The sequence below is a fragment of the Hypanus sabinus genome, chromosome 3, assembly GCF_030144855.1.
Source record: "Hypanus sabinus isolate sHypSab1 chromosome 3, sHypSab1.hap1, whole genome shotgun sequence".
In the NCBI taxonomy this organism is placed as follows: Eukaryota; Metazoa; Chordata; class Chondrichthyes; order Myliobatiformes; family Dasyatidae; genus Hypanus; species Hypanus sabinus.
In genome coordinates, this window is record NC_082708.1 from 189,341,246 (window position 1) to 189,485,424 (window position 144,179).

A 144,179-nucleotide genomic window follows, 5' to 3' on the forward strand; every position below is an offset into this window, starting at 1 on the left:
CAAACAAAGAACAACAAACTGTACAAATACAAAAAGAGAAAATAAATAATAATAAATAAATAAGCAATAAATGTCAAGAACATGAGAGAAGAAGAGTCGTTGAAAGTGAGTCCATAGGTTGTGGGAACAGTTCAAGAGTCGGATGACTGAGGGGTAATAACTGTTCCCAAAACTGGTGGTGTAGGTCATGAGGCCCCTGTGCAATCTTCCTGATGGTTGAGGGGTAATAACTGTTCTTGATTCTGGCTGTGTGGGTCCTGAGGCTCCCAACAATCTTCCTGATGGTTGAGCAGTGATAACTGTTCCTGAACCTGCTGGCGAGTTCTTAAGGCTACTGTACCTTCTTCCAGATGGTTGTGAAAGGAAGAGGGTTGGGCTTGGGGTGAGCAATCCCATCCCGTAAAAACCCAGAGCGACAGAAATGCCAACAGAAGCTCCTGGGAGAGGAAGGGTCTTCGCCTCAAAGACATGTGAAATCGTGTGGTGAAAGCCACAGGGCCAATTATCCTTCTGTCATCCAGAACAGTGAAACATGGACCAACATCAGCAGTTAAGGGCTAACATGGAATATCAAAAGAAAGTGAAGAGAGGCTGTCAAAAGCAGGGGTGCCACAATAGCATAGCAGTTAGCGCGACGCTGTTACAGCTTGGGACGTTACGGAGTTTGGAGTTCCGTTCTGGCGCCAACCCGTGAGGAGTCTGCACGTCCTCCCAGTGGAATGCGTGTGTTTTCCCCGTCTGTTCTAGCGTCCTTCTACGGACGTAGGATGCATGGGGTAGGTTAGCTGGTCATTGTAAATGGTTAGGTTAGGGTTAATCAGAGTTGTGGGGTTGCTGGGGCAATGAGGCTTGAAGGGCCTGAAGAGCCTACTCTGCACTGTATCACTAAATAAATTAATTAATCAATTGGCAACACGCCGTTGAGGCTGACACCAAGATGATGAGCTCCACCTGGGGACAGCTTGAAAGACTGGCCCAGGACAGAGGCCCCTGCTGAGATGCTGTCAGTGGCCTATGCCCTAGTATGGGTGATGACCTTAACTAACCAACCAATCTGGCACATCTTTGCAGTGTTGGTTGTTGGTGGAAGTGATGTGCAGGTGTATCTCACTGTTATTATTACATATCTGTGAAATCTTTAGAACTTGACTCACTGAGCTCCTCCTGCAGATTGTGTGTTGCTCCTCATTGCAGTATCTGCAATCTCCCGTGTCTTCTTGACCTTTAGGCCCACCCATCCTGGACATTCTCTCTTCCCGTCGCCCCATTGGACAGAAGACACAAAAGCCTGAAAGAACGTCCCACCAGGCTCAAGGACAGCTTCTATCCTGCTGCTAAAAGACTATTGAATGGTCCCCTACTATAAAACCCAGTAAGGGTAATGGCCTTAACTAACTAAACTAATGTTTTAGCAACAGTCTGATCACTCTTTTATGTTCTAGTTGTACTTTTGTGTCTAATTTGTTTTTATGTTTCCTTGTGAATACTGTTTACCTGATGCTCTGTGCCTGTGAATGTTGTTTACCTGACGCTCTGTGCCTGTGATGTTGTTTACCTGATGCTCTGTGCCTGTGATGTTGTTTACCTGATGCTCTGTGCCTGTGATGCTGTTTACCTGACGCTCTGTGCCTGTGAATGTTGTTTACCTGACACCCTGTGCCTGTGAATGTTGTTTACCTGACGCTCTGTGCCTGTGAATGTTGTTTACCTGACACCCTGTGCCTGTGATGCTGTTTACCTGACGCTCTGTGCCTGTGAATGTTGTTTACCTGACGCTCTGTGCCTGTGAATGTTGTTTACCTGACGCTCTGTGCCTGTGAATGTTGTTTACCTGACGCTCTGTGCCTCTGAATGTTGTTTACCTGATGCTCTGTGCCTGTGATGCTGCTGCAGGTTAAGTTTCTCATTGCACCTGTGCAGGTGACAATAAACCCAAATTCGACTTTGGATTCAAGAACAAAATTCAAGATTGTTTAATGTCATTTCCAGTACACAAATGTAAAGGAGAATGAAATAATTGTTACTCTGGATATGATCCAGCACAAAAAACACAATAAAATAAAGAACACAATAAAAAAAATAAACACATAAGATAACTTATGTATTGATCGCATCTCCATAAAGTGACTCTAGGCACAAGAGTGGCTATACATAAGGTGACTGACATGAAATGATAAAGTAGTGGTGGTTGGTGGTGTGGAGGCGTGGGTTAGTGAGTGGAGGTGTTGATCAGCCTCACTGCTTGGGGAAAGTAACTGTTTTTTAGTCCCTTACCCCCTCTGATCCCAGCTCTCATTCCTGCCATGTCTTCGCAATTCCCTCTGACCTTCTCCTCTCTGAGCAAGAATGTTCTGACCTCTGTAGGGGCCTCACCTTTGTCCCCTTCGCCTGAGTTCCCCACCCACCACGACGTCAAGCTCTTCCTCCATCACCTCTTTGGTAAGGATTCCACACCCAGCTCTGATGACCCCCTTCTCCCCTTTTCAACCCTTGTGCTCTTCTCGGACACCCCACGTTGATCCTCTGCCTGCTCTGGATGTTTTTATCTCAAATTGTTGATGAGACATCAATCCTCTTGACTTCAGCACTCCTCTCTCCTTCTCAAGCCCTACCCCCCAGAACACACTGCCCTCCACTCTCTCTGCAACAATCACAACCGTACTATCAAACCTGCAAAGGGGGTGTTGTTGTACTGAGGTGCACTGACCTCCTCATACCTACTCCTTGAGGCGGACCCCACCCCACACCATCGGAAAACTGTCTCCAACACCATCACTGACCTCATCCACTCTGGAGAACTTCCAACCACTGCCACCAAACCTACGGTTCCCTTACCCCACACTGCTCGTTTTTATCTCCTATCCAAGATCCACAAACCAGTCTGTCCACATTGGCCTATTGTCTCTGCCTGCTCCTTGCTCTACTGAACTCACGCCCTCAAATCTCGATTCCATTCTATCCCCCTTGGTTCAGTCCCTTCCCCCCCCCCCACCCTACATTCCTGACACTTCTTATGCCCTCGACATCCTCAGTAACTTTCAATTCCCTGGCCCTGACCACCTCTTCGTCACCATGGATGTCAGTCCCTATACTCCTCTATCCCCCATCAAGAAGGCCTCAAAGCTCTCCTCTTCTTTCTTGACAACCAATCCCACTCCACCACCACTGTCCCCCATCTGGCAGAACTGGTTCTCACCCTGAACAATTTTTCTTCCCAGTTTATCTAAATTTGAGGGTAGCCATGGTCACGCACATGGACCCCAGCTATGCCTGCCTCTTTACTAGCTATGCAGAACAGTCTATGTTCCAAGCCTTCCATGGTTAGACCCTCCAACTCTTCCTGCGCTACATTGGCAACTGTATTGTCACTGCTTCATACACCATTCCTGAGCTCGCCAATTTTATCAACTTTGCCCCTAACTTCTACCCTGCCCACGTTCACTTGGACCATCTCTGACACCTCCCTCTCCTTTCTCAATCTCTCTGTTTGTGTCTGGAGACAAACTGTTAACCAACATCTTTTATAAACCTATTGATTCCCATGATAATCTCGACTATATCTCTCCCCTCCTTATCTCCAGTAAAAGTCCTATTCCTTCTCTCAGTCTTTTCAACTCTGTTACATCTGTTCCTAGGACATGGTTTTCCATTCCAAGACATCAGAGATGTCCTCCTTCTTTAAAGCACAGGCTTTCCCTCCCTCCACTATTGATACAGCCCTCACCCACATCTCCTCCATTTCCTGAATATTCGTGCTTACATCATTTTCCTCCCACCTTAATAGTGATGGAGACCCTCTTGTCCCTACCAACCAGCCCATCAACCTCCACATCCCAGACATCATCCTCTGCAACCTCCACCATCTCCAAAGGGATCCCACCACTAAACATATCTTTACCTCCCCACCCCTCTCTGCTTTCCATGGAGATCACTCCCACTGCAATTCCCTTGCCCATTCATCCCTCCCCACTAATCCCCCTCCCAGCACCTATCCTTGTTAGTAACCTTAATTGCTACACCTGCTCACACACTTCCTCCCTCACCTCCATTGAGGACCCCAAACAGTCCTTCCAGGTGAGGCAATCTATCTGCTGGTTCTTCTATTGTGTCTGGTGCTCCTGATGCGGCCTCCTCTACGTTGGTGAGACCTGACGTGTATTGGGGGACCACTTTGTCAATAACTTCTGCTTCATCCGCCACAAACAGGATTTCCCAGTGGCCAAACATTTTAATTCCTACTCCCATTCCCGTTCCGATGTTTCAGAACATGGCCTTCTCTAGTGCCAAGATGAGACCGCCCTCAGGGTGAAGGAGCAACACCTTGTATTCCATCTGGGTAGCCTCTAACCTGCTGGCATGAATATCGATTTCTCCTTCCAGTAAACAAATTCACAACTTCATTCTCCATTCTAATCTCTCCTTATCTGTCCACCGCCTCCCCCTTATACCCCTCCTCTTTCCCTTTCTCCAACGGTCTCCTTTCCTCTCCTATCAGATTCCTTCCTCTCCAGCCTTTGACCTTTCCCACCCACCTCACACCCTCCAGCTAGCCTCTTTCTCCTTCCCCCACCTTTTTATTCTAGCATCTTCCCCCCGTCCTTCTCAGTCCAGAAGAAGGGTCTTAGCCCGAAACGTCAACTGTTTATTCATTTCCATAGATGCTGCTTGACCTGCTGAGTTCTTCCAGCATTTTCTGTGTACTGCTATGTTGCTGAGTCTGATGGTCTTGGTGCGGATGCTACGAAGTCTCCTCCCTGATGGAAGTGGGGCAAATAGTCCATGAGCAGGGTATGTGGGATCCTTCATGATGTTACTGCCTCTTTTTCAGCATCTTCTGCATATATGTCCTTGAGACAGATAGATATTTTATTGATCCCAAAGGAAATTACAGTGTCACAGTAGCACTACAAGAGCACAGATATACAAATATTAGAAGTGTTATGAATGTACCACAGCTCTGAGGGGCCGAAGGGTGCGGGGTAGCCCCCTCCTTTGTGAGAATCGCAGGATCGCTATTGATTTGGGTCAGGAGACCCAGGAAATGAGAGAGAGACGTGCGGAATATCTTGACCCCCCCCCCGCCCCCCAGCGATATAAAGCTACGGGAGGAGGCCACGTGCGTTTGGTTCCATTTGCCCCAGAACTGGTGGCTTTTACCACGGGAGAATGGCTTTTAGCTAACAACAGGGAAACCAACTCCCAGCAACTCTCAAAGGATTGACATCATAAAAGGACTGGGCGAGTTTGACCCATCTTTCTCTCAAAACAAAACGCTGCAGCTTGAACGAACTAACAGTGACTGTTATATTTCCATCGGACAATACATTATCCCCTAGACAATGATAGAGCTATTTCTTATTGATTATTATTATACCCACGCTTTTAGATTTAGTATTGATGACTTATATTATCTGTATGGTTGCATTGATATTATTTTGTGTATTTTTATCAATAAATACTGTTAAAAATAGTACCATCAGACTTCAACGGACCTCTCTATCTTTGCTGATAAGTGACCCAGGGGTTCGTAACAGAAGTAAGAAAGAATAAAAATAATACCTCAAACAGTCTAATGGGGGGGAGGGGGTCATCACTTCCCTGGCTATAAGTTGACTCATTATAGAGCCTAACGGCCGAGGATAAGAGTGACTTCATGTAGCACTCTTTGGAGCAGCGCAGTTGTCTAAGTCTATGACTAAAAATGCTCCTCTGTTCAGACAAGGTGGCATGCAGGCCGTGAGAAACATTGTCCAGAATGGCCAGGATTTCTCATAGGGTCCTTTGTTCTACCACAGCCTCCAGTGTGTCCAGTTTGACTCCTATAACAGAGCCAGACTTTCTAATCAGTTTATTGAGCCTGTTGGCATCACTCATGTTGATGCCATTGCCCCAGCACACCACCACATAGAAGATTGTACTGATGACAACAGTCTAGTAGAACATGTGAAGGAGAGGCCTGCTTACTCCAAAGACCTGTCTCCTCAGGAAGTAGAGGCGACTCTGGCCCTTCTTGTACACAGCCTCCGTGTTGGTGCTCCACTCGTCTGTTATCCAAGTGCACCCTCACGGACTTGTAGGTCCTCACCATCAATAGTAACGGGGAGCAGTACAGGCTTAGTCTTACTAAAGTCCATCACCATCTCCTTTGTCTTACTGATGTTGAGCTGTGGACGATTCACCTTTCACCTTTTGACAAAGTCCTCCACCAGGGCCCTGTATTCATCCTCCCATCCTCCCTTTATACACCCAACTGTTGCTGAGTCATCAGGGAATTTTTGCAGATGACAGGACTTAGTGTTGTATCTAAAGTCTGAGGTATACAGGGTAAACAAGAAGGAGGCCAATACAGTCCCCTGTGGGCCCCCAGGCTGCTTGTAGCCATCTCTGACACACAGCTCTGAAGCCGCACAAACTGTGGTCTGCCAGTCAGGTAGTTCATCATCCAGGATACAAAGGAAGTGCCAACGTGTATTGAATGGAGCTTCTCCCCCAGCAATGAGGGTTGTGTGGTATTGAAGACACTTGAGAAATCAAAGAACATGATCGTCACGGTGCTGCCCTGCTTATCCATACAAGAGTGGGTTCTTTTCAGAAGGCAGATGACAGCGTCGTCAACTGCAATGTACTCCTGATGGGCAAGCTGAAGGGGATCGAGGGCTGATCTGACCAGGATCAGAGGTAAGCCAGGACCAGCTTCTCTACATGTGTGAAGTCAGGGCCACTGGAGGGTAGTCATTCAATACTTTTTTTGGGCCCTTCTTGGTTACTGAGACCACACATGATGTTTTCCACACAGTCAGAACCTTTTCCAGGCTGAGACTCAGATTGGAAGTGCGCTGGAGAACTCCACACAGCTGCTCAGCACACTCCTTCAGGACCCTGGGGTTTACACCATCCGGTCCCGATGCTTTGCCGTGTCTGAGTTTCCCCAGAGCCCTTCTCACCTGCTCAGTGGTGAAGGTGAGTCCGTGATGACTGGGGACTTGGTGGAAGGTGGGGCTGGGGGCAGTGAAGATCTGAACGATAGCAGTTGGTATGTGGAGGTGTGGGTGGTAGGTGCAGGGCAACGAAGGGATATAGACAGTAGTAGCCTGTGTTGTCCCTCCATGTGTTGAACTGGAGGGGGAGGGGTAGAGGGAGGGGCCATTGGGTGCCTGGGCACCTGGATTGGTGTGCTGAGGGGGTATGAAAAGGAGGGCAATTGTCAAACCTATTAAAGAATTGGTTTAACTCATTAGCCCATTCAGGGCAGCATTTCCAGGCTCTGCAGCAAGGCCGACTGAAGCCAGTGATGTTCTTCACGCCTCTCCACGCCTCCCTTGTGCTACTCTGCCCGATCGTACACTAGCAGCAAACACTCCACCTCAAAATAAACCACCACCAAAAACAATCTATGCAGAATCCGAAGTAATAATTATGACAGCACCTAAACAGTGCAGGAGGCTGCCAGATCGAGCAGGTGACACTGTGGCGCTGAGTCCTTGTCACGTGGCTGCGCGCTGATTGGCCACGACGGGCAGGGGTCAGGGGTCGGAGTGGAGAGGAGAGAAAGATGGCGGCTCCCATGAGCGAGGTGTTCTCGTTGTGCACCGATCCCAAAGCGGCGGAGTCCCGGCTGGAGGTTCGGGAGGTGGGGGCGAAGGTGAGGAGTCGGGGGAGGGAGGGTAGGCGAGGGGTCTTGGAGACGGAAGAGAGGGACGGTGAGGAGTCGGGGGAGGGAGGGTAGGCGAGGGGTCTTGGAGACGGAAGAGAGGGACGGTGAGGAGTCGGGGGAGGGAGGAAGGGAAGGTAGGCGAGGGGTCATGGAGACGAAGAGAGGGACGGTGAGGAGTCGGGGGAGGGAGGAAGGGAAGGTAGGCGAGGGGTCATGGAGACGAAGAGAGGGACGGTGAGGAGTCGGGGGAGGGAGGAAGGGAAGGTAGGCGAGGGGTCATGGAGACGAAGAGAGGGACGGTGAGGAGTCGGGGGCTGGGTAAAGTTGTTGGGGTGAAGGAGGAGGGGAGGGGGTGAGGTAAAGTGATTGGGAGGAGGGATCCAGAGAGATGGGAAAGGGTGGGAGAATTTTAGTGGGGAAGAGGAGAGGGGAGAAAAACGTTTTAGTCGAGGTCAATGGGCGGAGACAGGAAAAAGTGAGGCGAGATTGGGAGAGAGGAAAGAGTTAGGTGACGGGGTGGTTAAGTGGAAATGAAGGTGAATGTAGAGATGGGGGAGAGAGGGTGGGGGATGAGAGTAGGGGGTCTTGGGGAGACTGGGCGTTTGTGGAACCAGGAGGGAAGTTGTGGTTTCGGGGAAGTGGTGGAGGAGGTAGGAGAAAGGGGCTGAAAGAGGAGGAGGAATGCGGGGGAAGTCAGTGGTTTCTGGGGAAGAAGGGCAGTGAGGTTAAAAAGACAAGTAGTGATTCAAGGAGAAGAGTGGGCATTCAGAGATATTACAGAGTGAAAGGGTGAGTAGTCAAAGGGAGAGAGAGAGGTGTGGAAGGACTGGTTAAAGGAGGAGAGGGAGAAGGAAGAAAGTCAGATGGGAGAGGGAAGGGGTCAGGAGGAGGAAGATAGGGTCAGGGGTGAGTGTTAGCATGTATTTGGGTGGGTCAAAGGTGAGAAAGAGAATGGGGTGTCAGGAAAGGTGGGGGTGCTGTAGATGAGAAGAGACAGCTGGTGGTTACAGATAAAGTCAGGGAAACACGGGAATGTATGTGGAGAATGAAAACTGAGGAGTGTATGTGGCTGGGAAAGTAAATGGAGAAAGTTGTGAATGGGGGGCATCTTTGACAAATTACTCAAAGAAAAAATATGCTGAATTTAATGTAATTGAGGTGCATGATGTAAAGCATCCTAGCAGTGTTCATTGTGTTACTGACTGTACTAGTTCCACACATTTAACCTGCATTGTTGTGCATCAGGGGTCTACTGGGCATGTTGATCAGGCTTTTACAGGTGCTCAGTTTATGTTTTTGATAAGACTGATCCATTTTTGCACTCTCTTGTGTCTAAGGGAAAGGGACTCTTTGCCACTAAGGTTATCAGGAAAGGGGAGACAATCTTTGTGGAGCAGCCCTTGGTTTCCGCCCAGTTTCTCTGGAATGCCTTGTACAAATACAAAGGTAAGGAAACAAGTCTGGACTGGTTGATACCTTGGTTGTCTCTTGAGCTGACAATCTTGGGCATTATAGTCGCGTAGAAATGACGAGGGTTCAATTCCCACCACTGTCAGTAAGGGCTTTTCCCCATAAACGTGTGAATTTCCTCCTACGTTCCTAAGACGAATGGGTTAGGGTTAGTAAATTTTGCAAATGCAATGTTATTGCCAAAAGCATGGCAACTACTTACAGGCTGCCCGAGTATAATCCTTGATTTGTGGAGAGAGCTTCACTCTGTGTCTGACCCTGGGAGTGTGTGATGGGACAGTGTAGAGGGAGCTTCACTCTGTTTCTGACCCTGGGAGTGTGTGATGGGACAGTGTGGAGAGAGCTTCACTCTGTGTCTGACCCCGGGAGTGTGTGATGGGACAGTGTGGAGGGAGCTTCACTCTGTGTCTGACCCCGGGAGTGTGTGATGGGACAGTGTGGAGGGAGCTTCACTCTGTGTCTGACCCTGGGAGTGTGTGATGGGACAGTGTGGAGAGAGCTTCACTCTGTCTGACCCTGGGTGTGTGTGATGGGATAGTGTAGAGTGAGCTTCACTCTGTATCTGATCCTGGGAGTGTGTGATGGGACAGTGTAGAGGGAGCTTCACTCTGTGTCTGACCCTGGGAATGTGTGATGGGACAGTGTAGAGGGAGCTTCACTCTGTGTCTGACCCCGGGAGTGTGTGATGGGACAGTGTGAAGGGAGCTTCACTACATCTTCATCTGTTTGAATTTCTCTGCAGCCTGTGATCACTGTATGAGGTCTCTGGAGACGGCCGAGGAGAACAGTCGAAGACTGTCAGGAAATCCCAGCCTGATTCTTCCCCACCCAGAGCAGTGCACCGTCCAGAAGGAGCTCTTTGACACTTGTCCCATGTGCCTGGTAAGGCTCAGAAGCAGAACCATAAGATATAGGAGCAGAAGTAGGCCATCTAACCCATCAAGTCTGCTCTGCCAATCAATCATGGGCTGATCCAATTCTTCCAGTCATCCCCACTCCCCTGCTTTCACCCCATACCCTTTGATGCCCTGGCTAATCAAGAACCTATCAATCTCTGCCTTAAATGCGCCCAATGACTTGGCCTCCACAGCCACTCATGGCAACAAATTTTACAGATTTACCACCCTCTGACTAAAGTAATTTCTCTGCATCTCAGTTCTGAAAGGACGTCCTTTGATCCTGAAGTCGTGCCCTCTTGTCCTAGAATCCCCTACCATGGGAAATAACTTTGCCATATCTAATCTGTTCAGGCCTTTTAACATTCGGAATGTTTCTATGAGATCCCCCCTCATTCTCCTTAACTCCAGGGAGTACAGCCCAAGAGCTGCCAGATGTTCCTCGTACGGTAACCCATTCATTCCTGGAATCATTCTTGTGCATCTTCTCTGAACCCTCTCCAACGTCAGTATATCCTTTATAAAATAAGCAGCCCAAAACTGCACACAGTAGTCCAAGTATGGTCTCATGAGTGCCTTATAGAGCCTCAACATCACATCCCTGCACTTATATTCTGTACCTCTAGGAATGAATGCCAACATTGCATTCACCTTCTTCACAACCGACTCAACCTGGAGGTTAACCTTTAGGACATCCTGCACAAGGACTCTCAAGTCCCTTTGCATCTCTGCATTTTGAATTCTCTCCCCATCCAAATAATAGTCTACCCGTTTATTTCTTCCACCAAAGTGCATGACCATACACTTTCCAACATTGTATTTCATTTGCCATTTCTTTGCTCATTTGCTTAAACTATCAAAGTCTCTCTGTTTCTTCAACATCACCCGCTCCTTCACCTATCTTTGTATCATCGGCAAATTTAGCCACAAATCCATTAATCCCGTAGTCAAATCATTGACATACACCATAAAAAGCAGAGGTCCCAACACCGACCTCTGTGGAACTCCACTGGTAACTGTCAGCCAGCCAGAATAGGATCCCTTTATTCCCACTCTCTGTTTTCTGCCGACCAGCCAATGTTCCACCCATGCCAGTAACTTCCCTGTAATTCCATGGGCTCTTATCTTGCTCAGCAGCCTTATGTGCGGCATCTTGTCGAAGGCCTTCTTGGCCTTCTCCCCGTAACCTTCGATGCCATGTCTAATCAAGAACCTATCAATCTCTCCCTTAAACACACCCAATGACTTGGCCTCCACAGCTGCATGTGGCAACAAATTCACCACTCTGGCTAAAGAAATTGATCCGAATCTCTGTTTTGAAAGAGCGCCACTCTATCCTGAGGTTGTGCCATATTGTCTAGACTCCCCCACCATGGGAAGCATCCTTTCCACATCTACTGTGTCTGGGCCTTTCAACATTCAAAAGGTTTTGATAAGACCCCCCCCCCCACCCCCACCCATCCTTCTGAATTCTAGCGAGTACAGACCCAGAGTTATGAAATGTTCCTCATATGATAACCCTTTCATTCCTGGAATCATCCTTGTGAACCTCCTCTGGACCCTCTCCATTGCCAGTACATCTTTTCTAGGATGAGGAACCCAAAACTGTTCACATACTGAAGGTGAGGCCTTACCAGTGCCTTATAAAGCCTCAGCATCACATCCCTGCTCTTGTATTCTAGACCTCTTGAAATGAATGCTAACATGACACTTGCCTTCCTCACCACCGACTCAACCTGCAAGTTAAGCTTTAGGGTGTTCTGCACGAGGACCCACAAGTCCCTTTGTATCGCAGATTTTTGGATTTTCTCCCCGTTTAGAAAATAGTATGCACATTTATTTCTACTACCAAAGTGCATGGCCATTCATTTTCCATTGTATTTCATTTGCCACTCTCTTGCCCCTTCTCCTAATCTGTCTGTCCTTCTGCATCCTACCTGTTTCCTCAACACTACCTGCCCCTCCACCACTCTTCGTATCATCTGCAAACTTGAATTGGGGTTTGTTATTGTGGACTTGTACTCAGTGGCCACTGAACATAATGAGGTAGCTACTGAGTGTATGTTTGTGGTCTTTTGTTGTACACCGCCCAGTTCAAGGTTCGACATGCGTGTTCAGAAATGCTCTTCAGCACACCATTGTCATAAAACATGGTTATTTAAGTTACTGTCACCTTCCTGTCGGCTTGAACCAGTCTGGCCATTCTCCTCTGACCTCTCTCATTAACAAGGTGTTTTCACCCACAGGGCTAATGCTCGCTAAATAGTTTTTGATTAGTGCACCATTTTCTGTAAACTCCAGAGACGATTGTGTGTGAAAATCCCAGGAGATTAACAGTTTCTGTGACACTCAAACCACCCCATCAGGCACCAATAATTATTCCACGGTCAAAGTCACTTGGATCACATTTCTTCCCCATTCTGATGTTTGGTCTGAACAACTGATCCTCTTGACCACGTCTGCATGCTTTAATGCATTGAGTTGCTGCCTGAATTAGCTGATGAGTTGTTTACATTCATAAGCATGTGTACGGGTGTGTCTAATAAAGTGGCCACTGAGTGTATGTGATAGGAAATGTATTGTTTAGCATCAGCAGTGCATAAGCGTACAATTACCAAACTAAAGAGTGCAAAAGGAGTAACGTGGTAGTGTTCCTGAATGATTGAGTGTGGGTCTTTAGGCTCCTGTGCCTCCTCACTGATGGTAGTGATCAGAAGAGGATGGTGACGGTACTCGGTGATGCATGCCACTTTGCTGAAGCACTGCTTCTTGGAAATTTGAAAGTGTCCTCGATGGTGGGGAGGGTATGCTGGTTGTCCATAGCCCTTTAAAGCTTTTTCTGATCCCGAGTCTTGGAGCCACCAGTCAGAATATTTTCAGAATACATCTGTAGAAATTTCCTAGAGTCTTTGGTGACATACCAAATCTCCTCAAATTCCTAATGAATCTGTTGGTGCCGAAGGGCTGGGTTGATTTTCATGCACAATAGTCTAGAGACATTACAGAGAATGGTGCGAAAAACAAAAAAAACCCAAAACGCCTCAAGAGTATAGCTGCTGTTGTGCCGTTTTTGTGATTGGATTAATATGCTGAGCCAAGGGTAGATCCTCTGACATCCAGGATTTTGAAACTGCTCACCCTTTCCACTGTTGATCCCTCGCTGAGGACTGGTGTGTGTTCCCTCACTTCCCCTTCCTGAAGTCCACAATCAATTCCTTGGTTACTGATGTTGACTGTGAGGTGGTTGTTATGTAAAATACTCATTGTGTCATATAATTGGTCTAGTACGTTACACTAGTTACGACCTGAAGGAAACAGATTTGTCGAACAACATTTCGTGTTTATGTTGACTCTGCCCAACACCGTAAGATGAAGGAACAGGATTGGGCCATTTGGCTCCTTCTGTTTGCCTCACCGTTCAATTATGACTGACTTTTTGTCAACCCCATTCTCCCAACTTCCCATGACTATTAATCCCCTTACCAATTAAGAGCATATTAAGCACTGTCTTAAATGAACCCAAAAACTTCACCTCCACAGCCATGTGTGGCAATTCACCACCCCCTGCCTAAAGGAATTCTTCCTCCTCTCTGTTCTAAAGGCATGTCCTTCTAGTCTGAGGCTGTGGCCTCTGGTCCTTCACTCATCCACTATAGGAAACATCCTCTCCACGTTCACTCGTTCTAGGTCTTTCACCCCCCCTCATCCTTCTGAACCCTAGCAAGTACAGGCACGGAGCCATCAAACACTGCTCATATGTTAACCCTTTCATTCCTGTAATCATTCTCATGAAGCTTCTCTGGATTCTGTCCAGTGCCAGCATATCCGTTCTTATACACAGACCCAAAATTGCTCACAGTGTTCCACATGCAGTCTGACCATCATCTTATAAGACTCAGCAGTGTATCCTACTTCCAAGTACTTTTTTTTTAACCATTTAGTATGTATTAATAGATTGTTGTATTTGTATATTTTTGATGTCCAGCCAGCTGGTTTATTTTATCCTGTGTCCTATCTCTCCAAAGTAGCAGAGATGTGTATGCTGCCCTCTGATCTGTAAGAACTGTTGTGGAGAATTCAGAGGAGGTTCACAGCAATGAAAGAGAATGAAGGGGAGCGTTTAATGGGCCTGTACTTGCTAGAGGTAGAAGAATGAGGGGGAATTTCACTGAAACCTATTGAATATTGAAAGGCCTGGATAGAGTGGATGTGGAGAGGATCTTTCCCATAGAACAGAAATGAGAAGGACTTTCTTCAGCCAGAGGTGGTTAAATCTGGAATTCATTGCCGCAGACGGCTGTATTGACCAAATCATTGGATATATTTCAAGGGGAAGTTGATAAGTTAAGACCATAAAACATAATAGCAGAATTAAGCCATTCAGCCCATCGAGTCTGCTCCATCATTCCATCATGGCTGATCCTGAATCCCACTCAACCCCAAACACCTGGCTTCTTGCCATATCATTTAATGCCCTGACCGATCAGGAAATGATCCACCTTAAATATACCCATGAATGTGGCATCCACCACAGTCCATAGAGTCACTACTCACTGGTTAAGAAAATTCCTCCTTACCTCTGTTCTAAAAGGTCGCCCCTTAATTTTGGGGCTGTGCCTGCTCATTCTGGATCCTCTCCACATCCACCCTATCTAGTCCTTTCAACTTTCAGTAGATTTCAATGAGATCCCATAACATTCTTCTAAATTCCAGTGAGTACAGGCCCAAAGCTGCCAAATGCTCCTCATATGTCAACCCCTTCAGCCCATTCCACGCACTCACCACTCTCTGAGTAATAAACTTACCCCTGACATCTCCTCTGTACCTACTCCCCAGCACCTTAAACCTGTGTCCTCTTGTGGCAACCATTTCAGCCCTGGGAAAAAGCCTCTGATTATCCACACGATCAATGCCTCTCATCATCTTATACATCTCTATCAGGTCACCTCTCATCCTCCGTTGCTCCAAGGAGAAAAGGCTGAGTTCACTCAACCTATTAGGCATGCTCCCCAATTCAGACAACATCCTTGTAAATCTCCTCTGCACCCTTTCTATGGTTTCCACATCCTTCCTGCAGTGAGGCGACCAGAACTGAGCACAGTACTCCAAGTGGGGTCTGACCAGGGTCCTATATAGCTGCAACATTATCTCTCGGCTCCTAAATTCAATTCTACGATTGACGAAGGCCAATACACCATACGCCTTCTTAACCACTAAGTCAACCTGCACAGCTGCTTTGAGCGTCCTATGGACTCGGACCCCAAGATCCCTCTGATCCTCCACACTGCCTGGAGTTTTACCATTAATACTATATTCTGCCATCATATTTGACCAACCAAAATGAACCACCTCACATTTATCTGGGTTGAACTCCATCTGCCACTTCTCAGCCCAGTTTTGCATCCAATCAATGTCCCACTGTAACCTCTGACAGCCCTCCACACTACCCAGAACACCTCCATTCTATTTTCTATTCTCTTTTTGAAATAAATGCCAACATTGCATTTGCATCCTTTACCACAGATTCAACCTGTAAATAAACCTTCTGGGAGTCTTGTACAAGGACACCTAACTCCCTCTGCACCTCTGATATTTGAACTTCTTCCCATTTAGATAATGGTCCACACAATTCTTCCTTTTACCAAAATGTATTACTGTACATTATCATACTGGTTCATTTTAGTTAGGGTGTCAAAGGTTATGGGGAGAAGTCAGGAGAATGGGGTGGAGAGGGATAATAAATCAGTGGTGATGGAATAGCTGAGCAGAGTTGATGGACCAAACAACTTACTTCTACGCTAGTGTCCTATATGATCTAATGGAGCAGACTTGATGAGCCAAATAGCATGATTCTGATCCCTATCTTATGGTCTTGCAGAACTTGTTGAGGTTTGGAAGATGTCAGTCAATGCATCAGCTGTCTCTGTAGTCACCTCCTGCAGAGGGGCTTAGCATCTGTGGAGAGGAATAAACAGTTGACGTTTCAGACTGTCTCAGCCCGAAAAGTTGACTGTTTACTCCCCTCCATAGACGCTGCCTGACCTGCTGAGATCCCCCAGCATTTTGTGTGTGTTGCTCTGAATGTCCAGCATCTGCAGAGTCTCTTGTGTTATGATTTTCTATTAAATCTTTCTCTCTCCTGAAACCTTATGCTATCTGATTCTTCATTCCCGAATTCTAGGTAAAGACTGAGTGGATTCCCCCTAGTTCTGCTCCTTGTGATTGTATCCTTCAATATGATTGTCCCTCAGTCAGCTACACTCTAAGAAACAGAGTCCTATTCTGTTAAATCACAAACACCAGAGATTCTGCAGCAACTACATAAAATGCTGGAGAAACCCAGCTGCTCAGGCAGTATCTCTGACCAACTACCTCCCCCGAGCGTTGTGTGTGTATGTGTGTTGCTCTCTTGGTGGGGTGCTGTCTGGAGGAATGCAGGCTGCCTCACTGAGCGGGATGTCCTGTTTCATTGCTGACTCGCTGTTGATCTTGCTCCCCAGGTACTTTACTGTAGTGCCGACTGTAAGCAGGCTGCACTGCGGCAGTATCATCAGCTTCTGTGCCTTGGTCCCTCGAAGGATGACCCGCAGCACCCTCTGAACAAGCTAGAGGAAGGATGGAGGTTAGTGACAGTGTTCACAAGTTAAACCTAATTTACGTCTGATCCTGATTCAATTTGCCGGCTTGTACTCCTCCTCTCCTTCCTCCACCACCCAGCTTCTAATTCTGGCTTCTTCCCCCTTCCTTTCCAATCCTGATACAGGGTCTTGGCCCAAAACGTCAACTGTTTATTCCCACCAATAGATGCTGCCTGACCTGCTGAATTCCTCCGGCATTTTGTGTGTGTTGCTTTGGATTTCCAGCATCTGCAGAAACTCTTGTGTTAATGATGCTACCCGATGATGGGGAGGGATGTGACCATGGTGGATGCACTACTCTCTGAAACTTATTGCGTTCCTGTTTATTCAGACTGCCGGTCCAGATCATGATACAATCAGTCAGGATAACACCATAAGACAAGGGAGCAGAATTAAGCCATTCAACCCATCATGTCTGTGCTGCCATTTGATCATGACTGATTTATTCTCCCTTTCAATCCCATTCTCCTCCCTTCTCCCTGTAACCCTTACAGCTTTACCTATTACAAACCTATCAACCTCTGTTTTAGACATGGTCCAATGACTTGGCCGCTACAGCCATCTATAGCAATAAATTCCACATATTCACTACCTGCTGGCTGAAGAAATTCCTCCTCATCTCTGTTCTAAATGGACATCCCTGTATTATGAGGCCACACTTTGTGGTCCTAAACTCACCCGCTATAGAAAACATCATCTCTTCATCTCCACGTCTACTCCTTCTAGGCCTTTCAATTTTCAATATGTTTCCATGAGATTCCACCCCCCCACCCCCCCCCAACCCCATTCTTCTAAACTCCAGCAAGTTCAGGCCCAGCGCCATCAAATGCTTCTCATATGTCAACCCTTTCATTCCCAGGATCATTCTCATGAACCTCCTCTGGACCCTCTCCAGTGTCAACACATCTTAGATGAGGGACCCAAAACTGCTCACAATGTTCCAACTGCAGTCTGACCAATGCTTTATAAAGCTTCAGCATTACATCCTTCGTTTTAGCAGTACATCTGCAGAAGTTTGTTAGAGTGATCAGCGACAAGACAAACCTAATGCACAGGATGGCTCAGAAACAAACGGGGTGTCCAGAAACATCTAACGACCACTCCATGGGCCTTCTGAAGCTGGAGGTGTCATCTACAGTGCTCCAAGTGGCTCTTACTCAGTGTTCTGAGTGGGTTCCGTTGCTCTTGTTTCCTGATCCCACTTCTCAGGAGATTGTGTGTGTGTGTGTGTGTACGTTCAGTGGCCACTTTATTTAGTACACCTCATTAATGCAAGTATCTAATCAGCCAATCATGTGGCAGCAATTCAACGCATGAAAACATGCAGGCATGGTCAAGAGGTTTAGTTGTTCAGACTAAACATCAGACTGAGGAAGAAATGTGATGTAAGTGACTTCGACCGTAGAACGATTGTTGGTGCCAGACGGGGTGGTTTGAGTATCTCAGAAACTGCTGATCTCCTGGGATTTTCAGTCTCTTCAGACTCCTAGTGAAGCTGTTGGTGCCAATGGGCTGGGTTGATTTTCATGCACAACAATCTCGAGAGTTTACAGAAAATGGTGCAGTAAAACAAAAACAAATCCAATCAGCGGTAGTGCTGTGGGTGAAAACGCCTTTTTAATGAGGGAGGTCAGAGGGGACTGGCCAGACTCTTTTGAGCCAATAGAAAGGTGACAGTAGCCACACGTTACGACACTGATATGCAGAAGGGATTCTCTGAACACACAACGTTTCAAACCATAAAGTGGACGGGCAACAGCAACAGAAGACCACACTGGGTTCAAATCCTGTACCTAATAAAGTGGCCACTGAGTCGACATCTGCATGTCAGTGAGTGAGGTTTAATGGTGAATATTCTCCCTCTGTTTCAGGAGCATGCATTACCCTCCAGAGACGGCTAGTATTATGCTACTGGCCAGAATGGTGGCCATAGTGAAACAGGTAAATAGAGACTCCTGGACTTTGGACCAGAGATGGTGATTCGGGCACAGGCTGTATTTGGTGGGTTCCAGTCCGGTGCAATATGCGGTGTGAATTATTTCCACCAAAGTTATTCAAACATGGGGAAAATCACCAAGTGGTAGGTGACTGGTAGCTCATCTGACTTTACTCATTTAACTTTTTATGTATAGATGCAACACTAAAGTGTGTGTGGCCTCCGTCGGTCGTGGTCGACCATGGGTACTGTGCCTCTGGTAGTCACCAGAAGTGGCTTCTCCAGATTAGAGTTGATATGGAGATCTGTCTATGGCCCGTGCAGTGGGACCCCCCCCCCCCCCCCCCCCATGCTGACGACAGGTCCAAAGGAACGACGGAGGTCGGTACAGTTTGGTGCCTGCAGCATCGCAGGAGTTGCCGTGCCGGTGCTGGGTACGGCAGTCAGCCGCCTTCAGGACTCCGACTCCGGATTTTTCCTCAGGATTTACTCCCAAAGCCTTTCCCGTGAGCGGGTATAGCCGCAAGGCAGCGGAGGTTTGAAATCGGAGTTTTCCCTCTCCTAGATCCGTAGTTAACAAGCCCCATCTGCCCAGAGCAACTGGTTATAAGGTGCCAGTGGTCTGCCTTTGCCCCTTCTGTCAGTGAGAACAGCTCTGCCGGGCATAAGAACTGTGCCACACGTGAAGGCCAGGAGTTGGACTGGGTTGTCAGAGACTGTTTGAGATGCACGCCATGAGAGAATTTGTTTAGCAGTGGGAGCTCGTCCCCACCTTCCCCCCCGACCAGGGTCACGTGAAGCCATGGGGCCAGGTGGTGAATGGTATGAGCAACTGGTGCAGATCACAAGCCCTGGTTATGCCACCACTGACATCAGGCAGACAATTTCTGCAGAGTATTGATAATGGCTGAGGTCACCCATCTTGTAAAGTCACTGCCCAGAAGAGGGCAATGGTAAACCACTTCTGCAGAAAAATTTGCCAAGAATAATCATGGTCATGGTAAGACCAGGATCACCCACGTCATACGACATGGCACATAACAAACGAACAAATTAGCCTTCTAACCTTTGGGATGTGGGAGGAAACCCAAGTGGTCATGGGGAGAACGTACAAATTCCTTACAGACAGTGACAGGAATTGAACTGGCGCTGTACAGCGTTATGCTAACTACTGCACTACCGTAAAGAAAACAGAATTCAAAATGTAGTGTTACAGCTACGGGGATATTATGGTGCAAATAGATTTTAGAGAACTTTCTGACCATTCTAGAATGGAGATTTAAAAGAGAAGCTCACCGTTCTAGAAAGAGGTTTAAAAGATTGTAAGAGCAACACACAGAAACTGCAGGAGCAACTCAGCAGGTCAGGCAGCATCTGTGGAGAGGAATAAACAGTCAATGTTTTGGATCGAGACCCTTCGACAGGACTCAGCCCTGTAGCGATTGACTGATTATTCTTCTCCATAGATGCTGCCTGACCTGTTGAGTTCTTGCAGCATTTTGTGTGTGTAGCTCTGGATTTCCAGTATCTGCAGATTCTCTTGTTTTTATGATGTAAAAGATTAAAGATTAGCTTCATTAGTGCTAATCCTACTTTATCACGCCGTGGCTGAAGCTGCACCCAGTGGCCAAAGGCCCATTTCCTGTTCCTCTTCTATGACTCTGACTATGGATGGGGACATGGGGTGGGGTTGGTGGTTGAGCGATAGCAGGGCAGGTGTAACTCAACATATACCTATGTCACTTTCTCCCTAAAGGCAAAGGACAAAAGTCGCTGGATAAGGCTCTTCTCTCAGTTCTGCAGTCGAACAGCCAATGAGGAGGAGGAGATAGTTCATAAACTGATTGGAGACAAGTTCAAGGTGTGTGCTTCACCTTTGTTGCCACATTCACTACATTAACACCACTCTTTGTATTTGCTGTGGAGGTGGACATGGAAGCCAGTGAATTCGGGGGAGGGATTGCTGATATCCTGGGCCATATCAACGAGTGTTTCTTAAATGTCCCTGATGTATCTGCCTCTATCACCACCATGGCAGTGTGTTCCACACACTCACCACTCTCTGTGTTTTAAAAAAAACACTTGCCTCTGACACTCCACCCCCACCCCCCAAAATGTTTTTCTCCAATCACCTTAAAATTTTGCCCCCTCGTTAGCCATTTCTACCCTAGGGAAAAAGTCTCTGGCTGCCCACTCAATCTATTCCTCTTATCATTGTGTACATCTCTATCAAGACACCTCTCATCCTCCCAAGACAAAAGCCCTAGCTCAGTAATCCTGTCCTCATAAGACATGCTCTCTAATCCAGGCAACATCCTGGTGAATCTCCTCTCTACCATCTCTTAAGCTTCCACTCCCTTCCTATAATGAGGGACCAGAAATGAACACAGTACAGTATTCCAAGAGTGGTCTAACCAGGGTTTATAGAATTGCAACATTACCTTTTGAACTCAATCCCACCCCGACCCCCAACTCATGAAGGCAACACTCCATAAGCCTTCTTAACCACCCTAACAACTTGTGTGGCAACTTTGAGAGAAATCTGGATGAAGAGGTTTATATATTTGAAGGTGTGAGCCTGACTAGACATGTCCTAGGATCTTGGAAGAAAGACAAGAGATAGTTGGAGTTGTGGCAGAGTCTTGTACCTTTGTTATTCATAGGTGAGTTATCGGAAGGCGGAGGATGGCTGCTGTTGTGCCTTTATTTAAGATGGGCTGCATGGACAAGCCAGGGAGCTACAGTGGTGGGAAAGTTACTGGAAATGATTCTAATGAACAGGATTTAGAGTCATACAGCGCAGATACAGGCCCCTCAGCCAAGCTGCTGCATGCTGACCAGGATTTGCATCTAAGACAGTCGTATTTGCTTCTGTTTGGCCCAAATACCTCTAAACCTTTCCTGTCCAGCTACCTGCCCACGTGTCTTGTAAATGTTGTTAATGTTCCTGCCTAACCACTTCCCCAGGCATATATCACTCCCTTCCATATATCAATCATCCTCAGGATGAAAACATAACCCCTCAGGTTCCTAATAAATCTCTCCCCTCTCACCATAATCCTAGTTCTTAATTCCCTAGCCCTGGGGAACAAGACTGCACACTCACCATATCAGTGTGCCTCCCTCTGTAAGGTCCCACCCCAACCTGTTCTGCTGAACTGTAGCTCAGACACTCTCCATAACTCACTCCTTCAACTCCTCTGGCCACATTCTCATAAACCTCTGTGCTCTTTCCAGCTGAATGCCAGTTTTCCTGTAGCAGGACAACTGTAGTTGAGAATTGTTTTTCAGATCAGAGTCCTGTGACCAGAGGTGGGTCCTAGGGGTCAATTCTGGGTCCACTGTTTCTCATCTATTTTAATGCTTTGGGCAAGGTGTGGGTGACATGGTTAGTGAATGTGCAGATGACAAGATTACACACACGAAATGCTGCAGGAACTCATCAGAGTCCATGAAAATGAAGGGGCAGTCACCACTTCAGGCTAAGATCCTCCTCCAGGACTAGGAAGGAAGGGGGAAGACACCAGATTAAAAAAGTGGGGGGAGAGAAAGGAGGATTTGCAGGAAGGTGATAGGTGGAACCAGGTGGGTGGGAAAGGTAAAGATGACAACAGGGTTCTTGTGAGGTGGGTGGTGACGAGTTTTGTCTAGAATCTAGATGAACTAGGAAAGTGAGCAAAAAGGTGGCAGATGAAATTTAACTCAGTCAAGTCTAAATGAGCAGTGGCCCAGTAACGTAGTGGTTATCGCAACACTTTATAGTGACAGAAATTGGTGATCAGGGTTCAGTTCCCATCACCGTCTGTAAGGAGCTGATCTGTTTTCCCCATTTCCTCCGGATGCTCCAGTTTCCTCCCACATTCCATTCCAAAAATGTACGGGTTAATTGGTCATGTGGGTGTAATTGTGTGGTGCAGTCTCTTTGGGCCGGGAGGGTCTGATACCGTGATATATCTCTGATAAAAATAAATTCTCCCTCATGTGTTCTAATATCTTGCTGCTTTCGACCAGGGTCAGTTGGAAACGCTACGGCAGCTCTTCACCGATGCGCTATACGAGGACAGCATCAGCCAGGTAAACTCTCTGACCGAGGGCTAAACTGAAGACTGAACTGGGTTAGTGAGGATCCAGATAGAAACGACGCTCTCCAGCTATGTTCTTCATCGTGATTTCATGCTTTACCACCCCATCCCTTCTCCTGTCCTCCCCTCACCTCGTTCAAACCCTCCCTTAGTCCCACTCCCCGCTTTTCTTCCCTTTCCTCCTCATTCCTTACCTCCCCCTTTCGCGAAGCTCTCTCTGCCCACACCGCTCCTCCTCCTCCTCCCCATAACCTCCAAAAACAAATCCAAAATATTTCCAGCCCCACACATTTCAAATATGAGTACTCAACGTATATGCACTTTGATAATAAATTAACTTTGAACTTTTGTATGTCTTTCTCCCTCCCTCTGCGAGCCTCACTCTCACAAGCTCTCTCGCTCTCCTGCAGTGGTTTTCCCCGGATGGTTTCCGCTCATTGTTTGCTTTGGTTGGAACTAATGGACAAGGGATTGGCACCAGGTGAGCTGTGACCCAGTAACCACTGGTGTTGGGGAGAGCCCAGAAGCTCCTCATCCTTCCTCTTGTTGGAGAATTGGGAACTAGGGGTCAGCTGTTAACACAGACCATAGACCAGGATAACACATCAGGTTTGATTCCAACATTTAAGAGAAGGAGTATGGAGGGCTTTGCTATAAGTGGATGGGACTAGGCAGAGTAATAGTTCAGCATGGTCTAGATGGGCCGAAGGGCCTGTTTATGTGCTGTGGTGCTCTACAACTACTTGTGACAGCAATAAACCAACCAATTGATCCAGGTAGCTCTTCTGCACTCTCTCCACATGCTTCCTTCTCCCAGTGATACTCCCTTCCATCCTCCCAGTACTTAAAGCTTCATTGGAATGGTGGTCTTGACCCAAAACGTCGGCTGTTTACTTAATTCCATTGATGCTGCTTGACCTGCCGCGTTTCTCCAGCATTTTGTGTGTGTTCTATTTCAAGCTACTGGCTTCTCTCAGACAAGGTGGTATCTTGCTGATTCAGTAACTCTGATCTCATACTTATTCCCCTCACCTTCCCCTGTTGCCCTTCCTTCCGTTTCTCCTATGGTCCACTCAACTCTGCTATCAGATTCCTTCTTCTCCAGCCCTTTACCTTTCCCATCAACATGGCTTCACCCATCACCTTTTAGTTATCCTCATTCCCCTCCCCCCCCACCTTTTTATTCTGGCATCTTCCCCCTTCCTTTCTAGTCCTGAAGAAGGGTCTAGGCCCAAAATGTTGACTGTTTATTCATTTCCGTAAATACTGTCTGACATAGACTCAGAAAAATACAGCACAGAAAAAGGTCCTTCAGCCCATCTACTCCATGGCGAACCATTTAAACTGCCTACTCCCATCGACCTGCACCGAGTCCATAGCCCTCCATACCCCTACCACCCGTGTACCTAGGCAAACTTCTCCTAAACTTTGAAATCGAGCTCACGTGCACCACTTGTGCTGAAAGCTCATTCCACACTCTCATGACTCCCTGAGTGAAGAAGTTTCCCCTCGTATTCCCCTTAAACTTATCACCTTTCACCCCTAACCCATGACCTCTAGTTGGAGTTCCACCCAATCTCAGTGGAAAAGGCTTACTTGCATTTATGCAATCTATATCCCTCATAATTTTGTACACCTCTATCAAATCTCAACACAATTTTCTATGTTCCGAGAAATGAAGCCCTAACCTATTTAATCTTTCCTTGTAACTCAGGTCCTCCAGACCCGGCAACATCCTTGTAAATTTTCTCTGTATTCTGTCAACCTTGTTTACGTTTTTCCTGTAGGTAGGTGACCAAAACTGCACACAGTACTCCAAATGAGAACTCTCCAATGTCTTGTACAACTTAACCATAACATCGCATCCCCTGTACTCAATAATTCGAATTATGATATAGCCAATGTGCCAAAAAGCTTTGCGACCCTATCTACCTGTGCTGCCACATTTAATGAACTATGGACCTAATAAGTGCTTTATGTCAGAGCTGCACTCTCACAAAAATCAAATTTAATGATTAAAATCCTAGAAAAGAGGGATTTCTGGAATTTAGATACTAGCGGGCTTTCTCAGAAAGGAATGTTTCTCCGTTGTATGAACAATGAGTATTGCAAGTTGTAAGTTGTTTTTAGTTGTGTTCCTGGTACAGCTCCAGGCCAGGCTGACTGACTCCTGCCAATATCAACAGTTTCTCTCACCCCTCTTCCCACCCTCACAGACCTTCTTACCTTCTTGTCTCCTGCACAGAACACACCCCCTGTCCATGATTCCCCATACTGATGCTGAGCACCCAAATAAAATACGCCATCAGTCGTCAGTGTGGATGAATTCCAGCCGGACGACAGAGATAGCCATCTCTCAAACTCACCAGAACCGCAAGGGCAAGGGTCTCCAGTCCATAAGACATAGGAGCAGAATTAGGATCATTGTTGCATCAAGTCTGCTCCACCATTTTAAATTGATTTATTTTTTGTCTCAACCCCATTCTCCCCGTATTCATTTCCTTAAGTGCCACCTAACCTGCTGAGTTCCTCCAGCATTTTGTGTGTGTTGCTCTGGATTTCCAGCATCTGCAGAATCTCTTACTACCTCCGGTGCTGTGGTCTCCTCCCACAGTCTAAAAACATACTGGTCGGTAGGTTAATTGTAAATTGTCCTGTGACGAGGCTGAGGTTAAATTCGGTGTTGCTGGCCATGCAGCTCAAAGGGTCTGTTCTGCACTATATTTGAAATAAATAAACAAATGACAGGTGTGGACAGCCGTTTGTTGCTGCCAACAAGCTCCTGTTACTGTCTCAAAGGGCTGAATGGTGAACTTGTTTGCTGAGTGGGTTGTTCCTGCTCTTGTTCCGACAGTTCACTGAGTCAGTGGGTCCACGGTTGTGACGCCCTCGAGCTTCCTGCGCTGCTTCGGGAAGAGCTGGATGGCTTCATCGACCAGCTGTACAAAGATATCGAGAGAGGTAGGAGCCTGCTTCTGTATAACCTCCAGCTTTGTTAAGCCATAAGACATAGGACCAGAATTAGGCCATTCAGCCCATTTGAGTCTTGTCTGCCATTCCGTCACGTCTGATTTATTTTCTCTCTCATCTCCATTCTCCTGCCTTCTCCATATGACCCTTGATGCCCTGACTAGTAAGAGGAGTCTAATTAAGAGGAATAGGTAGAGTGGACAGCCAGCGGCTCTTTCCCAGGACACCACTGCTCAGTACAAGAGGACATGGCTTTAAGGTAAGGGGTGGGCAGTTCAGGGGTGAAATTAGAGGAAGGTTTTTCACTCAGAGAGTGGCTGGTGTGTGGAATGCACTGCCTGAGTCAGTGGTGGAGGCAGATACACTAGTAAAATTTAAGAGACTACTAGACAGGTATATAGAGGAATTTAAGGTGAGGGGTTATATGGGAGGCAGGGTTTAAGGGTCAGCATAACTTTGTGGGCCGAAGGGCCTGTACTGTGCTGTACTATTCTATGTTCTAGTAAAGAACCTATCAACCTCTGCTTTAAAGAAAACCAAAGACTTGGTCTCCACAGCTGTCTGTGACAATGAATTCCACAGATTCACCATCCACTGGCTAAAGAAATTCCTCCTCATCTGCCTTCTGAAGGGGTGCTGTTCTATTCCAGGGGTTCCCAACTTGTCTAAGGACCACTCAGTTGATGGTAGGGGTCCATGGCATTACAAAAGTTGGGAACCCTGTTATACTTCGAGGCTGTGGAATTTAGTTCCTGGTCTTAGACTTCCCCAATATTGGAAACATGCACTGCACGTCTCTCTAGGTCTTTCAATGTTTGATGGGTTTCAATGAGGTCTCCCCCCAATTCTTCTAAACTTCAGCAAGTACAGGCCCAGAGCCATTGAACGCTCCTTGTGTTAAGCCTATCGTTACCAAGATTATTCTTATGAACCTCCTCTGGACCCTCTCCAATGCCGGCACATACTTTCTTGCCACAGAGGGGTGATGGGCTTAGGTAGCTAAGGTACCTAGGCATAGAAGTATATAGGTACTCACCAGGTAGAGAGGGTGGAGAAGAATGTGTTTAGTACGTTGGTTTTCATCAATCAGGGAACTGAGTACAGGAACTTGGACATTACATTGCAGTTGTTTACTCATATAGCCTCACGCTGCATGTGAAGCAACTTTTACTTAAGGTTTATTAATTTAATTCATCTTAAATTAAAGCCGTGGTTCAACTGGAAAGACTGCAGAAAATATTTACAAGGACGTTGCCAGCCTGAGTTATAGGGAGAGGTTGGCCAGGTTAGGTCCTTATTCCTTGGAATCTGAGATTGAGGACTGACATTATAGAAGTATTTAAAATTATGAGAAATATTACGGCTATTATTGCAATTACAAAGGAAAACGTGCTCGGCAAACTCAGCGGTCTTAAGGTGGATAAGTCAGCTGGACGACATCCCAGAGTCCTGAGAGAGGTCGCTGAGGAGATAACGGATGCATTAGTGAGGAGATAACAGATGCATTAGTAATGAGCTTTCAAGAATCTCTTGATTCTGGCATGGTCCCGGAGGACTGGAGGATTAGAAAAGTCACTCCACTCTTGAAGAAGGGAGGGAGGGAAAAGAAAGGAAATTATAGGTCAGTTAGCCGAACCTCAGTGCCTGGAAAAGTGTTGGATTCTTATAAGGATGAGGTTTTGGGGTACTTGGAGACTTATGATAAAATAAGTCAAAGTCAGCATGATTTCTGTAAAGGGAAATCTTGCCTGACAAATCTGTTAGAGTCCTTCGAGGAAGTAACAAACAGGATGGACAAAGGAGAGGCAGTGGGTGTCATTCACTTGGATTTTCATAAGGCGTTTGATGAGGTGCCACACATGAGGCTGCTTAACAAAATAAAATCCTTTGGCATTAAAGGAAAGATACTGGCGTGGATGTCGGAATGGCTGACAGGCAGGAGGCAGCGAGTATTATCTAATTGGAGAGAAGACACACTTCTAGTGTCTTCCATGGTGAAAACTGATGCAAAGTACCCATCAAGTTCATCTGCCATTTCTTTATCTCCCATTACTTCCTCACTAGCATCATTTTCCAGTGGTTCAATATCAACTCTCACCTCCGTTTTACTCTTTATATATCTGAAAATACCTTTGGTATCCTGCTTTATATTATTGTCTAGTCTGCCTTCATATTTCATCTTTTCTCTTTTTATAGCTTTTTTAGTTGCCTTTTGTTGGATTTTAAAAGCTTCCCAATCGTCCGACTTCCCACTCACTTTTGTTACCTTATATGCCCTTTCCTTGGCTTTTATGCAGTCCCAAAATTCGCTTGTCAACCATGGTTGCCTACCCCTGCCATTTGACAACTTCCTCTGTGGGACATATCTATCCTGCGCCTTGTGAACTACTCCCAGAAACTTCAGCCATCTCTGCTCTGCCGTCATCCCCACCAGTATCCTCCTCCAATCCACCTGGGCAAGCTCCTCTCTCATGCCTCTGTAATTCCCTTTATTCCATTGTGATACTGATAAGTGTGAGCTATACTTCTCTCTCTCAAATTACAATATTAATACAATAAACTGCCTAATAAAATCTGGGTTATTACAGAACAGCCAATCTAAGACGGCCTTTCCCCGAGCAGGCTCAAGCACAAGCTGCTCTAAAAAGCCATCTCGTAAGCATTTAGGGATAAAATTGGTCCCTTAGAGAATCAGAGTGGTCAGCTATGTGTGGAGCCGAGGGAGATGGGATAGATTTTGAACGATTTCTTCTCTTCAGTATTCACTAAAGAGAAGGATATTGAATTGTGTAAAGTGTGGGAAACAAGTAAGGAAGTTATGGAACCTATGACAATTAAAGAGGTGGAAGTACTGGCGCTTTTAAGAAATTTAAAAGTGGATAAATCTCCGGGTCCTGACAGGATATTCCCCAGGACCTTGAGGGAAGTTTGTGTAGAGATAGCAGGAGCTCTGACGGAGATCTTTCAGATGTCATTAGAAACGGGGATTGTGCCAGAGGATTGGCGTATTGCTCATGTGGTTCCATTGTTTAAAAAGGGTTCTAGAAGTAAGCCTAGCAATTATAGACCTGTCAGTTTGACATCAGTGGTGGGTAAATTAATGGAAAGTATTCTTAGAGATAGTATTTATAATTATCTGGATAGACGGAATCTGATTAGGAGTAGCCAGCATGGATTTGTGCGTGGAAGGTCATGTTTGACAAACCTTTTTGAATTTTTTGAAGAAATTACGAGGAATGTTGACGAGGGTAAGGCAGTGGATGTAGTCTATATGGACTTCAGCAAGGCCTTTGACAAAGTTCCACATGGAAGGTTCAGTCGTTAGGTATTAATGCTGGAGTAATAAAATGGATTCAACAGTGGCTAGATGGGAGATGCCAGAGAGTAGTGGTGGATAATTGTTTATCAGGATGGAGGCCGGTGACTAGCTGGGTGCCTCAGGGATCTGTTTTGGGCCCACTGTTGTTTGTAATATACATAAATGTTCTGGATGATGGGGTGGTAAATTGGATTAGTAAGAATGCCAATGATACTAAGGTAGGAGGTGTTGTGGATAATGAGGTGGGTTTTCAAAGCTTGCAGGGAAATTTATGCCGGTTAGAAGAATGGGCTGAACGTTGGCAGATGGAGTTTAATGCTGAGAAGTGTGAGGTTCTACATTTTGGCAGGAATAATCCAAATAGAACATACAGGATAAATGGTAGGGCATTGAGGAATGCAGTGGAACAGAGAGATCTAGGAATAACAGTGCATAGTTCCCTGAAGGTGGAGTCTCATGTAGATAGGGTGGTGAAGAAGGCTTTTGGAACGCTGGCCTTTATAAATCAGAGCATTGAGTACAGAAGTTGGGATGTAATGTTAAAATTGTACAAGGCATTGGTAAGGCCAAATTTGGAATATTGTGTACAGTTCTGGTCACCGAATTATAGGAAAGATATCAATAAATTAGAGAGAGTGCAGAGACGATTTACTAGGATGTTACCTGGGTTTCAGCACTTAAGTTACAGAGAAAGGTTGAACAAGTTAGGTCTCTATTCATTGGAGGGTAGAAGGTTGAGGGGGGATTTGTTCGAGGTATTTAAAATTTTGAGAGGGATAGATAGAGTTGACGTGAATAGGCTGTTTCCATTGAGAGTAGGGGAGATTCAAACGAGAGGACATGATTTGAGAGTTAGGGGGCAAAAGTTTAAGGGAAACATGAGGGGGTATTTCTTTACTCAGAGAGTGATAGCTGTGTGGAATGAGCTTCCTGTAGAAGTAGTAGAGGCCAGTTCAGTTGTGTCATTTAAGGTAAAATTGGATAGGTATATGGACAGGAAAGGAGTGGAGGGTTATGGGCTGAGTGCGGGTAGGTGGGACTAAGTGAGATTAAGAGTTTGGCACGGACTAGGAGGGCTGAGATGGCCTTTTTCCGTGCTGTGATTGTTATATGGTTATTGAACAAGTTCCCTTTCTGTGATCCAACACCAACCTGATTTTCTCAATCGCCTTGCATATTGAAGTCCCCCATTACAATTGTGTCATTACCCTTATTTCATGCCTTTTCCAGCTCTGTTTGCAATTTTAACCCCACATCTTGGCTACTATTTGGCAGCCTATATATGATTCCTTTGCAATTTCTTAGCTCCACCTACAAAGATTCAACATTGTCAGACCCTCTCTTTCTAAAGATGTAATTCCATCTCTTACCAACAGAGCCACACCACCGCCTGTGCCTTCCTGCCTGTTCTTTCGATACAAAGTATATCATTTGATGTTAAGCTCCCAACTTTGGCCTTCGTTCATCCACGACCAAGTGATACCCACGATGTCATACCAACCAATCTCTAATTGTGCTACGAGTACATCCACCTTATTCCAAATTCTATGCACATTGAAATACAGCACCTTAAGTCCTGCATTCTTCACCCTTTTGAATTTTGCCCCTGTGGTACAAATTAACCCTTTGCTCTGTCTGTATTTGTACTCTGTCTGCTTGTCCTTCCTTACATTCATGTTACACCCATCATCTACTTGTAAACCCACTGGCTCATCCTCAGCTCTATTGTACTGGTTCCCATCCCCCTGCCATATTAGTTTAAACCACTCCCAACAGCTCTAATAAATCTGCCCGCAAGAGCATTGGTCCCCCTCAGATCCAGGTTTGATTAGGAAGCTTAAGATAAAGGAACCCTTAGGAGGCAGAAATCATAATATGATAGAATTCACCCTGCAGTTTGATAGGGGAGAAAATAAAAACAACTATCAGTATTACAGTGGAGTAATGGGAATTGACAGAGCCATGACAAGGAGCTGGCTAAAGTTAATTGGAAGGGGACACTATCAGGGATGATGGCAGAGCAGCAATGCCAGGTGTTGCTGGGGGGAAATTTGGAAGGCACTGGATAAATGCATCCCAAAGAAGAAGTAGTATTCTAAAGGGAGGGTGAGGCAACCATGATTGACAAGGGAAATCAATGACAACTTAAAAGCAAAAGAGAGGGCATATAATAGACAAAAATGAATGGGAAGTTAGAGGATTCAGAAGCTTTAAAAAAAAATTAACAGAAGCCAACTAAAAGAGCCATAAGAGAGAAAAGCTGAAATATGGAGGTGAGTTAGCCAATAATATAAAAGAAGGTGCCAAATATTTTTCAGATATAGAAAGAGTAAAAGAGTGGTGAGAGTGGATAGCAGACCACTGGAGAGGTAGTAATGGGGGAGAAAGAAATGGCAGATGAACTTATGTATTTTGTATCCATCTTCATTGTGGAAGACACCAACACTATGCCTGAAATTTGAGTGTGTCAGGGCAGAAGTGAGTGTAGTTGTTCTTGCTAAGGAGAAGGTGCTTGGGAAGCTGAAAAGCCTGAAGGTAGATAAGCTATCTGGACCAAATAGCATACACCCCAGGGTTCTGAAAGACCTAGCCATAAAAATTGTGCGGCATTAGAAATGAGCTTTCAAGAAACAGTAGATTCTGCAATGGTTTCAGAAGACCAGAAAATTGCAGATGTCACTTCACTCTTCATGAAGGGAGAAGAACAGAAATTATTGGCCAGTTGGTTTGACCTTAGTGGTTGAGAAGATGTTGGAGTCGATTATTAAGAATGAGATTTTAGGGTACTTGGAGGCACATGATAAAATAGGCCAAAGTCAGCATGGTTTTCCAAAGAGGAAATGTTGCCTGACAAATCCGTTAGAACTCTTTGAAGAAATAGCAGGCAGAATAGACAAAGGAGAGTCAGTTAATGTTGTTTACTTGGATTTTCAGAAGGTCCTTGACAAATTGCCACACATGATGCTGCTTAACACGATAAGAACCCATGGTATTACAGGAAAGATACGAGCATTGATAGTCTTGACGAAGGGTCTCGGCCCGAAACGTCGACTGTACTTCTTCCTATAGATGCTGCCTGGCCTGTTGCATTCCACCAGCTTTTTGTGTGTGGAGCATTGATAGTAGATTAGTTGGCTGGTAGGAGGCAAAGACTGGAAAGAAAGGGGCCCTTTTCTGGTTGGCTGCCAGTGGCTAGTGGTGTTCCACAAGGGTCTGTGTTGGCACTGATTCTTTTTACGTTATATGTCAATTATTTAGATGAGGGTTTGTTGCAAAGTTTGTGGACGATACAAAGATAGGTCGGGTAGTGTTGACAAAGCAGGGCGTCTGCAGAAAGACTTTGACAGATTAGGAGAATGGGCAAAGAAGTGGGAGATGGAATATAATGTAGGGAAGTGCATAGTCATACGCTTAGGTCGAAGAAATAAGGCTATTTTCTAAATCAGGGCTGCAAAGGGGCTTGGGAGCCCTTGTGAAGGATTCCCTAAAGATTAACTTGCAGTTTGAGTCAGTGGTAAGGAAGGGAAATGCAATGTTAGCATTCATTTCGAGAGGACTAGAAAATAAAAAGCAATTATGTAATACTGAGACTTTGTGACGTGTTGGCCAGATTGCGCTTGGAATATTGTAAACGGTTTTGGACCCCTTATCTAAGAATGATGAGCAATGAAGAAGATGGCGCCTGTGAACAACACAACCAAAGGTGACGTCCTTCAAACAGTTCACTAAACGACTTTTACTTCTTCATGCAAATATGATCCTGCTCTATTGGAACCTGGGGTTTATATTCTGATAGTGTGTTTTTGGGCCGATTGAGTGACCTGGCACTTTGCTCTCTCTGAGGGAGTTTCGTGAGGTTTTGAGCAGAGTGTGTGGCCTTGTGGACTGGAGGCCAAGAACCTGGAGATGCGGCTTGAGCCCACGAGGAGCACTTGATGGCTGTGGGCCTGATGGCTGCTCAGAAGAATGAGGGAAGGTCTCATTGCAACCTATCGAACACTGAAAGGTCTGGATAAACTGGATGTGGAGTGTAAGACCAGAGGGCACAGTCTCAGAATTAAAGGATGTCCATTTAGAACAGAGATGAGAATGTTTTTTCAACCAGAGACTAGTGAATCTGTGGAATTCATTGCCACAGATACTATGGAGGCCAATTCATTGAGTTTACTTAAGGCAGAGGTTGGTAGATTCCTGATTAATCAGGGTGTCAAAAGGTTACAGGGAGAAGGCAGGACATTGGGGTTGAGAGGGTTAATAAATGATTGCATGGTAGATCAGACTAGATGGGCTCAATGGCATAATTCTGCTCCTATGGTTTTATGGCCAAGGGTCCTGTTTCTGTGTTGTGATTGCTCCATGACTGAATCTCTGGGAAGTTTAAAGGTAACCATGCGGTTCTTGTGTTCTCTGGTGGAAGAAGGTGAGTGATATACTGGAGCAGTGTGTAAACTGATGCACTGATGGTTTGGTGTTCCCACAGAGAGTGGAGAGTTTCTGAACTGCGAGGGATCTGGACTGTACCTTCTGCAAAGCTGCTGTAAGTAACTAAGGTGATGTGTAGATTCTACCACAGATAATATCACCCTCGCTGTCAAAGCAAGCTTACCACTCTCCCCATAGAGCAATGAATTTGTCCCATATGACTGAAGAACTGTGTGAGGGAGCTGGATTAATATCAGTGGGGATACCATCAGTGATGCAGGGTGCTGGGAGAGAGGGGCACTGAGGTTTGGTGTGAGGGAGCTGAATTAATATCAGTAGGGATACCGTCAGTGATACAGGGTGCTGGGAGAGAGGGGTCACTGAGGTTTGGTGTGAGGGAGCTGAATTAATATCAGTAGGGATACCGTCAGTGATACAGGGTGCTGGGAGAGAGGGGTCACTGAGGGACAGTGTGGGGGAGCTGGATTAACGTTAGTGGGGATACCGTCAGTGATACAGGGTGCTGGGAGAGAGGGGACACTGAGGAACAGTGTGAGGGGAGCTGAATTGACATCAGTGGGGATACCATCAGTGATGGTGCTGGGGGATTGGGGTCACAGGGACAGTGTGAGGGAGCTGAATTAATGTCAGTGGGGATACCGTCAGTGATTCAGGGTGCTGGGAGAGAGAGGTCACTGTGGGACAGTGTGAGGGAGCTGGATTAATGTCAGTGATTCAGGGTGCTGGGAGAGAGGGGTCACTGTGGGACAGTGTGAGGGAGCTGGATTAATGTCAGTGATTCAGGGTGCTGGGAGAGAGGGGTCACTGAGGGACAGTGTGAGGGAGCTGGATTAATATTAGTGGGGATGCTGTCAGTTATCTCACTACGTGACATTGAGGCACAATGCTTGTCGCCAAGTGTTTGTTACTCTAATGTGGTATTGTTCTGAAGTCACTGGACAGTGCCACTGGAATCACATCCGGTCAGCTGAGGGGTGGGGTGAGGTGAGGTGGTGTGAACATGTGTGTAACCTTTGACCTCTGCTACAGGTAACCACAGCTGTATCCCCAATGCTGAAACGTCTTTCCCAGAAAACAATTCCCTCCTTCACCTGACGGCACTGCAGGATATTCCGGCTGGGGAGGTGAGGTCCTGTCACCGTGTCCGTTCATCTCAACACCTGAGTAGAACACCAGCAGGCAGACACCTCGCCCTCCAAATCAACTCACCCTTCCACAAGTATTAATAAGCAGATGCTGGAAATGCAGAGCAACACACACAAAATGCTGGAGGAACTCAGTACATTTGAACCCAAAACATTGATTGTTTACTCCCCTCCATAGATCTGCCTGACCTGCTGAGTTCCTCCAGCATTTTGTGTGTGTCGCTCTTCAACAAGATCAGTGGTTTAATTTAGAGATTATTTTTATTTGTCACATATATATTGAAATATTCAGTGAAATGCAACATTTGAATCAATGACCAACACAGTCCTAGGATTGAACTGAATCGACTTTATTTCTTAAATCCTTCACATATATAAGTAAAAATCTTTACATTATGTCTCTATCTAAATGTGCAATCATAGTAATTGATAATAAGTTATAATAAATAGAACAGTCAATGCGACATAGAAATACACTCAGATCAGTGTGAGTTAATCAGTCTGATGGTCTGGTGGATGAACCTGTTGGTCCAGGCTTTTATGCTGCGGTACCATTTCTCGGATGGTAGCATCTGGAATAGGTTGTGGTTGGGGTGACTCAGGTCCCCAATGATCCTTCGGGGCCCTTTTTTTAAACACACTGGTGTGTACAGACCATGTGAGGTCCTTGGTGATGTGGATGCTGAGGAACTTAAAGCTGTTCACTCTCTCAACCCCAGATCCATTGATGTCAATAGAGGTTAGCCCGTCCCCATTCCTCCTGTCATCCACAACCAGCTCCTTTGTTTTTGCGACGTTGAGGGAGGTTTTCTTGACACCATTGTCAGAGAGATGACTTCTTCCCTGTATGCCACCTTACTATTGTAGCATGCCAACAGTTCATTGCAAGTAATTGTACATCTTTGAAATATGGAGGGAAACCAGAGCACCTAGAGGAATCTTTCAGGGGCAGAATGTATAAACTCTTTACAGATAGAGGCAGGTATTGAACCTTGATTGCTGGCACAGTGACGCATTATGCAAGCCACTATGTTACCATACTATCCTGTTCTGCAGATTTCTGGTATCTGCAGAATCTCTTCTGACCATGCAGATCCACCTGAATTTTGATAACTTTCATGTTTCTACAGGAGATCTGTATCACGTACCTGGACTGCTGCCAGCGCGAGCGAAGTAGACACTCACGGAACAAAATCCTCAGGTAGAGTTACCCTCACCTCCCCCTCGGCCCCGGCACAGGGAGCCACACTTCCTGTCTTGGGTTGGAGGTCACCTCATATTCTGGGTCGCCTCCAACCTGACAGCATGAACATCAATTTCTCTAACCTCTAATAATTTTACCCCCCCCCCCCCCTTTTTCCTCTGGTTCCTCTCTCACCTGCCCATCACCTCCCGCTAGTTCCCCTCCTTTCTCCCACAGTCCCTCCTATCAGATTCCTCCTTCAGCCCTTCACCTCTTCCACCAATCACCTCCCAGCTTTTCATTTCACCACCCCCACCCATCTTCCCCCCCACCAGATCTCAGCGATCACCTGTCAGCTTGTATTTCTTATCCTGGCTTCTGCCCCCTTCTATCCAGTCCTCACGAAGCATCTTGGCCCAAAATGTTGACACTTTTCCTGCTGAGTTCCTGCAGCATTTTGAGCGTTGCTGAATATTTCCCACATCCATCATCAATACAGGAGATGGGATGTTATGTTGAAAGTGTGTAAGTGCTGGTGAGGACTAATTTGGAGTATTGTGTGCAGTTCTAGAAACCGACCTATAGGACAGATATCAGTAAGATTGAAAAAGTAGAGAGGAAATTTACAAGTATGTTGTCGGGACTTGAGAACCAGAACTTAATGGAAAGGTTAAATAGGTTCAGACTTTATTTTCTAAAGCATTGAAAAATGATTGGAGATTTGATAATATACAAAATAATGAGGGTATAAATAGACCATAATCGCCCACAGCACCTGATGACGAAGGTAATAGGCTGAATGTAAGCAGGCTATTTCCACTGAGATTGGGTGAGACTAGAACCAGAGGTCATAGGTTAAAGGTGAAAAGTGAAATACTTAAGGAAACTTTGTCACTTGGAGGGTGGTGAGAATGTGGAACAAAGTGCCAGAGGAATGGTGGATGGGGGTTCCATTTCAGCATTTAAGAGAATGTATATGGATGGGAGGGGTATGGAGGGCTGTGGTCTGGGTGCAGGTCAGTGGGAGTGGACAGAATGGACTAGATGGGCTGAAGGGCCTGTTTCTGTGCTGTAGTGTTCTGTGATTATCTGTAGAATCTCTTTTGTTTATATCTTCACACTAATTCAGTTTTTCCCTTATCTTGACCCTTTGTCATGTCAGTCACAAACCTGGCCAATATAGCTAGTGTACCTGCCTCCACCACTTCCTCTGTCAGCGGGCTCCATACAGCTACCACCCTCTGTATATATAAAGTAAAAGTTGCTGCTCAAGTTCTTATTAAACGAGAGGACATGATTTGAGAGTTAGGGGGCAGAAGTTTAAGGGAAACACGAGGGGGTATTTCTTTACTCAGAGAGTGATAGCTGTGTGGAATGAGCTTCCTGTAGAAGTAGTAGAGGCCAGTTCAGTTGTGTCATTTAAGGTAAAATTGGTTAGGTATATGGACAGGAAAGGAGTGGAGGGTTATGGGCTGAGTGCGGGTAGGTGGGACTAGGTGAGATTAAGAGTTCGGCACGGACTAGGAGGGCCGAGATGGCCTGTTTCCATGCTGTGATTGTTATATGGTTATATAAATCCTGGGTGTGTGTGATGGGACAGTGTGGAGGGAGCTTCACTCTGTGTCTGACCCCGGGAGTGTGTGATGGGACAGTGTGGAGGGAGCTTCACTCTGTGTCTGACCCTGGGAGTGTGTGATGGGATGGTGTAGAGGGATCTTCACTCTGTGTCTAAAATCCATGTTATCTCTCAAAGGGAGAACTATCTGTTCGTCTGCTCCTGTCCGAAGTGCGTGGCTCAGGCAGGTGACCTGGACTTGACATCAGAAGAGGAGGAGGAAGAGGTGGAGGGTGAGGCGGAGGGCGCTGAGCTGGAGGACGAGATGACAGACGTTTAAACATGCACCAGCAGCAGGAGTCCAGCAAAGAGAGTGGATGAGCAATCTTTGTATCAGTAATGCAATAACCACACCCAACTATTCATCACACATCAACCAGTCTCTGTACAATGTACTTGCTCCGCCTCACACCGGTCAACTTACCGGTCTGCTCTCTGGTCTCTGGACTTTGCTGGTTTGAGTGGGCCAGGTTGAGGAGGGAGCTGTGCCCACCCTGGGTATCTGCTCCTGGCAATGGATGAAGCAGGCAGGTCTTGCTGCAGTCTGTGCCAATGGGCTGCACCCAGTGTTGGGAGGACCCACTGGGAAGGGATGGCCTGGGGTTACTGTGAGGTCTGTCTCCTTCAGCCGTGGAGGATCAGACTGGGTCTACTGTGGGAAAGGTACTGGCTTTTGGCAGAACTTTCATTCATTATCAAACTGCTCAAAAATAATGTTTAAAATCGTTTCAACCCACAATGTGCATGTGTTTGTTGAAGAGAGGAATGTGTGATCGTGTGTGCGCGTGCACATGCAAGAGGTCGGTATGTGATTTATTTATTTGGAGATTGAGCGTGGAACAAGCCCTTCTAGCACAACACATCACATCCTCCAACAACCCATCACAGGACAAATTTACAATGACCAATTAACCTAGCAACCGGTATGTCTTTTGGACTGTGGGGGGAAACCGGTGCACCCAGAGGAAACTCATACCGTTACAGGGAGAACATACAAACTCCTTACTGTCGGGGTTTGACTCTAAACTCCAGTGTCCTGGGCTGTAATAGTGTTGCACTACCCACTATTGCTGTGGTGGTGCCCCAGGTGGATTGTGAGTGTGTCTGTATGAACAAAAGAGTGCACAATATCATGGCATCTGTGTTGTGCAGAAGGTACTTCAATGTTTCAGGGGAGCCCGTAGCTGTCTGAAGGGTTGCCTCCCACCAGGAGTCCCAGAGGCGCTGGACCCTGTGGCCAGCTGGGCCCTCCTTCCACTGAGCGATGATCATCACCAAATATGGAGCCAGCCCGTGCGCTGGTTTACACACAGGATGTTACTGCCCAGCAGCAAGTTCACTACTGACTCAGGTTTCTGTTCCCACACGACTCCCTCCCCGTAAAAAGGGTGCTTGTCAGGGAGAAGTCATAGAGTGAGATGGAAACGGTTTGGGGCAGCAGACCGGGCTGTAGGAAAAGGTGCAGGGTGGGGACTCTAGAGCAAGGTTGTTTTGTGTGACTTTACCCTTTTGGTGTGATCACTCGGGTCAAGTATGATGTCCGAAGGGGTTGTCTGTGGTGTGTCCTCAGGTAGCTGTCGAGGCTGATCGGGATGCTAGGGTGGATTCTCTTCATGAAGAATGCCTGTGTGACATTGCCTAACGGGGAGAGGCTGATGCCCAGTCCTTGACGGGTCAGGGTCAGGGTCAGGGACCGGTGGCACAGAATGCAAGTGACTCTTCACGCCATTCTGCCGTGTCATCATCTGCCAGCACCACTGCTGAGGTCCTGGTTGGATCGCTCTTTGTCTGGCACTCTCTACCTGACCTCGCTGCCATGGGTGACTCTACCAGATGGCATTGCTGTCAGAACCTGATGAACTCACAAGCCTCTCCACCACCACGATCCTTGGAGAAGATTGTCTTTGGAGCTGCTAAGGTTCTAAAAGTCCCACACCCACAGGAGACAATGAGGCTCGAGAGGACACCAAGGGAAAATTGAATATTTTTATGTTACATAAAGTGGAGAGAAAGAGACTCTATATAAACACATTGATTACGACAGACATAGCGTTGATTAGTTGGACCATCACTAGGTTAGTGATAAAGCAGCAGACGATATCAATCATTGTCCCAAACTAGTGATGTGCACCTAGTTCACTCGATAAAGGGTTCTCTCCCTCCCACCCTCCTCCCCCCCTGCACATGCACTCTCTCTCTCACCCCCAAAACTCTTCCTATCACTGAAGTTTACAAGAATGGGGGTAGGGGGAGATCTAAGATTTGCATATTAAAAGGCCTAGATAGATTGAGTGTGGAGAGGATATTTCCTTTCGGGGGGAGTCTAGGACCAGAGGGGAGGGGTGCCTGTTTAGCATTGAGATGAGGAATTTCTGTAGCTAGAGGGTGGTGAATCTGAAACTCAATGCCACAGGCGACAGTGAAGGCCAAGTCACTGAGTATATTTAAAGCAGAGATTGATGTTCTTGATTACTGGGAGAAGGCAGGAGGATGAGGTTGAGAGGGAAAATAAATCAGCCATGATGGAATGGGAGAGCAGACTTGGTGGGCTGAATGGCCTAGTTCTACATCTAACCCAGACTGGGTTGGAAGGTTTCTCCTGAAGCCACCAGTAGACCAGAGGAGAGTCTAAAGCAGGTGACGATCGATGATATGGAACACAACAGTACAGACCACGTTGTGCCTGAACCATCTCAGAACAATGCTGTATGTGGCCAATTGATCACACAGTTAATCAACTGGGCCTCCTATGCACAAAAGGCCCCTCTCTTGCGTGGAATTTCAAGCGTGCATGATTTTCATCTCAGTGGGGCCAGTTCATCACTCCTTCACAAAGTTCTTCAGTGTGTACCATGGCCAACATGGCTCAATAAAAATGTTTAATCATACAACTCTCGTCATTCTGCTCCACGCATATGTAACAGTACCGACCTTTTAACCTACTCTGAGATCAAACTAACCTTTCCCTCTCATTTACCCATCTACTTTTTCTATCATGCATTTGCATTTCTAAGAATTTCTTCAATGTCCATAATGTATCTGTCACTACCAGCAGTCCCGGAAGTGTCCGGTGTCAGCCCCAGGGTGCTCAAAGCCTGAGCCCCCCAGCTGTGTGGAGTACTTCATCACGTCTTCAGCCTGAGCCTGAGTCTCCAGAGGGTTCCCGTGCTGTGGAAGACGTCCTGCCTCGTCCCTGTACCAAAGACACCGCGCCCCAGTGGCATTGACCTCCCACATCATGAAGACCCTGGAGAGATTTGTTCTAGAGCAGCTCCGGCCTATGGTTAGGCTACACTTAGACCCCTTCCAGTTCGCCTATCAGCCCCAACTAGGAGTTGAGGATGCCATCATTTACCTGGACAAGGCGGTGAGCACTGTGAGGGTCATGTTTTTTGACTTCTCCAGTGCGTTCAACACCATCCACCCCGCTCTGCTAGGTGAGAAGCTGACAGTGATACAGGTGGATGCTTCCCTGGTGTTATGGATTATTGATTACCTGACTGGCAGACCACGCTTGCAACACTGTGTGTCAGACAGAGTGGTCAGCAGCATTGGGGCTCCACAGGGGACTGTCCTGTCTCCCTTTCTCTTCACCATCTACACCTTGGACCTCAACTACAACACAGAGTCTTGCCATCTTCAGAAGTTTTCTGATGACTCTGCCATAGTCAGATGCATCAGCAAGGGAGATGAGGCTGAGTACAGGGCTACGGTGGGAAACTTTGTCACATGGTGCGAGCAGAATCATCTGCAGCTTAATGTGAAAAAGACTAAGGAGCTGGTGGTGGACCTGAGGAGGGCTAAGGCACCGGTGACCCCTGTTTCCATCCAAGGGGTCAGTGTGGACATGGTGGAGGATTACAAATACCTGGGGATATGAATTGACAATAAACTGGACTGGTCAAAGAACACTGAGGCTGTCTACAAGAAGGGTCAGAGCCGTCTCTGTTTCCTGAGGAGACTGAGGTCCTTTAACATCTGCCGGACGATGCTGAGGATGTTCTACAAGTCTGTGGTGGCCAGTGCTATCATGTGTGCTGGGGCAGCAGGCTGAGGGTAGCAGACATCAATAGAATCAACAAACTCATTCGTAAGGCCAGTAATGTTGTAGGGTGATACTGGAATCTCTAATGGTGGTGCCTGAAAAGAGGATGCTGTCCAAGTTGCATGCCATCTTGGACAATGACTCCCATCCACTCCATAATGTACTGGTTAGGCACAGGAGTACATTCAGTCAGAGACTCATTCCACTGAGATGTAACACTGAGCGCCATAGGAAGTCATTCCTGCCTGTGGCCATCAAACTTTACAACTCCTCCCTCGGAGTGTCAGACACCCTGAGCCAATAGGCTGGTCCTGGACTTATTTCCATCAGGCATGATTAACTTAATATTATTTAATTATTTATGGTTTTATATTGCTATATTTCTAAACTATTCTTGGTTGGCGCGGCTGTAACGAAACCCAATTTCCCTCGGGATCAATAAAGTCTGTCTGTCTGTCTGTCACACACCCACCACCCTACAAAGAAACATTTGCTCTCACATCAGCCCACAAGGTTGTCCAGTCCAAGCTCAGTCTAACCCCTCCCATATAACCCATTGTTTTTCTACCATCTATTGGTCAAGATTGGCTTTCATTTTAACGCAAAGATGTATTTATTTGTTTGATTTATTGTCAGATGCAGCCAGGTGCAATGAAATTCCTTGTTCATGTGAAGTTGAACTTCCTCAGCTGTCGTGCTGGATTTGAACGTTAGACCCTTTCAGCCCATTGAGCCCACACTGAGCTTCAACCAGATTCCCCCTTCATTCTCCCCATCTCATCCACGCAGCAGCCAATTAACCTACACACCCACATATCGTGGGCTGTGGGAAGGAACCAGGGGAAGTCCACGCTGTTTCAAGGACAGCATTGTTGGTGGAGATTGAACGGGAGTTACTGGGCAGGTAAGGAAGTGCTCCTATCAGGGGTGGTACTGCCCCTCACCCTGCCTGCCTCTCCATAGCTCCCCATGGCTATTTGCGGAGCCAGCTCTGCAGGGATGAGCAGTCCTACTTCCCCTAGGTCACAAGAGCTTCCATTGTCGGCTCAACCCATGGGTCAGAGGTGCTACCTTAACAGGATAGAGTCCTCACTGTCCCTAACCTACCACCCCATGACCCTCCACATCCAGCACATCATTCTCCATAACGTCCGCCCTCTCCAATGGGATCCTACCATAAAACGCTTCTTTACCTCATATTCCCCTCGATCCACGTCTCCCTTGTCCACTCATTGCTCCTGTCACTTTCCCCGGCAAATGGGATAAGGACTACCCCTGTCCCTCCATCACCACCACAGAATCCTTAACTTCCAGTAATTTCTTCCCACCCCCCCAGCTTCTCTCTTTTCAATTCCCCATTCTGATTCCCATCTCACCCCCCCCCCCCCAAACTACCCATCACCTTCCTCTGGTTCGCAATTTCCCTTTCTTTCATGGACTCCTCCTCTAACACCTATGAGTCTGTCAGGGGTCACCCACTGTATCTGCACTCCCAGTTCAGCCTGCTCTAGACCGGAGAGACCTGACGCAGCTTGGTGTTAATCGCTTTCACTCCGTCAGTGTCAGGGAGGATTTCCCTGTGGTCAACCATTTTAATTCCAATCCTAATTCCCAGTCTGACATGTCAGTCCACGGCCTGCTCTACTGTCACAATGAGCTCACTCTCGGGCTGGGGGAACAATTCCTTCTGGCTGGCCTTCAACCTGACGGCAAGAACATCGATGACTCGAACTTCTGGTAATTTCTCCCAACTCTCCCTTCTCTCTTTTTCCATTTCCCATTCTGGTTCCCTTTCTCCCATGGTCCACTCTCCTCTCCTATCAGATTCCTCCTTCTCCAGCCCTTTACCTTTCTCACCATAACCTTCCCCCACCTTCTCACTTCATCCCACCCAGTCAGTCACCTGGTCTCACCAATCACCTGCCAGCTTGTACCCCTCCCACCTTCTCACTTCATCCCACCCCACCCACCCAGTCTCACATATTACCTGCCAGTTGGTACACCCACCTCCTTATTCTAGTTCCTTTCCAGTCCCGATAAAGGGTCTTGGCCCAAAATGTAAATTGTTTATCTCCCTCCACAGATGCTGCCTGACCTACTGAGTTCCTCCACTGACTGGGCAGCAGCATCACTCTGGAACCTGCGGGAAGAGGCTGAGGGGGTCAGGGTGTGGAATCCAGTGAGGAGATGATTTAGTACAACACCAAACCACGAGCATCACAAAGTGTTCATTTGATCCGGCCAGAAGTCCTTCAGGCGCCGTCTCCTCACCACAGAGTCCAAGGTGGCTGCTTCAGGTGGAAGGTCGGGACGCCACTCACGTTGACGGGGATAGAGATGACAGCCCAAGGCAGCCCGTGGACCTCCAGCGATCGGCGGATCATATACCTGTCCGACGCAGGAAAAGGAAGCTGTCACGTGTTGAGATTATAAAGCAGAGGAGCAGAATTTGACCCATCGATTGCTCTGCCATTCCATCATGGCTGATTTATTATTCCTCTCAATCCCATTCTCCTGCTTTCTCCCCGTAACCTTTGGTGCCCTGACTAATTCTGTAAATTTCTGCATTCACAATACCCAATGACTTGCCACCACAGCTGTCTGTGGCATTGAATTCCACAGATTCACCACCCTCTGACTAAAGAAATTTCTGCTCATCTCCCTTTGAAATGTATGTACCTATATTCTGAGTCTGTCCGTTCTGATCCTAGACTCCCCCACTGCAGGAAACATCCTCTCCACACCCACTCTGTCTAGGCCTTTCAATGTTCAATAGGTTTCAATGAGACTCCCCCACATTCTTCTAAACTCCAGTGACTACAGGCCCAGTCTATCAAACGCTCCTCAAAAGTTAAACATGCAATCATTCTTGTGAACCTCCTCTGAACCCTCTCCAACGCCAGCACATCTTTTCTTGGATAAGGGGCCCAAAACTGCTCACGTTACTCAAGTACGGTCTGACTAATGCCTCACAAAGGCTTGGCATTACATTTTTGCTTTTATATTCTAGTCCTCTTGAGGTGAATGCTGACATTGCATTAGCCTTCTCACCGCCAAGTCAATCTGTAACTTAACCTTTAGGGCAGGGGTTCCCAATGTGGGTCCATGGATCCCTCCGTTAACAGTAGAGGTTTATGGCATAAAAAAGGTTGGGAACACCTGCTTTAGGGAATCCTGCACGTGGACTCCCAAGTCCCTTTGCACTTATGATTTTTGTATTTTCTCCCCATTTAGAAAATATTCTATCCCTTTATACATTCTACCAAAGTGCATGACCGTACATTTCCGTACACTACATTCCATCTGCCACTTCTTTGCCCATTCTCCCAATCTATCCAAGCCCTTCTGCACACTCCCAGATTCCTCAATACTGCCCACCTCTTCTGCTTCCTCATCACCACCTGTCCCTCCACCTATCACCTGCAAGCATTGCTAGAAAGCCATCAATTCCATCATCGAAATCATTGACATATATCGCAAAAACAATCAGTCCCAATACCACCCTCCACTAGTCACCGGCAGCCAGTCAGAAAAAGGCCCCCACTTGCCTTTATCTGCATTTCGCCATCACACAGGGAAGGGCCACATGAGGGAGGGGAATGAAAAGCTTTGTACACAAGGCAAAGTTGGAATTGGTTTACTATTACTGAGGCACAGTGAGAAACTTTAGTTTGCATACAATCTACATGGATTCATAGAACATAGAATAGTACAGCACAGTACAGGCCCTTCAGCCCACAATGCTGTGCCGACCCTTAAACACTGCCTCCCATATAACCCCCCCACCTTAATATTCCTCCATATACCTGTCTAGTAGTCTCTTAAATTTCACTAGTGTATCTGCCTCCACCACTGACTCAGGCAGTGCATTCCACGCACCAACCACTCTCTGAGTGAAAAACCTTCCTCTAATATCCCCCTTGAACTTCCCTCCCCTTACCTTAAAGCCATGTCCTCTTGTACTGAGCAGTGGTGCCCTGGGGGAGTGGTGCAAACCTACTCTAGTGTAATGTCCATTCCAGGGCCATTCACTCACTTTTAGTTCCTCACCAGAGACTCGGCTCTCACCTGCACCTCCAAATAGCTGTTTGCATGTGACATCAGACTCACCCCAGTACATCGCTTCAATAGGTGAGGTCGGAGAGTGGAGCTGCCCCAGAGCAATGGCTTTCCCACTTTAAATAATCTCCCGTCCAGGTCTCCTGTCATTAGGGGAACCATCATATTTTATGGTGGTGGCATCCGTCGGTCTCGAGAGACCATGGATCTGCGCGGGCCTGGGCAGGGTTGTATGGGAGACTGGCAGTTGCCCAAGCTGCAGGCCTTCCCCTCTCCACGCCACCGATGTTGTCCAAGGGAAGGGCACTGGGACCCATGCAGCTTGGCACCAGTGACGTCACAGAGCAATGTGTTGTTAAGTGCCTTACTCAAGGACACAAACACGCTGCCTCTGCTGAGGCTCGAACCAGCGACCTTCAGGTTACTAGTCTGATGCCTTGCCCACTAGGCCACGCGCCAACACAAATTTTATATACACAGTATATATCATATTTATACATAGACCTTATTAGAGTACATCTTATGACAAATTTCATGACATGTTAGTGATAAAATTCAGATTTCGATTCTGAATGGAGATGTCTGGCCTGTATGCTGGGGAGAGAAGGGTTAAATATCACTGTCACGTGGCACAGAAAAAGGCCCTTTGGCCCAGCTCATCCATCCCGGCCAATAATCTCATCTGAGCCAGTCCTATTTGCCCACATACACCTAAAACTTCCCTATCCACATCCCTGGCCAGAGACTTTTTAAATGTTCGTGTACCCACCTCAACCTCTTCCTCTGGCAGCTCATTCTGCATATTTACCTCTCTGGGTAAAACACTGTCCCTCGGGTTTCTGTTAAATCTTCTCCCTCTCACCCTAAAACTGGGCTCTCATTCTCAATCCCCTAAGCCCCGGGAAAAGTCGGAGCACATTCACCCTAGGCGATTACAGTCGTACTCACCCATCCTTCCCAAGAAGGAAGAGAGCAGGGATTTCGCTCTCCTGGTTTGTCCCGTCCTGCACCATGTCAACGTAGGAGTTGTCATTCTCAAAAGCATTGTCCGAGATGATCACTGCCCTGCCACCGTGTTCCTGGATAATGCGGGCTTTGGAGAGAAAGGAGCAACCCCTGCAACACACACACACCACAGGTAAACACTCTATCACAGGTAACACACAAAACACTGGAGGAACTTGGCGGGTCAGACAGCATCCATGGAAGGGAATTACAAAGTCGACGTTTCAGAACAAGAACCTTCATCAGGACTGGGAAGGATGGAGAATGGAGGCAGAATAAGATGGGTGGGGGGGGGCATGAAGAAATACAAGCTGGCAGATGATAGGTGAGACCAGGTGAGGGGTAATGTGAGTAGGAGGGGGATGAGTGAGAAGCTGGAAAGGTATAGGTGGAACAGGTAAAGGACTGAAGAAGAAGAGAGGAGAGTGGATCACAGGAGAAAGGGAAGTAGGAGGGTAACCAAGTGAGAAGGGGAAAAATGGAAAATTGAGAGAACGTTTCAGAGATGAAATTACTGTAAGTTTGAGAAATCGATGTTCGTATCATCAGGTTGGAGGCTACCTGGATGGAATACAAGGTGCTTCTCCTCCAACCTAAGTTTGGCCTCATCGTGGTGAGAAGAGGAGACCATGGAGCAATATGAGAATGGGAAGTTAAAAGGGACAGGAGAGGGAGAAAATATAAAGGGGATCTGAAGGGCAGGCTTTCACACAGAGGGTGGTGGGTTTCTCGAGACCACTGCCAGAGGAGATGGTCAATGCAGATACAGTCACATGGGTTTGAAGGCACCTTGATAGGGGATGAGGGCTTAATGCAGGAAAATAGGATTACCATTGGGTGTTATCACAGTCAGCATGGATAAGATGGACCAAAGGGCCTGTTTCTGTTCCGAATTGTTCCATGATTTCTCCCAGACCCCAACTTGAAAGGGAAATCCAGAGCATCACACAAAATGCTGGAGGAACTCAGCATGTCAGGCAGCATCTATAGAGGGGAACAGATAGTCAACATATCGGGCCAAGACCCTTAATCCTGGCCTAGTGACGGATCGTGGTCTGTAATGTCAACTGACTATTTCACTCTACAGATTATGCCTGACCTGCAGAGTTCCTCCAGCAGGTTGGGTGTTGTTTCATATCCCAGCATCTGCCATCTCATGCATCTCCTCAACAACCACCTCACTGAATCTCCAAAGTTCAAAATCCCGTGATCAGCGAGTCCTGGGGTCAAGACCAAAGTCGGCAAATCCAGCAGTCGAGGCCCCTGGGTCGTGGATCTGGAAGTCTGAAGCCCGTGATGGCCACTGTGTTCCCTTTCAACTGCTCGGGTCCGCGGCTACGCGGTGACTGAAACGCTCCCGCGCACAGAGTCTTTGTTGCCACACGGCTAGAAAAGGTCCGTGAAACATGGAAGGTTTTCTTTGTTGTATACTATATTCTTCAATTAATAAATAAAATCAAAAGTCTGATTTTTCAATTTTCATTCTGAATGTTCATAGTATACATATTACTAAAAAAAAAACATTTAAAGTTCCGCGCAGGTTTCCGTCCATGTAATAGTCTCCTGCTCAAAAATTTGGCCCTTGCAGCTATTAAAAGAAAAATCAGAGGGAACATTGGTCATAGCCCCTGGGTCAGGGGTCTGGAAGCCCGAGGCCCGGAAGTCTGGACCAGGGACTGTCCTAGTGTCAGAGCACTGTCTGTGTGTTTGTTTTGCTATTGCTATTTTGTTTCATTCAGAGACAAAGCGTGGAGTAGGCACTTCCAGCCCTTTAAGATGCGCCACCCAGCAACCCCCGACAACCTCGTTTTACCCCTAACCCAATCGTGAGACAATTTACAATGACTATTTAACCTACCCGGGTCACCTTTGGACTGTGGGAGGAAAGCAGAGCACCCGGATAAAACCCACGTAGTGGTGGGGAGGGCGTACAAACTCTCTAGAGGACACCGGGATTCAACTCTGAACTTCGACCCTCCGAGCCGCAAAGGCATCGTGCCTACTGTGGCGCCCAAGTTCTGTGTGGTTATTGTTGTTTGTGACAACACGGCAGGCTTGCTATGCTCGTGCCAGAACGTGTGGATAACTTCACTCAGCTCAACGCTGAGCTGACTCCACAACCTACAGACTCTTTCGTGGACTCTACAACTCAAGTTCTCAGTTATCTATCGATTTCATGTTTTGTACAGTTTGTCATCTTTTGCACACTGGTTGTTTGTGTGGTTTTTACTGACTATCATGCTTCTTTGTCCTACTGTAAATGCCTGTAAGAAAATGAACATCAGGGTTTTATATGGTGGTATATCAAAGTCAATTTATTATCAAAGTATGAATATGTCACCATATTCAACCCTGAGAGTCATTTTCTTGTGGACACTCACAGTAAATACAAGAAACAAAATGAAAGACCAGACAAGCAACCAGTGTACAAAAGACAACAAACTATGTAAATACAAAAATAATTCAGCAATAAATATCAGGAACATGAGATGAAATGTTCTTGAAAGCGAGTCCAAAGGGTGTGGGCACAGTTCAGTGATGGAGCAAGTGAGGTTGAGTAAAGTTAATCCCACTGGTTCAGGAGCCTGATGGTTGAGGGGTAATAACTGTTCCTGAACCTGGTGGTCTGGGTCCTGAAGCTCCTGTACCTTCTTCTTGATGGCAGCATCGAGAAGAGAGCATGTACTGGTAGTGGGAGTCCTTGATAATGGATGCTGCTTTCCTATGACAACACTCTGTGTAGATGTATTCAATGGTGTGTAGAGCTTTACTGGTGATGGACTGGGCTATATCCACGACCTTTTATAGACTTTTCTGTTCAAGGTCATTGGTGTTTCCATTTCAGGCAGTGATGCAACCAGTCAATATACCCTCCACTACATATCTATAGAAGTTTGTCAAAGTTTTAGATGTCATGCTGAATAAATTTACTGGATCTTTAAAGTTTTGAACTTGCAGGCTTGCAATCTGAATGTAGGACAGGTCCGATTTCAAAAAGTGGTGGATACAGCCCAGGTAAAGGTCTGCCATCAGGAAGCAGGTACAGGAGCTTCAGGACTCACATCACCTGGATCAGCAGCAATTAATACCCTCAACCATCAGGCTCTTGAACCAGTGGGGATAACTTCAAATTCACTTGCCCATCACTGGATGCTCCCACAACCTATGGACTCACTTTCAAGGACTCCTCATCTCATGTTCTCAATATTTATTGTTTATTTATTATTATTATTATTTTGCCTTTTGTTGTACTTACTATCAATGTCCACAAGAAAATGAATCTCAGGGTTGAATATGGTGAGATACGTATAGTTTGATAATAAATATATTTTAAACTTTGAAGATTTGCATTAACTGGGCACCTTCTCCTGCTCCTGTGTGTCTAACAGGGAATTTACTCGCCGAGAAGTGTCTGTTTTGTTGGCTGTGAATTGCTGTGGACGTATGGCTCAGTGGGTATGTGGATCCTGTCTCCATAGCAGTGTTGAAGGAGGCTAATACCCACCCTCGCTCAACCAAGGCAATCTGATCCTGGATAAAAGCTCCGTTGTTCAGGTCACCGCAGGCTTGCGGAGGGTCTGCGGGAACCAGGTAAATCTGCTCGTATCTGGTGTGCTGCGGAGAGAAAGTCAAAGATACATACATCTATTTCTCTAACTTGGGCTAGCCACTCCCCTCCACGTTTTCCCCTTTTCCCACCGGCCCCCTTTAACCCTTCTCTTTCCCTTCCCCACCCTCTCCATCTGCCCATCGCTCACACATTCCACCCTCCTCACCCCCTCCCTTTATTCCGTGGTCCACTGTCCTTCCCCCATCAGGCTCCGTCCGCTTTAAATACGCCCAACGACTTGGCCTCCACAGACATCTGTGCCAATGAATTCCACAGACTCACCACCCTCTGGCTAAAGAAATTGCTGCTCATCTCCATTCTAAAGGGACATCCCTCTATACCAGGAGTTTCCCAACCTTGTTTACGCCATGGACCCCCACCATTAACTGAGGGGGTCAACTGATGTGGAAACCATAGAAAGCATGCAGAGGAGATTTACAAGGATGTTGCCTGGATTGGGGAGCATGCCTTATGAGAATAGGTTGAGTGAACCCGGCCTTTTTTCTTGGGAGCAATGGAGGATGAGAGGTGAACTGATAGGGGTGTGTAAGATGATGAGAGACATTGATCATGTGGGTAGTCAGAGGCTTTTTCCTAGGGCTGAAATGGCTAGCACGAGAGGGCACAGTTTTAAGGTGTACAGAGGAAATCTGAGGGGTAAGTTTTTTTTTATGCAGAGAGTGGTGAGTGCGTGGAATGGGCTGCCAGCAACGGTGGTGGAGACGGATACGATGTGTCTTTTAAGAGACTCCTGGACAGGTACGTGGAGCTCAGGAAAATAGAGGGCTATGGGTAACCCTGGGTAATTTCTAAGGTAGGGACATGTTCGGCACAGCTTTGTGGACCGAAAGGCCTGTATTGTGCTGTAGGTTTTCTATGTTTCTATGTTTCTAAACTGGAGCAAGCAGGGGAAACCCACACAGGGAGAACTTGCAAACTCCACAGAGATAGAGCTGGAGGTCAGAATCAAACCAGGGTCTCTGGGACAGCGAGGCAACAGCCAGATTATAATCAGCTGTTTCAAGCACACAGAAGTAACAAAGCAAATGGATTCACAGTTATCTAACATGGAAACAGGCACTTTGACCCAACTCATTCATGGTGACCAAGATTCTCATCTAAGCTAGTCCATTTTACATACGTTTGGCCCATTTCCCTCTAATCCAGGGGTTCCTAACCCTTCTTATGCCATGGACCCCTACCATTAAGCAAGGGATCCATGGACCCCAGGTTGGGAAGACCTGCTCTAAGTCTTTCCAACCCATTTACCTGTCCAGGTGTCTTTTGAATATTCCTGTGGCAGCTCGTTCCACATACTGATCACATGGATAAAGTCACAGAGTAGTACAGGAGAGAAACAGGCCCTTTGGCCCATCTAATCATTGCCTATCTCGTCAACCTGCACCTGGACCATAGCCCTTGTGCGAATCGGTTATTTTTAAACTTTATATGTATTAGTTGAAATAATGTAAAAACTAAAATTGTAGTTTGTTAGAGATAAATTGCCATCTTTGAATCTACTGAACCTCTTTAGTCAACTTCTCAGCTCTTCACTTAGTTTCAAATGCTCTGTAATTTTATTAAACTCTAACATAAACTATCATGAAGAATCAATGAATCGAAAATTCTCAATCATTCCTGAACTCCTAAAAGAACTCAGAAATCGAAAATTACTGACATCTAACACTCTCCATACTCCTCCCGTCCACGTACTTATCTAAATTTCTCTTAAATGTCACAATTGCACTCCTGCTAGCACCACCTTCTGAGTGAAGAAGTTCCCCTCAGATTATCCTTAAAATATTTCATCTTCCACCCTTAACATATGACCTTAAGTTCTAGACTCAGCCAACCACAGTGGAAAAAGCTTGCTTGCATTTACCCAATCAATACCCCTTATAATTTTGTCAAATCTCCCCACAATCTCCTAAATTCCAGGGAATAATGTCCTAGCCTATTCAAGCTCTCCTTCTAATTCAGGTCCTCAAGTTCCAGCACCACCTTTGTAAATTTTCTCTGCACTCTTTCAAGCTTATTGATATCTTCCCTGTAAACAAGACCTACACACAATATTCCACCTTTGGCAACACCCACGTCTTGTACAACTTCAACACTGCATCCCAACTCTTTGTGTCAATACTCGGATATTTGCGGATGCAAGAGAAAAGGAGGGTAATGGGCTGTGTAGGAAAGTTTAGACAGATTGTGGACTATATTTGCATAGGCCAGCACAACATCATGAGCTAACAGGCTCAGTCCGGTTTCTATGTTCAGTACAGTGCAAAGACATAACATTACTGTAAATTACAGAATGATTGTGTGGATAGTCAGAGCTGTCCCCAGGGCTGAAGTGGCTAGCACGAGAGGGAACAGTTTTAAGGTGCTTGTAAGTAGGAACAGAGGGGATGTCAGGGGTAAGTTTTTTATGCAGAGAGTGGTGAGTGTGTGGAATGGGCTGCCGGTGACAGTGGTGGAGGCGGATACGATAGGGTCTTTTAAGAGACTCCTCGACAGGTACATGGAGCTTAGAAAAATAGAGGGCTATGGGTAACCCTAGGTAATTTCTAAGGTAAGGACATGTTCGGTTCAGCTTTGTGGGCCAAAGGGACTGCATTGTGCTGTAAGTTCTCTATGTTTCTAAAATAAATATCATTATGTGCTGTGTTACATGACGTGGGCAAACATGGTTTCCATGTTCTTGGCAAATATTTCTACAGAAGTGGTTTGCCATTGCCTTCTTCTGGGCAGTGTCTTTACAAGACAGGTGACCCCAGTCACTATCAATACACCTCAGAGATTGTCTGCCTGGTGTCAGTGGTCACATAACCAGGACTTGTGATCTGCACCAGCTGCTCATACGACCATCCACCACCTGCTCCCACGGCTTCACATGACCCTAATCAGCGGGCTAAGCAGGTGCCACATCTTGGTCAAGGGAGACCTGTAGGCTAGCAGAGGGAAGGAGCACCTTACACCTCCTTTGGTAGAGACGTATCTCCACTCACAAAGAATAAATATAGTGCAGTAACAAAAGGAATAGTGAGAGTTCTGAAGAAGGGCCTCAGGTTGAAACATCAACTGTTCAATTATTTCTATAGATTCTGCCTGACCTGCTGAGCTCCTCCAGCATTTTGTGTGTGTTACCCATAATGAGGTATTCATGGGCTCATGGACTGTTCAGAAATCCGAATGGTCCTAGCCTGTTAATTTGTATATACAGGACACTTACTCAAAGCTGTTAACACATTAATGATCCCAAAGTGCCCCTCAGGAGCTCTTCAAAATAAGCACCTACTGAGCCATTGAAGGAAGTGATCAAAAAGATATCTTGAAGGATTTTGCATTTGTACAAGATGTCAGTGGGGCCACATTTGGAATACCATAAGAAATAGGTGCAGAATTGGGCCTTTTGGCCCATTGAGTCTGCTCCATCATTTCATCACGGCTGATCCATTTTCCCTCTCAGCCCCAATATCCTGCCTAAGAATCATAGCAATGGACAGCACAAAATGGGCCCTTCAGCCCATCTAGTCCATGCTGAAACCATATAAGCTGCCTACTCCTATCAACCTGTACTGAGACCATAGCCCTCCATATCCCTACTATCCAAATACCTCTCCAAACTTCTCTTAAATATTGAAATTGAGTTTGCCTGGACTACTTGCGCCGGCAGCTCATTCTACACTCTCACAACTCTTTGTGTGAAGACATTTCTCTTCATGTTCCCCTTAAACTTCTGATTTTTCAGCCTTAAGCCATGACCTCTGGTTGTAGTCACAGCCAACCTCAATGGAAAAAGCCTGGTTGCATTTACCCTGTCGATATCCCTCAATCTTGTGTACCTCTATCAAATCTCCTCTCAATCTTCTCTGTTCTAAAGAACATAGATCTTTCCTTATAACTCATGTCCTCCAGACCCGGCAACATCCTCATGAATTTTATCTGCACTCTGTCAAACTTTTTTTTACATCTTTCCTGTAGGAAGGTGACCAAAAATGCACACAATACTCCAAATTAGTCTTCACCAACATTTTATACAATTTCTAAATAACCTTCTCTATCCTGCAACAAACACAAAATGCTGTTGGAATGCAGCAGGCCAGGCAGCATCTATAACGAGAAGCACTGTCGATATTTGGGGCAGAGGCCCTTCGTTAGGATTAAATGAAAGGAAAGATAGTAAGAGATTTGAAAGTAGGAGGGGGAGGGGGAAATGCAAAATGATAGAAGACTGGAGGGGGTGGGGTGAAGCCAAGAGCTGGAAAGGTGATTGGCAAAAGGGGTACAGAGCTGGAGAAGGGAAAGGATCATGGGACAGGAGGCCTAGGGAGAAAGAAAGGTGGGGGGGGGAATAAATAAATCAGGGATGGGGTAAGAAGGGGAGGAGAGGCATTAATGGAAGTTAGAGAAATCAATGTTCATGCCATCAGGTTGAATGTTCCTCCAACCTGAGTGTGGCTTCATCTTGACAGTAGAGGAGGCCATGGATAGACATATCAGAATGGGAATGGGACGTGGAATTAAAATGTGTAGCCACTGGGAGATCCTGCTTTCTCTGGCGGACAGAGCGTAGGTGTTCAGCGAAATGGTCTCCCAGTCTGCGTTGGGTCTCACCAAAATATAAAAGGCCGCACTGGGAGCACCGGACTCAGTACATCACATCAGCCGACTCACAGGTGAAATGTGAAATGTCGCCTCACCTGGAAGGACTCTGGGGCCCTGATGGTGGTGAGGGCAGATGTAGCACCTGTGTTACAAGGATAAGTGTCAGGAGGGAGATCGGTGGGAAGGGTTGCCGGGGGGGGGGGGGGGAATGAATGGACAAGGGAGTCGCGTGGGGGGGGAATGAATGGACAAGGGAGTCGCGTGGGGAGTGATCCAGCATCTGCTTATTTCCTCGTGTATCCTCTCTCCTGAATTCAATACATTGATTTATGAAGGCCAATGTGCCAAAGCTTTCTTTATGACCCTATCTACCTATGACACCACTTTCAATGAATTATGTACAGATAGATCCCTTTGTTCTACTGCACTAAGTGCCCTACTGTTCATTGTGAAAGACCTACCTGATGAAGTTTAAGGGTGTTGGGGAGGTAGGGAATGATTTTTAGAACTTCGCACTTTATCAACATGACTTGTGTAATTCCCGCCCCACGCGACTGCCAGATTGACAAAGATAGCTGACTTCTGCATAACTGTCAAACCACAAAGACAACCCTTCTGTTTGCACATGATTAGCAACTCTTTGTATGGTATAAAGGCCAATGCTTCTAAGTTAGAAGTTCAACATGAGCCAACAGTAGGGAGAGGAACTCTGTCCTGCTGGTATTTGGCTGCAAACTTCTCGCTGGCTGAGTTTGAACAAATAAACTGGTGGAAAGGATAAAGTAGAGAACTGTTTGGGGTGTGGTTATCGGTCCTGCGAATTTAAGTTTACATACCCCCTGGCTGGTTCCACCAGAGTGCAAAACCTCACACTTGTCTGCATTAAACTCCATCTGCCATTTTTCAGCCCATTTTTCTAACTGATGCAGATCATAAGATCATAGGACACAGGAGCAGAATTAGGCCAATCAGCCCATCGAGTCTACTCTGCCATTACATCATGGCTGATCCTGGATCCCACTCAACCCTTCAATCACTGAATCATCCTCATGAACCTCCTCTGGACTCTCTCCAATGACAACACATACTTTATGAAATATGGGGGGGGGGGGGCCCAAAACTATAGACAGTACTCCAAATACAGCCTGACTAGTGTTTTATAAAACCTCAGCATTATCTCCTTTTTTTAAATATTCTATTCCCCTTGAAATAAATGCCAACATTGCATTTGCCTTCTTTACAGACTGAACCTGTAAATTAACCTTCTGGGAGTCTTGCACGAGGACTCCTACATCCCTCTGCACCTCTGATGTTTGAACCTTCTCCCCATTTAGATAATAGTCCGCACTATTGTTCCTTCTACCAAAATGCATATTCATACATTTCCCAACACTGTATTCCATCTGCCATTTTTTTGCCCATTCTTCTGATTTGTTTAAGTCCTGCTGCAATCACATTGTTTCCTCAGTACTACCTACCCCCTCCACCTATCCTTGTATCATCCACAAACATAGCCACAAAGCCATCAATTCCATGATCTAAATCACTGACAATCAGTATGAAAAGTAGTGGTCCCAATACTGACCCCTGAGGAACACCACTCGTCACTGGCAGCCAACGGGAAAAGGCCCTCTTTATTCCCACTCGCTGCCTCCTGCCTTTCAGCCATTCCTCTAACCATGCCAGTGTCTTTCCTGTAACGCCAAAGGATTTTTTCTTGTTAAGCAGCCTCATGTGTGGCACCTTATCAAATGCCTTCTGAAAATACAAGTAAATGACATTCACTGCCTCTCCTTTGTCCTCTCTGGTTGTAACTTCTTCGAAGAACTCCAACAGATTTTTCAGGCAAGATCTCCCATTACAAAAACTATGCTGACTTTGACTTATGTTATCATTACTCTCCAAATATTTTCCAGCCACTGAGGTTAGGCGAACTGGCCTTTCTTTTGCCTTCCTCCCTTTATAAACAGTGGAGTGAGATTTGCAATTTTCCAGTCCTCTGGAACCATGTCAGAATCAAGTGATTCTTGAAAGATCATAACCAAGGCATCTGCTATTTCTTCAGCAACGTCTTTCAGAACTCTGAGATGTAGTCCATCTGGTCTTATCCACCTTAAAATGTTTGTTTGTCTAGCATTTTTTCCTTTGTAATAACAATGGTACTCACTCCTGCTCCCTGACACTCACAGACCTCTGGAACACTGCTAGTGTCTTCTACAGTGAAGACTGTTACAAAGTACCTATTAAGTTCATCTGCCATTTCTTTGTCCCCCATTACTACCTCACCAGCATCTTTTTCCAGTGGTCCAATATCAACTCTCACCTCCTTTTTATACAACTGAAAAAACCTTTGGTGTCCTGCTTTATATTACTGGCTTCTCTGCCCTCATATTTCATCTTTTCCCTTCTTATAGCTTTCTAGTTGCCTTTTGTTGGATTTTAAAAAGCTTCCTAACCATCTAACTTCCCACTCACTTTTGCTACCTTACATGCCCTTTCCTTGGCTTTTATGCAGTCTTTAACTTCCTTTGTCCACCCCTGTCATTTGAGAACAACTTCTTCTGTGGGACATATTTATCCTGTATCTTGTGAACTTTTCCCAGAAACTTCACCCATCTCTGCTCTGCCGTCATCCCTGCCAGTGTCCATCTTCAATCCCTCCACAAGCAGTGATAACCTTCCTCACTGTCCACTACACCCCCAATCTCGGTCTCATCCGTAAATTTGCTGATCCAGATCGTATAGTCGACAAACAACAAAGGACCTTGCACCGATCCCCCCAGCACACCACTAGTCACAGGCCTCCAGTCAGAGAGGTAACCATCCACTACCACTCTCCGGCTTCTCCCACAAAGCCAATGCCTAATCCAATTTATCACCTCATCCTGAATGCCGAGCAACTGAACTGTCTTGACCAGCTTCCCGTGTAGGACCTTGTCAAATGCCTTGCTAAAGTCCACATAGACAACATCCACTTTCCTGGTAACTTCCTTGAAAAACTCTATAAGATTGGTTAGACATGACCCACCACACACAAAACCATGCTGACTGTCCTTAATCAGTCAATGTCTATCTAAATACTTGTATATCTGGTCCCTTAGAAAACCCTCCAATAGCTTTCCCACTACTGATGTAAGACTTACTGACCTATAATTTCCTGGTTTAATGTTAGAGCCTTTTTTAAACAGCAGAGAAACATAGACTATCCTTCAATCCTCTGTCACCTTTCCTGTTGCTAAGGATGTTTTAAATATCTCTGCTAGGGCCCCTGTAATTTCTGCACTTGTCCCCCACTTAGGGTCTAAGTGGACACCTTGTCAGGCCCTGGGAATTTATCCACCCTGATTTGCCTCAGAACAACCAACACCTCCTCCTCTGTGATCTGTATAGGGTCCATGAAGTTGATGCCACTTTGCCTCACTTCTGTAGACTATGCTGTGCCCATCTCCTGAGTAAATACAGACGCAAAAAAAAAATTAAGATCTCACCCACCTGTTTTGGCTCCACGTCTGGGTCACCATTCTGATCTTACAGATCAATTGTGTCCCTTGCAATCTTTTTGCCCTTAACATATCTGTAGAATCCACTGGGAGTCTCCTTCACCTTGTCTGCTGGAGCAACCTCACACCTTTTAGCCCTCCCGATTTCTTTCTTAAGTGTTCTTTTGCATTCCTTGTACTCCATACGCACCTCATTTGTTCCTACCTGCCTAAGCAGTTCCCTTTTTCCCCTTAACCAGGGCTTCAACATCTCTTGAAAACTAAGGTTCCCTACACTTGTTATCTTTACCTTTATTCTGACAGGCACATACAAGCTTTGTACTCTCAAAATAAATGAACGTCTCCCACTTACTAAGTACATCTTTGCAGAAAACAGCCTGTCCCATCCACACTTGTCAGATCGGTTCTGAATTTTGTTCCTTCACAGTCAATCAAAAGAACACAGTAGATGAATTACTCTGTCGATAATGATTAGGAACTCATACACAGCTTTATAGTACTGTAGATGTATTGATTATGTTTTAATTGGTTCCATATTTCACTTAAATACGTAATTTGTCATTCAGCTAAACAGTAATTTGTCTTTCTTATACCTTTGAACTATTTCCATGAAACTTCAGCTAATTGGGGCAGCCCGTTAATAGGGACCAAATGTACTGGTCCTGATTAACCAGACTCCACTGTATAGTGTTCAGTTTTGGTCACCATGCTCATTTGAAAGATTCCATGAAAGAGTGCAGATATTGGGGTGGTAAATTGGATTAGTAAGTATGCCGATGATACTAAGGTAGGAGGTGTTGTGGATAATGAGGTGGGTTTTCAAAGCTTGCAGGGAGATTTATGCCGGTTAGAAGAATGGGCTGAACGTTGGCAGATGGAGTTTAATGCTGAGAAGTGTGAGGTTCTACATTTTGGCAGGAATAATCCAAATAGAACATACAGGGTAAATGGTGGGGCATTGAGGAATGCAGAGGAACAGAGAGATCTAGGAATAACAGTGCATAGTTCCCTGAAGGTGGAGTCTCATGTAGATAGGGTGGTGAAGAAGGCTTTTGGAATGCTGGCCTTTATAAATCAAAGCATTGAGCACGGAAGTTGGGATGTAATGTTAAAATTGTACAAGGCATTGGTAAGGCCAAATTTGGAATATTGTGTGCAGTTCTGGTCACCAAATTATAAGAAAGATATCAATAAATTAGAGAGAGTGCAGAGACGATTTACTAGGATGTTACCTGGGTTTCAGCAATTAAGTTACAGAGAAAGGTTGAACAAGTTAGGTCTCTATTCATTGGAGCGTAGAAGGTTGAGGGGGGATTTGATCGAGGTATTTAAAATTTTGAGAGGGATAGATAGAGTTGACGTGAACAGGCTGTTTCCATTGAGAGTAGGGGAGATTCAAACTAGAGGACATGATTTGAGAGTTAGGGGGCAGAAGTTTAAGGGAAACACGAGGGGGTATTTCTTTTCTCAAAGAGTGATAGCTGTGTGGAATGAGCTTCCTGTAGAAGTAGTAGAGGCCAGTTCAGTTGTGTCATTTAACCATATAAAATTGGATAGGTATATGGACAGGAAAGGAGTGGAGGGTTATGGGCTGAGTGCGGGTAGATGGGACTAGGTGAGATTAAGAGTTCGGCACGGACTAGGAGGGCCGAGATGGCCTGTTTCCGTGCTGTGATTGTTATATGGTTATTTACAAGGATGTTGCCAAGACCCGAGGGATAGAGTTAGGGAGAGAGGTTGAGCAGCTTGAGACATTATTTGAATGTAGGAAAATGAGGGGTGATCTTACAGAGGTGCATGAAATTATGATGGGCAGAGTTATGGTGAATGGTAGCAATCTTTTCCCCAAGGTTGAGGAGTCCAAACTAGGGGGCTTAGATTTAGGGTGAGACGGGAAAGATCTAAAATGGACCTGAGGAGCAACTTTTTCACCCAGAGGAAGTGATTAAGGTAGGTACCATAGTATCATTTAAAAAACACTTGGACAGGTACATAGAGGGGTGGGATATAGAGGGATTTTGACCAATTGCAGGAAATTGGGAATAGCTAGGTGTACACTGCGGTCAGCATAGACTGGATGGGCTGAGGGGCCTGTATCGGTGCTGCATTACCCTGTGATCATTAAACACCACTGGGTCACCCTACTGTAGCTACAGACTGAGGGTGCAGAGCTTGTAGAATACTACAGTGCCACGGTACATGCAGAAGCCCTTTGACATGCAGAATTCACAGAACACTACACAAAAGAAAATCTGAGAAGTAGAATAAAATTTGCTCTCACCAAATTTATGTGAAAATATAAATAAATTGCATTAGTCAGGAGATTGAGTTCAAGAACCATGTTGCAGCTCTATGAAACCCTGGTTAGGGAGTACAGTGCAGGTACTGTGTTCGGTTCTGGTCACCTTATAGGAAGGATGTGGAACCTTTAGAGAGGGTACAGAGGAGATGTACCAGGATGTTGCAAGCATGGATGAAGAGGATAGGTTGAGTGAATTAGGTCTTTTCTCTTCAGAGTGAAGGAGGATGAGAGTCGATTTGATTGAGGTGTACAAGATGACAGTCGAGTGGACAGCCAGAGACCTTTATCCCAGGATGTAAATAGTTAATACGAGAGGGCATAATTATTAGGTGACTGGAAGAAAGTATGGGGGCTGTCAGAGGTAGGGTTGTTTCTTTTCCAGAAAACTCGGAGAGTGCTGGGTGCTTGGAACTCGCTATTAGGGTGGAGATAGAGATATTTAAGAGGCATTTAGATAGTCACGTGAATGATAGAAGAATGGGGAGGTTATGATCGAGAGAAGGGTTAGATTGATCTTTGAGTAGGTCAGCACAACACTGTGGGCTGAATGGCCTGTACTGAACTGTTCTATTCAATTCCATGTTCTAGATACTATAGGCTTAGCAGCTCACATTTCTGATACCTGCACAGATGCCCATTACAGAAATCTTCAACAGGTCATTTTCTCAGAACACCACCCTCCCATAACATGAAGCTTGCCAGTACTTACAAAGATTCCCCCAAAGTCTTTGGCCAGGTTGGTCTGAAAGATGTAGCGAATATCTGCAGGGCTCAGGACTTGAAAATATAAATATTCATTGACTCCCAAGCCTGTATTAAGAATAAAATATAGCAAGAAGGCATCATGGAGAGGAAAAAATGTCAGCTGACTCAACTTAAGAAGGTGAATGAGATTCAGGATGTCCTCTTTAACCCTTACCAATTTTTATCGATGCACACTAGAAAGCATCCTATCTGGATACATCACAGTTCGGTATGGCAACTGCTCTGCCCGTGACCACAAGAAACTGCAGAGAGTTGTGGACACAGCTCAGCACATCACCAAAACCAGCCTCCCCTCCACCGACTGTCTACACTTCGCACTGTCTCGGTAAAACAGTCGGTATCATCAAAGACCTCACCCACTCTGGACTTTGCCTATTCTCTCCTCTCACATTGGGCAGAAGGTAAAAAAAAAAGCCTGAAAGTACATACCAGCAGGCTCAAGGACAGCCTCTACCCCACTGTTACCACACTGCCAAAGGACGATGAGACTCCTGACCTCATCGTCTACTTTGTTATGGCCTGACACCTTACTGCACTCTCTCTGTAACCGTAATGCTTTATTCTGCATTGTCACTGCTGTTGCCTTGTGCTAACTCAGTGTACCGATGTGTTGAAGTGGTCTGTATGGTGACAAGCAAAGAATAAGATTTATATAAAGATCAGCTTTATTTATCACATGTAGTTCGAATCATCAAAACATTCAGTGAAATGTGTCATTTGTGTCAATAACCAACAGTCCAAGGATGTAAACACAAAGTACACTGTAGATGCTGTGGTCAAATCAAGACGTAGAAACAAGCTGGATGAACTCAGCAGGTCGGGCAGCATCCGTTGAAAGGAGCAGTCAACGTTTCAGGTCGAGGCCCTTTGTCAGGACTGTGCTCGGGTTGCCATGTTTCCGGCACCAATACACCAACCCACTAATCCTAACGCGTTTGTCATTAGAATGTGGGAGGAAACTGGGGGATACTCATGCAGTCAGAGAGAGGCTGACTCCCAAACACTGATGCTGCCACTGTAATAGCTTCATGCCATCCGCGATGTTACCGTGACACCACTCAGGGACATCAGTACACGTGACAATATAAACTCATTTTCCAATTAGTTTGGGTCCTCTGCTCTACTTGAGAAAGGGTTTCAGATGGACAAAGTGACTGGCTGGTCATCACTCAGAGGGTTACAAGGTCAAGGGCGAGCTGTGAAGCTGTACCGAGCAACCTCAACACCGGGGGGGGAGGTGGTTATCAACGGTGTGAGCAGTAAAAACCAAGTAGCATTTATATTCAATGTATGTTTTTCTGGTGAATGTGTCTGCGATGCTGCTTTGAGTTTTCCATTCTACCCGTGTGCACGTGGGCTGGTGCAGATGACAATAACCTTGACTTTGAACTTTGCATATCTTCAAGGAATGATGCCTCAAATAGATAGCAGCCATCATTAAGGACTCCCACTACCCAGGACGTGCCCTCTTCTCATCACTACCATCAGGAAGGAGGTACAGAAGCCAGAGGAAACACACTCAGTGAATCAGGAACAGCTTCTTCCCCTCTGCCATCCGATTTCTGAATGGACACTGAACCATGACTTTTGCACTACGTATTTAATGTAACTGTTTATTCCCCCTCATACCTGACCTGCTGAGTTCCTCTGGCACTTTGTGAGAGAGTTTCTGCAGATGCTGGAGATTTTAGCAACACACTCAAAACGCTGGCAGAACTCAGCAGATCAGGCTATGAAGAGGAACAAAATACAACATTTTGTGTGTTTTACCACCGAAACACAACACTATTGATTTTTTCGACAGTAAACTGCATTAGTCACCTCAGCAACCATTCCTCTCTATATTTTCTGAAGTCCATTACTAACCACGTCGCAGTTCACTACACCTCCGTGCCTTGTATTGTATAACTTCCTCGTCAATCACTTCATCTCTCTGACCACCAACTGAACTTCATAAACACAGGAGATTCTGCAGATGCTGGAAATCCAGAGCAACACATACACACAATGACCATAAGACAAAGGAGCAGAAGTCGGCCATTCGGCCCATCGAGTCTGGTCTGCCATTTCATCACGAGCTGATCCACTCCCCTACCTTCTCACCATAACCTTTGATGCCCTGTCTACTCAGATATCTATCAATCTCTGCCTTAAATACACCCAATGATGGCCTCCACTGCCACCCATGGTAACAAATTCCATAGATTCACCACCCTCTGGCTAAAAAAATCTTTTCGTATCTCTGTTCTGAATGGGCATCCTGCAATCCTCAAGTCATGTCCTCTCATACTAGACTCCCCCACCATGGGAAACAACTTTGCCACATCCACTCTGTCCATGCCTTTCAACATTCGAAATGTTTCGATGAGGTCCCCCCTCATTCTTCTAAACTCCAAGGAGTACAGTTCAAGAGCGTTCAAACATGTTAACCCTCTCATTCCCAGAATCATTTTAGTGAATCTTCTCTGAACCCTCTCCAATGTCAGCACATCCTTTCTTAAATAAGGAGCCCAAAACTGCACACAGTATTCCAAGTGAGGTCTTACCAGTGCCTTATAGAGCCTCAACATCACATCCCTGCTCCTATACTCTATTCCTCTAGGAATGAATGCCAACATTGCATTCGCCTTCTTCACCACCGACTCAACCTGGAGGTTAACCTTAAGGACATCCAGCACAAGGACTCCCAAGTCCCGTTGCATCTCAGAACTTTGAATTCTCTCCCCATTTAAAGAATAGTCTGCCCGTTTATTTCTTCTACCAAAGTGCAAGACTGTACACTTTACAACATTGTAATTCATTTGCCACTTCTTTGCCCATTCCCCCAATTATCCAAGTCTCTCTGCAGACTCTCTGTTTCCTCAGCACTACCGGCCCCTCCACCTATCTTTGTATCATCAGTAAACTTATTCACAAAGCCATCTATTCCATAATCCAAATCGTTGATATACAATGTAAAAAGAAGCGGCCCCAACACGGACCCCTGTGGAACACCACTGGTAACCGGCAGCCAACCAGAATGGGATCCCTTTATTCCCACTCTCTGTTTCCTGCCAATCAACCAACGCTCTATCCATGTATGTAACTTTCCCATAATTCCATGGGCTCTTACATTGTTTAGCAGCCTCAAGTGCAGCACCTTGTCAAAGGCCTTCTGAAAATCCAAATACACAACATCCACTGCATCTCCCTTGTCTAGCCTACTTGTAATTTCCTCAAAAGACTTCTGCTAGGTTTGTCAGGCAGGATTTTCCTTTAAGGAAACCATGCTAAGTTCGGCCTATCTTGTCATATGCCTCCAGGTACTCCGTAACCTCATCCTTGACAATCGACTCCAACAACTTCCCAACCACCAATGTCAAACTAACAGGTCTATAATTTCCTTTTTGCTTCCTTGCCCCTTTCTTAAATAGCAGAGTGACATTTGTAATCTTCCAGTCCTTCGGAACCAGGCCAGAATCTATCGACTTTTGAAAGATCATTGCTAATGCCTCCACAATCTCCACAGCTACTTCCTTCAGAACACGAGGGTGCATTCCATCTGGTCCGGGAGATTTATCTACCCTTAGACTATTCAGCTTCCTGAGTACTTTCTCTTGTTGTAACTGTGACTGCGCATAGTTCTCTTCCCTGACACCCTCGAATGTCTGGTATATTGCTGATGTCTTCCTCAGTGAAGACTGATGCAAAATACTCGTTCAGTTCCTCCGCCATCTCCTCATCTCCCATTACAATTTCTCCAGCATCATTTTCTATTGGTCCTATATCTACTCTCACCTGTCCTTTACTCTTTATATACTTGAAAAAGCTTTTAGTATTCTCTTTGATATTATTTGCTAGCTTCCTTTCATAGTTCATCTTTTCCCTCTTAATGACCTTTTGTAAGCTTTTAAAAACTTCCCAATCCTCTGTCTTCCCACTAAGTTTTGCTTCCTTGTATGCCCTCTGCTTTGCTTTTACTTTTACTTTGGCTTTGACTTCTCGTCAGCCAGGGTCGCACCCTTTTTCCATTCGAAAATTTCTTCTTCTTTGGAATATATCTGTCTTGCACCTTCCTCACTTCTTGCATAAACTTCAGCCACTGCTGCTCTGCCGTCCTTCCCGCTAGTGTCCCCTTCCAGTTAACCTTGGCCAGTTCCTCTTTAATGCCACTGTAATTTCCTTTACTCCACTGAAATACCAACACATCGGATTTCGGCTTCTCTTTCTCAAATTTCACAGTGAACTCAATCATGTTGTGATCACTGCCTCCTAAGGGTTCCTTCACTTCCATCTCTCTAATCACCTCATTACACAATACCCAGTCCAGTACAGCCGATCCCCCAGTGGGTTCAACAACAAGCTGTTCTAAAAAGCCATCTCGTAGACATTCTACAAATTCTCTCTCTTGAGATCCAGTGCCGACCTGATTTTCCCAATCCACCCGCATGTTAAAATCCCCCACAATTATCATAACACTGCCCTTCTGGCAAGCCTTTTCTATTTCCTTTGTAATTTGTAGTCCACATCACTGCAGCTGTTTGGAGGTCTATAGGTAACTGCCATCAGGGTCCTTTTACCCCTGCAATTTCTTAGCTCAACCCATAAAGATTCTGTACCTTCCGATCCTATGTCATCTCTTTCTAATGACTTAATATCATTTCTTACCATTAAAGCCAAGCCACCCCCTCTACCTACCTGCCTATCCTTCTGATACACTGTGTATCCTTAGACGTTCAGCTCCCAGAGACATGCATCCTTCAGCCACGTTTCAGTGATGGCCACAATATCATACCTGCCAATCTGCAACTGTACAACAAGATCATCCACTTTATTCCTTATGCTGCGTGCATTTAAGTATAACACCTTAAGTCCAGTGTTTGGTACTTTTTGCATTGATTGCACTGCAACTCAAACCAATGGCTGCAAATTTGCTCCATCACCTGCCTGTCCTTCCTGACATCCTTACTGCTCACTACCTTAGATCTATTTCTGTTTTCCCTCTCCTCTGCTCCATCATTCTGGTTCCCATCCCCCTGCCAAATTAGTTTAAACCCTCCCTAACAGCTCTATTAAACCTTCCTGCCAGGATATTGGTCCCCTTCGGGTTCAGGTGTAACCCGTCCTTTTTGTACAGGTCACACTTGCCACAAAAGTGGTCCCAATGATCCAGAAACTTGAATCCCTGCCCCCTGCTCCAATCTCTCAGCCACGCATTCATCCTCCACCTCATTCCATTCCTACTCTCACTGTCGCGTGCCACAGGCAGTAATCCCGAGATTACTACCTTTGCGTACAAATTACTACCATTACTGCCAAATACTGTAAGTATTTGACAGGTCAGAGTCCTAATGAAGTATCTCAGTCTGAAATGTCAACTGTCCTCTCCTGTCTATCTGACCTGCTGTTTCTCCAGCATCCTGTGTGTTACTCATGACACGTCAGTGATAATAAATCTGATTCATCGTGCGGTAGGTTAGAGAGCCAATGTGGAATACCCCTTTCCAGCCTGAGACGCACCACCCAGCAAACCCCGATTTAACACTAGTCTAACCACAGGACAGTTTACGATGACCAATTAACCTACTAACTGGTATGTCTTTGGACTGGGGGGAGAAACAGGAGCACCAAGGAAAGCTATGCTCACACGGAGAGATTGTACAAGCTTTCTTACAGGATTGAACTCCAAATTCCATCACCCCGAGATGTAATAGTGCCACACTGACCACTAAGCTACTGTGGACTGTATATAGATCAGCATGCCAAGGAGTCTGAATGGCCCACATCGTTCTGTCTCCTGTCCGACTTCCAACACCGAGTCTCAGAAGCATACAGTACAGAGAGAGGCCCTTCAGCCCAATTGCTAGCCCCATTTGGGCCTTTTAGAATAGAAACAAAGCACAAAGTAATTGCCCAAAGTGGCATGGTACTGATTTGGTTCTTCCTCTGTCTCAGTAATTGCCACCCTGGCCCGGGGGAGGAGAAAGATAGTGTAGCAGTTAGCGTTACGCTTTACAACACCAGCAATCCCTCCGTTGTCTGTACATTCTCCCCATGACCCTGTGGGTTTCCTCCCACAGTCCAAAGATGCAAGGGTTAGGATTAGTCAGCTCCGGCCATACTACCTCGGCACCAGAAACGTGGCAACACTCCAGCACATGCTGAGACTGTCGCCGCAAAAACGGCACATTTATCCCGCTGGATAAATCCTCGCCATCCACACTGGATGTACACGTGACAAATCCGATTGTCATACACAATGGGTATGAAAGCCACCGCCACAGCTGTCCTGTGAGTCCGCTAAAGGGGCTAGACTAAACGTGCGGCCACCTCCATCCAGGCAAACTGTCCCTGAGTCCAACTCTCCGAAACTCTCTTATTCCGGGACTGGCCAAAGCTGTCACACGGGGTTTGCATCCCCCTCTCGCCGGCCTGTCCAGTGTGTCTCTAATGCAGTGAAGGTAGCGGGCTGCATGAACTCACCCGCCGCTGCCAGCATCTGCAGGAGCAGCACCGCAGCCGACGCTCGGGGCCACAACGGCGACCTCATCGTCCGGCCTTCAGCGCCTGTCAATCAGCCGCCCACCTCCCGGAATCGGCCAGGCGACAGGACGCTTCTCATTGGAGAAATCCCTGCTGTTTGCGATTTCTATTGGATAAATCGCCTGCTAGTAAACCGCCGTGCCGCCCAGCCTATGCTTCACCTCATTGGACAGGTCAGAAGAGGCTGCTTTCCGTTGGTCTCTGAAGCTGTCCATTACTTTCAACCCACCCTCGGTCGAAATTAGACGGAATTGATTCGTTAATTCACGATTGATCCGGTTCACTGCCCATAACTGTAAGAAAAAATGCAGCAACTACCGTAATCTGCAAGGTATACAGAATCTATGCAAATATATGCAGAATTTATGCAATGATATGCACTGAGTGGTGGGAGGAGGGGTTAGTAGAGGAAGATGCATTAGAGACACATTTATGAAATTTGGGTACATGGAAGATAGAAAACTAGAGAGTTATTGAAAGGGAAGACATTGACCTTGGATTGTGTTAAAAGGTTGTTACAACATGGGGGCCGAAGAGCCGTGTGCGGTACTGTTTTATGATTTATGTTCTAGAATGCACAAATTATCAAACAAGATGAGAAAATCTGCAGATGCTGGAAATCCAAAGCAACACACACAAAATGGTGGAGGAACTCATCCTGTCAGGCAGTGTCTATGGAAAAGAGTGAACAGTTAGCCCTAAACATCCGCCGCATAAATGCTGCCTGGGCTGCAGAGTTCCGCCAGAGTGTTGCTTATCAAACAAGAGGTGACTTGATTGCAAGTACATTTATTATGAAAGTATGAATGGAGTATACAACCCCGAGATACATCTTCACACGGACATCACGACAGAAAGAAGAACCATGGAACCAATCATTCAGAGAAAATTATCAACCCCACCCCTCCCATGCACATGGAGTACACATGTACCCCAGGCTACTGTGGGAGGTGAGGGAGGAGATTGCTGAGCCTCTGGCGATGATCTTTGCATCATTAATGGGGACGGGAGAGGTTCCGGAGGATTGGAGGGCTGTGGATGTTGTTCCTTTATTCAAGAAAGGGAGTAGAGATAGCCCAGGAAATTATAGTCTAGTGAGTCTCACCTCAGTGGTTGGTAAGTCGATGGAGAAGATCCTGAGAGGCAGGATTTATGAATGTTTGGAGAGGCATAATATGATAAGGAATAGTCAGCATGGCTTTGTACAAGGCAGGTTGTGCCTTACAAGCCTGATTGAATTTTTTGAGGATGTGACTTAACACATTGATGAAGGAAGAGCGGTAGATGTAGTGTACATGGATTTCAGCAAGGCATTTGATAAAGTACCCCATGCAAGGCTTATTGAGAAAGTAAGGAGGCATGGGATCCAAGAGGACATTGCTTTGTGGATCCAGAATTGGCTTGCCCACAGAAGGCAAAGCGTGGTTGTAGATGGGTCATATTCTCCATGGAGGAAGGTGACCAGTGGTGTTCCACAGGTATCTGTTCTGGAACCCCTCCTCTTTATGATTTTTGTAAATGACCTGGATGAAGAAGTGGAGGGATGGGTTAGTAAATTTGCTGATGACACAAAGGTTGGGGGTGTTGTGGATAGTGTGGAGGGCTGTCAGAGGTTACAGCAGGACATCGATAGGATGCAAAACTGGACTGAGAAGTGGCAGATGGAGTTCAACCCAGATAGGTGTGAAGTGGTTCATTTTGGTAGGTCAAATATGATGGCAGAATATAGTATTCATGGTAAGACTCTTGGCAGTGTGGAGGATCAGAGGGATCTTGGGGTCCAGGTCCATAGGACGCTCAAAGCAGCTGTGCAGGTTGACTCTGCAATTAAGAAGGCATACGGTGTATTGGTCTTCATCAGTCATGGAATTGAATTTAGGAACCGAGAGGTAATGTTGCAACTGTATAGGACCCTGGTACAGACCCCACTTGGAGTACTGTGCTCAGTTCTGGTCGCCTCATTACAGGAAGGACGTGGAAACCATAGAAAGGGTGCAAAGGAGATTTACAAGGATGTTGCCTGGATTGGGGAGCATACCTTATGAAAACAGGTTGAATGAACTCAGCCTTTTCTCCTTGGAGTGACGGAGGATGAGAGGTGACCTGATAGAGGTGTAGAACATGATGACATGCATTGATTGTATGGATAGTCAGAGGCTTTTTCCCAGGACTGAACTGGCTAGCACAAATCATGCAAACAGCAGCAAAACTAACCTAGCAGAAACACAGAAAATAAAACACAAAATTAAAAGGTGCATTTCAATCCAATGTTCATTATTTGCAGGCTGCCGCAATTCAAAAATTGCCCAAAAGTAGCAACAACAAATGGAACAACCAGAACTAGAACTAGAACACACCATAAAAACTGAATTCCAGTCCAAATCTGCAATCTGCATCACTTAAACCGCACTCCAGCCCCGTCCGCCAACAGCACTGAGAGATCACTGAAACACAAGGACCTTCTCTTGGGAGCAGAGGTGAGAGACCATCACACACAAACATCTCTGGCAGCTGCGAGCGAGAGGCACCCACCACAACAGATTCTATCTTCCTCAGCGCTTTAATCGGCGAGAGATGGAGTTGACCAGGGGCTCATCCCCCATCTCCTGGCTACCTGGCCTCCATGCCGTGAGCTTTGGTCGCAGACTCACTCGTGGAGGCAGTAAATCACCTGATCACACCACCAGAGTGTAGATCACAGGCTCTAACAGTAGCAGAAGCACATCTGAAATAAAAAGAAGACGTAAAAAAAGTGAAGGCAATTGCTTCATGAGCCATCTTGGGGGTGTTGCCTTTGCAGGTGCCATCTTTGTGTACAAGGTGATAAGATGCATAGATCAAGTGGACAGCCAGGGACTTTTCCCCCAGGATGAATATGGCTATACAAGGGAGACATAATGTTAAGGGGATTGGAGGAAAGTATAGGGGGGATGTCAGAGGTAAGTCTTTTTACACAGAGAGTGGTGGGTGCAAGGAATGGTGGTAGTGGTAGTGGAAGATACATTAGGGACATTTAAGAGACTCTTAGACAGGCACATTAATGATAAAAAAAATGGAGGGCCATGTAGGAGGAAAAGGTTAGCTTGATCTTAGAGTAGGTTAAGATGTCAGCACAACATTGTGGGCCGAAGGATGTGCTGTAATGTTCTGTATTCTAAACAGAGTGGAAAAGCAAATTGTACAGAGGATGTGGAGAGTCTGCAGAGGGATATTGATAGGTTAAGTGAGTGGTCTGGCAAATGGAATACAGCTTTGGTAAATGCAAGATCATCCACTTTGGAAGGAATAATAGAAGAGCAGATTATTGTTTAAACAGCGAAAGATTGCAGCATGCTGTTGAGCAGAAGGTCTTGGGAGTGTTTGTTCATGAATCGCAAAAAGTTGGCTTGCAGGTACAACAGGTTATTAAGAAGACAAATGGAATGTTGACCTTCATTGCTAGAGGGATTGAATTCAAGAGCAGGGAAGTCATGCTGCAACTATACAGGGTACTGGTGAGGACATACCTGGAGTACTGTGTGCAGTTCTGGTCTCCATACTTGAGGAAGTATATACTGGCTTCGGAGGCAGTGCAGAGGAGGTTCACCAGGTTGATACCAAGGATGAAGGGGTTAACCTATGAGGAGAGATTGAGTCACCTGGGACTATACTCTCTGGAGTTCAGAAGAATGAGAGGGGATCTTATAGAAACATACAAAATTTTGAAAGCGATAGACAAGTTAGAAGTAGGAAAGTTGTTTCCATTGGTAGGGGAGACTAGAACTAGAGGACATTGCCTCAAGATTCGGGGAGAAGATTTAGGACGGAGATGAGGAGAAACTGTTTTTCCCAGAGAGTGGTGAATCTGTGGAATTCTCTGCCCAGGGAAGCAGTTGAGGCTTCTTCACTAAATATATTTAAGATACAGTTAGATAGATTTTTACATAGTAAGGGAATTAAGGGTTATGGGGAAAAGGCAGGTAGGTGGAGATGAGTCCATGGCCAGATCAGCCATGATCTTATTGAATGGCAGGGCAAGTTCGATGGGCCAAATGGCCCACTCCTGCTTACGTTTTTATGTTCTCATGTTCTAAGCTGAAAGAGAAACAGCCTTCTTGTTTCAGTCCCCTGTCCTTACAACTGAGAAAGAGAGAAAAATAAGCAGCCCAGGTTATGCAAGTTTCTTGTCATTTCCAGCATGAGATTTCTTACTGTTGTGAAGCTCACAAAGCAAAGAGTAGACATGTTGATAAATCAGTAAATACAACAATTAAAGCAGTGATGAAGACAGAATGAGTGAATGCCACATCGCAGTGCAAACTGAAGTACAGCAAAAAGAAATGCCAAAGTGACTATTTTGGAACTGACAATAATTTTTATGCCTTGCTGTCGCAAAACAACAAATTTGATTTCATATAAGATGGTTATAGTTTATATACCATACAGCCCTCATTGCTGGGGGAAATGATGTTTAATGCAGGGTTATGAGCTGAGTGCAGGTCAGTGGGACTAGGTGAGAGTAAGTGGTCATTGTGCATTTTATTTTTAAGGTCGCTTATTTTTATTCTTTTTTATTTCTCTTCTAACATCTGTATATCTGTGCACTTGTAATGCTACTGTGACACTGTAATTTCCTTTGGGATCAGTAAAGTATCTGTTTATCGATCTATAATTAAACCGAAACCTGGTGAGTAAACCTGAGTCTAATTCTGAAGTGTATAGCCACATGCACAAGTACAGGTGCGATGAAAAACTTACTTGTAACAGCATCACAGGGACATCACATCAGATAAGCAGCATTCAGAAGAAAAAATATTTAATGTATTATCGATGTACATGAGATTCATTTTCTTGCAGGCATTTATAGGAAAATAAATAAATACAACATGCCGACAAAGACTGACAAACAACCAATGTGCAAAAGAAGATAACTTGTGCAACTAATAAAAAATACTGAGAATGTGAGTTGTTAAAAAGTCATTGAAAGAAAGTCAGTAGTTTGAGTTGTGTCAAATTTACTTTGAACTTTGAGTGAAGTTATCTACACTGGTTCAAGATCCTGATGGTTGAAGGGTGAAGGAGCACAACTGAGAGCATCCCGACTGGCTGTATCACTGCCTGGTGTGGGAACTGTACTTCCCTCAATCGCAGGACTCTGCAGAGTGGTGCAGACAGCCCAGTGCATCTGTAGATGCGAATTTACATAGAAACATAGAAAACATACAGCACAATACAGGTCCTTCGGCCCACAAAGGTTTGCTGATCATGACTGTACCATAGACTACCTAGGCTTACCCATAGCCCTCTATTTTTCTAAGCTCCATGTAGCCATCCAGGAGTTTCTTAAAAGACCCTATCGATTCCACCTCCACACACTCACCACTCTCTGAGTAAACAAACTTATCCCTGATATCTCCTCTGTACCTACTACCAAGCACCTTAAAACTATACCCTGTTTTGCTAGCCATTTCAGCCCTGGGGAAAAGCCTCTGACTATCCACACGATCAATGCCTCTCACCCTCTTGTACACCTTGATCAGGTCACCTCTCATCCTCCATCGCTCCAAGGAGAAAAGGCCAAGTTCACTCAATTTATTCTCATAAGGCATGCTCCCCAATCCAGGCAACATCCTTGTAAATCTCCTCTGCACCCTTTCTATGGTTTCCACATCCTTCCTGTAATGAGGCAACCAGAACTGAGCACAGTACTCCAAGTGGGGTCTGACCAGGGTCCTATATAGCTGCAACATTACCTCTCAGCTCCTAAATTCAATTCCACGATTGATGAAGGCCAATACACCATACGCCTTCTTAATCACAGAGTCAACCTGCGCAGCAGCTTTGAGTGTCCTATGGATTCAGACCCCAAGATCCCTCTGATCCTTCACATTGCCAAGAGTCTTTCCATTAATACTATATTCTATCATCATACTTAACCTACCAAAATGAACCACCTCACACTTATCAGGGTTGAACTCCATCTGCCACTTCTCAGTCCAGTTTAGCAACCTATCAATGTCCCGCTGTAACCTCTGACAGCCCTCCACACTACCCACAACACCTCCAAAAGTTTCTTCAGATACTTTAAGTGTAAAAGAGGGGTGAGAGTTGACATTGGACCGCTGGAAAATGATGCTGGAGAGGTAGTAATGGAGAGACAAAATGGAGGAGAACCTGAATAAATATTCAGCATCAGTCTTCACTGTGGAAGACACTAGCAGTGTGGTGGAAGTTCAAGAGCTTCAGGGGTCATTGATGCACTAAATATAACTCTCGGAGACGTGGGGCGAGATATAGGCTTTTATTGGCTGCAAGAAAGAACAAACAGCAAATGACCACCACAAGTGAGAAGGCGAATGCAATGTTAGCATTCATTTTAGGAGGACTAGAATATAAAAACAAGGATGTAATGTTCTTTATAAAGCACTGGTTGAATATTGACAGCAGTTTTGGGCCCCTTATCTTAGAAATGGTATGCTGAAACTGGAGAGTGTACAGAGAAGTTCATGAAAATCATTCCAGGATTGTCATATGAAGAGTGTTTGAAGACTCTGGGCCTGTATTCGTTAGAATTTAGAAGTATGAGGGGTGACCTCATTGAAACCTTTTGAATGGTGAAAGGTGTCTCAGAATAGAGCGGCATCTTTTTAGAATGGAGATGAGGAATTTCTTTTGCCAGAGAGTGGTAAACTGGAGTTATTTGCCACAGACAGCTGTGGAGACCAAGTCTTTATGTATATTTAATGCAGTAGATAATTTATTGATGGTTCAGGAAATGAAGGGATACGGGGAGAAGGCAGGAGACTGGGATGAGAGGAAAATTAGATCAGCCATGATGAAATGTTGGAGCAGTGCTCGATGAGCCTAATTTGGTCCTGTACTTTCAGTCTTAGTGTTGGAGCTGCCATCTTTGTTGCTGGCACGGAGGCGTCATGGGCACCATGGCGACCAGCGGGTGATGGCGTCATGACGCTAGACGGTCGCGAAGTAGTTGCTGGAAGGTTCGGGCGGCGCGGTGGATGCCGGGAGGTTTGCCTGACAGCCGACAAGATGATGGTGAGCGGCATGGGGGAGCGGTGTAATCCGGCGCCATCTGCCCGCCGTGGATGCGCGGCTGCCGGGGGCAGGGGCCCAGCGTGTGCCGGGCGGCGCGTCCGTGCGGCTGGAGCGGGTATTAGTGAGCGGTGGCTTCGCATGGCGGGGTGAATGGGGCCGGGGCTGTGGGCCGCAGCCGGGAGCCGGGCTGTGGGCCGCAGCCGGTGATCTCTTCAAGGGGGCGGTCGGGGCGGGTGCACCGAGGCATGGGTGACAGCGTCCCAGTGCGGGTGCGCAGCCCCCGGGGGGTGGGGGTCACAGCAAGATCCAAACACCCCTGCCGGATGGAGGGGGAAGGGAGGGGTCTGTCCCGGAGGCACCATGCTCAACTCTGAAGAGGAATGGCCCCATGATCTTACCGTTCCTCTCATGAAGGGCAGGGCATTATGTAGTGTAGTTGCTGCACTTTGTTTTATCAGAATCCCATTGTCCACAGATACACCAGTGGGTAGTGGATTTCACTGGCATATGTGGTGAAATTTGTTGTTTTGAGACAGTAGTACTGCAGTACACAATAAAAAATCTCTAAATTACAATAAGAAAATACATATAAGCAACTCTGTAGCGTAGTGGTTAGCACAATCCAGCGACCTGGGTCAAATTCCTGCCGCTGTCTGTAAGGAGTTTGTACGATCTCCTTGTGATGGGGTGGGTTTCCTCCCACAGTGCAAAGATGTACCAGTTGGTAGTTAGTTGGTCAATTGTAAAAATTGTCCTGTGACTAGGCTCGGATTAAATCAAGGGATCGCAGGGCAGTACAGCTCAAAGGGCCAGAGGACCTATTCCACACTATTTAATCATAAATAAATATGTGCAAAAAGCAAAAAAATAGTAAGGTAATGCACATGGGTTCATTTAATGGCAGAGGAAAAGAAGCTGTTCCTAAAATATTGAGTTTTAGGACAGCTACTGTTGTAATGAATTCAAGCAACACACACAAAGCGCTGGTGGAACGCAGCAGGCCAGGCAACATCCATAAGAAGAAGTACAGTTGACATTTCGGGTTGAGACCCTTCGCCAGGACTAATGGAATGTCCTCGTTTTTGTGTTGTAATGAATTGATCTGTGCAAACAGTATGCATAGCAAGGTTTATGTGACAGTATGACTTTGGTACATTTAACAGTAATAAGCCAACAGCAATTCATCAGTGTGGTATCAGCACTGGCCACAGCTGCCTCCCTCCCCATCCTCTGATTGTTTCAGCACCTATCCCTCCTGGTGCTGCCTATGGTGTCACCCCTATCCCTGGTGCTGATTTTTGGCTTTGTTTTAAGGAGTGGTGCCTCAGAAAGGCACAGAGTCCATCATTAAGGATCCCCATCACCAGGTCATGCCCTTTTCTCATTGCTAACATCAGGAAGGAGATACAGGAGCCTGAAAGCACATACTTGCAGTTTAGGAACAGCTTCTTCCCCTCTGCCATCCGATTCTAAATGGTCTTTGGACCCATGAACTCTACCTCACTACTTTGTTTTTATTTTTGCATGCTTATTTAATTTCACAATTTATACTTGTAATGCAGTTTCTTTCTCTATTATTATGTGTTGCATTGTACTGCTGCTGCAAGGACAAATGTCATCCCAGTGATATTAAACCTGATTCTGATTTTCCTCTTGCTTGCAGTGCTGTGTCGCTGTAGCAGTGCAGTATGGCAACTGCTCTGCCCAAATATAGTTAACAACAGGGAACTGTTCACACAGCCCAGTCTCCTCTGTACTAACTCCATCCTGTCTGCAGCCAACATGATTATGGAGCCCTTCCACCCCATTCATTCTCTTGTCTTCCTCCTTCTGATGGGCTGATATACTGGAGGTTCTGGTTTTGCCCTGGATTCTCATTCCCAAGTCGTGGATCAGGGCAATGATGGACCTTTCTACAGTGTTTCTGACAGCCTTGGGCTAGTGCAAAAAATATCAACAGCCAACACCATAAAGCAGAATATTCAGGATTAGCTTTGCAAGTAAACATTTCCAGTCAAGGCACTCTTTTCCTTCTGGATGTTTCCTGATCCGAGTGTTGCAGACCATAGTTTGTTTTGCCTGAAAGTTACAGTATCTGCACTATTTTGGTGATAATGAAGTATCCTTGACAGAAACGTAGCTGCCAATCTAAACACTTGCATAGGCAATGGTTAGAAAATGGCCACAGAATCTGTTTCTGTAATTTAAGTACTATAGGATAAGTGTTATGATATCCAGAATTTCCTTGTCCTGATGAATGGTCTCGGCCCAAAATATCGATGCAGTTCCTCTCCATAGATGCCGCCCGACCTGCCAAGTTCCTCAGCGTTTTGTGTGCTTATGAAAACAGGGAAGCCATGTAGTTGTTTAATAGAAAATGCTACTAGTTCTCAGTAGGTCAGTCAGTGTCTGGAAAGTGTTACAGAGTTAATAATTCAGGTCATGATTTTTCATTGGAAATCTGTCTCTGTTTCCAATATATTTGTGGTGGAGGGTTCGCAGCCATTGCTACTTGCGCATGGAAAAATTTTCCCTCTCCCTTTGTCTTAAACCTCCAGTGCTTCTGTGCTACCTGAAGTCCTTTGCCATCAGCTAGCTGATGGAAACAGATTTGCTGTGATGCTGCGCACTTCTTTCAAATTTCCCTTCCACCATTCAACTTTGAGAAGAGCCCAATCTAACCTTAGTAAATACAAAGTACACTGCAGATGCTGTGGTCAAATCAACACATACAAAGAAGCTGGATGAACTCAGCAGGTCGGGCAGCATCCGTTGAAAGGAGCAGTCAACGTTTCGGGTCGAGGCCCTTCGTCAGGAGGAGGGGGCAGGGGCCCCGTTGCAGAAACCCCTTTTTGCTGATAAATCTCTGCCCCTTTCAATAACAATCTTCCTATTGGTTAATTATCAGTTCAAAACTTTGTTTGCATGGCATCCATTCTGATTAATTCATCATATCAGTACATTGAGGTCGTTCAATGGCAAATAATAACAGAATACAAAATAAAATGTAATAGTCATAGAAAAGTACAGCATAGAAAAAAGCCCTTTGGCCCATCTAGTCTGTACCGAACTATTTGAACTGCCTACTCCCATCAGCCTGCACCAGGACCATTGCCCTCCATACCCCTACCATCCACATACCTATCTAAATTTCCTTTAAACGTTGAAATTAAGCATCCGCCATTTTTACTGGCAGCTTGTTCCACACTCTCAAGACTCTCTGAGTGAAGAAGGTTCCCCATAAACTTTTTATCTTTCACCCTTAACCCATAGCCTCTATTTGTAGTCCCACCGGATCCTCAATGGATAAAGCCTGCTTGCAGTTACCCTATCTATATCCCTCATAATTTTGTATACCTTTATCAAATCTCTTCTCAATCTTCTTTGTTACAAGTAATATATTCCTAACTTATTCTATATTTCCTTTTAATTAAGGTCCTCCTGTCCTGGCCACATCTTTGTAAATTTTTTTTCTGTATTCTTTCAACCTTATTTACATCTTTCCTGTAGGAAAGTGCACACAATACTCCAAATAAGGCCTCACCAACATCTTATATAGTTACAATAAAAGTGCAGTGCAGGCAGGCAATATGGTGCAAGGCCATAACGAGGTAGACTGTCAGGTCAGGAGTCAATCCTTATTAGAAGCTGCCCTTGAGCCTGGTACTATGTGCTTTCAGACTTTAGGCTTTTGTATCTTTTGCTGAATGAGAGGGGGACAACACAATGTTCTGAGTGTTTAGGGTCTGTACAAGAGTCCATGGAGAGGAGGGTGAAGGCTGATTTCTGATGTGCAACCTCGTGTAGTGCAGTTGCTATACCAAGTTGTGGAGCATCCAAAAAGGATGCTCTCTGTAGTGCGTTGGTAAAAATTGAGTGTCAAGGGGAACATGTCAAATTTCTTTAGTCTCCTGATGAAGTAGAGGTGCTAGTGTGCTTCTTGGTTGTGGCATCTACGTGGTTGGACCAGGAAAGTCTTTTGATAAGATGTTCACTCAGCTCTCAACCCTTTTCACCTCCGCACTGTTGATGTAAAGAGGAGCATGTGCACTGTCCCCTTCCTGAAGTCAGTGAAGAGCTGTTTTGCTGGTTATGGGTGAGGTTGTTATAATCCATGCCATTTGCTCTCTGTCTCCTTCCTGTAGTATGATATCATTATTTGAGATGCAGCCCACAATAGTGGTGTTATCTGCAAACTTGTAGATGAAATTAGGGCAGAATCTGCCCATGCAGTCAGGGCACTCATGATGCAACTCAGGGAACACCTGTTTTTTTAGAATAATCATGACACTGCCTGCCTATCCTTACTGATTCAGGACGTTAGCAATTCAGATGAATTGACAACTGAAGCAAGCCTTTGTAAATTTGAACAATTTAGACAAGTTTGTCTTGAACAATTCATTTTCTTCAGTTTAATATTAGGCAGCATATCGTCTAATTCAGAAGTTACTGATTAGAAAACACTTTCTGTTAATTAGTCTGCCCCTAGATTTTACTGCAGTACATAAGGATGGGCTGTATTAATGGGGAAATTTGAAGTCTGGTTTACTTCCTCAGCTGTCAGATCCTGAGGCACTCATGACAATATTTGACAACTAAAAGGATGTTTAATCTCTTAACCACCATCACGAAAATCAAAGTCAGGTTTATTATCACTAACTTACATGATATAAAATTTGTTTTGTGGTAGCAGTACAGTGCAAAGATATAAAATTACTGTAAGTTACAAATTAAATAAGCATAAACAAAAGGAATAACGAGGTAGTCCAGATGCAGTTCATGTGGAACAAGAACAAGCTGCCAGTGGAAGTGGTGGAGTTTCTTAAATGTTGAAGTCAAATCTGAATCCACCACTTCCACTGGCAGCTTGTTCCACACTCCCATAACCCTCAGTGAAGAAGCTCCTTCTCATGTTCCCCTTAAACATTTTACCTTCCATCCTATAGTTGTAATCTCACCCAGCTTCAATGGAAAAAGCCTGTTTGCATTTACTCAACCTGTACCCCTCTATCAAATCTCCTCTCATTCTACTCGATTCTGGGGAATAAAATCTTAACCTATTCAATCTTTCTCAGTAAGGAGATGACCAAAAACTGCACTCAGTACTCCAAATTAGGTCTCATTAATGTTTTATACAATTTCAACATACCATCTTAACTCCTGTACTCAGTACTTTGATTTATGAAGGCCACTATGTCAAAAGCTTTCTTTGTGACCCTATCTACTGTACCTGTGAAGCCACTTTCAATGAATTACGGATCTGTATTCCCAGATCTCTGTTCTACTACATTCCTCAGTGCCCTACCATTCACCATGTAAGTCCTATCCTAGTTGGTCCTTCAAAAGTGCAACATCACACACTTGTCTGCATTAAATTACATCTGCCTTTTTCAGCCCTTTTTCCAGCTGGTCTAGATCCCGCTGCAAGCCATGATGGTCTTCTTCACTGCCTGCTGCACCCCTAGTCTTGGTGTCATCTGCAAATTTAATGATCTAGTTTACTACATTATCATTCAGGTCATCAATATAGATGAAAAGCAATGGACCCAGCACCAATCCCTGCAGCAAACTATGAGTCACAGGCCTCCAGTCAGGCAACTATCTTTTACCACTCATTGGCTTCTCCCACAAAGCCAATATCTTAGATATCCAGTTTATCCAAATCTTCTATATCCAGTTGCCTAGAATAGTGCCACTACAAATGTCAGCCTCAGCAGCCAATAATATTTAGGTTTATTTTTAGAGCCTTTCTTAACTAGTGGAACAACATTAGCTGTCCTGCAGTACCTCACCTGTTGGAAAGGATGATTTAAATAATCTCTGCTAGGACCCCTTGAATTTCTGCATTTGCCTCCCACAGGGTCTAAATGTTAGACCCCAGAATTTATCCATCCTGATTTGCCTCAAGACAGTAACCACTTCCTTCTCTGTAATCTGTATGCAGTCCATGACCTCGCTGCTGCCTTGCCTCACATTTGTAGACTCTGCCCAATTCCCAGATGCAAAAGATCCAGTTAAGATCTCTCCCATCTCTTTCAGCTCCATGCATCAATTACCACTGATCTTCCAGAGGACCAATTTTGTCCCTTGCTGTCCTTTGCTCTTAATATGTCTATAGAGCCCTTAAGGTTCTCCTTCAACTATATCAATTACAACGTGGAGAAAGTGTTGCCAAAGTGGATGGATTGGAAGTCCGAGATTATCGGCAGAAGAACTAGAAATGGCATTTTTTTTGTGAGTGTGACTGTGCCTCCTGAATGAGCACTCAAAGCAAATTCAAAGTAACTCTCAAAAGAAAACTTGGCAAATGTTTTTGTGGCAGGATCTTGGGATAGAAAAAGCAGATAGAACTAATTGGAGAGCTCTAATCAAAAGTTTTGCACAGATACCTTGGGCTGAATGAACTTTTCATTCACATTAGTTCATCTTTTTTTGAACTAGTCCATCACTGGTAGGTCTCCTAATTAGATGAGCTAAATTTAAGGTTATTGCAGGAAAAGAAAGATTTAAAAGATCCAGGTGCAAAAAATGTAATTTCTCCACCATGTCTTTATTGTTTTTTTTTAAATCTTTTGTTTCCTCTAGCATTGGTAATAATTTTACTCAGTATTGTAGTTTTAAAAAGTGACTTACTAAGAAAGTGATATCTATGGATTCATAGAGTTAGAGTGATAATAACAGAATAACAGGTTCTTCAGACATGTCTGTTTGCGCCAACTGCTTTGCCCATCTACGTCAATCCCATTTGTCCGCATTTGGACTGTATATGTCTATGCCTTGAAGTGTCTTAAGTGCCTTTTAAACATAGTAGCTAATTCAATATATTTCCATTTCTTTGGCAGTCCGCACCAGTTATCCTCCTCAAGGAGGGGACAGATACTTCGCAAGGGACTCCACAACTGGTCAGCAACATTAATGCCTGTCAGGTTATTGCTGAGGCCATTCGAACCACACTGGGGCCACGTGGGATGGACAAGCTGATCGTGGATGACAGAGGTAAAGGCACTGGGCAACTTGTTGTGCTGTTTCTATCTTTACAGGTCTGTGTAACATGCTTGAGAAATGCTGGGTCTGATACAATACACTTGCCAGTCAGTGTACAGTCCACGCAATGGATTTAAATAACCATTGCCTATTCTGCTGTAGTAACTTCATCTTCAGTAGCTTTTACTCTTAATTCTGTATTGTTTTACCTTGTTTTACCTCATGCACTGTGCAGTGATTGGATCTGTATGAATAGTATGCTAGGTAAGCTTCTCTCTGTATCTGTTACAATAGTAACAAACCAATACCAAAACCATTGTTTGTTGAGGAAAGGCAACCTCTTCCTACGTTGAGGTGGGAAGTTGTGTTACTAGAAAACAGCCCTGTCCAATTTTTCATAACTTAAAGCTGTGAGGCGTCATGGTAGCATAGCGGTTAGCACTATGTTTACTGTACTAACAACCAGGTTCGATCCCGCCCCCGCTGCCTGTAAGGAGTTTGCACGTTCTCCCCGTGACTGTATGAGTTGCTTCTGGATGCTCCAATTTCCTTCCACAGTTGAAAGATGTACTAGTTGGTAAGTTAATTGGGCATTGTAAATAGTTCTGTGATTAGGTTACGGTTAAATTGAGGGTTGCTGGGCAGTGCGGCTCCAATGGCCAGAGGGCCTGTTCTGCACTGTACCTCAGAGTCATAGAAAAGTACAACACTGAAGCAGACCCTTCGGCCCTTCTAGGCTATGCCAAACCATTTAACCTGCCCACTCCCGTCAACCTTTCTACTCTTAGCTCAATAAATGAACATAAATCATCCATGCTTACTTCAAGATTTTTAAAAAAAACTTGTGTTGATTGATTTACTTTTTATGCAGGCATTCTGTCTGAGCGTATTATTCAGTCTTTTGGTAGTGATTTCTGAATTTCGTAAAGCTGAATGGCCATAGTGCATGAGTTATCTGTGTTGCAAGCAGAGATGGTGCTGTTCCCAAATCACATTCAACTTCACTCTTAACTATGCCCAGTGCAGAGTATCTAGCTAGGCCAGTTATGCTGGACCAACTTGGTATCTCAGCCGATGTGTACTACATAATTGGCAGGGTTTCTGTATATTGCTATTGTGTACGTATAATTTATTTTCCCATTTTGGGAGTTCACAATTTCTCGCACAATCGCAAGTTTAATTCTGCATTTTTATTTAAAGGGAAAGCAACTATTTCAAATGATGGGGCCACCATCTTGAAGCTGCTCGATGTCGTTCATCCAGCTGCAAAGATCCTCGTAGATATTGCAAAATCACAGGATGCTGAGGTAAAATCAGATGTTTTTCCCCCACTTGTGATTGGAATCACAAATTTCATAGCTACCAGAGTTTTTGATAAACATACAAAATGGTGGAGGAACTCAGCAGGCCAGGCAGCATCTATAGAAAAAAAGTACCCGTTTGTTCTGGCGGACGGAGCATAGATGTTCGGCAAAGCGGTCTCCCATTCCGATATGTCACCACCCATTTTAATTTTGTTTCCCATTCCCATTCTGATATGTCCGTCCATGTCCTCCTCCACTGTCAGGTTAAGGCCACATTTAGTTTGGAGGAACAACACCTTACATTCCATTTGGGTAGCCTCCAAACTGATGGCATGTACATTGATTTCTCAAACTGTCAGTAATGCCTCCACCACCACCACCCCCCCCAACCATTTCCCATCTCCTTGTCTCTGTCACGTATTATCTCCTTACCCCTCCCCCTTTCTTTTTCTTCCATGGCCTTCTGTCACTTTCACCAATCAACTTCCTAGCTTTTTTGCTTTGTCCCTCTCCAAGTTTCCTCTATCACCTGGTGTTTCTTTCTCCCCTCCCCCCACCTTTCAAATCTACTCCTCAGCTTTTGTTCTCCAGTCCTGTCGAAGGGTTTCAGCTTGAAGCATCAACTGTACTTTTTTCCTTAAGATGCTGCTTGACTGCTGAGTTACTCCAGCATTTTGTGTGTGTTGCTCGGATTTCCAGCATTTGCAGACTTTCTCTTTTTTGTGAGAGTATTTGATAGCTGTAGATCAGATATATATCATATCTATCTTGTAAAGAGGGTTCTACAACAGGTAGTCAAAGCTGCCCAATGCATTATGGGCACAAGCCTACCCGCCATACAGAAAGGTGCTGGTAACATCATGAAGGATCCCACCCACCCTGCTCATGGACTGTTTCTCCCACTCCTGTTATGCAGCACCCACACCACGATCACAAGACTCCCCAAGCACCAAGACTGATCAACACCTCCACCCACTAACCTACCCCTCCAAAGCTACATACACATCACCTTATGTACATATAATCAGTTAAGAGATATAACAGTTACTTGTGCATTGTGTTTTATAGGATTATTTTTATATTTATATTGTGTTTTGTATTTTTTTATGTTGCATTTTATCCAGAGTAACAATCATTTCATTCTCCTTCACACTCGTGTACTGAAGAATGACTGTAAATAATCTTGAATGCAAAGTAGGTATATAGACTGTTCTGTTTCCAGGTGGGCGATGGGACAACTTCAGTTACTCTGCTGGCTGCAGAATTCCTAAGGCAGATAAAATCGTACGTGGAAGAGGGGCTTCACCCACAGATAATTATCCGAGCCTTTCGTACAGCCACCCAGCTGGTAATGTGCTTCTTCAGTATTTTACAATGGATGTCTAAGATTTATCAGAGATTCGTGGTTCATTGTCTTTCTGAAATAGTACTTACAAAGTTGGTGTTTCTCCTATCTTGCATAAAAAACTATTCGCATGCATTACTGCAGTCCTCTGAAAAGTACATTTCTTGTGTGGCTCACGTTGCAGTACAGGGACAGCCTTGCGACCCACCATCGCTGTGCTGTAATATAAGCCACATATCATGTAGTTCATAATATGTGGGTGCAGACCACAGTGCCTGTCTAGACTAACTGCTTGCATGTCCCTGTTGATCTATATCTCACTAGGTCTCTCTCTATCCATGCTTTTAATGATTTTGCCTTTCACTGAAGACCTTTCCTTGCATTTGACCTGCCAAAATGCATCACCTCCCATTTAAGACCATAAGATATAGGAGCAGAATTAGGCCATTTAGCGCATTGAGCCTGCTCCACCATTTCATCATGTTTGATCCAATTTTCCTCTCAGCCCCAATCTCATGCTTTCTCCCCATACCCCTTCATGCCCTGACTAATCAAGAATCTATCAAACTCTGCCTTAAATATACATAAAGACGGCACAAAGAATTACACAGATTCACCACTCTCTGGCTAAAGCTATTCCTCCTCATCTTCATTCTAAACGGATGCCCCTCTATTCTGAGCCTATGTCTTCTGGTCTTAGATTCTCCCACCATAGGAAACAATTCTCCACATCCACTCTATCAAGTCCTTTCACCGTTTGATAGGTTTCAGTGAGGTCAGCCCTCATTCCTCTGAATTCTAGTGAATACAGGCCCAGAGCCATCAAATGTATGGGGTTGAGTGGGATCTAGGATCAGCCATGATGGAATGGTGAAGCAGACTCAATGGGCTGAATGGCCCAATTCTGCTCCTATGTCTTATGGTCTAAATACTGTTCATACAACAAGCCATTCAGTCCTGGAGTCATTTTCGTGAAAATCCTTTGAACCCTCTCTAGTTTCAGCACAACCTTTCAAAGATAAGGGGCCCAACACCTGAAGTGAAGTCTCACCAGCGCATTATAAAGTTTCAACATTGCATTTGCCTTCCTCATCACAGACTCAACCTGCAAATTAACCTCTAGGGAATCTTGCACAAGGACTCCTAAATCCCTTTGCAACTCAGTTTTGTTGTATTTTCTTTCTATTTAGAAAATAGTCAAACCTTTAATTTCTATTACCAAAATGGATGACCACACACTTCCCGACACTGTGTTTCACCTGACATTTCTTTTCCCATTCTCCTAGTATGTTTTAAGTCCTTCTGTAGCCTCCCTACTTCCTCAAAACTACCTGCTCCTCCACTTATCTTCATATCATCTGCAACAAAGCCATCAATTCCATCCAAACCATTGACATATAACATAAAAAGATCGGTCCCAACACAGATTCTTGTAGAACACCACTAGTCAGAAAAGGTTGCCTTTATTCCCAGACTTTGCCCCAGCCAATCAGCCACTGCTTTATCCACGCTAGAATCTTTCCTGTAGCTTGTTAAGCAGCCTCATGCATGGCACCTTGTCAAAGGCCTTCTGAAAGTCCCAAGTACACAACATCAACTGATTCTCCTTTGCCTATCCTGCTTGTTATTTCTTCAAAGAATTCCAACAGATTTGTCATGCACGATTTTCTCTTGAGGAAACCATGCTGACTACAGCCTATTTTATCATGTGCCTCCAAGTACCCTGAGACCTCGTCCTTAATAATCAATTCCAACATCTTCCCAATCACTGAGATCAGACTAACTGGCCTATAGTTTCTTTTTTTCTGCCTCTCTCCTTTCTTGTAGAGTGACATTTGCAATCTACCATTCTTCTGGAACCACTTCAAAATCTTGTGATTCTTGAAAGATCATTACCAGTGCCTCCATGATCTCTTCAGTCCCCTCTATCAGAACTCTAGGGTGTACACCATCTGGTCCAGGTACTTATCTAGCCCCGGCACCTGGAACTTCCACCATACTGCTAGTGTCTTCCACAGTGAAGAACGGCACAGAATACTTATTCAGTTCATCCACTATTTTGTCGTCCCTCATTACTACCTCTCCAGCATCACTTTCTTACGGTCCAATATCCACTCTCGCCTTTCTTTTACACTTAATGTGTCTTAAGAAACTTTTGGTATCCTTTTTAATATTATTGGCTAGCTTACTTTCATATTTCATCTTTACCTTCTCAATGACTTTTTCCAGTTGCCTTCTGTTAGGTTTTAAAAGCTTCCCAATCTTCTAACTTCCCACTAATCTTTGCTCTGTTATATCTCTTTGGCTTTGATTTCTCTTGTTAGGCATGGTTGTGTCATCTTTTCTTTAGAATACTTCTTCCTCTTTGGGATGTATATATATTCTGTGCCTTCCAAATTGCTTCAAAAATTCCAGGCATTGCTGCTCTGCCATCATCCCTGCCAGTGTTCTTTTCCAATCATTTCTGACCAACTCCTCTCTCATGCCTCTGTAATTTCCTTTTCTCCACTGTAATATTGATATATCCACTTTTCCTTCTTTTCAAATTTCAGGGTGAATTCTATCATATTATGATCACTTGCCCCTAAGGGTTCTTTTACTTAAGGTCTCTTAATCAATTCTGGTTCATTGCACAACACCTAATCCAGAATAACTGATCTCCTAGTAGACTAAGCCACTAAAAAGCCATCTCATGGGCCTTCTAGAAATTCCCCCTCCTTTAATCTAGCACCAACCTAATTTTCCCAATCTACTTGCATATTGGAGTCCCCCATGACTATTGCACTTTTGGATTGCATTTTCTATCTCCCTTTGTAATTTGTAGGGCACATCCTTAACTGCTGTTTGGGGGTCTGTATACAACTCTAATCAGGGTCTTTTTACCCTTGCATTTCCTTAGCTTGATCCACAATGATTCAACACCTTCAAACCCTATGTCACCTCCTTCTAATGATTTGATTTCATTTTTAACCAACAGAGCAAGGCCACCCCCTCTGCCTTCTTGCCTGTCCTTTCAATATAATGTGTGTCCTTGGACATTAAGCTCCCAGCTATAATCTTTTAGCCTACATCATACCTGCCAATCTCCAACTGCAATACTCCACGCATTCAAATACAACACCTACAGCCCTTTTTGATTTTGTCCACTTTTTATGTTGCAGCTTTCCTGTTGACTACAATTTTGCCCTATAAACAACCTTTCCTCACTACAGATTGCCTCTGTTTGTAAACTAGCTACCTCATCTTCAGCACTATCATCTACCTTTCTTGCATTTAAGTATAGGCATCTCACTATACACCGAGTTCAACCTTTTGTTTCCTAATTTTGTCTGAAGTCTTGCCAACATCTGCCTCCACAACCTCCACTAATTGATCTCGCACTCTAGTTGCCATCCCCCTGCAACTCTAGTTTAAACCCCACCGTGCAGTATTAACAAACCTTCCTACATGGATATTAGTCCCCCCTCCAGTTCAGGTGCAAAATGTCCCTTCTGTACAGGCCCCACCTTCCCTGGAAGAGAGCCCATTGGTCCAAAAATCTATCCTCCCTCCTTTACCAACTCCTTAGTCATCTATTAAACTGTATAATCTTCCTAGTTCTGGCCTCGCTAGCACGTGGCATGCGTAGCAATTCTGAGATCACAACCCTGGAGGTCCTGCCCTTTAACTTAGCACCTAACTCCCTGTACAGAACCTCATCACGTATCCTACCCATATCATTAGTACCTACATGGACCACGACTTCTGGCTGTTCCCCCTCCCACTTAAGAATGCTGACCTGATCCGTGATTTCCCGGACCCTGCCACCCGTGAGGCAACATTCCGTTCTCCTAATTCGAGAATCCCCTATCACTACAGCACGCCTCTTCTCCCCTCCTTCCCTTCTGAGTCACAGAGGCAGACTCAGTGCCAGAGACCTGACCACTGTGACTTTCCTCTGTTAGGCCATTCCCACCATCCCACACCCACCCCTGCAGACAGTATCTAAAGTGACACTTCTGTTGTAAAGTGGTTTGGCCACAGGGGTATTCTGCACCTTTGATGTAACTGCCTCTCTATTTGTCCTGTCTGTTACCCTGTTAGTCTCTCGAATGATCTGGAGTTCATCCAGTTCCAGCTCCAACTCTTAGCGTGGTTTGTTAGAAGTTGTAGCTGGATGCACTTCTCACAGTTGTAGTCTGCAGGGTCACTGGAGGTCTCCTTGCCTTCCCACATCAAGAAGTGTGTTTCAGTATCCTCCCTTTTATCCCTACAGTCCCAGCTGAGCTGATTGAAAAAAGAGAAGGGAAAAACTTGAGCTTTTCTTCCCTTTGCTTTCTCTGAGTGAAGCCTCAAAGAGCTAAAGCCTTAAAATCACTACTCTGACTATTCCATACAGAGGTCAGCTGCTGTGCTTGCCCTTGCTCTTACTAATCAATCCCAAACACCGATTGGCCGCTGGGTGAAGTTCTATTATGCTACCGTGACCCGCTCCGGCCTTTTATCCTCGGTCAGTGGACCTAATTGAAGTCCCCACCTCTCCAGACTTCAGATGTCTGCATTGGCTGCTGGTCAAAGCTCTGTTTGTCTGAGGTTTGCACTGTAGAATTCCCTCCCTTTACATTTTATTTTCCTTTACAAGTACATTTGAAATCTACCTTGGAATGAACAGTTTTGAAGTTCCTCTTGTACTTTCTTCTTGCTGTGGTGTTGATCTTTACCGCTTTTGCTCGTGACTGTTTGAGATATCTTATCCTAAATAAATGCTAGAACATTGTTTACATTTACGTTATTATATTGTAATTTGCTCTTTACTGCGCCTATTGTTTATTAATTATTGTACTGTCTTGCACTGTTTTGTGCACTTTATTTAGTCCCATGTAGGTCTGAAGTCTAGTGTAGTTTTGTGTTGCTTCACGCAGTCTAGTGTAGTTTTGTGTTATTTCATGTAGCACCATGGTCCTGGAGGAACGTTGTTTTGTTTTTACTGTGTACTGTACCAGCAGTTATGGTTGAAATGACAATAAAAGTGACAACTAAAAATGGAGAGATTCTCTGATCTGGTATTACATTCACAATAACAGATCTTTCCTCTAAGATTCATATCGGAACACACAACGTGGTCAGTACCCATTAGGTCAGGCAGCATCTATGGAGTGAACATTTTGGGCCGAGACAGTTCTTCAGGGCTGTTTATCAAACTCCTCTGTGCAGTTGACCAGTATCAATGTCTCACATAAACATTGCTAAGCAGATTATCAGGTCACTATCACATTGCTCCATTTGGCAGCTTGCATGTAGGTTGGTTGCTTTCAACAATACAACTTACAGCATTATGACTGTAGAGTGCTTTTAGAGGCCCTGAGTTTGTCCTCCACATGTATCTCAAGTATTAGGTACACTCAGCAAAGTAGTTTAGTGTTATAAACTTTAGTGTTATTATCTTGAACTATGTGTATGATTTTATATTTTTTGTTTGTGGAACAGGCTGTGGAAAAAATTAAATCCATTGCTGTAACAGTGAAGAAAGACGACAAGGAGTAAGTGATTTGCCTCTGATTTCATATGTCTGCTACCTAGTCTTACTATGAATATTCTCATCTGAGTTTGATGAATCTGTTTTAGTTCGCCATAGAGCGAATGAGTGACTCCACTCTAATTATCTGAAGCAATATTTGATTATCTAAAAATGGTATTAACAATTGCATTGTTCAAGTTTAAGTTAATTGTCATTCAACTATACACAGTACACATGTATACAGCTAAACAAAACAGCATCCCTAAGGGGCCAAGATGCAAAATACAGTATTTACAGTACTGACACCACATACTGTCACAAAGCAAGTCCCTGAGTGCACAGCCTGATGATTGATGGTGCATAAAATGTTGTCCTACAGCCACATTTCAGCAAAAACAAGTACTCGGCAGTTCCTCAATTCTCGCAGTTTCCTCCCACATTCTAATGATGTATGAGTTAGGGTTAGAAAGTTGAGGACATACTTTGTCGGTGACAGAAGCATGGCAACACTTGCAGGCTGCTCCTAGCGCAATCCTCAGACCGTGAGAGAATGCATACGTATTTCACAGTATGTTTCGAAGTAGAAGTGACAAATGAAACTAATTTGTAAATCCTTCAGTGCTGATAGAGGATGAATTTGCTATTTAGTTTCTATTTTAATCCTTTTTCTCCTGTCCGTGTAGGCATCAACGACAGCTCCTTGAGAAATGTGCAGCTACGGCCCTCAGCTCCAAGCTGATTGCTTTGCAGAAAGATTTCTTCTCCAAGATGGTGGTAGATGCGGTGATGTTGTTGGATGACCTCCTCCCACTGAAAATGATTGGAATGAAGAAAGTTCAAGGAGGTGGTTTGGAGGTCAGTGTTGCTGCGGATGATAAGTTTTAAATGGTAACTTAGTGATTTTCTTAAAAGATTTACTATAATTAAGTGCATTTGTATTTCATCCCTCTAAAGCCAAGAAGCTTTTATTGACGTGACATACCAACTCTTGAACCTGTTTAAATTTTTTGTTTCAAAAACATACTTCTTCATGTTGAAAGCCAACAGCCATGCCCATTTTACCTGTCCTGATAATGGAGTACCACAGCACAGAAGCAAAACCTTTGGCCCATTTAGTTCCTGCTGAATTATTACTCTGCTTAGTTCCATTGACCTGCATCAGCATCAGGGCCCTCCATACCCCTCCCATCTATGTACTGATCCAAATTTCTTTTAAATGTTACATTCAAACTACGTCCATCACTTTGCTAGCAGCTTGCTTCTGTTTTCCTGAGGTGTTTTTTCATTGTCTATGCTCTAGATTACTCTCTGTGCCATGTGCGTGACAGGGCAGGAATATGATATTGGAACACATGAATGAGTGGCTGAGGAAGTGGTGCAGAGGGCAGGGTTTCAGATTTCTAGATCATTGTGATCTCTTCTGAGAAAGGTATGACTTGTACAAAAAAGACAGGTTACACCTGACCCAATGAGTACCATTTTCCTTGTGGGTAGGTTTGCTAAGGCTGTTGCAGAGAGTTTAAACCAAGTTGACGTGGGGTAGGAACCACGGTGATAAGGCAGTTGGTATACAAGTCAATGCAGTTTGTAGTGGGACTGTGAGGAAGGATGGGCAGATGATAGGGCAAAATTGTAGTCAGTGGGATGAGGTGAAGTGTAACATGGGGCAAAATCAAAAAGGGTGATGAATACAGGACTGAAAGAGTTATATTTGAATGCACACTGTATACAGAATAAAGTAGATGATCTTGTAGTGAAGTTAGAGATCGGCAGGTATGACATTGTGGGCATGATTGAAAGAAGATCATAGTTGTGAGCTTAACACCCAAGGATAAGCTTTGTATTGACGGGGCGGACAGGTAGGCAGAGGGGGTGGGATGGCTCTGTTGGTAAAAAAAAATGAAATTAAATCCTTAGAAAGAGGTGACTTAGGATCGGAAGACGTAGAATTAAGCAATTGCAAGGGTTAAAAGACCCTGATGAGAGTTATGTACAGGCCTCTAAACAGTAACCAGGATGTGGGATATAATTTTCAATGAGAAATAGTAAAAGCCTGTAATAAAGGCAATGTTAAGATAGTCATGGGGGATTTCAGTATGCTGGTAGATCGGGAAAGTCAGGTTGGTGCTGGATCCCAAGAGAGGGAATTTGTAGAATGACTACGAGATGTTTTATTTTAGAGCAGTTCATGGTTGAGCCCACTAGGCAAAGGCAATTCTGGATTGGGTGTTGTGTGTCAAACCAGATTAGATTAGTGAGTATAAGATAAAAGAATCCTTGAGAGGTAGTAATATGATGGGATTCATCCTTCAGTTTTAGAGGGAGAAGATATGTTCAGATGTATCAGTACTACAGTGGAGTAAAGGGAATTGCGTTGGGAGCTGTCCAAAGTTGATTTGAAGGGGACACTAGCAGGGATGACATCAGAACAGCATTGTCTGGAGTTTCTGGGGGCAATTTGCAAGTGGCTGGATAGATACATCTCAAAGCTGAAGAAGCATTCTAAAAGAAGGATGAAGCAACTGTCAAGGGAAGCCAAAGACAACATAAGAGCAAAAGAGAGGGCATATAATATAGCAGAAATTAGTGGGAAGTTAGAGGATTGGGAAGCTTTTAAACTAACAGAAGGCAACTAAAAACGATACAGAGAGAAAAGATGAAATATGAAGAGAAGCTAGCCAATAATATCAAAGCAGATACCAGAAGTGTTTTTTCAGATATATCAAGAGTAAAAGAGGAGAGAGTGGTTATTGGACCACTGGAAAATGATGCTGGAGAGGTAGTAATAGGGGACAATGAAATGCTGGATGACAGCAGCACAGTGAAAGATAACAGCAGTATGCCAGATATTCAAGAGTGTCAGAAGACAGAAGTGATTGTAGTTGCTGGTACAAAGGTAAAGGTGCTAGGGAATCTGAAAGATCTGAAGGTAGATTAGTCACCTGGAAAAGATTGACTACAGCCTGGGGTCTGCTATTTGTAATGATCTTTCAAGAATCGCTTGGTTCTGGAGGACTAGAAAATTGAAAATATCACTCCCCTCTTTAAGAAGGGAGAGGAGGGAAATTATAGGCCAGTTAGCTTGACTTCAGTAGTTGGGAAGATGTTGAAATCTTTTGTTAAGGAGGAGGCTTCAGGGTACTTGAAGGCATATGATAAAATGGGCAGTTGTAAGCACGGTTTCCTTAAGGGGAATTCTTTGAGGAAATAACAGGCAGGATAGACAAAGGAGAATTAGTGGGTGTCGTTCATTTGGAATTTCAGAATGCCTGTGATAAGTAGCCACTTAACAAGTTAAGATCTCATGGTAGTATAAGAAAGATGTCAGCATGGATAGAACTTGGCTAATTGACAGGAGGCAAAGAGTTGGAATAAAGAGAGCTTTCTCTGGCTTCCAGTGATGAGTGGTGTTCTGTAGGGGGCAATATTTTGTTTGCTTCTTTTCATGTTATATGTCAATGATTTGGATGATAGATTTGATGGCTTTGTGGCCAAGTTTACAGATGATGCAAAGATTGGTGGAAGGGTAGGTAATGTAGAGGAAGCAGAGTGTCTGCAGAAGGACTAGGACAGATTGGGGGAATGAGTAAAGAAGTGGTGAATAAAATATAGTATAGAGAAGTGTATGTATGGTCATGAACTTTCGAAAAAGGAATAAAATTGTAGGCTATATTCTAAAAGGTGACAAAGTTTAAAAAATCAGAGGTGCAAGGGGACTTGGGAGTTCTCGTGCAGGATTCCCTGAAGGTTAACTTGCATGCTGAGTCAGTTGTAAGGAAGGCAAATGCAATGTTAGGTTTTATCTTGAGAGGACTAGAATACAAGAGCAAGGTTATAATCCTGAGGGTTTATAAGCCATTGGTCAGTCCACACTTGGAGTATTGTGAACGGTTTTGGGCTTTTATCTAGGAAAAGATGTGCTGGCGTTGGAGTGGATCTAGAGGGAGTTCATGAGACTGATTCCAGGAATGGAAGGGTTAACATATGAGGAGCTTTTGATGGCTCTGGGCCTGTACTCATTGGAGTTTAGAGGAATTAGTGGTAAGGATCTCATTACAACCTACTGAATTTTGAAAGGTCTAGATAGAGTGGATGTGGCGAGAATAATTCCTATAAATCAGTTTTGACAAAGCAGACTCGATGAGCCAAGTGGGCTAATTCTGCCCCTATGTCTTACGGTTTATTGATGGCATTTTTAAGAGTAAGTCTAGTGTAAACTGAAGTTACAAATGAGAAAATGTGCAGATGCTGGAAATCCAAGCAACACACACAAAATGCTGGAGGAACTCAGCAGACCAGGCAGCATCTATGGAAAAGAGTACAGTTGATGTTTTGGGCCAAGACTTTTCAACAGGACAGGTGTGATTGCATTTGTTTGTAATGATGACCCCTGATAGTCGGTTGTATACCTTTCTCTGGTCTGAAGGCTATCCATCATTATTTCTGTTCTTTGTCCTAATCAGATTCATAACTCTGCTCCCACTACACCTTTAATCTCATGATTATGAGATTGCTGTTGATGTGATGTACAATCTTATATAATTTGAAAGTTTCTGCTCTTTTTGAATTCTTTCTTATTTTGTTTAAGACCTACTGATTCTTCTCTTCCTGTGATTCCCTTAAGCTACATGTTGGAATAATCATTTTTTTTATTAACCAATAAATTATAAGGGAAACATGCAGGTCAGTCAGCATCCATGAGAGATTGCGTGGATTGAAAGCAGCTTTATTTAGTCCTGTGAATTTCTACATGCAGGTCCGTCCCGGATTATGACAGGGTTTCATTCCTGAGAACTGAACAATTTGTAAGTTAGAAATACAGCTGCCTGCAATAGAACATTGAACATTACAGCACAGTACAGGCTCTTCATTCCATGATGTTGTACCTGGCTTTTAACTTACACCAAGATCTGTCTAACCTCCCCCTTCTGTTTAGCCCTCTATTTTTCTTTAATATTTTATTTATATTTAAATCAAAATATAGATTATCTAGGCGCAATGTGTAGTCCAATCAGGGCATTCAGTTTTTACTCTGCATGATGTTATCTAATTGCTACAAACTCAGATACCCCACCTCCCCAGCCTCACAACAACCACACCACTACCCCACTGGTCTCTCAAGCATACATTGGTATGTAGAGGCTGTTCATAAGTCAGGCACTGGTAACTTGGGGAGGATCCACAATGTGCTTCTGTCTTATTGTCAGGTCCATCTATATAACCGTAAAACAAAGGAGCAAAATTAGGCTACTTGGCCTGTTGAACATACTCCACCATTCCATCATGGCATATTTATTATCCCTATCAGCCCCATTCACCTGCCTTCTACTCCCCACCCCTCCCACCCCGTTACCTTTGGCATGCTTGCTAATCAAGAACCTATCAACCTCTGCTTTAAATATACCCAATGACTTGGTCTCCACAACCATCTGTGACAATGAATTCCACAGATTCATGACCTTCTGCCTAAAGGAATTCCTCCTCATCTCTTGTTCTAAAGGGATGTCCTTGTATTCTGGGGTTGTGGCTGGTCCCTGACCATTTTATTTGAATCGTTAGTTAAGACTGGGTGGTCTGGTTGCTGATGATCTTGCATGTGTTAGTATTTGACCTGCACATGTATAAACAATGCTGGACCACTCATCAGTCATCAGTGTCCCATCATAACGTGGAAATTGCCAGCTTTAGTGAAATTCTCTCATCTCTGGTCTTAACCACAGGAATCTCAATTGATTGCTGGTGTCGCCTTCAAGAAAACTTTCTCTTACGCTGGATTTGAAATGCAGCCCAAGAAATACGACAAGCCAAGGATTGCCCTACTGAATGTGGAACTGGAGCTCAAAGCTGAGAAGGATAACGCAGAGATTCGGGTGGACAATGTTGAGGTCAGTGCTGTGGAGAGCAGATCGGTTTTTAATTCCATTCTGTGTTTGTGCAGTAGGTGGAGGGAGTGTGTAGTTTAGAACCATTATTTATTGAGATACAGTGCAGAATAGGCCCTTCGAGCCATATCTGCCAGCAATCCCACAATTTAATCCTAGCCTAATCATGGGACAATTTAGAATGATCAATTAACCCACCAAACAGTAGCTCCTTGGACTGTGGGAGGAAACCAGAGAAAGCCCATCAAGGAGAGACAGTACAAACTCATTACATGCAGTGGCAGGAATTGAACCTGCATCACCTGCGATGTTTTCTCTAATTTGTAATGACCAATGTGTGCAAAATTCTTGTGCTGTGCAATTTTTTGCCCAGTGCCAACAACATGCACGTGAATAATTTCTTCAATAAAAACAGTATAAATGAGCTAGTTCTAAAATCTGCAGACAAATCATTGCAAACTCCACATTGTCAACACTGTCCACATCAGAAATTGGAAAAGGAAATGTGATTGCGTACGATCGTGAAATACACTTAATGTGCCAATGATGTAGAAGATGACAACCTTTTGTGCGCAGTTTAAATTCCTTTGTGCGCTAGTAACAAAAGATGTTTAGCATTTACACTTTAGAGAGAATATTGGTGGCCTGTGCTATAACACATTGTGCTCACCACTACACTACTATGCAGCTCCTTAGAACATTGCACAGTACAGCACAAGAACAGGCCAGCAAATCTAATCTTTTCTGCCTACGTGCTATCTATATCCTTATATTTTCCTCACATTTATGGGTGTATTTCACTGTATCTTAAATGTGCCTAATGTTTCTGCCTCTACCACCACCCAGGCAGCACATTCCAGGAACTCACTACTCCCTGTGTTTATATTTTAAAAAAAATTAAAAACAACAACTTGCCCCTTTGCCTTTGAAATTACCCCCCCCCCCACCTTAAATTCATACCCTCGGGTTTTAGACTTCTCAATCCTGGGAAAAGATGCTGTTTGTCTACTCTATCTATGCCTCTCTTTATAAATCTTTATCAGATCTCCCCTCAGCCTCTGCTGCTCCAGAGAAAACAACCCAAGTTTGTCCAGTCTCTTATCTAGTGATCTGCTTCTGTTTACTCATTCCCAGTACACTGCTGGGAAAAAGTAGTACAGGGGCTGCAATATTGAGAATTCTTAATACTTCCAGAGAAGGGAGCTTCTGGAGGCCAGATCTTCAGTGATAGAGTCAAGATGTTAATCTGGCCTTTACTTTGTCTAGTGCTTTCAGCTGTTTCTTAATATCCCATCTTACCTGTATTTGCATGTTGGATACTGTACATCACAGCAGGAAGTAGGAGGATAATTCCTATCCAGTTAACTTGTTTACTCCCAGTCATTGGCATGTTGGTGGGAGATATCATTAGTCTTATTAAGTAGCTCCAAAGTTCAAAGTAAATTTATTATCAAAGTACATCTATGTCACCATATACGACTTTTGAGATTCACCTTCTTGTGGGCAGTTGTAGTAAATAGAAACACAATATGATCAATGAAAAAGCGCACACAATAGAGATAGGCAAACAACCAATTTGCAAAATACAACAAACTGGACAAATACAAAAAGAAAAGAAAACACTAATTAATAAACAAACAAGCAATAAATATCAAGAACACAACTTGTAGAGTCTTTAAAAGTGAGTCCATTGGTTGTGGGATCAGTTCAGTTGATAGGGTGAGTGAAGTTATCCCCACTGGTTCAAGAATCTGATGGCTGAGGGTATTAACTGTTTCTGAACCTGTTGGTGTGGGACCTAAGGCTCCTGTACCTCCCATTGATGACGTCCATTTTGGATTCTACCAAATCCTTCACAAACATCGTGCTGAGAGGTGACCAGAATTGCACACATTACCTGAAGTGTAAAATAGCCAAGGCAACAATGGACTGAATGCTGCAGGAGCATTCAAAGACTGAAGTCAGTGGTGTTGGATCCTGGTTATTTTGCAATCCAGATGTTCTTTGGCAGTCAAGAATGAGGCTTAAAACTTGTTGATTACAACCATTAACTCTGTGCTACAAGGGCAAAGAACAAATAGAAAAAGAGAACAAATTTGTGGTTGTTTTGTACAAGAACTATCTCCATCTAGAAGGATAACAACATTCCAACAGCAATTAAACTGTTAAAAAAAACAGATTGAAGAGGTGTTACACATTGTGTAGAAAAACTAAGAAGCTTCTTGAAAAAAAGAGAAGCAGGTATGCTACAATTACTGGAAATTCACGTATGGAGTTGATTACGCCATTGGCATAGCGGTTAGCTATACTTACAGCTTGGGGCGTCAGAAGTCAATTCCGATGCACTCTGTAATAAAGTTTGTACATTTTTCCTGTGTTTGGTGGGTTTCCTCTCACAGTCCAAAGACAATAGACAATAGGTGCAGAAGTAGACCATTCGGCCCCTCGAGTCTGCACCGCCATTCTGAGATCATGGCTGATCATTCACTATCAATACCCAGTCCCTGTCTTGTCCCCATATCCCTTGATTCCCCTATCCATCAGATATCTATCTAGCTCCTTCTTGAAAGCATCCAGAGAATTGGCCTCCACCGTCTTCCGAGGTAGTGCATTCCACACCTGCACAACTCTCTGGGAGAAGAAGCTCTTCCTCAACTCTGTTTTAAATAACTGACCTCTTATTCTCAATCCATGCCCTCTGGTACTGGACTCTCCCAACATCTGGAACATATTTCCTGCCTCAATCCTATCAAATCCTTTAATTATCTTAAACGTTTCAATCAGATCCCCTCTCAATCTCCTCAATTCCAGCGTGTACAAGCCCAATCTGCCCAATCTCTCCAATCTCTCTGCGTAAGACAGCCCTGCCATCCCAGGAATCAACCTAGTGAATCTACGCTGCACTTCCTCAACTGCCAGAATGTCCTTCCTTAAACCTGGAGACCAAAACTGTACACAATATTCCAGGTGTGGTCTCACCAGGGCCCTGTACAAATGCAAAAGGACATCCTTGCTCTTGTATTCAATTCCCCTTGTAACAAAGGCCAACATTCCATTTGCCCTCTTCACTGCCTGTTGCACTTGCTCATTCACCTTCATTGACTGGTGAACTAGGACTCCTAGGTCTCTTTGCATTTCTCCCTTACCTAACTCTGCACTGTTCAGACAATACTCTGCCCTCTTGTTCCTGCTTCCAAAGTGGATAACTTCACATTTATTCACATTGAATGACATCTGCCAAGTATCTGCCCACTCACCCAGCCTATCCAAGTCTCCCTGTATTCTCCTAACGTCCTCTTCGCATGTCACACTGCCACCCAGTTTAGTATCGTCAGCAAACTTGCTGATATAGTTTTCAATGCCCTCATCTAAATCATTGACATAAATCGTAAAGAGCTGTGGTCCCAATACAGAGCCCTGTGGTACCCCACTAGTCACCTCCAGCCAGTCCGAGAAACACCCATTCACTGCTACCCTTTGCTTTCTATCTGCCAACCAGTTTTCTATCCATGTTGAAACCCTGCCCCCAATGCCATGAGCTCTGATTTTACTCACCAATCTCCTATGTGGCACCTTATCGAATGCCTTCTGAAAATCTAGGTATACAACATCCACTGGCTTACCCTCGTCTAACATCCTTGTTACACCCTCAAAAAACTCCAACAGATTAGTCAAGCATGATTTGCCCTTGGTAAATCCATGCTGGCTCGGCCTAATCCTATTTCTGCCATCTAGATGTGCCACTATTTCGTCCTTAATAATGGACTCAAGCATCTTCCCCACGACTGGCGTTAGGCTAACAGGGCAATAGTTCTCCGTTTTCTCCTTCCCTCCCTTCTTGAAAAGTGGGATAACATTAGCCATTCTCCAACCTTCAGGAACTGATCCTGAATCTAAGGAATATTGGAAAATGTTAGTAGGTTAATTGGTTATTGGGAATTGTCCTGTGATTAGGCTAGGGTTAAATTGGTAGGATGCTGGGTGTCGTGGCCCGTTATATACTGTATTCATTTATAATTATAAATAATAATAGAACTAATTTATGAAGAAAAATAGCAATTTTACACTATAATCCCACAGTGGTCACCCAAGATAAAACAGCCATTGGTTAAGGTCATATTGCATACAAGCTTTGTGGTTGTCAGAGATTCATCATCACTTTTCTGCAGAAATTATTCAGATCGATGTCTGTGGCCCAATCATCTTCATTTTATCGTTAATGATCTTGCTTCCAACATAGATTCAACAGTGGGAGGGTTCACTGATGATTGCATAATGCTCAGTTTCATTTACCACTCCTCAGATGGAAGACCTGGTCAGCATTTAGAAAAAGAGCACAGAAATGCTAGACAATTTCCAACTGGAAATGGTCTAATCACCTACCCATGATTGTCAATGATCTCTGCCACATACACTGTCATTAACAACTTGGGGTTGTCACTAACTGGAAACTATTTTCTAAATGGGGAGAAAATTAAAAAATCAGGGACTTGGAAATTCTCATCCAAGATTTCCTAAAGATTAACATGCAGGTTTGAGGCAGTGCTATTTTAAAAGAACTAGAATACAAAAGCAAGGATGTAATGTTGTGGTTTTATAAGACCGTAAGACCACAAGACATTTGAGCATAATTAGGCCATTTGGCCCATCAAGTCTGCTCCGCCATTCAGTCATGGCTGATCCTTTTTTCCCCTCCTCAACCCCACTCCCTACCCTTTTCCCATAACCTTTAATGCCATGACCAATCAAGAACTTAATCAATCTCTGCCTTAAGTACACGGAGCAACCTGGCCTCCACAGCTGCTTGTGGTATCAAATTCCACAAATTCACCACCCTTTGGTAAAAAAATTTCTCCACATATCTGTTTTAAATAGATGCCCTTCTAACCTGAGGCTGTGTCCTCTTGCCCTAGAGTACCCCACCATGCAAAGTATCCTTCCCACATCTACTCTGTTGAGGTCTTTCAACATTTGAAAGATGTCAATGACACCCCACTCCCCTCCACCCTTTCATTTCCAGACTCATCCTTGTGAACCTCCTCTGAACCCACTCCAATGCCAGCACATCTTTTCTTAGGTAAGGAGCCCAAATACTCAAGGTGAGGCCTCACCAGTGCCTTATAAATCCTCAGTATCACATCCTTGCTCTTGTATTCTAGACTTCTTGAAATGAATGCTAACATGGCATTTGCCCTCCTCACCACCGACTCTACCTGCTAGTTAACCTTCAGGGGATTCTGCACAAGGGCTCCCAAGTCCCTTTGTATCTCAGGATTTTTTCCCCATTTAGAAAATAATCTGCACATTTATTTCTACTACCAAGTGCATGACCATGCATTTTCCGACATTGTATTTCATTTGTCACTTTTTTGCCCATTCTTCTAATCTGTCTTAAGTCCTTCTGTAGCCTACCTGTTTTCTCAATGCTATCTGCCCCCTCCAATCTTTGTATAATCTGCAAACTTGACAATATAGTGACCTATTCCATCATCCAAATCATTGATAATCAGCATAAAAAGAAGTAGTCCCAACACTGACCCCTACTAGTCATTGGCGGCCAACCAGAAAAGGATCCTTTTATTCCCCACTGACTGCCTCCTACCAATAACCCATGCCAGTAACTTTCCTGTAATACCATGGGCTCTAACTTGGTAAGCAGCCTCATGTGTGGCACCTTGTCATAGTGTAGCGGTGTGCTACACGCAGCGCTAAAATTACGACACGGAGTCGGTAACTGCAGTCGAAGGAAAAAACTTTATTCGAAATCTTCAGCCTCACTTTTAAGCCTCCCTCAACCTGCCCCCCATGGCGCAGAGGCTCCAAAGCTCTGTGCTCGCAAACCCCCGTAGGCTATCTAATTGTGAGTGGGTTCGGATGTGCCATGAAATGGGTCGCCACATAACCCCCCCCCCCCAGAACCGGCGATACACCCCCCAATGTCCACAGTCTGGGCCAGAACCTGCTTGGGAGGTCGGCCTCTGCACTGAGGTGCCGGAAACTCGGCCGGTTGTGCTAGGTCCACATGGGCCGGTTTGAGGCGGTCCACCGTGAAAACCTCCTCTTTCCCCCCAACGTCCAGCACGAACGTGGACCCGTTGTTCCGGACAACCATAAACGGCCCCTCGTATGGCCGCTGCAGCGGTGGCCGATGCCCGCCCCTTCGTACAAACACAAACTTACAGTTCTGTAGGTCTTTGGGTATGCAGGTCGGGTGCCGCCCGTGCTGTGAAGTGGGTATGGGGGCCAGGTTACCGAGCTTCTCGCATAGTCTGCCCAGGACTGCTGCGGGATCTTCCTCTTGCCCCCTTGGGGCTGGTAGGAACTCCCCGGGGACGACCAGGGGCGCGCCATATACCAACTCGGCCGACGAGGCGTGCAGGTCGTCCTTGGGCGCTGTGCGGATGCCGAGTAGGACCCAGGGAAGCTCATCCGCCCAGTTGGCTCCTCGCAGGCGGGCCATGAGGGCCGACTTCAGGTGACGGTGGAAATGCTCCACTAGCCCGTTCGACTGTGGGTGGTAGGCAGTGGTGTGGTGCAGCTGAGTCCCCAAAAGGCTGGCCATAGCTGACCACAGGCTGGAGGTGAACTGTCGGAGGTAATGTGGGCTGGTACACCAAAGCGAGATATCCAGGTGGCGATCAGGGCTCGGGCGCAAGATTTGGAGGTGGTGTCGGTGAGCGGGACCGCCTCTGGCCATCTTGTGAACCGGTCCACAATAGTTAGGAGGTGCCGCGCAGAGCGCGGCACTGGCAGGGGGCCCACAATATCCACATGAATGTGGTCGAAACGCCGGTGGGCGGGATGGAACTGCTGCGGTGGGGCTTTGGTGTGCCGCTGCACCTTGGCCGTCTGGCAGTGCATGCACGTTTTGGCCCATTCACTGACCTGTTTGCGGAGTCCGTGCCAAACGAACCTGCTGGAAACCATCCGGACAGTTGTCCGGATGGAGGGATGCGCCAAGTTATGAATGGAGTCGAAAACGCGGCGCCACCAGGCTGTCGGGACGACGGGACGGGGCTGGCCGGTGGCGACGTCACAGAGTAGGGTCCTCTCACCCGGGCCCATGGGGAGGTCCTGGAGCTGCAAACCGGAGACTGCGGTTCTGTAACTCGGAATCTCCTCATCCGCCTGCTACGCCTCTGCCAGTGCCTCAAAGTCTACCCCTTGGGAAAGGGCATGAACGGTAGGGCGAGAGAGCACATCCGCCACGACATTGTCGTTACCCGAGACGTGCCGGACATCCATCGTGTATTCAGAGATGTAGGACAGGTGGCGTTGCTGGTGGGACGACCAGGGGTCGGACGCTTTCGTAAACGCAAAGGTAAGCGGTTTGTGGTCCGTGAACGCGGTGAAGGGCCGACCTTCTAGGAAGTACCTGAAATGCCGGATTGCCAGGTAGAGCACCAACAGTTCCCGGTCGAAAGCACTGTATTTGAGCTCGGGTGGTCGCAGGTTGAAAAACGCCAGGGGTTGCCAGCGACCTGCGATGAGTTGCTCCAGCACCCCACCGACTGCCGTGTTTGATGCGTCCACTGTGAGGGCGGTAGGGGCGTCCATTCTGGGATGTACTAGCATTGCGGCGTTCGCCAAAGCTTCCTTCGTTTGAACGAAAGCAGCGGCGGACTCCTCGTCCCAAGTAATTCCTTGCTCGGACCCGACATCAGGGCGAACAGGGGGTGCATGATCCAGGCAGCTGAAGGGAGGAAGCGGCAGTAGAAATTGACCATACCTACGAATTCCTGAAGGCCTTTGATCGTGGTGGGTCGGGGAAAGAGGCGGAACGCATCTACCTTAGCGGGCAGAGGGGTTGCCCCATCTTTAGTAATCCTGTGGCCCAGGAAGTCAATGGTATCGAGTCCGAACTGGCATTTGGCGGGGTTGATTGTAAGACCGTACTCACTCAGTCAGGCGCAGAGTTGACGGAGGTGGGACAGATGCTCCTGATGACTGCTGCTGGCTATGAGGATGTCATCCAAATAGATGAACGCGAAGTCCAGGTCCCGTCCCACCGCGTCCATTAACTGCTGGAACGTCTGTGCGGCATTCTTCAGGCCGAACGGCATGCGGAGGAACTCGAAAAGGCCAAACGTGGTGATGAGAGCCGTTTTGGGGACGTCGTCAGGATGCATTGGGATTTGATGGTACCCTCGGACGAAGTCTACCTTGGAGAAGATCCGTGCGCCGTGCAGGTTTGCTGCAAAGTCCTGAATGTGCGGCACAGGGTAGCGGTCCGGTGTGGTAGCCTCGTTCAGCCTGCGGTAGTCGCCGCACGGTCTCCAGCCCCCCGTCGCTTTGGGCACCATGTGCAGGGGGGAGGCCCATGGGCTGTCGGACCGCCGGATGATCCCCAATTCCTCCATCCTCTGGAACTCCTCCTTCGCCAGTCGGAGCTTGTCCGGGGGAAGCCGCCGAGCGCGGGCGTGGAGGGGTGGTCCCTGGGTCGGGATGTGGTGCTGTACGCCGTGCCTGGGCATGGCCGCTGTGAACTGCGGTGCCAGAACCGATGGGAAATCCGCCAGGACCCTGGTGAAGTCGTTGTCGGACAGCGTGATGGAGCCGAGGTGAGGGGCTGGCAACTGGGCTGCACCCAGGGAGAACGTCTGAAAGGTCTCGGCGTGTACCAGTCTCTTCCTGGGCAGGTCGACCAGTAGGCTGTGAGCCCGCAAAAAATCCGCACCCAGAAGCGGTTGGGCTACGGCGGCCAGTGTGAAGTCCCACGTGAACTGGCTGGAGCCGAACTGTAGCTGCACCTGACGGGTGCCATAGGTCCTTACTGTGCTGCTATTCACGGCCCTCAGGGGGGGACCCGGTGCCCTGCTGCGGGTGTCGTAACTCGTCGGAGGTAAAACGCTGATCTCAGCCCCAGTATTGACCAAAAACCGGCGTCCCGACCTTCTATCCCACACATACAGGAGGCTATCCCGATGGCCAGCCGCCGTAGCCATCAGTGGCGGCTGGCCCTGGCGTTTCCCGGGAACTTGCAGGGCAGGCGACAACGGCGGGCTTCTGCGCCCCACCGCTGGTGGTAGAAGCACCAGTGTTCATTGGGCCGGGGGTTGGCGGGCTCTGCGGCCGGGCCTGGACTGGTTTGCTGCCGGGAGCGTGGCTGGGAGATCTGTGCGATGGATGCCCCGCTCACCTTTTTGGCGTTCCACAGCAAGTCCGCCCAGGCTGCCACCTTCCGGTGGTCACTGAAATCCGCGTTGGACAGCTGCAGGCGTATGTCCTCGGGCAGCTGCTCCAGGAAAGCCCTCCCTTGTGTCCTCCGGCTAGAGACAACATCTCATTCATTAAAGCCGATGGAGGTCTGTCTCCCAAGCCATCCAGGTGCAGTAAACGGGCAGCCCGCTCGCGCCGTGAGAGTCCGAAAGTCCTGAGGAGCAGGGCTTTGAATTCCGTGTACTTGCCGTCTGCCGGGGGCGACTGTACGAACTCCGCAACCTGGGCCGCTGTGTCCTGGTCGAGGGAGCTCACCACGTATTAGTAGCGGGTGTCTTTTGAGGTGATCTGACAAACGTGGAATTGGGCTTCGGCTTGCTGGAACCATAGGTTCGGGCGCTGTGTCCAGAAACCCGGCAGTTTCAACGAAACCACATGAACAGAGGCGGCGTCGGTCATTTCTGGTCCAAAAATCGTTTGGACTGTCGGGGTCACCAATTGTAGCGGTGTGCTACACGCAGCGCTAAAATTACGACACGGAGTCGGTAACTGCAGTCGAAGGAAAAAACTTTATTCGAAATCTTCAGCCTCACTTTTAAGCCTCCCTCAACCTTCCCCCCATGGTGCAGAGGCTCCAAAGCTCTGTGCTCGCAAACCCCCATAGGCTATCTAATTGTGAGTCAGTTCGGATGTGCCAGGAAATGGGTCGCCACAATAGGTCTTCTGTAAGTTCAAATATGCAACGTCCACTGCATCCCCTTTATCTATCCTACTTGTAATCTCCTCAAAGAATTCCAACAGGTTTGTCAGGCAAGTTGTTCCCTTAAGGAAACCATGTTGACTTTGGTAGCTCTGGATTTTTACGGGATGGAGATGCTTACCCATGTCCAACCCTCCTCCTTTTGCAGCCAGGCTTGGGGCTGTCCATGATGGAGATAAAATGCTGGCAATAATCGACAGAACAGGTAGCATCAGTGGCGAGAGAAGCAGAATTAATATTTCAGGTTGACTTCAAACACTGCCTCTGCTTCTTTCTGCACCGATTCTGCCATACCACTGTTAATTTCCAGTGTTGGCTGATTCTTGACCCTTGTATATGGTCATCATACTAATGTATTTTACCACCCCTGTGCACCACACCATTTGTTTCCCCTCTTTACTTGAACATGCTATTAACTAGTCTGGTTTCTTATTCTTTCTAGGACTACCAGGCCATAGTTGATGCTGAATGGAATATTCTTTATGATAAGCTTGAGAAGATCTACCAGTCCGGAGCCAAGGTTGTGCTGTCGAAGCTTCCCATTGGAGATGTGGCAACCCAGTATTTTGCTGATAGGGATCTGTTCTGTGCCGGCAGGGTACCAGAAGAGGATCTCAAGCGGACCATGATGGTCAGTGATTCCACAGAGTTTAATGATAAACTGAATGGAAATGTGAAGTGTGTACTTGATGTAACTTGGCTGTTACTAGATCAGGGAATCAGATCCACGGGTGTCACTATGTATTGTGATTGAATTAAGATTAAAGATGGTTTAACATCATTTCCAGTACGCAAGTGCAAAGGAGAGCAAAATAGTCATTACTCCAGGTCTGATGCAGCACAGTAAGATAAAGAACACAATAGTTAAAAAAACACAGTAAGTACAAATACATAAGATAGCATATTATGTATACATAGATCAATAGTATGTCAATAAAGTGAAGCGAGACATAGGAATATCTGTACATAAGGTGACTCTGACAGGAAATGATAATGTAGTGTTGGTTAGGGGTGTTGGAGTGTGGAGGGGTGGGTTAGTTGATGGAGATGTTGATCAGCCTTGCAGATTGGGAAAAGTCACTGTTTTTGAGTCTGTTGGTCCTGGTATGGATACTGCATAGTCTCTTCCCTGGTGGGAGTGGGACAAACAATCCATGAGCAGGGTGTGTGGTAATATTGTTGGTCTTTTCCCGACAGCTGTCGTATATATGTCCTTGATGGCAGGTAGGCTGGTGCTGGTGACGCTCTGGGCAGTTTTAACTACCTGTTGTGGAGCCTTTCTGTCCATTGTAGTGCAGTTACCACAACCTCTATTAAAAGGCCCACTGCAATAGGTAGGATCTCATCTCCATGAAATTGTTGATAAATATAATAGCAAAAGCAAAGCTGTAGACTCTGGAAATCTGAATGTAGGGAATACTGAGTCAGCCTGCATCAGCGCAAATCACAACAGAAATAACATTTCAGGTCGTTGATCTTTCTTCCAAGCTTTGAAAAAGTGAGACAGTTTTGGGGAAAGATGCTGCCTCACCTGAGTTCCTCCAACACTTTCTATTTTTAATACTAACAAAATTGACTGGGAGTTAATGAAACTGATGTTGATGCAATGTAGAGGGTCCAGAGGAGGTTCAAGAGGATGATTCCACATATGAGAAGAGTTTGATGGCTCTGGACCTGTACTCGTTAGAGTTTAGAAGAATGAAGGGTGGATCTCATTGAAACCTACTGAATGTTGAAAGGCCTAGATAGATTGAATGTGGTAAGGATGATTCCTATTGTGGGGGAGCCTAGGATCTCAGTGCACAGCCTCAGAATAGAAGAGTGCTGCTCCTTTAGAAAAGGAGTTCCTGTAGCCAACGACTGGTGAGTCTGGAATTCATTGCCACAGACAGCTGTTGAACCAAGTCATTGAGTATATTTATAGCAGAGGTTGATAAATTCTCGATTATTAAAAACAACAAAAGCTAACAAGAAGGCAGTAGGATAGGGCTGAGAGGGATATTAATCAGCTGTGATGGAATAGCAGAATAGGCTCAATGGGCCAAGTGGCCTAATTCTTCTGTGTCTTGTGGTCTTAGCTACGGGTAACAGGTGAGCAGTTGATGGGTTTGAGTTATGTAATGGTGGGAGTGTAATGAGGTTCTCTTGTTATTTTTTTATTTTTGCAAATTTCTCACCTACAGGCCAACCCTTTCTGTATTCCAGTTCGGAATCCGCCCCTTGCCACAGAAATTGGTTTGCTATCTGACCGAACAGCCATCAAAGCAGGATTAGTTTAGAATAGTCAGAATCTAAGCGACATAATGATACTGTTCCCAGGGTGGAAATGGCAAAAGGGGACATAATTTTAAGGTGATTGGAAGAAAATAGAGGGTGGATATCAGATCACAAACGAGAAAATCTGCAGATGCTGGAAATTCAAGCAATGCACAAAAAATGCTGGAAGAACTCAGCAAGCCAGACAGCATCTATGGTAAACAGTATAAACAGTTGATGTTTGAGGCCAAGGCCCTTATCAGGACTGGAGAAAAAAGATGAAAAGTCAGAGTAAGCTGTTTTCTCTTTTCTATCAATGCTGCCTGGCCTGCTGAGTTCCTCCAGCATTTTGTGTTGTTGGGTGGATGTCAGAGGTAGGTTTTTCACACAGAGAGTGGCGGATGTTTGGAATACACCGCTGGAGTGGCGGTAGAGGCAGATGGATTAGGGATTATATGGAGAGGCATATGTATGATAGAAACATGGAGGGCTATGTGGGAGGGAAGGGTTAGATTGAGGAGAGATGGTTAAAAGGTTACTACATCATTGTGGGCTGAATGTCCTGTTCTGTTCTGTACTGTACTGCTGGATGTTAATGGAATGGTGCATCTTTTGAGCCCCTGCAGACATTTTTGTGTTTGTGTCCTTTAGGCTTGCGGTGGTTCCATTCAGACCAGTGTTAACGCCATGACAGAGGATGTGTTGGGACAGTGTGAGCAGTTTGAGGAGGTCCAGGTTGGAAGTGAAAGGTAATTGAGACTGGGTTTGTATCTGCACGGCTTGAGGCCTAGTATTAACCTTTTTATTTGTATGTGGAGTCACACCATGGATTTGTCACACAGTGGTGTTAGGAAATGGACCAAAATGTTATAACTGACCGAGGCATTACACTGGGATATAATGCATGTGATATTTCAGATAAATACAAGAATTCATTGATGTTGTCAGCAACGCTGAGTGGGATGATTCAGAAACTGGTTAGGTTCAAATCAGAGTGGACATTAGAATTAACTGAAGTGGCCAGAATGAATTAGAAATGACATGCAACTTGGACAAAACAAGGTCCATGTACCTCAGATGGGATGGAAAGGTAAATGAGGTGTAATCTTGAAAAGAATTGAGAAGCTTGCTGAGAAAGTTTTAGTAGAACTAATGATAAATGTACCAACTCGTACAGGTGAACTGTAAGAGTCATATAGCAGAGAAATAGGGCCTTTGATTGGCAACAACATCAATGTTTATCTCATCTTCCAGCACTTTATTTGTAGTCTTCTGTGCATTTCAAATGCTTGACTGGATACCAATGTGTAATGAGAGTCTCTTATTTCCACCAACATTTCAGACAGTGCCTTCCAGATTCCAAGACTCTCTAGGTGAAAAATTTCTTTCCTGGGTTCCCTCAAAACCTTCTATATCTTTTACCTCAAACATATATACAATGTATAAGGTATTGGTGAGGCCAAGTTTGGAGCATTGTGTACAGTTCTGATCACCTAACTACAGGAAATATCAACAAGATTGAAAGAGTTCAGACAAAATTTACAAGGATGCTGCCAGGACTTGAGGACCTGAGTTATAGGCAAGGTTGAATAGGTTAGGATTTTATTCCCTAGAGCACAGGAGAATAAGGAGAGATTTGTTAGAGGTATACAAAATTATGAGGAGTGTAGACAAGGTAAATGCAAGCAGGCTGTTTCTACTGAGCTTGTGTGAGACTAGCACTGGATGTCATAGGTGAAATATTTAAGGGAAACTTCGTCACAAGGTGGTGTGAGTCTGGAATGAGTTGCCAGTGGAAGTGGTGGATGCAGGTTCAATTGCAGCATTTAAGAGGTTTGGATAAGTACAGGAATGGGAGGTGTTTGGAGAATTATGGTTCATTCCTGGAATCATTCTCGTGAATCTCCTCTGGATCCTCTCAAATGCCAGCGCATCCCTTCTCAGATAAACAGCACCAAACAGCTCAGAATACTCCATGTGGTCTGACCAATGCCTTATAAAGCCTCATCCTTGCTTTTATATTCTATTCCTCTCAAAGTGAATGCTAACGTTGTATTTGCCTTTCACTTAATAGTTTATAAAATTAAAGGAGCAAAGCTGGAAGTATATGGTAGGGCATTCAGTAGCATTCATGTACAGGTGGTATAAAGGCCAGTGTTGAATCTTCTGTGGATGCACAGAAAGCTGCCACAACAAGGTGGGTGGTGATTAATTGAGATGGAAGAGGTAAGTCGGGATTACAGAGAGAACAGCCCTTTCGAAAAGTTGAAAGGATATGGAAAGGTGTCTCAGTTGAATGGAACATAGAATAGTGCAGCACAGGAACCCTTCGGTCCACAATGTTGTATCAAGTCAATTAAATTAGTGATCAAATGGCCAACTAAACTGTTCCTTCCATTTTCCTCACAATCCTGTCTAAACTGTTCCTTCCATTTTCTTCACAATTCTGTCTAAATGTCTCTTAAAGGTCCCTAATGTATCTGCCTCTACCACCACCCCAGGCAGTGCATGCCAGGCATCCACCATTCTTGTGTAAAAGAGCAAATTGCCCCTCATATCTTTCAAGTTGCACCCTCTCATCTTAAATGCATGCCCTGTGGTATTGGACATTTCAACCCTGAGAAAAAGATACCGTCTGTCTACTCTGTCTATGCCTCTCATTAGATCTCTAGCCACTGCCTTTCCAGAGAAAACAACCCAAGTTTGTCCAACCTCTTGTGATAGCACATGCCCCCTAATACAGGCAGCATCCCAGTGAACCTCTTCTACCCCCCTCCAAAGCTTTGGCATCGACCGGGGCGACTGGAACTCTATGCAATACTCCAGATAAGGCCTAACTAGAATTCTTATAAAGCTGCAACACACCTTCGTGACTTTTAAACTCAAAGCCTTGACTAATAAAGGCAAGCATTCTTAACCACTTGTCAACTTGTGTAGCTATTTTCAGGGAACTATGAACTTGAACCCCATAATCCCTCTGCTCATCAGCATTGTTAAGGGAGTAGAGTTGAGGAAGATTTTCAGTGTCATAACAAGTTCAGCTACTTGAAGAAGAGTTCTGTTGGAGAGGGGGTTGCTTGACCCTTTGTTCCAGGACAATGTGTGCAAGAGATGTCAGTCTATCCTGCTGTAACATAAAGGTTTGAGGGATTGGACAACAACTTGGAATCAGCCACCAAAGAGGCATAGGCCACCAGAGGTATCATTGATATGTGGAATGGACTGGATAAGGAGAGAAAGAACAGGGAAATAAGCCCCATGAGACAAGAACCCGGCTTGTGGGTCTCCCAGGGAGGACATAGAAGCAGTGAGTTCAGAGGCTGGAGGGAAGACCTCCTGAGGAGATGGAGTCAATGACTGGGAGATGATGGTTCAGTGTTCAGTGGAGTTGTGGTGAAAAGGGAGGTTTGAAGAAGTGTTGACATTTAACATCTGTGAATTTAAGACCATAAGACATAGGAGCAGAATTAGGCCATTCAACCCATCGAGTTTGCTCAGCCATTCCATTATGGCTGATTTATTATCCCCTTCAACCCTATTCTGCCTTTTCCCTTTGACGCCCTTACTAAACAAGAGCCTATCAATCTCTGCTTTAAGTATACTCAGTGACTTGGCTTCTACAGATGCCTGTAACAGTGAATTCCACAGATTCACCCCCCTCCTGCTAAAGAAATTCCTCCTCATCTTTAATCTGAAAGGATGTCCTTGGATTCTGAGGCTGTGCCCTCTGGTCCTAGACTCCCCCACTACTGGAAATACCCTCTCTGTCTAAACCTTTCAACATTCAGTAGGTTTCAGTAAGATCCCCCTCATTCTAAACTGCAGTGAGCACAGGGCCTGAACCATCAAATGTTCCTCCTATATTAACCCTTTCATTACCAGGATCATTCTTGTCAATCTCCTTTGGACCCTCCATGCCTGCACAATGTAGATCAGATCATAAAACCACAATACACTGGCCTTGTCAGCAGGTTTGATGATGACATTGGCATTGGTTTTTAGCAGAGCGTGACATAAACGTCCAGATGAACCAGTAGAGTTGAGGGTAGTCATTTTGACTAGGCAAGTGGGAGCTACATTGTGAAGAACATTCAGATGTCTTTCTAAATGAAGTTGCCATGGCTCACCAGGGGTTTAAACTGTTGCTTCTTTAGGGGATCTGCAGTGGACACTGGTAACCTCTCTTACCTGCACCCCTAGGTACAATTTCTTCACTGGGTGCCCCAAGGGCAAGACATGCACGTTCATTCTTCGAGGAGGCTCAGAGCAGTTCATGGATGAGGCAGAGCGCTCCCTTCATGATGCAATCATGATTGTCAGGCGGGCTATCAAGGTGAGAGCTTAAAAATTCAAGATTGTTTAATGTCATCTCTAGTACACAAGTGTGAAGGAGAACTAAATAATTGTTATGCCGGTTCAGATGCAGCACAAAAAACACACGGAGATAAAGAACACAATAATTTAAAAAAACATGAATATAAATACATAAGATAGCTTATATATATATAGATTGTATGTTCATAAAGTAACGCTAGGCACAGAAGTCTATGTACTTAAGGTGACTGACAGGAAATGATAAACGCACCACTCTCTGTTAAAGAAGCCTACAACTGACATCACCCCTATGTTTTCCTCCAATAACCTTCAAATTATGTCCTCTGGTGTTAGCCATTGCTGCCTGCGGAGGGGGTGGCGGAATGGTAGCTGTCCACTGTACCTATGCCTCTTATCACCTTGTACACCTTTATCGAGTCACCTCTCCTCCTCCTCCACTCCAGAGAGAAAAGCCCCAGCTCACTCAGCCTGCCTCACATGACATGCTCTCTAATCCATCTTGTATCTTGTTTTCACAGAACGACTCTGTTGTTGCTGGGGGAGGTGCCATTGAAATGGAAATCTCCAAGTACCTGAGGGACTATTCTCGAACCATCCCTGGCAAAGTGCAGCTTCTAATTGGAGCATATGCCAAGGCCCTGGAGGTGATCCCACGGCAGCTGTGTGACAACGCTGGGTTTGATGCCACCAACATCCTCAACAAGCTGCGTGCCAAACATGCCCAGGTAAGGACCAGTCTCTGACCACTCCTCCCTCACCCATAGGACATGTGAAAAGCACAGGGAGGGGGAGCAGTCATTCCAGGCTCTTGGGTCTCAGAGTTTGTTTCTCTAGGAGGTGTCCATGTTCATCCTGTTATAAACTTGATTGATTGTCCTCTCCCCCATAGCATGGAAATGGGCCCTTTGGGCCAACAGGACTGCAGCAATCAAGATTCCTATCTAAGATAGTCCTTTTTGCTTGTGTTTGACCCATATCTTTCTGGGTGGCACAATAGCACAGTGGTTGCATAATGCTTTACAGTGCCAATGATTCATGCCACATTCAGCCCATGACTGCCTGGGTTTCCACCCACATTTTAAAGACATACCAGTTCAGGTTAGTTAGTGTCGGCATGCTGTGTTGATGATCCTTGTGGGCAACCCTCCCCCCCCCCCCCCCCCCCCCCGGCATATTCCCAGTTTGTTGGTTGTTGGTGCAAAAAACCATATTTCATTGTATGTTTCAGTGTATATTTATTTACTTAGATACAGCACATTAACAGGCCCTTCCGGCCCATCAAGCCTGTGCTGCCCAATTATACCCATGTGGGAAGAAACTGGAGCATCAGGAGGAAACACACGTGGTCATGAGGAGAACATACAAACTCCTTCCAAACAGTGGTAGGAATTGAACCCAGGTTGCTGGCACTGTAAAGTCATGTGCTAACCACTACACTACCATGCCATCCAACTGTATATGTGACTAATAAAGATAATGCATTTTAATCTTAAGTGGGGAAGGGCTGCGGGAAGGTGTGAACATAGTCCCTTCCCAGAGTCCGTGTGCTGATGATGATGTCCTTTTTACTGTTTCAGGGAGGAATGTGGTATGGCGTTGATGTCAACAATGAGGACATTGCAGATAACTTTGAGGCCTGCGTCTGGGAGCCATGTGTGGTGCGGATCAACGCCCTTACTGCTGCATCGGAGGCTGCATGCCTGATTCTGTCTGTGGATGAGACCATCAAGAACCCACGCTCCACTGTAGATTCCTCAGCTCTGCCCAAGGGTCGGGGCAGAGGCAGGCCCCTGGGCCATTGAGTCAGCTCTGCATAGCTCTGGTAGGGCAGGCCCAGCACTGATTGCATTCCATCAGCAGCCCTTCTGTGACCACACATAGAGTTTTTGTGTGGCAGTCCCCTTATGAGTGATCTTGTGCTTGGGGGCAGTTTGCAGAGATCTTCCAGCTTTCAGCTCTATTTATTATTTTCATCATTTGTATTTCTGACAGAAGTTGTCTGAGAAATAAAGTTCCGGTTTCAATGAGCCTGAAGTTTTGTCTATTTTGTGTCATATCATCACAGTTACAGATTGATCTCTTTGCTTTTCGTTCCTGTCTTCTTTCTCCCTTGTGTTTATCCATTCTTCCCTAGACACTAACGCAAACTCAGTGGGTCTGCAGCATTCATGGAGGGAACCAGTTAAAATTTCGGGTTGAGACCCTTTACTCGGACTCGCCATCGAATCAAGATCAGGTTTATTATCACTTGCATGCAATATGTTGTGAAATTTGTAGCTTTACTGCAGCAGTACAGCACAAGACAAAAATTGCCATGAGTTACAAAATTAAATTGTATGGAAGAGAAATAATATTAAGAATTCATGGTTCATGGACTGTTAGAGATCAGATGGGGAGGGGAAGAAGCTGTTCCTAAAATGTTGAGTGTGGGTCATGAGTCTCCTGTACCTCCTCCTTGTTGGTAGTAATGAGAAGAGGGCTTGTGCCAGACGGTCAAGTCAAGTCACTTTATTGTCATTTCGATCATAGCTGCTGGTACAGTACACAGTAAAAATGAGACAGTTTTCCAGAACCATGGTGTTACATGACAGTACAAACACTAGACTGAACTACACAAAAAAAAACCAACACAGAGAAAGCTACACTGGACTACAGACCTACACAGGATTGCATAAAGTGCACAAAAACAGTGCAGGCATTACAATAAATAATAAACAGAACAATAGGGCAAGGTGTCAGTCCAGGCTTCGGGTATTGAGGAGTCTGATAGCTTGGGGGAAGAAACTGTTATATAGTCTGGTGGTGAGAGCCCGAATGCTTCGGAGCCTTTTCCCAGATGGCATCAGGGAGAAGAGATTGCATGAGAGGTGCATGGGATCCTTCATAATGCTGTTTCCTTTGCGGATGCAGTGTATAGTGTAAATGTCCGTGATGTCGGGAAGAGAGACCCCGAAGATCTCAGCTGACCTCACTATCCACTGCAGGGTCTTGCGAGCCAATATGGTGCAATTTCCGAACCAGGCAGTGATGCAGCTGCTCAGGATACTCTCAATACAACCCCTGTAGAATGTGATGAGGATGGGGGATGGGAGATGGACTTGCCCCAGCCTTCGCAAAAAGTAGAGACGCTGCTGGGCTTTCTTTGCTATGGGGCTGGTGTTGAGGGGCCAGGTGAGATTCTCTGTCAGGTGAACACCAAGAAATTTGGTGCTCTTTACAATTTCTATCAAGGAGCTGTCGATGTTCAGCAGGGAGTGGTGGCTCTGTGCCCTCCTGAAGTCAACAACCATCTCTTGTTCACATTAAGGGACAGGTTGTTTGCTCTGCACCAGTCCATTAGCTGCTGCACCTCCTCTCTGTAAGCTGACTCATTGTTCTTGCTGATGAGACCCACCAAGGTCATGTCATCAGCGAACTTGATATGGTTCGAGCTGTGTGTTGCAGCACAGTCGTGAACAGCAGTGGACTGAGCACGCAACCCTGGGGAGCCCCGTGTTCAGTGTGATGGTGTTGGAGATGCTGCTACCGATCCGGACCGACTGAGGTCTCCCAGTCAGGAAGTCTAGGATCGAGTTGCAGAGGGACTTGTTCAGGCCCAGTAGGCTCAGCTTTCCAATCGGTTTCTGAGGGACGATTGTGTTGAATGCTGAACTGAAGTCTGAACAGCATCCATCTGTGAGGGTCCTTAGTAAAAATCACTTCATACCTAATGAATTATAGCCACCAGCACGCCGTCTTCATAATTGCATCAATGTTTTGGAACCAAGATAGATTCTGTGAGTCAGGAATTTATGTTGCAGCTTTGTAAAACTCAAGTTAGGCCGCATCTGGAGTATTGCATACAGTCTGGCCACCCAATTATAAAAAGGATGTGTCAAGGCTTTGGAGAGGAAGCTGACCAGGATGCTGCCTGGGTTTAGAGGGCAAGTGCTATGAGAGGTTGGACAAACTTGGGGTTGTTTTCTCTGGAGCAGCAGAGGCTGAGGGGAGATATGATAAAGAAGTTTATAAGATTATGAGAAGCATAGATGGAGTAGACAGATGGTATCTTTTTTTCTCCCGGTGTTGAGATGTCTAATGCCAGAGGGCATACCTTAAAGGTGAGAAGGGTCGTTTCAAAAGAGATGTGAGGAGCAGGTATTTTTACACAGAGAGTGGTGGGTCCCTAATGGTGGTAGAGGCAGATACATAGAGATTTTTAAGTCAAGTCACTTTTTATTGTCACTTTGACCATACTGCTGGTACAGTGCACAGTAAAAACGAGATATTTTTCAGGATCATGGTGCTACATGAAACAATACAAAAACTACACTGAACTACATAAAAACAACACACAAAAAACTACACCAGACTACAGACCTACCCAAGACTGCATAAAGTGCACAGAACAGTACAGGCATTACAAAAAATAATAAACAAGACAATAGGCACAATAGAGGGCAGTAAGTTGGTGTCAGTGCAGACTGGGTATTGAGGAGTCTGATGGCTTGGGGGAAGAAACTGTTACATAGTCTGGTGGTGAGAGCCCGAATGCTTCGGTGTCTTTTTCCCAGGTGGCAGGAGGGAGAAGAGTTTGTATGAGGGGTGCATGGGGTCCTTCATAATGCTGTTTGCTTTGCGGATGCAGCATGTAGTGTAAACGTCTGTAATGGCGGGAAGAGAGACCCTAATGATCTCAGCTGACCTCACTATCCGCTGCAGGGTCTAGCGATCCGAGATAGTGCAATTTCTGAACCAGGCGGTGATGCAGCTGCTCAGGGTGCTCTCGATACATCCTGTGTACAATGTGATGAGGATGACATTTAGATAGGCACATGAATGGAAGGATATGGACATTGTGTAGGCATGTGATCAGTATAAAAAGTTATTTGATTACAAATTTATTTGGCTTGGCACAACAATATGGGTGGAAGCATCTGTTCCTGTGCTGTACTGTTCTATGACTCCTAAGAATGGCTCTATGATGAGGGCTGCTGTGTGTTCTACCAACTTCCCCTTCCTGAAGTTCATAATCAATTCCTTGGTCTTACTGTTATTAAGTGTAAAGTTGCTGCGACGCCACTCAATCAGCTGATCTATCTCATTCCTGTATGTCTCTTTGTCACCATCTGAGATTCTGCCAACAACAGTGCCATCTGCAAATTTATAGACGCTGTTTGAGCCACAGAGTTATGAGTGTAGAGTGGAGCAGCGGGCTAAGCATGCATCCTAGGGATGCACTTGTGCAACTGATCAGCACTGACTGGTCTAATGGCAAAGTTAAGGAAGTCAAAGTTGAATTTATTGTCGTATGTAACAGTACATGTAAATACTGGTTGTATTGAAAAACAAATACATCACAGGCATGTTGCATCGATTTAAAAACAAAACAAATACACTTTAGTGCAACATTATCATAGTGTTGCTAAACTCGTGATTAGGGTTTTACCGGTTGGTTCTAGAATCGAATGGTTGAGGGGAAGTAGCCTTCTTGAACCTGGTGATATTGGAGTTCAGTCCCTCTTTCCCGATGGTAACTGTGATATGACGCTCAGATGGTAGAAATCATTGATGATAGATATTGTCTACTGAAGAACATGGTATGAACATTGAAAAGCTGATACTAACTTGATCATTTACATTGTTAGAATTGAGCAGATAAGGAGAAAAACACATTTTTACCTGCTACATCCAGTGAAGAGCAGCATTGAGTGAGTTGGCAGCAAATGTTTACAGTGATCAGTGGGCACCCATCTTTCAGCAGTTATCCTGTAGTGCCCCATGCCTGGGAGATTCAATGCCTCATCCAGACACTTCTTAAATGCCATCAGCGACTCTCTGTCTCCACCATCTTCTCTGACAGTATGTTCCAGGTATTTACCACTTTCTGGGTGAGAAATCTTCCTCTTAGATCCCCTCTAAATCTCTAAACCATCACCCACCACTCCATACACCCTGCCACCAATACTTTATCATTTCCTGTCAGTCACCTTATGTACAAACAGTGCTGTGCCTATTGTCACCTTATGGACATACAATCAATTTATGTATATAAGCTATCTTGTGTATTTACATTGTTTTAATTATTATTGTCTTCTTTATCTTATTTTTTGTGTTGCATTGGATCCAGTGTAACAATTATCTCATTCTCCTTTACAGTCGTGTACTGGAAATTACATGAAACAATCTTGAATCTAAATCCATGTCCTGTAATTTTTACCTGCCTTCTGACATGGAAAAAGATCCCTGCACTCTACCTCATCTATATCCCTCACAATTGATCAGAGAGCCCTACAGCACTGAAACCACCAAGATCTTCCTCCGTCTACTGGTGACATTTACCTGCAGCAATATAGACAAAGGGCCCGAAACATTGTTGAGGATCCCTACCGCCCATCCCACAATCTCTATGACCCACTACCATCAGGACGGAGGTACAGGAGCATCAGGACTAGGATGCCAGACTGGGTAACAGCTTCTTCCCTCAGGCTGTGAGACTAGGACAACGAGTTGGTTATTGTTTACCTACACTACATGCTATGTGCATATCGAATTATATTTTTAAAATTTATTTTTCTGCTTGGTCTTGCTTTAAAATTCAACCATTTTGGATAAATCTAAGACTTTTATTGGAACAAATTACTGGAGTAAAACTCCCACATAGTCCAATATTATTTTTATTAGGAGATATTGAAGGGACAATACCGAAACTTAAATTGAATAAGTATCAGAAATAATTTATAAAAATTGCATTGGCAGTAGCCAAAAAAGTTATCGCAGTTACTTGGAAATCTGATTTATATTTAACTATGGATCATTGGAATAATGAAATATATAGTTGTATTTCACTTGAAAAAATTACATATAATCTAAGAAATGAATATGATATATTTTTGAAAATTTGGCTCCCATACTTACAAAAGATGGGATTAAATACATAGGTCCTTTGAAGATAAAATTATAAAGTAATTGGGGAAAGTAAAAATAAATATTAAAATTATTTTGAACTCCATGAAGCATGTGGGGATCCTCCGATATCCAGGCAATCTTTCTCTCTTTCTCTCTCTCTCTCTCTCTCTCTCTCTCTCTCTCTCTCTCTCTCTCTCTCTCTCTCTCTCTCTTTCTTTCTTTCTTTCTTTCTTTCTTTCTTTCTTTCTTTCTTTCTTTCTTTCTTTCTTTCTTTCTTTCTTTCTTTCTTTCTTTCTTTCTTTCTTTCTTTCTTTCTTTCTTTCTTTTTTTTTCTTTTTTTAGATAAGGGTTAAGGGGAGGGGGGAGGAATAATATTATTTTTCTTTTTCTTACTAATTTATCATCACACTTATTCTTTGTAATTTTCTAAAAATTTAATTAATAGATAAATAAAAATTATTTTTGGTAATATTTTGTTTCATATGCTGTGTGTGATATATGTTTTGTGGGTGCACTGTGGTCTGGAGAAATGTGGTTTCATCTGATTGTATTTATGTAGTCAGATGACAATAAACTTGAACTTCACTAGTCCATACTGACCTATCTGCCTCGTCCCACGTCATTTGAATTTGAATTTGAATTGACTTTATTTTTTACATCCTTCACATACGTAAGGAGTAAAAAATCTTTATGTTACGTCTCTGTCTGAATGTGCAATGTGCAAATTGTAGTAATTTGTAATAAACAGAATGTACAGTGAGATATACAACAGGACAGTCAATATAGCTGAGAAGTACAATTGTGTCAGTGAATTACTCAGTCTGATGGCCTGGTGGAAGAAGCTGTCACAGAGTCTGTTGGCCTTGGCTTTAATACTGTGGTACCGTTTCCTGGATGGTAGCAGCCAGAACAGTTTGTGGTTGGGGTGATTCAAATCCCCAATGATCATTCAGGCCCTTTTTACGCACCTGTCTCTGTAAATGTCCTGAATAAGTGGGAAGTTCACAACTACAGATGCGCTGGGCTGTCCACACCACTCTCTGCAGAGTCCTGTGATTGAGGGAGGTACAGTTCCCATACCAGGCAGTGATGCAGCCAGTCAGGATGCTCTCAAATGTACCCCTGTGGAAAGTTTTTAGGATCTGGGGACCCATACCAAACTTCTTCAACTGTCTGAGGTGAAAGAGGTGCTGTTGTGCTTTTTTCACCACACGGCCTGTGTGTACAGATCTTGGTAACGTGTATACTGAGGAAATTAAAGCTGTTCACCCTCTCAACCCCAGATCCATTGATGTCAATAGGAGTGAGCCTGTCTCCGTTCTTCCTGTAGTCCACAACCAGCTCCTTTGTTTTTGTGACATTGAGGGAGAGGTTGTTTTCTTGACACCACTAGGTCAGAGTGATGACTTCTTCTCTGTAGGGTGCTTGCACCAGGAACGTATCCTTCTGAATCCCTACCCACCAATCCAGGTGCCTACCTTAACTTCCCTTAAGTATTATAATTCAACCCACTGCTACCACATACAGTACATGGCAGCTCATTCCACACTCGCACCACCCTCTGATCATCTCAGCTCCATGGAGAACAGACACAGCAACATCCTGGCATGTGGCACAGGTAGCAATCCAGAAATTACTACCTGGGAGGTCCTGCTTCTCAGCTTCCTACTCAGCTCTCCAAGTTCTTTTTTCAGGACCTCATTGCTTTTCCCTTCCTAATTCACCGGTAACAATATGTACCAAGACATCTGGCTGCTCCCCACCCCCCTCCAAAATGTGAACGCAATCTGAGACATCCCTGAACTTGGCACCTTCGAGGAAACATGCCATCACGTCCACAGAATCTCCTGTCTGTTCCTCTTACTATCCAGTTCCTCATCACTATCCGCTCCCTTCTTCTCTCTTTCCCTTCTGCACCCATGTTCACTGGCTGTAACCACTGCATTCTCCCGAGAGGTCATCCCAGACAAAAGTATACAAAGCAGTATACTTTTATGATTGCTTTTATGCTATGGTGGGGCCTAATTATGAGTATTGTGTGCAGATTTGGTCACTAACCTGCAGCAGAGATGTAAGCAAGGTTGAAAGATTGCAGAGAAAATTTACAAGGATTTTGCCAGGTCTGGAGGACCTGAGTTATTTGGAAAGATTGAGTAGGTTAGGACTGTATTCCGCAGAATGCAGATCATTGAGAGGAGATTTTATGGAGGTATACAAAATTAGGTTGGGTATAGACAGGGTAAATGCAAGCAAGCTTCTTCCAGTAAGGTTGGGTGGGACTAGGTGAAAGGTGAAAAGCTTAAGTGGAACATGAGCGGAATGTTCTTCACTCAGAGGGTCATGAGAGTGTTGAACAAGCAGTCACCACAAATGGTGCATGCAAGCTCAATTTCAACATTTAAGGTAAATTCGGTTAGTTACATGGATTGTAGGTATATGGAGGGTGATGATTCCTGGTGCAGTTGAATGGGAGCAGGCAGTTTAAATCATTTTTGCATGGACTAGATAGGCCAATGGGCCTGTTTCTGTGCTGTACTTTCTATGACTCCATGAAAGGAATTGTCAATGTTTCAGCTTGAAACCCTGCATCAGGACTAAGAGGGGTGATGACCAGTTTAGAGGGAGACAGGGAGTGTCAAGGAAGGATACTGAGGTGAATGATGGACGGAGGAGAGATGTAAGAAGTACAGAAGACAGCGGGATGTGGAGTTGGAGGAGACTGTCAGGTGAATGATAGATGAAGGCAGACAGGGAGAGAGCCTGGTGCAGGGAGGGGATTGTGAAGGCAGGAGACAGCTGCTGGAGTGAGGTGATTGTGGAGAGGGTAGAGTTTGCACCACTGATCAGAGACAAAATCACAGCTACACTCACAGGGGACAGAATGGAGGGCTCATCCGCTGAGGCTGTACGCGTAGAACAGAAAAATGTGAAAGGTCCAGTCACTGTGATAGGATTATACCACACACCCATGCCCCATAGACACTGGGACGTTACGGAACACGTATACAGATGGATTAGAGAAAGGTTTAAAAATAACAGGATTGTTGTCATGGGAGACTTCCAATTCCCCAATATGGACGGGGAGCTCCCTTCTGCATGAGGTTTAGATAGGGATGAATTTATTGCCTGTCTGCAAGAGGGTTTCCCTGGTCAACAAGAGAAGAGGTTGGACTGGACCTGGTGTTGGGTAATGAGCTGACCAGCTGACCAACACCTCAATGGATGAACAGTTAGGGAATCGTCATCTCATCTGCTGAAGTTTTAAGATAAATACAGATTAGGATTAGATCCTAAAATACAGGAGCAGAATTCGGCCATTTGTCCCATCATGGCTGAAACACTTTTCCTCTCAGTCTCAATCTCCTGCATGCCCCTGTATCCCTTCATCCCCTGACCAATGAAGACTCTGTCAACTTCTGCCTTAAGTATACTGCATCTAAAGATTTGTTCACCACAGCTGCCTGTGGCAAAGAATTCCACAGATTCACCACACTCTGGCTAAAGAAATTATTTCCTATCTCCATTCTAAAAGGACGCTCCTCTATTCTGAGACTGTGTCCTCTGGTCTTAGACTCTCCCAACATAGGAAACATCCTTTCCACATCCACCCTACCATGGCCTTTCGCTATTCAATAGGTTTCAATGAGGTCACCCCTCATCTAAATTCTACAGGTTCCCCTTGAGTGGGGAGATTCAAAGAAGTTTTGAGGTACTCCACTGAGAGGGTGATAAGGATCATCGAGATTTCCATCCCCCCTATTTGTGACATTTACTGGGAGTGTTGCAAATGAAGGGCCCAAAGCATTATTGAGGATCCCCACCACCCATCCCACAATCTACTACCATCAGGAAGGAGGTACAGGAGCATCAGGACTAGGGCTGTCAGACTGGGTAACAGCTTCTTTCCTCAGGCTGTGAGACTAATGAATACCTTTTCACCACCAAGGTCTCGTCACTAGGACAGTGAGCCATTTATTGTTTACCTGTGCTGTGCTCCACATGCAATCTGAAGGATATTTTGATGGTAATATTTTGGTTCATGTGCTGTGTGTGATATATGTTTTGTGGAGGAACCACAGTCCAGAGGAACATTGTTTCCTTTGTTTGTATACAGATGACAGTAAACTTGAACGAGCTGCCACAGGATGTGGTCAGGGCAGGGACAATTACAACATTTAAGATATTTGGACAGGAAAGGTGCTGAGGGATAGGATGCATGGAAATGTGATTCTACAGAATGGCAACGTGGTCAGGATGTACAAGATGGGCCGAAAGGCCAGTTCTGTGACCCAGTGCTTTACTGTGAGCCCATGACTCATGCAGAAAGTAATTGGTATGTTCCTTAGAATATATCTGCAAATATCTTTCATTCTTCTTTCTAGCTCATAATTTTACCGCAAAGTAACGTGGAGTCACTATGGTCTCATTTGCTTTCCCCTTGCTTGACCACATCTCTGCATTTACTTGCTCACAAGCTCCCTTCTGCTCCCCCGGTGTGTAATGCCGGTACGCCTTTGTCAACCACTGTCTTCCTTCCTCACGGGAAGTTCTTGTAATTTGCACCCTGCAGTTCCCCTCAAATCAAAATCCAGAAGCTCTGTTGACTGGATAACTGTCATGGACCAGACTGCTCACAACCGTGGCACCTTCACCCTGTCAGGCGGAGAATCTGGTCTCCCACTGTCCCAGTAGATTCCGCTCAGTCCCCTGGAGAATCTTCCTCCGCAGTAATCCTCTGTCCTGGGATGATTGTAAGACTCACTCAGCCTTGTTCTGCACCACATCCAGCTAAAATAAGATAGACAGATACATAATTGATCTCAAAAGAAATTACAGAGTCACAATTGCATTACAAGGGCCCAGCTCATTGATGGCTGTGACGGCGTCCATGTGGTAGAGCTCGTAAAACTTACCGAGCTTCTGGAACTTGAGCTCCCACCACCTCCGCAGGCCGAGCATGCACTTGCTCAGGAAGTCGTCTGGCATGTACAGCGAGGAGGGGTCGTAGTCAGGGTGGTCCTTCCTTCGCCTCGCCGCATCCTTCCTCTTGCCCGGTTTCGGCCACTCCAGCTTCTCGTGGTCCCACACGGCCGCGGTAGAGGCACCGCCCAGGCCCCCTCCACTGGGCTGGCACTGGAAGGTCTCTGGAGCAGAGAACGCCGACAGCTTGGACTTGGCGCCCGAGGACACCGCGGCCGGTCTCTTTGGAGTTTCTGGAGCAGAACGAGACGGAGGCTTCGCGGCGGCTGAAGTCGCGCCATGTTTGCGCTTGAAGGGAGTCGACTGGACTTTCAGGATCGGTCTCCATTTCGGGCTCACTGATGTAGTTGTCATCGACACCACTGCTGCATTCGTCGCTGCTCCGGTTTAAACTCTTCCTCTGAACTTTCAACATCACTGTCCGACTCTACCACAATCCGCCTCCTTTTGGCCTTGACGCAGGCCGAACGTGTCGCCCGTGACGGCCGTTTATTTGCTTTATCCTCATCTTCGCTGTTATTCTCTTTGTCTTCCTCGCCTGCTGTGGACGGACCATCGACCTAGAAAGCAAGACTGCAAATGTACTTGTTCTTCTGACTATCCCAAACAGACAAATAGCTGGGATTTGTCTACTGCTGCTAAAAGACCCTTAGGCTCGATCAGCTATGTCAACTGAGACACCCACCTGTGTGAATCCCATAGCCTTCCACTCTTTTCCTATCCGCATCTAAATCTTTTAATTTTGAAAAGCACTGTGATTATACCCAAGTCTACCACCTTCTCTGTTAGCTTATTTCATATACCCACTCTGTGCAGAAAAAAAAGTTACTAAAAACAAATTGCTGTCCTTTAAATATTTCTCCTCTCACCTGAAACCTACGTCCCCTGGTTTTAGATTCCCTTCTCTGGAATCCCATGTGCTCCAACTGCCTAGACAAGTGGGTTTATCAAAACCCTTGCCGAAGGCTGTGCAGAGGGACTTAGGAGTCCTTGTGTAAGACTCCCAGAGGTTAATTTACAGGTTCAGTCTGTGGTAAAGAAGGCAAATGCAATGTTGGCATGAGTTGAAGGGGAAGAGACTGCTGAGCCTTTATAAGACTCTAGTCAGGCTGCACGCAGAGTACTGTTAACAGTTTTGAGCCCCGTATTTTAGAAAGGATGTGTTGTCATTGGAGAGAGTACAGAGGAGGGTCACAAGGATGATTCTGGGAATGAAGGGGTTAACATATGAGGAGCGTTTGTCAGCTTTGGGTCTGTGATCAGCGGATTTTAGAAGAGTGTGGGGATCTCACTGAAACACACCAAATGTAGAAAGGACTAGATAGGGTGGAAGTGGGGTGGATGTTTCCTGTGGTGGGGGTATCCAGAACCAAAGGGCAGCCTCAAAATTGAGGGGCGACCCTTTAGAGCAGATGTAAGAGGATTTATTTTTAATCCAGAGAGTAGTGAATCTGTGGATGCTGAATGGCCTAATTCTGTATCTATACCACTTGGTACACCCCTCCAGTTTGCAAGGGTTCCTGCACAGATATTTCCAGCTGTTCAGTAGCTGCCCATCACCGAGGTTAAGTACAGTTCCCTCTCTCACAGGGCTCTAGGTTTAAAAACGCTTCCTAGGTACATTTAACAAATACACCAGGGCACCACGGTAGCGTAGCAGCTAGCACGATGCCAACACAGCCCGGGGATTCTGGAATTCAGAGCTCAATCCCGGTGCCATTCTGCAGCGAGTCTGAGCGTTTCCCCGTGGAATGCGTGGGTTTTCCCTGGAAGCTCCCCCCTCAGTCGAAAGTTCCAGTTAATAGGTCATTGGAAATTTACCCACGATTAGTCTAGGGTTCATCATATTTGTCGGGGTGGCATGGCTCGAAGAACTGGAGGGGCCCATTCCACTGAGTATTACTAAATAACCAAAAAGAAAGCCCACCTGGACCCTTCTCACTAACACTGGAAAACCTGAAATTTGTCATTATTATAATTTTATTACATTTACATTAGTTATTTGCCTACATACCTGCTCTTCCACATCCTACCGACTATTTAGACGGCTATATAATCCCAGAGAGATCATCCTCTTCCTTTTACTGTAAACTTCATTTGATGATTCTCCAGTGGACCCTCTCCACCCAGCCCCAGTTCCACACTTATGCTCTCCTCTTTCAGCAATGCAACACTCCTTCACATCCCCATCCCAAAATCCCAACACCCAGGAGCTTCCCGCAGCAACTTCCATGTTTACACAGTATCGCAAACCCACCTGCTCCGTCATCACTCTTACCAGCAAGGCTCCCTGCATCAAAACAAATGCAGTTTAGCCCGCCAACCCCCATAGGAACCATTGTTCACACACTTGTGAATAGCTCATTCGATTATTAACCTACCTCCATTTTTTCACCTTCATCGTCATCATCACTGTCTTCATCTTCTGGCTCAGAAGGTTCAGTGCACACTGCCAAATCTAAACGCTTCTCTCTCGGTTTCTGAAAGGCATTATCTGCATCAACAATTGCCCTGCGGATTTCAGGCTTTCCGCTAAAGTACACACCACCTCTCTGAGCCTCGTTACAATCAGAACCTGCAAGTTCAAAAGATCTTTCACAGTAAACCCTCCAGCAACTTGGCGGCCACGAGAGACGGGAGCAGAATTAGGCCATTTGGCCCATCGAGTCATCTCTGTCGCTTCATCAAGGCTGATCTACATTCTCTCAACCCCGTTCTCCAAACTTCTCCCCATAACCTTCCACACGTTGACTAATCAAGAACCTATCAACCTCTGCTTCAAATGTACCAAATGACTTGGCCTCCACAGACACCCATGGCAGTGAATTCCAGATACACCACCCTCCACCTTCCTCATCTTCATTCTAAATGGACTGGCAGCTCAATGTTCCACATTCCACTGTTTCAGATGTGATAGATTGGAGGGATTAAAGGGGGGGCTGTGACATTACCAGTCAGGGAAAATGTCACACAGGAACAAGGTTGCTGTGTTCGATAATTCAACAAGTTTTCAAAGTAAGCAGGGTTAGCTGTGGAGATACCGTACCAGGATAGATCTTGCAGACAAATGTTTTGAAAGCAACATACTACAGGAGAAGCAAAGACCAGAAGCACCAGAGAAAGAGGCAGGTGTGGCAAGGTGCAACATGTGGATTTCTGAATCAGTCAGTCTTGGCAGTGTTGTGCAGTGTGGAAAAACAGGTGAAAGTGGATAGTGTTGTTAATTGACCACAAACAGGATAAGGTCATGGGGCTTCTTGATAAAATCTTAATTGACTCATGACCCTAATCCCCCCCACCACCTCTCATAACCAACACCCCCAGTTATCCAACTTAGATGTCTAATACCAGAGGGCTTGCACTGAACGGGGGGGGGGGGTAGGTTCAAAGGGGATTAAGAGGGGCAAGTTTTTTTTAAAACTCAGAGTCATGGAGATGCCTGGAAAGAGCTGACTAGTATGGTGGTAGAGGCAAAATATGAGAGGCTTTTAACAGATAGGGATATGGATGTGAGGAAGAGGAGACATATGGACATGGTGTAGGTAGGAAGGATTAGTGTTTGGGTGTTTTTGATTTGCTTTTTAGCTGGTTTTACACAACCTCGTTGGCCAAATGGCCTATTCTTGTGCTGTACTTTCTATGTTCTAGATTAATTAACACAATATCAACTGTTAATCACAGAATTACAAGCTTCACCTCCAAAGTTACCAACAGCCCAGGGCTCACCTGAACTTCTGCCCACAGCTCAGGTTTGATGCAGACTCTGGTGCTCTCCCTGTGGAGTCTGCACGCTCACCCCGTGACTGGGTGGCTTTTCCAGCTCCTCCCGTTTAGACGAGGTACGGAACTGAGCAGCAGTGAGTCACGTACACTAGCCAGGGCACTCAAGACTTTGCACAGTACTGCAGTAATTTTACGTATTGCACTGTACTGCTGCCACAAAAACAAATTTCATTACATACGTGAGTGATGATAAGCCTGATTCTGAACTAAGTCTCTCTTTACTGTGGACTGAGAGTGGGAAGGGGACTGGGAAAGGGGAAAGGAGAGGGGAGGGAGTGCGGAGCACCAGAGAGACATTCTGCAATGATCAATTGCTTGGAATCAAATGACCTTGCCTGGTGTCTGCACCAGTGCCAAACCCACCCAGCTCTCCTCCTCTGCCACCTGTCCCACAACGCTCCACTCTCACTATCCCCAACATCTTTTGCTCCTGCCGGATTTACAAATAATGCTCTCCACTCAACATTAACAAATACAGTAATGAAGTTTTAAGCACCTTATGTGTCAAAGACATTTCCACAGTACTGCGTATGGCGATAAAAACACCAGGGCATGTTTTTGGCCATGAAAGAGTATGTTTACAGCTCTAATTGTGTCCTTTATTGTAAAAAAAAGGCTACGATTTATATTCAAATGTACAAACGTCTGTATGTTTTTCTTGAGGATGCTGTTTATGAAGTGGAACGAGTCTCCGATGTTGCTGCAAATAATTATTTTCACTGCACTCGCACTTTGCACAAGGCAGTCACTATACAGAGCTCATCATAAACATCACTAGCCACAAGGTAAACACAAAAATACAAGGACTTTCTATTTCTGCTATCTTCCAAAACCTGTCTCAGTACTGCCATCCACAAGGCTTTACAGACAAAATGAGATGGTCTCCCAGTTATCCCCTTCTCCAAAGGCTTATTACCATACCAGGAAGCCTACAATACTACTGGGCAATATGAAGTTTGTAGCCACTTCCTGGACTAGTAATAAATGGACGCATGGAAAATAAAACCACAACCAGTCCATGACATGCAATGCTCGCTGAGCCACTCAAAGCTGCCTGCGGCCTCCTAGGCCTCCGTCTGTTCTCTGCCACTGAGCCGGTCACAGAGCAACAGTGAACCCACCTCCCTCCCTCCCAATTCCCATAGAAAGCACTATGCCTATTGCCCAAAGCGGAACTCCAGGCCTTACCTCGGGGTGGTCGTGCGGGGGCTCGCTGCCTGTTTGCGGACTGCCTTCGCTTCCCAAGTGAAGATAGGGCTGGAGGAGGTGGTAGTCCGAAGCTTCTTGGGCGGGCTACGGTAGGTCTTGCCCGCTTCCTGGTCATTGCTGGCCTTCTTTGTGGGCCCTGCCGTGATCTCGGGTCCCGAGTGGCAGAGAGTTGGTAAAGAAGCTGAACAAGGTCCACAGCTTGGCCATGGTGCAAGTGGCATGGAACAGCACCGCAACCAGATCTGGTCTCCAGTGCTGGTGGGAAAAAGGGACGCAGAATCAGAGGAAGGAAAGCCGAATGTTGCCCCAGCCGATCAGCGCCCCTTTTCCTTAAGACCAGTGGGTCGAGTATGGCTAGGCCAGGCTAGGCGCGGCACATAGGGAATTAAAAACACTATCATCGAAAGAGTTAAAACCCCGTCATGTGATACTTTGATTTTACTATGAAGCACTTAATTTGAATTGCTCATCATAAAGGGGTTATTGAACATCAAAATCTTAAGTTTCATTTGGTTGAAGGTTATTGTCCCGAGGCAATGCAAGAAAGATTGCATTTTAAGGCGGTGATGTTGGAATAATATTATTCTTCGACCGGCTCTGCTGTACCCCGCTCACTTAAGAGTTGTTTTACCCGATAAATCGTTTAAATGGTTTAAATCAGTGGACGACGCAAAACAGTTTCTCAAAGAACATTGTTTGAGCTTGGATGTTTAATTAAGTTACTATTCCTTTATGTTTGTATACACCGGGTTTATTAGTTAATAGTTAGCTTATAGATCCGGACATTTTAAGTTCGTGGAGCTTTGCCCTTGGGCTGATGTTTCTGGTACTTTGTTTTAGCATTATATTAAAGTTCCCTTCCTTTTCCTTTATTATTTTACTTTTTTATTTTTAATTGTTGGTTTTAGAAAATTATTAAGACTTTGACTTGGTGATTATTTGGTTTTTTTGAAATACTATGAAGATTGTATTCTCTTTCACTTTTTAAGACATTGATTTTTAAAATGGTCTGCAAAAGGTTGCGTTTTTTCTCACTTAACTTGTGTTTGGTATTCTTTTTGCAATGTTTTGGCTCTGGGTGGTGTTTTTTCTTTAAAATTTGGAGATTGGCCGTCATGAGAGATGGGGTCTGGGTGGTTCTTAGATAGTTTTCTGGCTGCCTATTGGCCAGGTTTCATGCCTTTGGGGGAGGGGTTGTCTTTTTTTAGTTAGGTATTTTCATTTAGGCTGCTTTGAAACTACAAAAATGTCTGTATTGTCGTAACTTCCGGTTCCTCTTTAAACTTTTTTTCCTTTTCCTGGTTCATGATTTTCATATGCAACTTGGTTAACCCTTGTTACATACCCCGTAACTGGGTTAACAGACCAGCAGAAATGGAATGATACGTTGGAGTCTGGTGGTACTGTAACTAAAGGTGTTTATTAGTAAACTAAACAACACAGTATCAAAAATGCCGATATACATATAACACAGGTTAGCAATAATAAACTTAGAAGTGTAGGAATAATAATCAATAGCAGTAAACAAGCTCTATCAAAGTCTAGGGGTAAATGTATTGTCATAGAAGAATATAAAGTTCCGTTCAATTCGGGGTGAGGTAGTTGGTTGTTGTGTTGCAATGTTGGAGAAAGAGAGAGTGAGCGAATCTACCATATGGTAGACTCCTATTAATTACTGGTTTACTCTATAACCAAACAGTAGTTTTGGTTAATGTTTATGCATCAAATACTGACTATCCTGAATTCTTAAAGCACTTATTTATATCTCTTCCCAATTTCAATGAATATATGTTAATAATGGGTGGAGATTTTAATTGTTGTTTGAATCCTATGATGGGTAGGTCTGCGCCCAATCAGGTGCAAAGAACAAAGAACAATACAATACAGTACAGTCCATTCGGCCCACAATGTTGTGCCGACCTTTAAACCCTGCCTCCCATATAGCCCTCCACCTTAAATTCCTCCATATACCTGTAGTAGGATACCTCCTAAATATCACTAGTGTATCTGCCTCTACCACTGACTCAGGCAGTGCATTCCACACATCAACCACTCTCTAAGTAAAAAACCTTCCTCTAATATCCCCCTTGAACTTTCCTCCCCTTACTTTAAAGCATTGTCATTTGTATTGAGCAGTGGTGCCCTGGGGAAGAGGCGCTGGCTGTCCACTCTATCTATTCCTCTTAATATCTTGTACACCTCTATCATGTCTCCTCTCATCCTCCTTCTCTCCAGAGTGTAAAGCCCTAGCTCCCTTAATCTCTGATCATAATGCATACTCTCTAAACCAGGCAGCATCCTGGTAAATCTCCTCTGTGCCCTTTCCAATGCTTCCACATCCTTCCTATAGTGAGGTGACCAGAAATGGACGCTATACTCCAAGTGTGGCTGAACCAGAGTTTTATAGAGCTGCATCATTACCCTGCAAGTCTTAAACTCTATCCCTCAACTTATGAAAGATAACACTCCATAATCTTTCTTAACTGCTCTATCTACCTCTGTGGCAACTTCCAGGGATCTTTAGACATGTACCCCCAGATTCCTCTGCTCCTCCACACTCCCAAGTATCCTACCATTTACTTTGTACTCTGCCTTGAAGTTTGTCCTTCCAAAGTGTACTGCCTGGAATCTGCAGCTTATATTAATTCTTTTTTAGTTGTTCGAGAATTTGAGAAATTTAGAGGTTCTTATATCCTAATGATAAAGAGTTCTCTTTCTTTTCTCATCTATATCATAATTATTCTAGAATCGATTACTTCTTTATTGATTCTCGATTAGTTTTGTCTGTCACTACCTGTGAGTATGATACAATTGCCATTTCCGATCATCCACCTTTGAAATTATCAATTATATTTAGTGATGTAACTTTTAGTACTAGACAATGTTGGTTCAATTCTAGATTGCTTCAGGATTTAAATTTTATTCTTTTCATTAAAGAACAGAGTTGCATTTTTCTTTTCATCTAACTCAGCTGAAGAAATTTCCAGTGGGATATTATGGGATACCTTTAAGGTATATATCTGTGAATAAATTACTTCATACTCTGCTGGATTGTAAAAACGAATTAATAGTGAAATACGTACATTGGTTGATAAGATTAAAGAAATTGATAAAAAATATTCTATTCAGATTCAGATTCAGATTCAGTTTATTGTCATTTAGAAACCACAAATGCAATGCAGTTAAAAAATGAGAGAACGTCCCCCCAGAATGATATCACAAAAGCACATGACAAAACAGACTACACTAGAAAATCCACATAACATTTGACAATCCCCAATTCAGAGTCCGAAGAGGCTGCTGCATGTTAATATATGTTAACATGCATCTAGCATGTTCCCCAGAAAGGAGCTCCAAATCCACCAGACAAATACAAGACCAAAAACTAAAGCTACAAGACCTGCACAAAACCACATAGTTACAACAGTGTAAACAATAGCATAATTGATAAAAAAAACAGACTATGGGCACAGTAAAAATAGTCCAAGATGTTAAAGGACTGTAAGTTCAAAAGAAATCACCACAGTTTCCACAAGTCCCCAGGGTCCCGACAAACTCGTCATCCCACGCCAGCGGCAGAAGGGAATACCCCCGCTATGGACTTCCAAGGTGCCGCCCAACTCAGCCTCACAGACGCAGCACACACAAAAAGCAACCTGAGTCCATCGAACCTCCGAGCCAGCGACCATCCCCTCCGGCACAGCTTCTCCGAGCACCATCCTCTGCCAAGCGTACTAAGATGGCCCCGCCAACGGCCATTGGCAACGCGACCCCGAGGACTGGGGTCCTGTTCTTCCCAGCAGAGTTCCGGATCTCACAGCAGCAGCAGCAATGAAGAAGGTTTACCTGGAATTTCCCGATGCTTCTTCGTGCTTCCACATCCGTTTTCAATCAATTATAATTGACACGACACCCCACTTCACAAATAACAGATAATCAGTTCCGGAGTGGCCGCCGCAAGCTGCATCGTGCCGCCATCTATTGCTCCCAGTTTGGAGCTTTATAAAGAGAGAGTTGAACTTCAGATGCAACATAGTTTGCTATTAACATCCCTGATTGAAAACCAATTACTTAAAACTAAAAGTCAACTTTATATTCATGGTGATAAATCGGGTAAATTGTTAGTTAACCAATTGAAAGCTGCTTTGGTGAAATGTCAGATTAATAAAGTTTGTAGATGGGATAGTATTTTGATGGTTAACCATGATGAAATTAATAAATCTTTTCAAGAATTTTATACCAATTTATACCAATCAGAATTTCCTGATGATCCTACCATAATGCATAAATTTTTAAGGAAACTGAATATTCCAAAATTACCAGCTGATGAATGTTTAGCATTCGATGCATGCATTACTGAAGAGGAAATAAAGAAAGCAAATTTTTCAATGAACTCTGGTAAAGCACCTGGCCCAGATAGGTAAACAGCTGAATTTTAAAAATCTTTTTCAGATTTACTTTCTCCCTGGTTACATAAAAATTTTAAAGATGTTTTATTAGCAGGTAAATTACCCCAATCCTTTTATGAAGCATCTATTTCTTTAATTCCTAAAAAAGATAAAGATCGCACTGAATGTGCATCATACAGACCTATATCTTTGTTGAATGTGGTTTCTAAAATCATTTCCAAAATATTAGCAATTAGATTAGAGAAGGTTTTGCCTCAAATTATTTCTGAGGATCAGACAGGATTTATTAAAACCATTATTCACATTTTAATGTTAGGAGGTTAATGAACATTGTATACACTATTTCATCTAATACTCCAGAATGTGTTATTTCGCTGGATGCCGAGAAAGTGTTTGACAGACTTGAATGGGAATATTTATTTAATATACCTGAGAAATTTAATTTTAGCTCAAAAATTATATCTTGGATTCAATTGATATATCATACACCCTTGGCTGCTGTATTTACTAATAATCAGAGATCCTTTTTTAGGGCTTTTTCGAGGTACTAGACAGGGCTGTCCTTTAAGCCCTTTACTATTTGATATTGCCCTGGAGCCCTTGGCAATTGCTATTCGTGATTCACAAATATTTGGCATTATTTGTGGGAATGGGATGCATAAAGTATGACTATATGCAGATGACCTGCTATTATATATTTCTACCCCAGAGAAATCTGTTCCTGCAGTAATAACACTACCTGTTCAGTTTAGTAGTCTTTCTGGTTATAAATTGAATCTTGATATGAGTCTGCTTTTCCCATTAAATATGAAAATTCCAATTTATAGACAATTGCCATTTAGATTGGTTACTGATTATTTTATTTATTTGAGGGTTAAATCACTAAGAAGTATAAGGATCTATTTAAAATTTTTTTTAAATCTTTAATTGATCATATTAAACAACTGTTCACTGAATGGTCCCCATTGTCCTTATCTTTGATTGGTAGAATTAATGCTATTAAGATGATTATTTTACTTAAATTTCTGTATCTATTTCAGGCAGTATCAATTCTTATCCCTTAGTCTTTTTTTGATATCATTGATTCTAAAATTTCTTCATCTATATGGCAGAATAGAAATCCTGGCTTAAGAAAGAAATATTTACAGAATTCAAAAAAGGAAGGCGGTTTGGCTTTGCTGAATCTTAGATTTTATTATTGGGCAATTAATATTCGATATTTAATGTCTTGGACACAAGAGTTGGATGAAACTCAATGTCCATGATGGATGAACCTTGAGCAGCAGTCTGTAGAGGGATTTTCACTGGCTTCTATTTTAGGAGCTACACTTCCCTTTGCACTTACTAAATTGAATAAACAAATGATAAATCCAGTAATTAAACACACAATATGAATATGGTTTCAATTTCATAACTTTTTGGATTGAATAAATTTATCCTGTCAAGTTCTATTATATCTATTTTTTTCCAGCCATCTAAAATTGATCACGCTTTTCTTTTATGGAAAACAAAAGGAATAACATGTTTTCATGATTTATTCATGGATAATTGTTTTATATCTTTTGAACAGTTGTCTAATAAATATAGTTTGCCTAGATCACACTTTTTCAGATATTTACAGATTAGAAACTTTCTGAACGCTACTTCACCTATCTTTCCGATATCACATCAAATTAAAGTTACAGAAAAAAACTTAGGTTTAAACCCCTATCAGAAAAGTTTAATAGCAATTATTTATGATCTCATTATGAAAATACATCTAGGTACAACTGATAAAATTAAGAATGAGTGGGAAAGGGAACTTCAAATATCTTTATCTACAGAGAAATGGAAGAAGATTCTTAAACTAGTTAATACTTCTTCAATGTGTGCCAGACTGGCTTTGATACAATTTAAGGTGGTTCATAGGGCTCATATGTCCAAGGATAAGTTAGCTCATTTTTACTGTCATAAAAATCCTGTTTGTGATAGATGTAATTCTGAAGTAGCTTCCTTAATATATATGTTCTGGTCTTGTCCTCTTCTAGGAAAATATTGGAAAGATATTTTTGATATTATTTCAGTAGTTCTGTGTGTTGATTTACAACCTCATCCTATTAGGGCAATTTTTGGACTACCAGTGATAGACTCCAGTCATATACCCTCATCAGCATGTCGTCTAATTGCATTTGTGTCATTAATAGCCAGAAGATCCATTTTACTTAAATGGAAAGATTCCAACCCCCCCCCCCTCCTCCACTCCACAGTTCAATGATTTTCTCAAATTACAGCATGCTTAAACTTGGAAAACATTAGGAGTGGTACTATGGGCCCTTCGGTTAAGTTTGAAGAAACTCGGAGGCCATTTATTCAATATTTTCATATGAGGTAAATTGACCCTTTCTGAATCCTTTTTTAGTAATTTTCTTTTGTTCATGTATAGAGGAGTGGAGTTAACGACAAATTATAATTTTAACTGATGAAACATGGCAGCCCAATCTTTGTTTTTTTTTTAGTTTAGTTTTTCTTAGTTTAGGGTTTTCCCTTTTCTCTCTTTTAATAAAATATCTTTTTCATGGTTAGTTACTAATTTGGAGGCTAAACTCCATTTGTTTCTTGGAATCTGTGCTTTTACATGTTAACCGTTATTAATGTAATCCTAATCTCTACGAACCTTTATCAGTATTGCTATGTTTATTTATTTGAAACTTAATAAAAAGATTGTAAAAGAAAGAATTATCAGGATAATCAGAACCTGCCTCAAACACAATCTCTGTCTCAGAGGCCGATGTCAGACTGTCTTTAAAGAGAGTGAACCCTTGCAAGGCAGAAAGTCCCGAAGCAGTACCTGGTAAGGCTCTGGAAACCTGTGCCAAACTACTAGCGGGAATATTCAAAGACATTTCCAACCTCTCACTGCTATGGGCAGAAGTTCCCACTTGCTTCAAAAGGCAACAATTATACCAGTGCCAAAGAAGAATAATGTGAGCTGCCTTAATGACTATCGCCCGGTGGCACTCACATCGACAGTGATGAAATGCTTTGAGAGGTTGGTTATGACTAGACTGAACTCCTGCCTTAGCAAGGACCTGACCCATTGCAATTTGCCTGTCGCTACAATAGGTCAATGGCAGATGCAATTTCAATGGCTCTCCACACAGCTTTAGACCACCTGGACAACACAAACACCTATGTCAGGATGCTGTTCATCAACTATAGCTCAGCATTTTATACCATCATTCCCACAATCCTGATTAAGAAGTTGCAGAACCTGGGCCTCTGTACCTCCCTCTGCAATTGTACCTTTGACTTCCTAACTAGATGTCATTTACTTGGATTTTTTGAAAAAAATTGATGATGTGAGGCTGCTTAATAAGATAAAATTCTATCGCTTTACAGGAAAGTTACAGGCATGGATAGAGGAATGGCTGACAGGCAGGAGGCAGTGAGTGGGAATAAAGAGGGCCTTTTCTGGTTGGCTGCCAGTGGCTAGTGGTGTTCCTCAGGGGTCAGTTTAAAGAACAAACACGAGGAAATCTACAGATGCTGGAAATTCAAACAACTCACACAAAACGCTGGTGGAACACAGCAGGCCAGGCAGCGTCTAAAAGGAGAGGCACTGTTGACGTTCCGGGCCGAGACCTTTCGTCAGGATACCATTTCCTTTGTCAGTATTGGGACTGCTACTTTTCACAATGTTTGTCAATGTTTTGGATAATGGAATTGATGGTTTTGTAGCAGAGTTTGTGGATGAACGAAGATAGGTGGAGGGGTAGGTAGTGCTGAGGAAGCAATGTGATTGCAGCAGGACTTAGACGAATTGGAAGAATGGACAAAAAAGTAGCAGATGGAATACAGTTTTGGGAAATGTATGATAATGCACTTTGGTGAAAGGAACAATAGTGCAGACTATTATCTAAATGGGGAGAAGGTTCAAACATCAGAGGTGCAGAGGGATTTAGGAGTCCTCGTGGAAAACTCCCAGAAGGTTATAAACAAGAGAAAATCTGCAAATGCTGGAAATCCAAGCAACACACATAAATTATGCTGAAAGAACTCAGCAGACTAGGCAGCATCTATGGAAAAATGTACAGTCAATGTTTCTGACTGAGATCATTCAGCAGGACCCCTGCCAAAGGGTCTTAGCCTGAAACATTGACAGTATTTTTTTCCATAGATGCCTAAGGGTCTCGGACCAAAAAGTCGTCTGTTCACTCTTTGCTTAGGTGCTGCCTGGCCTGCTGAGATCCTCCAGCATATTTTGTGTGTGTTTCCCAGAAGGTTAATTTCCAGGTTGAGTCTGTGGTAAAGAAGGCAAATGCAATGTTGGCATTTATTTCAAAGGGAATAGAATATAAAAGCAAGGAGATAATGCTGAGCTTTTATAAGACACTAGTCAGGCTGCACTTGGAATGTAGTCAACAGTTTTAGGCCCTGATTCTCTGAAAGTGTGTGTTGTTATTGGAGAGAGTCCGGAGGAGATTCCGAGATAGAAAGGGTTAACACATGAGGAGCGTTTGGCAGCTTTGGGCCTGTACTCACTGGGACTTAGAAGAATGCATGGGGATCTCGTTGAAGCCAATCAAATATTGAAAGGACGAGACAGGGTGGATGTGGAAAGGACATCCCCTATGGTGGAGGTATCCAGAAATTGAGGGCACAGCCTCAAAATTAAGGGGTGATCCTTTAGAACAATGGTAAGGAGGATTTTCTTTTAGCCAGAGCGTAGTGAATCTGTGGAATGCTCTTCCACAGACTGTGGTGGAGGTCAAGTATGTGAGTATATTTAAGGCAGAATTTAATCGTTTCCTGATCGGTCAGTGCATCAAAGGAAATGGTGAGAAGGCAGATATATGGGGTTGAATGGGATCGCAGAGCAGACTCGATGGGCTGAATGGCCTAGTTCTGTTTCTATATCTTATGGTCTTCCCCTTTCTGAAATCCACAGTCAGTTCCTGGGTCTTACTAATGTTGAGTGCAAGGTTGTTGCTGCAACACTACCCAACAGCTGACTCCTATTCTTTGTCACATAAGAGCTAAGAGTGATCTAACCGAGGTGAAAAAATCATGAGGTGTATAGATGGAGTGAAAACTTACTTACTCACTGCCTATTACACCGCTGGCATTTCAGGCAGCAGTGCAGATCCTCCATCTCTGACCAGGGCTTCCTTCATCATGCCAGTAGTTTCTTCTTGGTTTTCACTACTGTCAGTCATGCGCGTCCTGGGTGGAGACTCAGGAATACTGTCACACATGAATGTAGAAGGATTCTCCACTGCTGTTTCCATAATAATTGTTTACCACTCAGGGCTGTTAGCTCTGAGCTGAACCCCCAAACCTGGAGGACCGGTCTGTCTTCTACCCTTTGACCTGTTTGGCATGGGTGACACTACCAAGAGCCGAAGCGTAAAGCCCTGACTCCAGCCAGCGTAGCTCTCTGGGTTATTGGGGCACATAAGCCTCCAAACCCTACAAGGTCTTGGAAGATGGAGAGAATGCACTTGTTCTTTTACGATGTATTGGGGAACCAAGAAGTAGAGGGCACGGGTTTAAGGTGAGAGGGGAAAGATTTATTCAGACCTTGAGGGGTAGCTCTTCTGTACAAAGGTTTGTATGTGGAAAGCACTGCCAGTGGGAATGGTTGAGGCATTGCTTTGTTACAAGTTTGCTGGGTTGGCTTGGTAAGGCAGAGAGACGTAAACTCCAATTTTAGTTCATTTTATTACAGATACAGTACGGAACAGTCCCTACCGGCTCAACAACCTGCACCATCCCACAACCCACCAATTTAACCCTAACCTAATCACAGGACAGTTTACAATGACCAATTAGCCTACCACCTGGTCTGTCTTTGCAACGTGGGAGGAAACAGGTCCGCTCAGAGAAAACCCAGGCGCTCACGGGAAGAATAACACCGGAATGGAACTCAAACCTCTGATGTCCTGAGGAGAAACAGTGTCACACTAACCGCTACAGTACCTTGGTGCCCCATTCTCCGACAAGACTTTGTTAACGAGGACAGAATAACAAGCATTTATTTAGGTGAGCACAGGCCCCTCTCACTCCAACACACCTCCCAGTCTGCTCAGTCTGCGGCACCATTCATCAGCAACCCGTTGGCGAGGCCTCAAAGCCCACCAACCGCTCTGCTTTTATACCCTTACCACTGATATGAAATGTTGAATTAAGTGGACCAATACATTACCACCCCCACCCCCCCCCCCGTGTTCACCTGACTTTTATGTTCTCACGGCCATATTGCATTTCCATGTTTGCCATGTTGTTTACCAGAATTCTGAGGTGGAGAGTGGGAAAGCTGTTCCACTCTCTCCAACTCAGACCTCTGGTTTGAGTGGTATGAGATGCTGTCACACTTCGGTTGGAGTCGGTGACCATGACCTCCTCTCTGTCCCGTCACGCCCTTTGCTCTCCACAATGCGTTGCAGAACCGCCTTCCAGTCCATTGGATCTCTCTGTTTACCGGAGCTGACTTTGCATGCTAGGACAGGCATGTCCCTATCTCACCAGGGTATGAGACCTGCTGGCTACCCCCACCTGGTTTAGCCCATAGTGTCGAAGCAGTGTGTGGCCACTGGCACATGTAAATAGCTACTCGGAGCCAGAGGTGAGAGCTGAGTGTCCAGTGGGGACTAAAGCTGAGTGAGCTGCCCCAGAATGGACACGACAACCACCTTCACCAGAGGGGCTACCCCTCCCTGGACACCCCATACACCCCTCACAATAGCAACTTCTGAAAGATTATTGGCAGGTATATGTATTGGAAAGCCTAAGATAATTATGGGCCAAACAGGAGGAAATGGGATAGGTTTAGATTGGGTATGAGATTGGCCAAATGGCCTGCTCCCCTGCTGTACAATTCTATTCTAACACTCAGATACAGTGGTGATCTTGTATCCCAGACTTGGACCAATAGACGTCACCAGCACAACTAAATAGACCAGTTGAAGTGTTTTGGTCTCCTCATTATAGACTGAATTCAGTTCTGGTCACCTCATTATAGGAAGGATGTGGAAGCTTTAGAGAGGGTGCAGAGGAGATTCACCAGGATGTTGTCTGGATTAGAGAGGGTGTCTTATGAGGATAGGTTGAGTGAGCTAGGGCTTTTCTCTCTGGAGTGAAGGAGGATGAGAGGTGTTCAAGATGATAAGAGGCATAGTTTGAGAGGACAGTCGAAGTTTTTCCCAGGGAGGAAATGACTAATACAGGGGGGGGCATAACTTTAAGGTGATTGGAGGACAGTTTAGGGGGGACTATCAGAGGTAAGAGTGGGTGCCTGGAACACCTTGCCAGATGTGATAGTGGAGGCAGATACATTAGAGACATTTCAGAGACACGTGGATGATAGAAAAATGGAGGGTCTTGTGGGAGGGAAGGGTCAGGTTGATTTTATAGTGGGTTAAAAGATTGGCACAACATTGTGGGCTGAAGGGCCTGTTCTGTGCTCTAACGTCCTATGTTTTACATTCTAGATTCTAGGTTATCATCTGAACAACTTTTTTTGTGATTAAATATATACAAATGTATTCACTTCTAAGGCAACAAGAACTCACCAAACAACTAAAATAAAAACAGCAAGCCAAAGTTGTAAGAACTGTTGGTCTAGCTATGTAACATAGTAATGTTTATGTCTTGCACTGTATCACTGTCACAAAATAATAAATTTCAGAACGTTTATCGGTGACAATAATCCTGATTCTGATTCTGCTAGAGGAGCTCAGCATCTTTGGCAGAATGTGTTGGGGGTGGGGGTGTTTAATGATTGTCAGCATTTGTCACCAACTCAGATGAATTCCTCTGGCAGATTGCTTATTGCTCCAGATTATTATTGAGATTTTTCTTCACAAATAACTTTCGGGACATTTCTAACTCTCTTTGAGAGAAAGACAACTCATCAGACCTGCAGTGTGAAAATGTCACCACCAGATGTCTCCCATGAGCTGAACCAGCTCCTTAGGCAGAAAGCGCCTCGGCGTTTGGAAATTTGCCTTAGTCATGGCGCTTTAGCTCGAAGTTTAAATTTATTATCAAAGTACATATATATCACCATGTACTGCCTGCGATTCATTTTCTTGCGGGCATTCGCAGTAAGCACAGGGGCCCCATGGTAGGATAACGTCTAGTGCGAAGCCATTACTGCTCGGGACATCGGAGTTCCGAGTTCAGTCCCGGCGCCGTCTGTCAGGAGTTTGTACGTTCTTCTTGTGACCGTGTGGGTTTCCTCCGGGCGCTCTGGTCTCCTCGAACATTCCAAAGACGTACCAGTTGGTAGGTGAATTGGTCATTGAAAATTGTCCTGTGATTAAATTGATGGGTTGCTGAACGTCTCTTCCCCCTCTCTCTTTTTCTCACACCCTCCCACTCCTCCTCCTCACCCTCTATCGCCCACCCCATCCACGTCCCCTCCCCTCCCCTCCTCTCCATCTCCCCTCTCTCTCTCCCACTATCTCTTCCCCTTTTCTCTCCCTCTCACTCACTACTCCTTTTTCCTCTCCCCTCTCGCTCTCTCACTCTCCCCCTCTCCTCCTCCCCCTCTTCATCTCCTCGCCCTCCCTCTCCCGCTCTATCTTTCCCTCTCTCTTTCTCTCCTCTTCTTTCTCCCCCTCCCCTCCCCCTCTCCCTCTCTCTCCCCTCTCACTCTCCCTTGTCTTCTCCTTCACCCATCTCCTTCTCCCTCCCCATCCCCATCTTACTCCCTCTCACTCCCTCCCCACTCTTTCCCTCTCTCTCCCTCTCTCTGATAAATGTTACGGATACCTGCTTAACTCGGTGACTAGTTGCAGAAAGCCGCCAGTGGCCGCCTCTCTGTGCTTTCCGCCGAACTTTCCCGCAGTCTTCCATTATTCACGGCACAGCGACGTGTAAACAGATGCATAATGGAAATCAAGCTGCCGGTGTGTGAACAATGAGTTGGCGGTATATAATTCGTATCTGTAAATGTCGGGAGTTCCGACCCGCCTCTTCATTAGTGTATTAGGTATCTTATAGGGGTTGCATCCTAACCCCCACATTCACACTGACAGTCTCACCCAGCCTCACCACTTCCACCCCTCCTAATCTCTACAGGCGGTTCCATTCATAGTCCATCTACCTTCGGGGGAAGCAGGGGTTACAAACATTTACCCCCGGGCACCAGGGGGTTAGTCCAGATTGCAGTCTAACGTTAACAAGAGAAATTCTGCAGATGTTGGAAATCCGAGCAACGCACACTAAATGCTGGAGAAACTCAGCAGGGCAGGCAACATACAAGAGTATGGTGGACGTTTCAGAGCCCAGAGGAAAACATTTAACTGGAATCTGGACTAACTCCTGGTGTCCAGAGGAAAACGTTTAACTGGAATCTGGACTAACTCCTGGTGTCCAGAGGTGAACGTTAAACTGGAATCTGGACTAACTCCTGGTGGCGCCAGTAACACACGGAGCAGTTTTAGAGCAGTCCTGCCTGCCACAGAGCAATTTCGTAGCGTTATCTGTACATGGGAGCTCACGGTGCAATGTATCATTTGCATTAACAACCTACTCAAAGACACATTTCACTGTATGTTTCAATGTACAGATTTGATCGTATAGATATGAGATCACCAATCACATTTCGATGTCCGCTCAGCACACACGAAATGCTGGAGGGACTCAGCAGGCCAGGCAGCGTCTAAGCAAAGAGTGAACAGACAACTTTTTGGTCCGAGACCCTTCTTCAGGACTGGAGAAAAAAAAATGAGAAGAAGGTGGGGGGGGGGGGGGGAGGAGGAGGAAAAAATATAATATCTGCTGCTGTCTGTACAGAGATTGTCCGTTCTTCCTGTGACGGCTTGGATTTCCCGGGGTGCTCCGGTTTCCGGTAACACTCCATTCTGCATTCTCTTCTTGTTTTCCCGTGGACTACCGCAATGCACTGTGTAATGGATTGACATGTATGAACTATGCAGACGTGAAGTTTCGATGTGACATCGGGAACCCTGGACTCCGTCGAGTTTGACACGTCGTCTGTCTCCCAGACCCGGGCTTTGGCTGGTCAATTACTCCGTATCTCCTGAATCTGCACAGCCAGAAATGCGATTAAAACTTTAACTTTCTAATCTTGGGCATTGATTAAAAGGCAAACGAGAAACTGATATCACGGGCGCACATATATAGAGAGAGTAACAGACAGAACACATATGGACAGACACACTGAGAAATCTCTCTGTCTGTCTGTCTGTCTGTCTGTCTCTCTCTCTCTCTCTCTCTCTCTCTCTCTCTCTCTCTCTCACACACACACACACACACACACACACACAGATATCACTCACTCAGAGATATCACACACTCGCCCTAAGATCACAAGCACACAGATATCACACACTCACGGAGATATCGCACAATCATAGAGATATCACGCACTTGTAGGAAAATGACACACTCACAGAGTATCACACACACGCGTGGACAGACACTCACATACAATGTTAATGCGGTGGTATTCTGAAATGTGTCTCGATGCACGAAGACACACAGCCGTCACACAGACTCAGACGCCCAAACACACTGCGAATTCTTCTCCGAAGGATCATATTTTATTTCTATTCACAACGTCTTTATTTGTGGTCCAATTC

General features: G+C 44.9%; 4 protein-coding genes and 1 long non-coding RNA gene across 7 annotated transcripts; 3 read left to right on the forward strand and 2 right to left on the reverse strand.

The window, feature by feature from the left end:
• Positions 1-7,525: 7,525 nt before the first annotated feature.
• On the forward strand, positions 7,526-39,176 carry smyd5 (SMYD family member 5). Of its 2 annotated transcripts, XM_059965846.1 has the most exons (13): positions 7,526-7,642; positions 8,992-9,100; positions 9,867-10,006; positions 16,521-16,642; positions 18,530-18,599; positions 20,351-20,455; positions 22,606-22,668; positions 23,087-23,157; positions 25,531-25,637; positions 33,446-33,502; positions 34,438-34,532; positions 35,684-35,754; positions 37,490-39,176. In XM_059965846.1, exons 1-13 carry the CDS (start codon positions 7,553-7,555, stop codon positions 37,629-37,631), a joined length of 1,242 nt encoding a protein of 413 aa, XP_059821829.1. In that variant the 5' UTR covers positions 7,526-7,552; the 3' UTR covers positions 37,632-39,176. The 2 variants fall into 2 exon arrangements, with proteins under 2 accessions (XP_059821829.1, XP_059821830.1); XM_059965847.1 differs by lacking the exon at positions 8,992-9,100 and having other exon boundaries at positions 7,544-7,642.
• Positions 39,177-39,323: 147 nt separating this feature from the next.
• On the reverse strand, positions 39,324-67,820 carry LOC132391984 (protease-associated domain-containing protein 1-like). The gene is made up of 5 exons (XM_059965848.1): positions 67,705-67,820; positions 61,187-61,287; positions 49,966-50,075; positions 46,404-46,571; positions 39,324-43,784 (listed from the first exon to the last, which is right to left on the reverse strand). Exons 1-5 carry the CDS (start codon positions 67,769-67,771, stop codon positions 43,664-43,666), a joined length of 567 nt encoding a protein of 188 aa, XP_059821831.1. The 5' UTR covers positions 67,772-67,820; the 3' UTR covers positions 39,324-43,663.
• LOC132391985 (uncharacterized) lies at positions 46,470-62,827 on the forward strand. 2 transcript variants are annotated; one of them, XR_009511406.1, is made up of 4 exons: positions 46,470-46,593; positions 49,850-50,051; positions 50,748-50,829; positions 62,649-62,827. It is a non-coding gene; the product is annotated as an uncharacterized LOC132391985 (long non-coding RNA). The 2 variants fall into 2 exon arrangements; XR_009511405.1 differs by lacking the exon at positions 46,470-46,593 and adding an exon at positions 47,293-47,855.
• Positions 67,821-74,683: 6,863 nt separating the features above from the next.
• On the forward strand, positions 74,684-114,349 carry cct7 (chaperonin containing TCP1, subunit 7 (eta)). The gene is made up of 12 exons (XM_059965849.1): positions 74,684-74,799; positions 81,642-81,795; positions 82,984-83,090; positions 84,310-84,435; positions 89,899-89,951; positions 90,613-90,784; positions 95,650-95,814; positions 106,173-106,361; positions 108,638-108,735; positions 112,187-112,319; positions 112,840-113,046; positions 113,899-114,349. The coding sequence occupies exons 1-12, from the start codon at positions 74,710-74,712 to the stop codon at positions 114,121-114,123; spliced, it is 1,719 nt and encodes a 572-aa protein (XP_059821832.1). The 5' UTR covers positions 74,684-74,709; the 3' UTR covers positions 114,124-114,349.
• Positions 114,350-123,689: 9,340 nt separating this feature from the next.
• LOC132390894 (DNA mismatch repair protein Msh6-like) lies at positions 123,690-129,452 on the reverse strand. Its single transcript, XM_059963433.1, has 3 exons — positions 129,161-129,452; positions 124,123-124,749; positions 123,690-123,997 (listed from the first exon to the last, which is right to left on the reverse strand). The coding sequence occupies exons 2-3, from the start codon at positions 124,541-124,543 to the stop codon at positions 123,972-123,974; spliced, it is 447 nt and encodes a 148-aa protein (XP_059819416.1). The 5' UTR covers positions 124,544-124,749; positions 129,161-129,452; the 3' UTR covers positions 123,690-123,971.
• Positions 129,453-144,179: the final 14,727 nt, after the last annotated feature.

Excerpts from the sequence above, each read along its gene's own strand:
- smyd5 (XM_059965846.1), top strand. The coding sequence starts at position 7,553 with ATGGCGGCTCCCATGAGCGAGGTGTTCTCGTTGTGCACCGATCCCAAA. Across the intron at positions 9,101-9,866 it reads TGCCTTGTACAAATACAAAG|CCTGTGATCACTGTATGAGG; the intron begins GTAAGGAAACAA and ends ATTTCTCTGCAG. Across the intron at positions 23,158-25,530 it reads GGACAAGGGATTGGCACCAG|TTCACTGAGTCAGTGGGTCC; the intron begins GTGAGCTGTGAC and ends TTGTTCCGACAG.
- LOC132391984 (XM_059965848.1), bottom strand. The coding sequence starts at position 67,771 with ATGAGGTCGCCGTTGTGGCCCCGAGCGTCGGCTGCGGTGCTGCTCCTG. Across the intron at positions 61,288-67,704 it reads GCAGATGCTGGCAGCGGCGG|GCTTGGGAGTCAATGAATAT; the intron begins GTGAGTTCATGC and ends TTCTTAATACAG. Across the intron at positions 50,076-61,186 it reads AAGACTTTGGGGGAATCTTT|CACACCAGATACGAGCAGAT; the intron begins GTAAGTACTGGC and ends TTCTCTCCGCAG.
- cct7 (XM_059965849.1), top strand. The coding sequence starts at position 74,710 with ATGACGCTAGACGGTCGCGAAGTAGTTGCTGGAAGGTTCGGGCGGCGC. Across the intron at positions 74,800-81,641 it reads TGACAGCCGACAAGATGATG|TCCGCACCAGTTATCCTCCT; the intron begins GTGAGCGGCATG and ends TTTCTTTGGCAG. Across the intron at positions 106,362-108,637 it reads ATCTCAAGCGGACCATGATG|GCTTGCGGTGGTTCCATTCA; the intron begins GTCAGTGATTCC and ends TGTGTCCTTTAG.
- LOC132390894 (XM_059963433.1), bottom strand. The coding sequence starts at position 124,543 with ATGACAACTACATCAGTGAGCCCGAAATGGAGACCGATCCTGAAAGTC. Across the intron at positions 123,998-124,122 it reads GCTCAAGTTCCAGAAGCTCG|CTGGATGTGGTGCAGAACAA; the intron begins GTAAGTTTTACG and ends ATCTTATTTTAG.